We start from the raw sequence: 122,644 nt of genomic DNA on the forward strand, positions 1-122,644 counted from the left end.
TACTGATGGCTTTACCCTGTCTAGCCTGTGGCCTTGGATGTTTAACTCATCTAAACTTTAAATTATCTGTCTACAAAAGAAGAATGGCAATATCTCACAGGGTTCTTATGAGAACAAGAGTTGATGAGGATCATAAAACTTTTACTGCAATGCCTGACACATAGTGCCCAAAACACAGTGGTGGTTGTTAACACTATTGTAATTTTATCAGATCTAGAAGTTTAGAAAGAGTCTGGAGTGGTCTTCAGCATTATGAGGTCATAGTTATCTCTGTGTGCAGCTTTAGCACAGAGCAGAGTCTGCTCCTTAATGCATCCCTGGATCACTGTAGACTTTGCCTATAGAGGCCTGGGGTCCCTGTGGCAGCACTTCTATCAAGAAAGTAGAGTCGTGGACAACCAACTGCACAGGTTGGGAGGTAAGAACCTTTTTTTTTTTTTTTTAATTGAGAATAAGCTCTGGGGTGACATAATGGTGTAGCTCGCTTTAGATACTTGTCTTTTTAATAAACTAAGCTGGGTGAGCAGGTGTTTTAGAAAAATATCTTAGGATCGTGAGAGAGCTAAAAAAGCCATAGAGAAATCATTACAGGATGCATTTTAGTTTTGGGAATCATATTTAATGCAAACTGATTAGTTCATAAAATGATTTACAGATCCAATAATAGCTACCATATTTTACCACTTTACTTGCATTTTAAAATTCCCATTCCCATAACACATTGCAAGGCAATATTGTAAATATGAAAACGCTGCCCTAAAATCAGAAGCCAGAAAGTAGCAGTAGCTGGATGAGGACCCAAGTCTTTCTGACTCTAAAACTCATTCAATATTTGCTTTACCACATGCACCTACAGTATCCCAGAAAATGTCAATCCTAGAAGATAGGAGCCCCGTATTGGGGATAGACGCTCCAAGTCTATCTGCTTAGATGGGATTTACACTTCTCTTTTCCTGGTGCCCTGCCCCAGTGCCTCCTCTTCACAGGAGATTTGATCAAAAATGGGCATCAGAGAGGTAGAGATCATAACATCTTCCTCTGCACCAGTCTTGGGACTATGAGAGAGAGAGAAACTTGCCCCTCTCGTTTTCTCTCACCCATTCTTCCCCTACTAGTCCTTATTTAGAGCATAATCAGAAATACTGTTACAGAGAACACCAAAATTCTAGAGCCAAGGAAATATGTTTATACTGGAATCATCCCTGTGGTTTATCTCTGCAGATGTCCTCATAAGAATTGTTATTTAGTTAATATTATAATATCAAAATTTAAACTAAAAGGAGATGTGCACTTAGATTTGTGGAATATCGAGCCACACCCTTTTGTTTGTTATTGGCACAGAGACAACTCTGTAGGAAGATAATTGCCAATGAGTGAGTCATTTATTTTTTTCTAGGAAAACTTACAGCCTCCATTACTCTTCAGGAGAGTGGCAGTCAATGAATAAGACTCAATGAAAGGTTAGTGCTTGGTTCATATCCTAAATCCTTACTTTGGTTTACAAGTATACATTTGAAAAGAGTCATGGCCTGGAGAGAGAGCTAGTGTCCAGGGAAGAGCAGACAAACAGGGATTGCCTCTGCCAACTGCCACGTTGAGCTGCCACTGGCACAGCTGTTGAGTCTGCAGGTGCGGTGATTATGGCTGTGAAAGATTTAAGCAGGACAACCCTATGTAGCAGTGGCCGGAGAGCAGGTGAGTGGTATGACTCTGGAAAAGGTTCTTGTTATTTTCAGCTGGAATTCTAACAAGATAATGACAGTTGGTACTAAAAAGAGCTTAAAATGATGATCTTTCCGACATACCTAGAAAACTAATGAGAGCCGAATGTCACCATAGAAAACTCTAGACCCAGGTCAAGAAGCATTCAGCTTGTAACTATCGCTACAGACCCAAGTAAACAATCAAGAATAATAAACGCCTGGAATAATGAAGAACAACATAATTGGTAAAGAGCTTTTTGAAAAATCACTGTTGAGCATTTTCAGATATAAAAATTAAGAATTTAGTACAAATAATAGCAAAGTCCTTAAGGGAACATAGAAAGAGGGGATAGCTTTGTGTTCAAGATAATGTTTCACAATTACTTTTCCACTAGGCGAATTACCATTATCCACAGCTCGTTTTTCTTTTCTTCCTTCAAAATATGCCAAGTTAACATATTCATATGAACCCCCTTCTTGAAGAACCAGGGGCCTGAGCATTGCGTATTCCAGGAATCTGGTCAGGTTCAATGGGAAAATTCAAAGGTTCAATAGGTGTGTATGAAGAGGGCCAGTCCTCCATGGGCTGCACTTTGTAGAACCCAGGAGAGTGACCTAAGTGGCTGGTTCATAGGGGAAAATTTCTTTTTATTTTTCTTATTATACTTTAAGTTCTGGGGTACATGTGCAGAACGTGCAGGTTTGTTACATAGGTATACACGTGCCATGGTGGTTTGCTACATCCATCACCCTGTCATCTACATTAGGTGTTTCTCCTAATGATATCCCTTCCCTAGCCCCCCGCCCCCTACTATCCTTCTCCTAGCCCTCCACCTCCCCAACAAGCCCAGGTGTGTGATGTTCCCCTCCCTGAGTCCATGTGTTCTCATTGTTCAACACTCATTTATGAGTGAGAACATGTTGTGCTTGGTTTTCTGTTCTTCTGTCAGTTTGCTGAGAATGATGGTTTCCATCTTTATACATGTCACTGCAAAGGACCTGAACTCATCCTTTTTTATGGCTGTATAGTATTCCATGGTGTATATGTGCCACATTTTCTTTATCCAGTCCATCACTGACGGGCATTTGGGTTGGGTAGATCGTGGAACGGTTTGCTTGAGGGAGCTAGACAGAGTGGGAGGATCCAGGTTCAAGGAATAGGTACAGAATTTTAGGGAAATGGATGACAGCAAGTGGACTGTGAACAGTGGTTGGTTAGGGGAGCCTGAGGAATGTTCTGAACCTAACAAAGTAGCTGCAACCTAGTCACAGGGACACTGGGCTTCGGGCATTGGTGGTGGGAGGAGAGGTACTGGTAACTTGGACGTGATAGAGTATTTCAGTGCTCCATTGTGGGGTGACCGCCTTCCGACAAGGCAGCAGTGGTTTACTCTTTCTCACAATACCGTGGGTTTATGTCTATGTGGTTCTTCCGCATATCACAAATGGCTTGACTGGAGCTGGTGGCCAGATTGCCCTGACTCACATGCCTGCTGGTACTGGCTGGTGACATGGCAGCTTTGTTCTCCCCCGTGCGGCCTCTCATCCTCCAATAGGCTAGACTCAGCTTTTTGAGAATGTACTGGTAGCAGCCTTCCAGAAGAGCAAGAACAGAATCTGCACAATCTTTGAAGGACTAGGCTTTGTGATTTGTAGGATGCCTTATTTTACATTCTATTGGTCAAAGAAATTTTGAGTCAGTGCAGATTCAAGGGAGTAGAGCAATAGACTATCTTTTGATGGGAAGAACAGCAGCCACACATTGCAAAAGAGTGTGGACACGGGGAGGTCTGGTTCATTAAGGATCCTCATTGTAACACTCTAACGCATAGAGTATTTTTCTTAACATGGCTTCACTCTTTTGGGGTATGCATTATGTTACATAGATTACCCTGGTTCTTTATGCTCAGTTTTCATTTCACATACGCCTTTCAAAATTTATTCAGTAAGTATCTTTTAGGCACCAATTGTTTTCTTGGCAGTGTGCTAGATTTTGGGAATATTATGGTGACCAAGATTAAACATAATCTTAAAAGAATTTCCTTTTTTTTTTTTTTTTTATTGAGACGGAGTTTCACTCTTGTTACCCAGGCTGGAGTGCAGTGGCGCGATCTCGGCTCACCACAACCTCCGCCTCCTGGGTTCAGGCAATTCTCCTGCCTCAGCCTCCTGAGTAGCTGGGATTGCAGGCACTCACCACCGTGCCCAACTAATTTTTTGTACTTTTAGTAGAGACGGAGTTTCACCATGTTGACCAGGATGGTCTTGATCTCTTGACCTCGTGATCCACCCGCCTCGGCCTCCCAAAGTGTCCTTTTTCTTTTCTATAAAATCAGGGGAATGGTGAGTGTATGCGTGGGGTAAGAAGGGGGAGAAATATAGCAGGATATATCAGGATAGAAGGATGGCAGTAGAAAGCCAGCAACATGGTAAAGTGGGTTGGAAGAAGCAGGATTATATTCTGATTTTTCCAAAAGCTACCAATAAGGGATGATTTTATTCTTTCAGGTATAAAATTATTTTTTCTTTTTTTTCAGGAATAATCTGGCTTAAAGGAGAAATCGGTGCTGGGATTTCTTGGTTCTAGTGAAAAGTAGTTTTTTAAAAATTTAATTGACAAAAGTTATGTATATTCAGGTACATAATGTGATGATTTTATATACACGTACATATATAGTGATAGTCACAACCAATTAATTAATGTAGCCATCACTGCCTATAGTTACCCTTTTGTGTGCACGTGTGTGTGTGTATACGTGCATGCAGTGAGAACACTTAAAATATACTCTTATAAATTTGAAGTAAACAATACAGTATTGTTAACTGTAGGTCCCACGTTGTACGTTAGATTTCCAGAACTTACTCATCTTAAAACAAAACGTTTGTACCCTTTGACCAACATCTTTCAATTTCCCCTGTCCCTGAGCCCCTGACAACCACCTTTCTACTCTCTACTTTTTTGAGTTCAACTTTTTTAAATTCCACTTATAAGTGATATCATACAGTATTTCCACTTATAAATGAGACCATATAGCATTTGTTCCTGTGACTTTTTGAATTCTGCTTACCGTAATAGTCCCTAAGTTTCATCCATGCTGTTGCAAATGACAGGATTTTCTTCCTTTTTATGGTCAAGTGATATTCTACATTTTCTTCATCCATTCATAAATTCATGAACATTTAGTTTTATTCCATACCTTGGCTACTGTAAATGGTGCAGCATTATTTGCAATAGCCAAGGTATGGACTCAAACCAGATATTAATTCAACATGCTTATTTTATTTTGTCTGGATACATACCCAGAAGTGGGATTGCTGGATCATACGATCTGTGCAGCTTTGTGTTGGTGTCTATGCATTTCAAGTACCAAATACTTCTTTCAGTCTGTGTAGCTGGCTTCTCTAGATAAAGGGCTTCTTCTGTTGGGTCCCCAGGCTGACTCTGAGATTTCCTCCGGGATTACAGTTGAGCAGGGTTAGAGGTAGGTCATGTAGCTTCTACTAAGTGCATAGTGAGGTATAAAGTAGGTGAGGTTGTTACCAGGGGCTCAAGCAAGCATGGATCCTGTCTGGGTTCTGAGTGGATTGGACTTTCCCCAGAAACATGGCTGGTAGGGCTGGTACTGAATAAGGGTCTACTTCAGAATCTGCAGATGGCAGGTCTATACATGGTATATGGATAGGTGTGGCTTCCTCCAGGTTTCTGGATTGGTTTACTCTGGGTCACTGGGTGGGTCCCTGAGCAGGCAGTGCTGGCCTTCAGACATGGCTGAGAGGGGCTGGACCTGAGTCACAGGGCTGATATAGGGTCCACAGATAGGACTGAGGTCTGCAGGGCATAGATGATTTGGGAACACAGATGGGTGTGTCTCTCTCTGGGGTCCTGGAAAGGCAGGCTGCTTTCAGACTGTAGCTGAGAGGAACTGAAACTGATTCTCAGGGCTATTTAAGGATCTGCTGATGGTGGAAAGTAGTTTTAATGCTCTGGGCTATCTCCTAGAGAAAAGAAATGTCCAGTGATGACTCAGAACTACCACGACATTTCCCACACTCAGAGTTAAGGCCAAATGTGTTCATCCAAATAACTGTGCCTGAAGCCTTCACTCCTGGAGCAATCCCATATGGATATGGAGCCATGGCATATTTCCTGGGTACCGCAGTGAGAGGAGAACCTCCTGCACTGGCAAATCTGATTGGTGCAAATGTGCCATCTGTCATTTGTCTGGCCCGCAACTACCCCTTCAAGTATGCCAGTGTGGGATGAAGCACAGAAAACAGGGCCCGGGTCTGTTCAGTCCCTTGTTAAGCAGAAATGGCTGCCAGAGTGCCTCACACTCAACTATGAACCACCAGGGCTTGAAACAGGCAGAATCTCATAGTTTCTCAATTCTTACACCTTTATGTTGTGTAAAAACGTCAGAAAATACACTGTCACCTGGAACAATGAAAATCTATGTGGATTTATTACTTGGTAACTAAGATTAAAACTCTGATTATGATAATTTAAATAATTTGTTTTCATAACACTTCATTGCAGAAAACCCAATGTTTTCTGGACTTTCTTTATAAACTCTTTTCCTTTTTTTTTTTTTTTTTTTTTTTGAGATGAAGTTTCACTCTTGTCACCCAGGTTAGTGCAATGGTGTGATCTTGGCTCACTGCAACCTCTGCCTGCCAACTTCAAGTGATTCTCCTGCCTCAGCCTGCCGAGAGGCTGAGATTACAGGTGCGCACCACCACACCTGACTAATTTTTATATTTTTAGTAGAGACAGGGTTTCACCACATTGGCCAGGCTGGTCTCGAACTCCTGACCTCAGGTGGTTCACCCACCTCGGCCTCCCAAAGTTCTAGGATTACAGGCGTGAGCCGCCGTGCCTGGCTCTTTTTGTGAATTCTTTCAATATTTTTCTGAGACAGATGGAAAAGCAATACATCTATTGCAGGTGCTCAGACAATCTACTGTAGGGAATTATAACTTAGCACACGTCTCTCTCTATACAAGCACTCAGGTACCCCGCACTGATGCTAGAATGGTCCCAGGTGGGCATTTGCTTTCTGTGAAACCACGGGTGCCTTTCCCACAGTCTTTCAGAACATCTGCCAGTGCTACCCAAACAAATCCTGGTGTAATTAGGCAGTCCTAATGTAAATGCTTAATAGAGGCATAGCATTCTTGTTTGATTACTTTGCTGCTACAGAGAAATAGGGCCCAATTTAACATTAAGCCTGTAATTAGTAAACAGTACTCTTTTGCTTGTGTAAACAAAACTCCTTGCATTTTGATAACAACATATTCAGAATTAAAATTAAACTGAGCTAGAAAATCATAACTCTAGGGTAGCAACTAAGTCATTCTCACACAGAGTGTTTATAAAAAGTAAGTTGAGGGCTGGACATGGTGGCTCACACCTGTAATCCTGGTGCTTTAAGAGACTGAGACAACAGCAAACTGACACAAGAACAGAAAATCAAACTGCATGTTCTCACTCATAGGCCGGTGTTGAACAATGAGAACATGTGGACACAGGGAGGGGAGCATCACACACTGGGGTCTGCGGGGGAGAACTAGGGGAGGGACAGCAGGGGCTGGGGAGTTGGGGAGGGATAACATGGGGAGAAATGCCAGATATAGGTGATGGGGAGGAAGGCAGCAAACCACATTGCCATGTATGTACCTGTGCAACAATCCTGCATGTTCTTCACATGTACCCCAAAACCTAAAACACAATAAAAAAAAAAAAAGACTGAGACAAAAGGATCGTTTGAGCTTAGGATTTCAAGACCAGATTGGGCAACATAGCAAGACCCCTGTCTCTACCAAAATACATACATACATATATATATATATATATATTAGCCAGGCATGGTGGTGTGCATCTGTAGTTCCTGCTACTCCGGAGGCTGAAATGGGAAGATCATTTGAAAGGAGACCAGGATTGTGTCACTGCACTCCAGCCTACATGACAGAGTGAGACCCTGTCTCAAAATTAAAAAAAATAAAATCAAAAATAAGTTGACATCACAGTGTAGTAGAGTTGACTTTATGGAAAGAAGGTGGGGGCACTGGCTGTAACTTCTTTTTGTCCTTTACTCTGGGGAATCTCGTGGCTTCTGGTAATTTATTTGTTTATATTTGTTTGTTAATTCGAAAGCACTTGTGGGGAATATGTATGGATACTAGACAGACTATGTATTTTATTTAAGAGAGGAATGGTGTAAATAATACAAGTAGGCCGTGATGTTCATCTTCCTGTGGGCTTCTCTATATGAACCAAAAAGATTCTCTTTTATTTTCCGAGTGGGGGAAGTAGAGTTGGTCAGTGTCTCCATGTTTGTGGACATTTATTACTAAATATTGCTGTAAGGGCTCTTGTTGATAACTAGGGCAGCTCTCTTCTCGTATATCTCAGGCTGTAGACTGAGGTCTGAGCAGAGGCTGTCATTCTGTTTAGTAGTTACTGATAATGACAGATATACTCATTTACTGATAGTAACTGACTACTATCAGTCAGTTACTGATATTGATAGATATCACCACAGGAGGGAGTGGATGACATACAGAGGGTGAACAAGACTGTTGTAGAGAGGAGACCAAGAAACTGAGGGATCAGGCTGTTGTAAGGATCATCTCTGTTGTAGATTAAAATTTCTAAGAATGAAATCAGGAGAGAGTCTCAATTCTAGAGAAGAATGATGAGGAGCCAGGAGCTCCCATCACTGGGAAACGTAGAGTGATGACCTAGGGTCTACAGTGACAGGAAAAATAAGGAGTTACAAGTGGTGTTATTTTATGACATAATCTTCAAAGTTGGAGTGTTTCAGAGAAAAAGGAGGGGGAGTGGTTTAAACGTGGGAAGGAGGAACAAGAAGAATATCCTCCCCACCTCTGAGTAAAACTGTATCAGGATGGTGAAAGAAAAACATGCATTTCTTTGAAGGATTACAGGAGAAGTAATATTTTCAGGGAAAGCCAGGTTTTTGTTCTAAAGGTGAAATGAATATTTACAGATGAGGTTACAAATATGGGGGATTTAAGTGAATTAACACAGGAACAGAAAACTAAGTCCTGCATGTTCTGACTCAGAAGTGGGAGCTATACATTGAGCAGATGTGGACGTTAATATGGGAAGAATAGACACTGCCTACAGGGGGTAGGAGGGAAGGAGAGAGGCGTGGGTTGAAACTACCTATCACCTATCCAATACCATTCTCACTACCTGAGTGCAATATACCCACATAACAAACCTACGTCTAACATAGAAGTTGAAATTAAAAAAAAAAAAAAGAATATAGGGATTTTGCAGATAATGGATGGTGAGTTCTAAAAGGCACAGTACAAGGATTTCTGGAATTTGAGATGGAGAAAGGCGAGAAGAGAAAAAATAAAAGGGTCAGCGAAGGGCTAACAGGGACTGGAGACTGGAAGGTGGTTGAAGGAGTCCAGTCTTGGGTGACAAAGAGTAAAAAGGCATGAGTTTAATTCCAATGCATAATCAAGGCAGAGGCTATGGTATTGGGGGATAAAAAAGTGTGTATTTCAGCAGCTTCCTGTTCATCTCTGATGAGGTGTAGAAGCCCTAAAGGAAGAGACTGCTGTTTGACTTGTAATCCCTGTTGGTGGAGCAGAAAGTGTGTATCCTCCATCTTCATCCCCTTGGATGGAAGGGAATCTTCTGGGGAAAGCCTGATGTACCGCACTCAGCCAGGCCTTTCACCCCTGACGGCAGGGACAGAAAAGTCATGTGGGGATGGTCTCCTCCTAGTGCACTGGTTCATTTCAGACCCTGGGATCATGTGATGTACTGCCTGAATTGTCAAGGATTTGAGGTATTCTCCAAATTCACAGGGATGTAAAATATTGAAGGTAAAAGAAATCTAAGAAAATTTCAGGCTCAACAGTTCAGTTTCACAAGAGAGAAAACTGAGTCTGAGGGGGTCAAGCACCTTGGCTCAGGTCTCCCCTACGAATAGAATTATAACGCAGATATCCTGATTTTAGGCAATGACTCCCACATTTCAATCAACAACTCTGTGTTGGTGTGTTGGTGCTAAGAAGTTCATTTTTTTTTTTTTTTGAGACGCAGTCTCGCTCTGTCACCAGACTGAAGTGCAGTGGGGCGATCTCGGCTCACAGCAACCTCCGCCTCCCAGGTTCACCCTCCGCCTCCCAATTCTCCTGCCACAGCCTCCTGAGTAGCTGGGACTACAGGCACGCACCACCATATCTGGCTAACTTTTTGTATTTTAGTAAAGATGGAGTTTCACCTTGTTGGCCAGAGTGGTCTTGATCACCTGACCTCGTGATCTGCCACCTCGGCCTCCCTAAGTGAGCTACCGCACCCGGCCATGTTCATAGTTTAATTAAAAAAATATTTCCCAGTCAGAAAATATATAGAATTTTTACTATATAAACTATAGTAAAAACTTTATTATAAAAAAGACCTTGCTTATACTTCAAGCATTTTCCACAATATATGAAATACCATTCCATAGACAATTTGGCATACGTTCAAGAGGATGGTCTTCCAGGGCACCAAGGCTGTGCCCTATGAAGGCTCTGCCTGTGAATCTCAGGAATCTGGTACATGGGGACTGTATTGTAAGAAGGGTTTCTAAACTTCTGAGGGTAAAGTAAAGCCTCTCCTTCAATATCCTTAGAAATACGAAACCCATTAGATCATCAAGATAACAGAATTTTACAGCTATGTTTCTTTAGCCAATAGTTTTTGAACTCTTTTTTTGAGGTCTTTTCTGGGTTACTTTGGACTCTACTTCATCTATTTAGAACAAAAGTAGATAGTGCTCCACTGGTATTATATATCTGATGACACTTTATATCAATGCAATTATGTAATAGGTGGCCTTTTGTGACTGGTTTCTTTCATTTAGCATGTGAAATCTTTTCAAGGTATATCCATGTTGCTGCATATATCACTACTGCATTCCTTTTGATGATTGAATAATATTCCATTGCATGTGAGGGAATGTATTCTCTTCCTGGGTCCACGAGGGGGCCTAGTTTCAAGGGCAAGAACTTCCCAGTGCCATAACCTTGCCCCTCCCACCTCTCCATCTGGGGATTAGAGGTCTTTGTTTAAATTTTCCTGTGCTCGGGAAAGAATCAAAGATCAATCACTCTAGCAGAAGTTTAAAGACACTCCTTTCATAGGCCAGGGCATTTGGAGGAGGAGGGAATTCCTTCCAGGTTAAAAGTCCCCTTCTTCCACACCCCTTTGGATTCCATATTTGGGTCCCCTTCCACAATCTTTCTGGAAGCTTTCTCTCTCTCATCTTTTCCTCTCTCTTTTTCCTCTTTCTCTGCCTAAATAAATCACTTTCTGCAAAAACTCTTTGGGGTCTGATATTTACTTGGAAGTGCATGGCACCTGGCGTGGTCTCCTCTCCTATTCTTGGGTGAGTGAGAGACCGAGAGCCTGGAGCCTACTGGGGAGTGAGCTAAGCCTCCCCTGCACCCTGGAACCTGGCTAACAGCATGGATACATCCCATTTTGTTTATCTTTTCATTGATTGCTGGAAATTTGTATTGTTTCCACATTTTGGCTATCATGAGTATTACTCCTATGAACATTCTGGTAGAAGTTTTTGTTTGACACTTGTTTTCATTTTGTGTGTGTATGTGTGTGTGTGTGCATATACCTAGTATTAGAATTTCTGGGTTATATAGTAATTCTATAAATAACTTACTGAAGATTTGCCAAACTGTTTTCCAAAATATCTACATCATTTTACATTTACATCAGCAATGTATGAGGGTTCTAATTTATCCAACTTCTTTCCAACACTTGCTCTTGTCTATCTTTTTGATTTTAGCCATTCTAGTGTGTGTGTGAAGGGCTATATCCTTGTGGTTCTGAGTTGCATTTCCCTAATGACCAATGATGTTGATCATCTTTCTGTGTGTTTATTATCTCTATGCATATCTTCTTTTTTGGAAAAATGACTATGCAAATCTTTTGCTCATTTTTAAATTGGATATTTGCCTTTTTATTGCAAATTGGGAGAATTCTTTGTATATTCTGGAAATTAGACTTTTATTGGAGATATGATTTGCAAATATTTTCTACCATTCTGTGTTGTATTTTACTTTGTTAATATGTCTATAAGTGCTATCTTATTGATGAATATTGACACTTTTTAATTATAAAATATCCTTCTTTGTCTCTACTACAATTTTTTAAAATTAAAATTTATTTTATTTTAAGTTCTGGGATGTATGTGTAGGATGTGCAGTTTTGTTACATAGGTAAACGTGTGCCATAGTGGTTTGCTGCACCTATCTACCCAACACCTAGGTATTAAGCCCAGCATGCATTAGCTATTTATTTTGATGCTTTCCCCAACAGGCCCCAGTGTGTACTGTTCCCCTCCCTGTGTCCATGTGTTCTCATTCTTCAGCTCCCACTTAAAAGTGAGAACATGTGGTGTTTGGTTTTCTGTTCCTGTGTTAGTTTGCTGAGGATGATGGCCTCCAGCTCTATCCATGCCAAAGGACACGATCTCAATCTTTTTATGGCTGCATAGTATCTTGTGTTTCTTGTTGTATATTATTATAGTCACTCTGGCCTTCATTTGGTTATTGCTTAAATGATGCTTTTTTTTGTAGAAATTTTGCTTTCAACTTATTTGTGTTTTTGGATCTAAAGTGTACCTCTTTTAGACAGCATTTAGTTGTATCATTTAAAAAAATTCATTCTACCAATCTCTCCTTTTTATGTTAATTCATTTATATTTGACATAATTACTGATATATTAGGATTTATGACAGCCAATTGTTGTCTTTCCTATATCTTTTTTCTTGCCCTTGTATTTTTCTATTACTATCTGTTTTGTGTTAAATAGATGGATTATTCTATTGCACTATTTAATTCTCTAATTTATTTTGCAAATTTTTTGAGTTATTTCTTAGTGCCTAGTATTACAATTAGCAGATTAGCTTAAAAATCTAGTCCACAATAAAATCAGCTAAATATCAATAATATACAAAAACTTCACTCCAGTCTAACTCTATTCCTTCCCTCCTCCTTTTTGCTATTTTCTAATATAAATTATATCTTTATACATTGTAAGCTGAGAAGTACACTTGTGTAATTATTGCTTTATGCAGTAGTCTATTACATCAGATGGGGGGCAAGGGAGTTAAAGACAAAAGATACATTTATGCCGTCTTTTATTTTTACCTATGTAGGTACTCACTGGAACTATTTATTTCTTCATGTTGCTGCAGCTTACTGTTTCCTGTTTTTTTTATTTTGGCCTGAAGAAATCCCTAGAGTGTTTATTTTTTTTTGTAGGCCAGGTTTGCTAGCAACAAAATTCTTTTAGTTTTTGTTTATCTGCAAATATCTTAGGTTTTTCTTTATTTTTGAAGGATAGTTTTGTCAAATATAGATTCTTGGTCAAGGGTCTTTTTCTTTCAGCACTTTGAACATGTCATCTCACTGCCTTTTGCTTCTAGTTGTTTTTGATGATAAAATAAGTTAACTTATTGGGGAATTATTTGTAGGTAATAAGTTGTTTTTCTCTTGTTGCTTTCAAGATTTTTTTTTTCCTTTCCAGCTTTTGATACTTTTGACAGTTTGACTATAGTGTGTCTACATGTGGATTTCTTTGAGATTATCCTCCTTGAAGTTTGTTGAGTTTCTTAGATTCATAAAATATTTTCATAAATTTGTAACGGTAGCCATTATTTCTTCAATTATTCTTTGTGCCCCTTTCTTTCTCTCCTTTACTTTTGGGACTCATACATGTGTTGACGTATTAAAAATATCCCACATGTTTCTGGGGACTCTTAATTTAAAAATTTGTTCAGACTTGATTCATCTTCAAGTTTACTTAATTCTTTCTTCTGCTAGCTTACATCTGCTACTGAGACTCTCCTATGAATTTCACATGTCAGTTATTGTACTTTTCAAGTCTAGAATTTCTGTTTGGTTCTTTTTTTCAAAAAAAGAAATTTTATATCTTTATTGATAGTCTCAATTTGGTTATTCGTATACTCCCTTTTAATTCTTTAGACATAGTTTCTTCTAGTTTTTGACTATATTTGTAACAGCTGGTTTTAAGCATTTGTCTAGTAAGTTCAATATCTAGGCTTCCTTGCATAATCTTTCTATTGAATACGTTTTCTCTCATTGTGCTATGAGCCATACTGTGTCTTTGTATGCCTCATAAGTCTTTGCTTAAAGCTGGACATTTAAAATAATATTATGTAGCAATTCTAAAAATCAGACTCCCCCTTACCATCATTTTTCATTGTTGCTATTTGTTTTGGTTGTTGCTATTTACTGTTTAGTAACTTTTCTGGTCTAATTCTGTAAAGGCTGTAAGCTTTATCATGTGCAACCGCTGAAATCTCTCCTTGGTTAACTTAGTGGTCAGCAAATGATTGGGCAGAAAGTTGGTTAAGTTCTTTGAAAAAATAAGTGTCCTATTCTTTCCAAGGGTCTCTCAGTGAGTGTGTGTGTGTGTGTGTGTGTGTGTGTGTATGTATGTGTGTATGTTAGAGTATGCCTTGAATGGAAGTTGACAACTTTAACTTAGCCTTCCTTCCTGATTTCAAAGAATCTAAGGGTCAGTGAAAAGGGATATATTAAGGCGGTCTCAGGTCTTTCCTGGAAATACTCATAGCCTCACACATGCATGTGACTTTCTAGATCTCCATGAATATGTTGGAGCTTTTCCAAGAACTCTGTGGACATTTTGTCCCTAAGACCTTGTTTATGTTTTTTGTTGTTGTTGTTGTTGTTGTTGTTGGCCAACCATTTTAAAATCTTACTTGTTTTTTAATTTTTAAATAACTTTCACATAATAAAAACTGAAAAACACTCTTGTTGAGTGTTTTTTTCCTACATAGAAGCTATTCAAATAATGTGCTATTTTTATAGACACATTTTCTCATATTTTGCATGTATAGATTATTAAAAATCATATAATGCTAATCCTTTACTTATTCTTCTCTACTGACAAGTCTTTGGAGACAGGAATTATATCTTGTTTACCATTCTATGTACAATAAACTAGCACTTTGGTTGACACATGTTATTCAGTCAATAAACACATAGAGGCAAATTTTAATGGGAGAATTTATTGAAGAAAATATTACGATTGATTTTCTTTTAAAGAAATGTGTAAACATCTTAATACTTTCATACTTGGTGATAACTGCAATGTGAGATAAATTGCCTTTGTCATTTCTGTAAAAAAATCCATCTGAGTGGCTGGGCACAGTGGCTCAAACCTGTAATCCCAGCACTTTGAGAGGCTGAGGTGGGTGGATTATTTGAGGTCAGGAGTTCAATACCAGCCTGGCAAACATGATAAAACCCCCTCTCTACTAAAAATACAAAAATTAGTCAGGTGTGGTAGCACACACCTGTAATCCCAGCTACTCGGGAAGCTGAGGCAGGAGAATCTCTTGAACCTGGGAAGCGGAGGTTGTGGTGAGCCAAGATCGTGCCACTGCACTCCAGCCTGGGCTACAGAGTGAGACTCCATCTCAAACAAACAAACAAACAAACCAAAAACCCATCTGAGCTAAAATATTCAATAGTGAGTGTGATAATTCAAACAACTTCCAACATGTTCCATAGATGGTCTCATGTTTTAGCATGCATTGTTTCCATGAGATATTTCTGTGCTCCTTAGCAACTCTTCCCCAGCCAGCATTGAGCAGCTCAGTTGATAACTGAAAATATTTAACTGTCAGAGGAGGAAGATGTTTACAAGACTAACCTGTCACTAATCTGGTATACAAAAATTCACCTGATGCTTCTGTCAAGAACATGGATCATGCCATCAATAGAAATGTTTTGAAATTTGCATGTTATGTTTTGTCATTCTTCAGATAGAAAATCAAATCCACGTATGGAAAATAATACTTAACATTATTACTGTATGTCGTACATGTCTAATGATGCTTTTCAAGTGAAATCAATAGTATTTAAAATCATCTTTTCTTTTTGTAACCTCCAAATTTGCTTTTAATTGAATTTAAAATTTGCATCTATGTTATTTTCATTATGTATATAAAAGAATTTACACATTAGCTCGTGCACCAGCCTAAGAAAAATGTAAAGTTCCATACTTTTTCTTTTTAATCAAGTGACTCCTTTAACTTTACGAGAATTAAAAATTTGCAAGGGAGGCATTTGTTTTTCTGGAAAACTGTAGGAAGATACACTTTCTTCATTTATGCATTCAAAAATATGTTTGAATGATATTTTTGAGTCCAATTTCTGAATTGATAGAAAATGAATACACCCATATATGCAATGTCAAGAGGCAAAACATCTCATTTAGATACACTACTGAAGTAATTGGTCTTATTTTAATGGATATGTCATGAAGAAATCTGAATTATCTAAATGTTCTCCACTCCCTCAAAATCTGCCTGACTTAAAAAGTTCAAGTCATAGAATTTCTATAATATGATTAACATTCAGAGTCATTTTATATTAATCACATAAGATATAAATCAAAATGTTCTCCAAGTGTACAGAGTGTGTGGTGCTTGGAGCCAGAGAGATTATAAAATAAGAGAAGCAATTCAGTCACAGGACTGACCCTTTGCTCTGTCAAATATAAATCATAATTTCAGCAGTTTGATATTAGCATTCTTTTCTGGATAAGACTTTATGTCATCATCAGTATAGAGTACACTTGTAACAACTTAGTAGCACTCAAAGTAGATAAATATTTAAGTAGAAAAAAATAAATAATAATTGTTTAACCTTATTAATCAATTTGCTGTGTCCATTGGCTCATGCCTGTAATCCAGCACTTTGAGAAGCTGAGGTGGGAGGATTGCTTAAGCACGTAAGTTTAAGACCAGCCTGGGCAACATAAGGAGACACTAGTTCCACAGAACAAAACAAAACCAAAAAAAAAGAAAAAATTAGGCAGGTGTGGTGGTGCATGCTTGTGGTCCCGGCTATTCAGAAAGCTCAGGTGAGAGGATAGCTTGAGCCTGGGAAGTCAAGGCTGCAGTAAGCCATGATCACGCCATCGCATTCCAGTCTGAGCAACAGTGAGTCCCTGTCAAATAAAAAAAAAAAGCAAATTGATTGGAGGGTTATTGTTTAATTTTTAATTGATTGTTATGCCATTATATAATCTCAGCATGATTAGCAAAAGCAACTGAGAAAATATCCTATGAAAGAAAAAGAAGTTAATTCTCAATATTTTAACTTAATGAATGATATGATCAATTCATTGGAAAATACATGGAATAGAGCATTGATTTACTTATTTTTTTCCAGCTCTCTCATTTAATGGCTTCTGCGGTGAAAATTAAGCTTCTCAACATCAAAGAGACTACAGACATAGATATTAGGCACATACACGAGAGTCCTAATACTTAGGCTTAAACCCCAGCTTGTCTACTGACCAGCTGCATAACCTTGGGCAAGATGACTCAACTCAACTTCTTTATTTTCAGTTTCTTTATCTGCAAACTAGAGATAATATTCATTACTTCAGATTGTTGGTATGAAAGCTAAATGAAAAAATACATGCCAAACATTTTGAACAGTGCCTGGCATATAATAAGTACTATATGTGTTTGTCAATATTAACATTATAAATTATTTTATAGGACAGAACACATCAGAAATTTTAACAATAATTTATTCATTATCATAGCTAAATAATATCCTTATTTATTGCTTTTACTTTAATTATCCATCCACCATTAATTTAAAAATAGATACCATTTTTACTTCTTCTGAGCTCTTTATAGAATAGAGGCATCTGGGGCATTTTCACCAAATCATGCATCAGAAGATCCATTACCATTAGTTGAACTAATGGCTACTTGCACCATTAGCTTAAATCAACTAAAAGGCAGCAGCAATTTCCTCAGTCTTTTTTTATGAGTGACTTTTTTTTTCTGCTTAGACATTTATTTGGATTTAAATCTAGAAGAGTTACTAAGGATTTGTTTCCCTACTGATATAATGTGAGAAATCTTGACAATTACTCATATTCTAGCTCATTTCCTGCTCCCAAATTCAGTGCATATCTTTTAAAAGCTTTCACTTAAAGAACAGAGGGAAGAAAATAAAACTATTGAGGTCAAGGCAGATGGAGAGTATATATGGACTGTTTTCTGATTGTGGTGAAGTACTAGATTTTTTTTAAAAATTTAAATTTCTAAAACTTTCCATCCTGTTGCTGACTAATACTTTTATAAAATACAATAGAATTGAATTTCTAACAAAGTTGATCATGAGTAGATGACATAGTAATGTCAAATTGCCACAAATGTTTCTGAGCTTCTGATTTTAAATTCCATATCTTGAAATGCACTGGTAACAAACACTTTGTGTGCTGGTACCTTGGGTAGCACTAATACAGAGCACATTAAGATGGGCATATTTCCAAGGATTACTTGGATTACAAGGACATTGGTTTCTTAGGTAAGTGGTAACAAATTTCCACCATCCTCCACAGAAGTGGCTTTATATAATTACTTATTACTCATTCAGTATTTAAATTCTAATTTAAAATTTAAGTACAGTAACAGAAAACAATTCAGATTTGCCTGAGTACGAGGGTGGGAGGATATTGACTAGAAAGAGTCATAAGGAACTTTCTGGGATGCTGAAAATGTTTCTTACCTTCTTTGTATTGGTGGATTCACTGACATATATATATTTAAAACTTTAATTATGTGCTTAAAATGAGTTCCCTTTATTGAATGTAAATGATATCTCACTAAAGTTGGTTTAACAATACTGGTTTTAGAAAACATGTTTACTTTGCGAGGAATGAAGAAATTGAGGAACAGACCAAGTTCTTTCCTTACTTCCAAGATAAAGTATTATGGACATACATCTTTCTCATTTTGGTTCTCACCATAACCCTGTTGTCACTCACCAAGCATCAGGCGGCACTGCCTGGTGACAAGAACCTCATGGTGTTAAAAACTTCTGCATGTGACAAAAGTGGCCGTTTTGCTCATTGCGTCATCTTTCTTGGCCTGAAGAAAGCTCTCTTTCCATTTTCACAGAAGCTATTTTTTTAAAATAAGAAGATCCTAAGTTTTTCACAAGAAAATCTGAACTCCTTTTAGAACATGTTTTATTGTTGTTGACGGTGAAGTAAATTTGGGTTCTTCTCAAAGAGTAATTTTAAATTAAAATTTTAAAACAGCCAAATAAAATGTTAGCAAGTTACACAAAATACAAATATTTTTGGAGAACCAGTAACCATGCATCAAAATATGGAAACTTGAGATTAAGCTACTAAGAAAATCACAGAATAAATATACAAAGTCCCTTTATAGTTTTTATATTACAGACACATTCATGATTTTGTTACTAGCAAAAAGCTATTATTTATCCAAGTTGACAATACTGATTGGTTACTCAGCATAGGCTAAAAATACATTTTTCTTTACCATAATCACAAAGCATTTAAGCAAATTTCTTCTATCATAATAGCATACTGTACCATACTACGCCATGCACTGAATGAGCAGTAAACATCTTTTAACAAACAGATGTATCATGGACTACCTAAAACCTCAGACTAGATGGCAAAGTGATTTTTCTTCTAAATAGTATATAGGAGTCTCATTGGTAGTTGCCCAAATTTCCTATCTTTTTGTCTCTGTCTAACTATTATATATCCATCTTTCTGTCTTCCCATCATCTATATAGGCACAGGAGAATTATTTTCTTTATTTTGGTGGGTTGTTGCCCTAGTTTCAATAATCGAGTTTTGTATTTAAAATAATATTTGCTTTCTTCCTGTTTATTACATAGAAAAGTGTAAGAAAGATTAATATCACTCTTAATCCATAATAAAGAGATAACCAGTATTATTATGCTATGTATCCTTTCTTTTCTCGCCCCATTGACCACACACATATAATATATATATAGTATATTTATATATATGTTCATATAGAAATATGACTTTTGGCTTTCTTTAGCCAGGAAACCAGATTTATTATTTGATATGATTTGGCTGTGTTCCCACCCAAATTTCACCTTGAATTGTAATAATTCCCACAGGTCAAGGGCAGGACCATGTGGAGATAATTGAATCATGGGGATAGTTTCCCCCATACTGTTCTCATGGCGTTCTCATAAGATCTGATGGTTTTATAAATGCGAGTTCCCCTGCCCCTGCTCTCTTGCCTGACATCGTGTTAGATGTCCCTTTTCTTCTCCTTTGCCTTCCACCATGATTGTGAAGCCTCCCCAGCCATGTGGAACTGTGAGTCCATTAAACCTCTTTTCTTTATAAATTACCCAGTCTTGGGTATGTCTTTATTATCAGCCTGAGAACAGACTAATACATTATTATACATCGGGTGTTCATATAACGGAGAAACCTTAAACACAGGACAAGAACCCCGGGAGCTCTGGAGGACTAAATAACACTCTCTTCAGCCTCACTCATGCAGCAGATGCCAACTTACGAATCAGACTACCAAGTGTTGCCTGCTCCTTCAGTCACTTTAATTGCAAAGAACGTAATTTTCTGTAAGCCAGAGGGAGACGGAATCAGCAATTCTGGCTTCCACAATGGGAGGCTACTACTTCTTTCCCTGGACTCTCATGGTGGATAATTCCCCAGAGAAGATTGGGATGCTGGAGGAAGTAGGTGGTTGAGTGCTAGATAGCTAGAAATTTACCAGTGACCACTGTGGGCCTCACATTTTTCTATCCAGCACCCACACACACCATTTTAATATACTCATACATTAAAATAAAACCTATCCCCACCTAGCAGAGTGAGCCATCTCCCACACAGCTCAGAGGAAATGATCGAAAGTCTAGTTGGTTTCTACAGGCAGATCTGAATAATCCCAGGATAATTATGTGCAAAACTGCAAAGTTAACTAACCACAGAGTATCTATATCAAAAAATGAAAAAAAGAGGATTAACAACAATTTAGTCATGACATGAAGAGGAGGGAATGTAGGAGGAGGGTATAGTCTCTGTTTCTACGATTTATCAAAATGCTTTTGCTGATAGTTTTTATGACTTTTCTTTACTATTCATTCACCGTTCCTCTTGCCTTCAGTCCACACCTCAGCTTGTCTGAGTTTTTTCGTAATGGACTGACTCAAACTTTCATTCCTGAGGTATCTGCGTTCATGTGGATTACCCTCACGTAGGACTGCCCATGCCTCCTATTCAATTATGTGTTTAAACCTCAGTGCAATGAGGCATCCAGGGATTTTCCTGATTTCTCTTCTCCCTGTGTTCAGTGTGCAGTAATCACTGCACCTTTTCCCCCTTTCTGCTCAGAATTTCGCCCAAGTCATTTGCTGACCCCTCCCATACTTGTTTTTTTCTGTGGCATAAGGATTTTAACATGGTCAGGCATCAATGGCAGCTCCAGCTTCCTGTTTGGTGGAACCACATGGTGCCCTGGTAGAAGTCTGCCTCCACTGGACATCTTGACAAACTGGGTTTTCAATAATGGTCACATTAATATATCCCCTCCCCCATGCTCTTTTTATTGTGTACCTTTGATAGTCTTCTATCAAGTTATGGGGGTCTATATTCCCTTCCCGTGAATCTTAGTGGGCCATGACTCCCATGGAAGTAACACTGTATGACCTCTCGGGCTTGGATATGAAAGGCAATACAGCTTCCAGCTGGCTTTCTCTTTCTCAAGGCATGTGCTTGAAGGAGGTACATGTCATGGTTGGCCTGATAAAAGAGGCCCAGCTATTCGGAAGCCACCATGCAAGAGTGATCCTGTAGAGAGACCACAGAGCTAGAAATGCTCAAGCAGTTCCAGCTACTCCAGTCCCCAGCTATTCGCATCTTCTCAGTGGGAAGTTCAGATGTGTGAGTGAGTGAGCCTTCAGATGATTTCAGCCCTTAGCCTCTGGGCCTCTTCAGCTGTTGCTTATTCCTGACAAGCCCTGTCTAAATGGCACATTCATGAGAAAAGTAAATGTTCTTGATTTTTAAAGCCAATATATACCGGGGAAGTGTTTATATGGAAAAATAGATAACCCAACTAGATATTATGATCTCTAAACCAGCAGAGCCCAGAGTCTCTGAGATGGAAGGCAAACATTTTGTGAAAGAGTGATTAGATGTAATTGTGAGTGGTACAACCTCCACTTCCACCCCTTGGCTCCTGAACCTGGATATTCTAGATATGGGAGAAAGTATTGTATTACCATATTATGTTCACTAGTTCAGACAATGTTCTGTATCTTGTGAGAGAGAACCAAACATTAAAAATTACAGGTAGCATTGTGACTGAGAACTTGATAGATCATTACAGAGTTGTGTAAAGCCAACTCCTTCTGGAGGATGAAGACGCATATGAATTTCACATGCGTTCGTTCATGCCATATTACTATCACTGTAAAGTGAATTTCATAGAAGCAATGCTGTGGCTAATACTGTACTTCTGTATCGGGTACTTGTTATTACGCAGATGGTGGTGTTGGCTCTGTTGTGAAAGGTGTGGAGAACAAATCGAAATCCAGAATAAATGTTTATTCCATTTATTGCCAGTGATTGTCTACTTCATGGTGGAAAGAGTCCAGAGTACACAATTGCCAAGCAGCTGCTTAGTTACCTTGAAGTATGAGGTCTTATCGAGAGCTCAAGGTTAGTCACTACTTCTGGTAAGCTGTGTATTTGGCAGAGGCTCTGGTCAGATAAGCAAGCTATGGATCCATTTATAGCCTCCATTCTTCTGCCCATGGCCACTGCTTTCATGAGTCTGTTGAATAAGCAGGTGGAGTGGGGAGAATACTGAAGAAGAAATTGATAGAAATAATAGTTTTGTCCATTTGATCCAGGAAAGACTTCTCTATAGGAGTGGTCTTTTTTCAGGCACTCATATGAGGCACATATTATCACACTCTCGCACCCTGGGCCCATTCAGAGAGGTCCAGTCGCATGCTCCTTCCCCAAACCACTTTGTCATCAATCCTCTATTCTTGCTTTTTCCAAGCCCTTGACCCTCTGGTCAAAGGTTTTCCTATTGCTCATTAAGTTTAGATATTAACAGTTCCTCTCTTCTAGAAAAAGTGGATATTGAGGTGTGCTGTGCAAAGTTCTGCTCAGTGAGGTGTTTCACTTCCTCATTGTTCTCTAAGCTCTCCCTGCGTGGGAAGTGCCACTGCACAGGTCTCCTCTGCCTGTATCAAGTTTCCTCAGGTGAAAGCAAAATGCTTAAAAACTTTTATATTTAGTACAAAAGAGAAGCTAATATTTTCAGGATAAACAGCTATAAGCCAAGCACTAGAGTCTGTGTAGATTTGCTTCAATGAAATAAAATCTGAAATAGTAGCTTTCATTTGTGTCATCACCTGATCAAGTTTAGGGCAATTCACTGTCTTTCTCAAAAACCCATTTATCTTTGGTGTACTACACTGGAAAATTAAATGAAAATGAGATAAATTACCACCCTGGTATCATTTAAGTTTTTAAATGATGTCCCTATCCCTGTGATTTTTCTGGGAATGTGAGAGTTTTTAATGTACTTTTAGTGGGAATACGAATTCCAAGGACTTCCGCTTGAACTTTTCTATCAGAATACCTATTGATGAAGGAGTCAGTGTGGGAATTCTGACAATTTTTACAGATATCTTTTCAAAATATATGACTCAACGGGGTGGTTCTTCCCAAAGAGTGCCCACTCTCCTCTATACAAGGAGTTGTTTGTTTTTGAATTAATTAAAGCCTAAGAATTGAATGAGAAGTACAATTCTCTACTGTGATTGCCGTAGACTGGATTCTGCTCCCCAGATCTGTTTTCTTTTTTTTTCTGTACAATCAAAGCAGGACCTTTTTGGGCTGCTTATCTCTGTTTGCTCTAGAAAATCCCTGTTCAATTAGCTGCCATGGATATTACTGTGCTCAGATCATGTGATTACCATATGACTACCTGGTTCTTATTAGGATAACCATGCCCACTTTGCTTTTACTTAAATGCCGCTACTTGACTTTTGATAGCCTGAAGTCCTTGAATTTATTTATTTATTTATTTATTTATTTATTTATTTATTTATTTATTTATTTATTAGAGTCTCATTCTGTTGCCCAGGATGGAATGCAGTGGCATGATCATGGCTCACTGTAGCCTCGAACTCCCAGGCTCAAGCAGTCTTCCCCCCTCAGCTTCCTGAGTAGCTGAGACTACAGATGTGTGCCATCATGTCTGCTCTTTTATTTATTCATTTATTAGAGATGGGGTTGCACTATGTTGACCCGCTGGGCTCAAGAAATCCTTCTATATCAGTCTCCCAAAGTGCTAGGACTATAGACGTAAACCACTGCACCCGGCTTTCTATACTCTACATGTCAGCAGGAGTGCAGCCACTCAAAGCGTTACCCCAAAAAGAACTTGATTTGGAGAGACCATAGGTGATAATATAGTTTTGTAGCTACTTTGTAAAGTTCTGCATTCCCACCTGGGCTTATTATTGAGAATTTCATTGCCTTCTGTTTTACCTTAGACAGGTGACTAGATTCAAATTCTCCATATTCCCTTTGGAACCTGTTGCCTACACCTATTTTTGGAAATAATTTCTGTACCAGGTAGGATTTTGGGATGCAATTAGCAAAAATCATCTCTAAGCAAAAAGAGGGATTTATCAAAATGCTATAAAGGGAGCTCATAAAATTGATGGGGACTAGACCATTAAAGGGCCTGCTGGGACCAGGAAGTTCAGAGGGCTGGGTAGGAGGGGTGACAGTGTCTTAAGACAGAGGCAGGGCTGCCAGGGTCCACTGTGGTTCACAGTGTGAGAAGCAGATCTACTCTTAGAAGTGATTATTCTTAGCATGTATTGAATTCTCTTGATAGGGGCAGACTTCTAAACACAAATAGACTTCTCAGCAAACAAACTTAAATGTACATATATCCTTCAAAATATTTGAAGAGTTTAATTAAAAGCCATTTCCACAACCTCTAAAAAGTTTTTATATTCAAAATATCTATCCTAGTAGACAAACACAAGAGAGGAAAAACATGAATAATTTTCCCATTTCCAAGCATGAACATCTTTGAGCCATTTATCAAATTCTCAAGGAAAGAACTGAGTGTAATTGAGACAATAGCTGCATAGACATATGGTAAACAATCAACCTGCACAGTCAGGTCTTGTCTAATGTATCTTAGAATACCTGCAGGACAACATCTTGGTTTAGAATTAGAGACATTAGTTAGGACAAATGTTCTTATTAATTCAGGAACAAAATGGGTTATTTGAAGATTTAAAATCAGACAAACACTTTTGGGAAAATATCTATGAGCTGACTGAAGTTGCCATCCAGTGAAGAGGATAAATATTTGAATTAAGAGTGTTTTAAGAATTCAGATTATGATGGCCCAGCATGGTGGTTCATGCCTGCAATCCCACAACTTTAGGAGGGCAAGATGGGCAGATCACCTGAGGTCAGGAGTTCAAGACCAGCCTGGCCAACATGGTGAAACCCCGTCTCTACTAAAAATACAAAAAATTAGTCAGGTGTGGTGGTGCACACCTGTAATCCCAGCTACTGAGGTAGGAGAGTCGCTTGAAACCGGGAGGCAGAGAATGCAGTGAGCCGAGATTGCGCCATTGCACTCCAGCCTGGGCAACAAGAGCAAAACTCTATCTTAAAAACAAACAAACAAACAAACAAATAAATAAGTAAAATAAAAATTCAGATTGTGGCAGTTAAGTGGAGGATGGTATGAAGGTACAAAGAGGCAAAGAGACAGAAAGTCATAGATGCTACTTATCGTACAGGGAAAAACAATCAACAAAAACCCTAAACAAACAAACATGCAAGAACAATAGACTCCATTTTCTTTCTCTGTTTTTGAAACCATGGAAAAAATATAACCGAGTGGTTGACAATTTCACTTGGTGTGACGTTCCATGTAAACCCTCAGAGGGCTTCTAATTGCAAAAAAAACATTATCCACAAGCAGAGAAAATGGTGAAGAAAACTTAATCAGTGGAATTGTAAAAAAAAAAAAAAAATTGTAAAAAAAAAATCCCTCTCTCCAAAAGGAAAGCCAATTACAGGCTTGCGCCTGTAATCCTTGCACTTTGGGAGGCAGAGGGAGGAGGATGGCTTGAGGCTAAGAGTTTGAGATCAGCCTTGGTAACATAGGGAGACCATGTCTCTACAAAATAATGATAATAATAATAAGCCAGGTGTGGTGACAGGTGCAGGTACTCCCAGCTACGTGGAAGGCTGAGGCAGGGGGATAGCTCAAGCTCAGCAATTTAAGGCTGCAGTGAGCTATGTCAACACCATTGTGTTCATAGCTGTTGCCCAGGGTAGAGGTTTAAGCTGTCTGAAACCTCAGCTTCTTCTAGCCTGGGCCACAGAATGAGACACTGTCTTTAAAAAAAGAAAGAAAGAAAGAAAGAAAGAAAGAAAGAAAGAAAGAAAGAAAGAAAAGAAAGAAAGAAAAAGGACAGCCTTGTCAATTGTGGTTAGGGCAGACAATTATTGAGTGATTGCTTCACTTCACCACAAGGGAAGCAAAAATTTGTGATTTGGATTGGGCTAAGAAAGAATTCTGTGCCTGTCTCTGTCCCTGTCTTTCACTTTGCTTAGGTAACGTCTATTTGTCTTCACAGCCTCAGGGAGGGGAGACCACCTGTTTCTTGCTCCCAGCGGGTGGTCATGGTCTCCAAGGCTGTTTATCCAAGTGATGGTGGTGTTGCTGCCCAGAGCGGTGGTTGGGTAGTGCTGGAAGGATTTGAAAACCCAACGATTATCTTCACATACTTGTAGAAAAGATTTGAGGCCAGTGTAGCCAGAGAGAAAGAAGTGGTTCCCGCTTCTTTCAACAATTCAGACGGTGCTCTATAACCCTGAAAAGTCTTCCTCAGATTTACCCGCTATCAAAAGCAGAAGCTGAATTTGAACGTATCTGTTTCATTCTCTATGTATGTTTCTGTGCTAACTATATAATTTACAGAAGGTGAATTATTTTATTTTGGAACACATTTTTTTTGTTTTGTGTTTTGAGTGAAACAAAATGTCATTTCTCAAACTGCCATGTTTTTCCTTTAGAGGTTTTAGATTTCACGTTTACTTACTGTGGACACTAGGGGTCAGCAAAGAATAGATGTATTTTCCACTAGAGCTCAAACTTCAGCTGCTGCTGCTTTATGCTGCCTAAAGATTCAAAAAGGCCCCACGCGGAGGCTCACACTAGTAATCCCAGCTGTTTGGGAAGCCTAGGCAAGCGGGATCTCTTGAGATCAGGAGTTTGAGACCAGCCTGGCTAACATGGTGAAACCCTGTCTCTAATAAAAATATAAAAATTAGCCAGGCGTGGTGGCGGGCGCCTTTAATCTCAGCTACTTGGGAGGCTGAGGCAGGAAAATCGCTTTAACCTGGGAGGTGGAGGTTGCAATGAGCTGAGAGAGCTTGATTGCACTCTAACCTGGGCAAGAAGACTGAAACTCTGTCTCAAAAAAAAAAAGTGGGGGGTTAAAAAACAAGCCATAGTATATGCACTATGAATATTTAGATATCTATTTTTGATGGAGTCTTTTGAATGATCTTTTTATTGTTTTAACCTACATTCACCATTGGTTCACAATGAAACATCTTTCCCGAAAGCTCAAAAATCAAGGTTGTAAATAATATACTTTTAATACTTATTCCAAAGGTTTTCCTGATAATATCACACAATACGAATAATCATTTGAGGAAAGTCTGAATATAAAATTTACAATCAAATGAATGATAATTAGTAGTCTGCATTCTTTTAACCAAAATAGGCAATTTACTTTTCCTATGCTTACTGTCCCAGCTCCTTTCTCTTCCCTTCCTCCCTTCTCATATTTCTTACTAATAAAAATTATAAGTACAAGATTAGCAATAATTTCCCACAATCTCAGAAAACCCTTGTAAACCAAAGAAAAATAAATTGTAACAAGGTAGAATTAACAAACTTCTTACTGGATTTTAATACCCAGGTTGTGGCACATTTATAAGGGTGTATTTTGTGAATTGCACTTTATTATTAAGTTCTGCTTGCCTACTTATTCCAGTGTGCCATATGCACAAACACACACAATACACATAAACACACACACACATACACACGAATGAACACTGTGTTAAGTTCTTCATTGTTCCATTGCTAGCCAAGGTGAGTTAATCCATTGCCAATTAAATTAACTACTTCAAAATAGCAGCAGGAAGAATATTAAAGGGAAGTAAAAGTGTAAAGAAGAACAATTTTTTAAAAATGAAACAAGTTGAAACTATTCCAGTGAACAAATGGGGAGGTTCCATATTCCCGTGACCCCCTTGTAACCAATGAGGTTAACACTGGTCAAGTTCAGATGAAAGGGTTTCTCTGAAGATAAAATGTACATCTTACTTTATGAAAAGAACTTCAGGACTGAATAAAAAAATCAAAAGCATCTTTTTCCCCTTAAAAAGTACGTATATTTTTTCTTCATTCAATTGTATTAGTTTATACATTTCTAGAGAGCAATCACTCAGTCATTTTATGTTTTGCTTAACATGACACTCCATACACAAGGATCTTTAAGAAAAAAATAAAATTAAAAAAAAAAAGCAACTCTCCTTTATCTAGTAAAAAAAAAAAAAAAGAACAAAAGAAGTCTGCACTCCTCTAAAAGAGAGGATTAATGAAAGAAATATTCTTGAATTTCCAATTATATCTATTGCCCAGTGCAGTCAATCATCTTCAGATTAGAGGGTCTTTACCTGCAGAATCATTTGATAAAGAAATGTCAAGTCACAGTGCAGAGGGAAGATGTCCTAATGAGGTTCTAGTGTTGAGACACTCTGAGCCCAGGGGAGTTCTCCCTGTCAGTCATCTCCAGCTTGCTCTGAACCGGCGCTTTGTGGACTGCAGCTCAGCTCACCCGTCGTGGAGAGGCCATGCGCTCTCACTGCCAGGCAGTTTGGATCAATTGACCTTTAATGATTTTTATTGTTTACACTGCCCTTTAAAGTATCCATCATCTTTTTTTTTAAAACCTCTAGTCTAAGGATCTTTCCAGACCTAGATAGGTAGAATGCTTCTTTGTCCAGGAAAATGAAGACTCTTCTCAGGGTTTGGTGGTGGGAATAAAAGTCGTGGGGTGGAGAAAGTCGTGAAGCCAAGAACAGGGCACGCATTTCTTCCTCTTTTTTCCTTCCTCCCTTCCTTCCTTCCTTCCTTCCTTCCTTCCTTCCTTCTTTCTTTCCAGGCTTTCACTTTGTCTCCCAGGCTGGAGTGTAGTGGTGCGATTTTGGCTCACTCTAAGTTCTACCAAAATCAATTTCTTTTGTATTTGTAGTAGAGACAGGGTTTTACCATGTTGGCCAGGCTGGTCTTGAACTCCTGACCTTGTGATCCGCCCACCTCAGCCTCCCAAAGTGCTGGGATTATTGGTGTCAGCCACCGCGCCCAGCCTTGGGCACCCTTCTTATATGTCATTAAAGCATTCCCAAGTTATAATAAGCATCTAAATATTGATGCTTAAATATTGAATAGGGTAAAACAGAATGATAAGACAAAGATAAAAAGTGGTTCAGGTACTGATTTATTGGGCTGTGGAAGTAAGATGGTGCTTACTGTGGACATTTTGAATAATAAATAGGAAAAGTTAATTATTAGTTAATACACCACTGAAAATAAAAAGGAGTAAGGCTTAGTAGCTGTGGTCAAGACCACTATTCAATAAGAAATGCTGAAGGCGATATGGAAGTGTGGTGTTAGGACATAAAAGGGGAGTGTACATTATTTTTGGCCCTCTTGCCCTTTATGTGGGTGATGCTGAAAGAAAACAATGCCAAATGAAATCTACAGGGAATTGGAGCAAAAAAAAATCACCAGGTGCACTCCACTTTTCCTCACAGAAACACCAAGCAGCAGGCATATGAGGAAGGCAAGTTCGCAATGGCCAAGAACTCGGTGTTAAAGTCCTCAGGAAAAGGATGCTATGAAAAGATTTACATCAATAAAGCCAAGAAGATCAGTAAAAAAGTGTAGAGAAAGAAAAGTCTTCTTCCGCTCCACCGTTCTAAGTTTAGGAACCAAACACAGCTGTTGGAGACGCTCTTTGGGCTAAGGGAGGGAGTAGTTTTGTTGGGAAATGAGAAGCCTTTATAATAGAAATGTCTTAACACGGCTTAGTACTTCTTAGCATACTTATGAGACTCAAAATTGTCTGGTTTACCTTTTCCAACACTATCTTCGGATGTTTACGGAGCTCTCGTCAAAATCATGGCCCCGTAAATAGGAGTCCGCTTGAGGGACTAAGTCCCAATGGAAGACTGTCATGCTTAAGATGGAAAATTAGCATGGAAGGTATAGGCTTGGAGATCAAGAGGTTACACGGATGTAAGAGAAATTACTCCGAAGAAAATAAATAGAAAATAGAATGAGACAGACTGTCTTGCAAAATGCTGGAGGGAAGGGAAATTTGTCGAAAAGTTTCCAGTCAGTTATTTTGTAAAATATATAGACCCCTAAAACAAAACCCATTTCACCTGCTAACTCTGTTTTTTTCCCAAGAATCTATCCTTACTATAATTTGAACAATTACTTAACTAAAAATAATACAGATAAGTATCATGTGCAAACATGTTTCACTGTACTATTTTAATAAAAATTACCAAAAAAAGGTAGGTACTAGAGTGCATAATGCTTTCACAAATAAACATTTATGGTGTTAAAATAATTATGTAGGAAACAAAACTTTGGAAATGTTTAGACATTGGCTGTTGTCCTTAAGTGGTGTGTCCCTAAGTGGGGATTTGAAACATTTAGATTTGTTTCATTTTAATACTGAGCAAAATTAAATCAACCAGCTAGTAAAGTATGGCTAGGTCCCCAGCTCGCAATATTTCCATTCACGATATGAATAGTGCCTCTATCAATTAGGATACAGGCACTATAAAAAGAACCAGTGGGAGATATATATTATCAGATTTATTGCAAACGACTGGCTTACACATTGTGGGGTGTGTTAGACAAGTCTGAAATCTGTAGGGCAAGCCATTCAATTCTTGGGCATGAATTAATGGCTGTCCACTGGCAGAATTTCTTCTCTTTCTGGAAGGCCTCAACCCTGCTCTGAAGGCCTTTCAAACACATCGAATCAACTCCATCCAGGTTTTCTAAGTCAAGTCTGCTTGCGTAAAGTCAAATGACTATGGAGCTTTATCACATCTACAAAATACTTCCATGACAGCAACACCTAGATTAAGTTTGATTGAATAACTGGGGACTAACAGAAAACCTGTCCGTCACAGTTTACTATAGGTCACTTTGGCATTTATACACATGTCCTTAGATTATGCATAATCTCCAAATAAAGACAATAACACAAACATACTTCTGCCATCTATGGAAAACTGTCCCATATACAACCAAAAACATGCTAATCCTTTCCCCAGAAGATGATGTCTCCAAAATTTAAAGATGCTTTATAAGCATTGTGCTTCTTTTTTAGTTGTAGGAAGAGCCAGATGCAACAACTTAACTTCACCTTAGAAGGAATATTTTGATGTGCTCTACACCACTGGACCCTAGAGATTTCACTGAGGTAGAAGGCCGCCGCATTTTTGTAGATTTATTTTTCACCCTTGGACATGAAATAGACTTACAAATATGTCTAGAGTAGTTGCTATTTCCTGCTTTGAAGGTCCAGTGACCATAATGACCTGTCTGTAATGGACCAGTGTGGTATCTTACAGAAGAGAAAGGCAATTAAAAACCCTGTGGACTAAATTTTAGCTGAATTAATTTATGTGGACTAAATACATGGCTGGAGACTTGAGATACCCTTGAGGCAGGATAGTGTAGGTTTATCGGTGGCCTTGCCAGCTAAACAAACTGCTTCTGCTTGTCTCTACTATCAGATACCAACAAAAAAGCATTTGACAGGTCGATGGCTACACACCAGGTACCAAGGGATGTGTTAATTTGCTCAAGCAATTAAATGACATCTGAAACAGTAACTGCAGCTGGAGTCCACCTCATTCTGTTCCTGATAATCTACTGTTACTCTCCATGATCCATCTGCTTTCCACATAGGCAAATAGGCAAGTTGAGTGAGGATGCGGTGGGAATCATTACCTCTGCATCTTTCAAGTCCTTGATGATCGCATTAATGTCTGAATCCATCCAGAAATACAGCATTCGTTTGGGTTTGCTATTTTTCAAAGTAGAGGCGGTTCTATTGGCTTCCTCTTGGTATTTTCTCACTATAATAGCTCTCACTTTAGAGGTCAGTAAACCAATGTGGGAAGTCTGCCAGTTGCTGACTATTTCTATCCAACTATTTATTCTGGAACTGGAGAAATAACTGCAGGATGGGTTTGGTGACCCACTGCGTCACTATAAGATGGATCCAAGTAAAACTCCATTGATCGTCTGACCTCCATAAGCTCTTACACTGACTGGTGGACAAACTCGTGTTTTAGGTCTCCAGAAATTAGTATCAATTCACAGCTGGTGTTCAGTTACTCTCCAAAAGTTTCATTGTTTTATTTTCCTCATTGCACAGTCGCCTTGATAACAAGCCATGAGTTCCTTTGTGGACAGCTGAGAGAAAAAGATTAATAATATTAACAATATATGAAGATTTAACAATATAATGTTTTAACTGTGTAGCAGGCTTTCTCCTCAAATGGACCCAGCCTCCCTTTCATTCAAGGAGTTCTGTGTCTATAAACTGGCTCAAGTTGGGAAACTGATTAAAGAGCTTGGTCTCTCTGTTTTAGTGATTCATGCTAGACTTCCATTCACTAGATACAGATCCCTTCTGCTAATATAGATTAAATTCAAATTTAGTAGACTGCCCATCTATTCCTTTTCTTTCTTTTTCTTTTTTTGAGACAGTCTCACCCTGTCGCCCAGGCTGGAGTGCAGTGATGTGATCTCATCTCACTGCAACCTCCACCTTCTGGGTTCAAACGATTCTCCTGCCTCAACCTCCTGAGTTGCTGGGATTACAGGTGCCCAGCACCACGCCCAGCTATTTTTGTATTTTTAGTAGAGACAGGGTTTCACCATGATGGCCAGGCTGGTCTCAAAGTCCTGATTTTGTGATTGGCTGGCCTTGGTCTCCCAAAGTGCTGGGATTAAAGGTGTAAGCCACTGTGCCTGGCCTTTTTTTTCCTTGGTGAGATAGAGTCTCACTCTGTGGCCCAGGCTGTAGTGCAGTGGTGCTATCTTGGCTCACTGCAACTGCCACCTTCCAGGTTCAAGCTATTCTCCCACCTCAGCTTCCTGAGTAGCTGGGATTATAGGTGCCTACCACCATGCCCGGCTAATTTTTATATTTTCAGTAAAGATGGGTTTTCGTGATGTTGGCCAGGCTGCTCTGGAACTCCTGACCTCAAGTGATTCACCTGCCTCGGCCTCCCAAAGTGCTGAGTTTACAGGCATGAGCCACTGTGCCCAGCTCTATCCCTTTTCTAGGGACATCCAGGATAAACTAGACAATCCCAAAAATCAATGGTGAAACGGATTTTTTTACTATTACCTTGGCTCTGCTGTCCTTTATAGCAGCCATGCACACCTTGTATGAAGCAATGAAGAGCCACCACTTGGCCCCTGCCACCCTGACATACTGTTATATACATTGCACTTAGAGATCCCATTTTTTTTGCGGGGGGAAGCGAGGGATGGAGTCTTGCTCTGTCACCCAGGTGGAGTGCAGTATTATGATCTCAGCTCACTGCGACCTCCACCTCCCCGGTTCAAGCAATTCTTCTTAATCAGCCTTCCACCAGACCCAGCTAATTTTTGTATTTTTAGTAGAGACGGAGTTTCACCATGTTGGCCAGGCTGGTCTTGAACTCCAGACCTCAAGTGATCCACCTGCCCTGGCCTCCCAAAGTGCTGGAATTACAGGTGTGAGCCACCATGCCAGCCTGAGATCCCATTCTGATGATGTCAGTTCCCACGGTACTTTCTGACCTGAAGAGAGACAAGAGAGCTCTTCACGGAGGCTGGGACATCCTTCAGAAGTCGATTTCTCAAAGCTGTGGTGAAAAGTGTGTCTTATGGACCCTATTAGGATAGTTGAGCAGATCTTTCTTATATGATCTTTCAAACACTCCACTTTTCTTAAGCCTCTGGATGCCTTATTATACAAAGTACCAAGGCAGTTCTAACATTCAGCATTATTTGGCTTAGGCCACCTTCAGGTTCATGTTTCTGCTAACCCACCAACCAAACCAAGCCTTTTCTAAGCACTCAAGTTAACCCAAATATTTGATTAGTGGTTCATATCAAGATATTTGGCCAGATTCAACTTTATATTTCTTCCACGACAATCTTACATTCTTACAATGCATTCCCACATGAATTCCCTGGGTTTCTGTCTGTATAATTTGGAAATATCTTGCAGTTCTTTTTTCCTATGACACACCTTCGCACAGCTTACACTTTCTACCTTACCCTTGGGGACCTGCTGAGGCTCGAGTATAATTACAGGTCTAGAAGCAAAGAGGAGCACTGGTAGTGGGTCCTAAGGAGATTCAGCAGTATCTTTCAAGGCAGTTACCTCTGGGAAAGCCATTAGTTTCTTCTGGCTAATCTCCGCAGGCTGGGCTAGAAAGGCTGCTAGAACAGACAGAGAAGACTCAACTTCATTGTGATCTAGCTGTATGTCCCCCTTCAAACTTTCAGGTTCCCATTCCTTCCAAATCAAAGCTCTCTGCTTAACAAAAGATGCCCTGCAATGTTGAGAATCTAAGTTACATTTTAATTTAGCCACTCACAGGGTTAGACTCTGAATTTGGTTTTCAGAAATTCTTGCCCCTGGGTTACAGATGTAAAGGTTTCTTTCAGGGTAGTCAAAGAAGGCTTCAGATTATTTATGTAGAGATTGAACTGAGAATTTGAAACTCTCAGCTTATCCTATTCGTTCCCCACTTTCTTTAGTACAATTAGGAATAACCAGCCAAACCCACTGTACTTTTTAGTGTTACTAAAATGTTCTAAGGTAGAAAATACACAGTAACCCAAATCTCACCTTTCATAGGTAATTGATTAAGAGTACCCAGTGGCTATATTTTTTATATCTCTATTGTTACATGGTGACATGAACTACCAATGCCCTTTTTACCACTGGAATAGATCCATAGGTGTCTTTAAATGTGATCATATTAGGCAACCAATTTTAGAAACCCCAGATCAATGCAGAAAACTCACCATAAGGTTATAAGGTTATAGTCCTCTAGAATCTCTTTCAGTATCAAAATCTGCACCAGTTAGGGTTCTCTAGAGAAACATATATGGTAGGAGATATATATTAAAGCAAATACGTCCTTCTTCACAAGGTGGCAGGGGAGAGAAGAATGAGAGCTGAGCAAAGGGGGAAGCCCTTATAAAATCATCAGATCTTGTGAGAACTTACTATCACAAGAACAGGATGATTTATTTATCTTTACCTAGTCCCTCCTATGACATGTGGGGATTATGGGAACTACAATTGCAGATAAGATTTGGGTGGGGACACAGACAAACCATATTACCAACGTCCTGTAAAATCTATAGGGAAAGCCACTGGGAAAGGCAGACTTGAACTGCTGGGCATGAGTTGAGCTTGTTGTCCACAGGCAGAATTTCTTTTCTTTCTGAAAGTCTCAGTACTGCTCTTAAGGCCTTTTAACACAGTGAATCAGACTACCCAGGTTTTCTAAGTCAAGCTCACTTACAGAAAGGCAACTTATTATGAACTTTCATCCTGTCTATGAATTGCCTTTATAGAACATCCAGATGGGTGTTTAATTGAATAACTGAGGTTTCAGCGTAATCGAGTTAGTAAGTAAAACTTACCACAATAGTGCTTATTAGAAATGGTGCTGCCTGAACACATGCAAGGGGATCTGACCATCTTTCTGTCATATCCTGAGAACATGGATGAGAAAACTGGGAAGCTAAGAGAATGTAAGGACAGTGATGGTGACATATTGAACCGAAGGTGATACTACATGATCCCTGTTTCTGGCATGCACACTGTTTTTGTCCCCTCTTCTTCACTGTGGGTAGGACCTGTGACTTGCCTCTAACCAACAGAATATGACAAAGGTAACAGGATGTTACATGATGTCATGTAAGACTCTATATTACCAGCTGACTCGGTCTAGAATCTGGGTCTGTTCACAGGCTTTGAAAAACAAGCTGCCATGAATCCTACAGTTACAAAGAAATGAACTCTGTTAACTTGAGTGAGCTTAAAACTAGATTCTTCCCCAGTCAAGCCTCCAGATGAGAATCCAACCCTGGCTGGCACCTGGATTACAGCTTACAAAGGACCCAGCTAAGGCCATGTCTGGGCTTTAAATCCACAGGAACTGTGAGGTAACTAATGTGTGTTATTTCAAGCCATTAAGTTGTGGTAATTTGTTACACAGCAGTAGAAAGCTAATACGGTATTGTTTGAGTCCTGTCCTGCCTGGTTCCATGCCTTGTCCTTTCTCTGCTAAGCTTTATGGTTCTAAGTGGAGTCCAGCTATACTGTACAGCTTTAGATGAAGGCACTCAGGGTCAGATGCAGGCAGCCAAGGACACAGTGTCTGTTATCAGCAGAGTGCTGAATTGGAAATTCTCTTCCGCTGAAAATTTAGGGAAACTAACTGAGGGATTTGTGACAAACTTGAAAGCAGAAGTTAAAGTGGTTCTGCAGAAGCAGTTGCTGTTAATGGTGTTAAAAATGACCAGAAGGCAGAGAAAAGTCAAGATAAATAATCTTGTTTCACAGCATAGAGACCTTTGGAAAATGAGATAAGAATAGTTTCTATGGACAAAAGGAATATAAGTTAGATTACATCAGGGAGAAAATGATGAGGTGTTCAGTTTAATGTTTATAAGAATGCAGACATTTGAAATCTTAGGAAACTGTTACTGGAGACTTAATATGGCTTTTACTTGTAAATCATGACTTTTTATAAAACAGTATATTAGGAAATACGATGACAATTATGACTACATAAATTCTTTTCATTGAACTGAAGCCCATGGGGATATTGCACAATTTGAAGAAGAAAGTGTCCTGTAAAATGTAGCACATATACACCATGGAATATTATGCAGCCATCAAAAATGATGAGTTTGCGTCCTTTGTAGGGACATGGATGAACCTGGAAACCATCATTCTCAGCAAACTGACACAAGAACAGAAAATCAAACACCACATGTTCTTACTCATAGGAGGGTGTTGAACAATGAGAACACATGGACACAGGGAAGGGAGCACTACACACTGGGGTCTGTTGGGGGGAAATAGGGGAGGGACAGCAGGGGTTGGGGAGTTGGGGAGAGATAGCATGGGGAGAAATGCCAGATATAGGTGAAGGGGAGGAAGGCAGCAAATCACACTGCCATGTATGCACCTCTGCAACAATCTTGCATGTTCTTCACATGTACCCCAAAACCTAAAATGCAATAAAAAAAAAAGTGTCCTGTTCTTCTTAAGAAGCCTCCAATAGATGCAGCAAAACTTACTCCTACTCACTTGCAAGTTTCCAGAATTAGATGGGAAATGTAAGCAGCAGAGATATGGGGTTAGGGACCTGGGAACACCTTCAGATGGGCACTAGGTGCCACAGGGTTCTTGTCATTTGGCACAGACACACTATCATCGTTTCAGCAGTGTGGGAAGACCTGTTCTAACATGGAGCATCTGGGAGTGAGGTGTGGAAACCCCCACTCCTAGGACCAGAAAAACCAGTGTGAAACTCCACGTGAACCACTGGTACAAACTCACAAAGATCGCAGCCATTAAAAAAAAAAAAAAATGTCATCTTGATGTCAATGGCAAAACAGCGAGGATATTTACCTTTTAAACCTTCTTCAAATTGGTAACTTTCACGTTCTTCTTGACATGGGCTAAAACTTACCCAGTGGGCATTATTAAAAACTAACTGCCTAATCCTAATGTTTTCAAAATGGGTAGAGTTGCCCCATCAATAGAAATGGTTTAAAGGATTTAAAAGTAAATGGGAAAGTATTATGTATTAATGTGTCCAAGAGTAAGAAAGAAAGGTTAATTGCGCATTCAGAGGGAATCTAGTAGAAGAGAACCTAGGAAGCAAAATTGAGGCAGCTTTTTTTTGGTTTTAAAGAAATGATAGCTTTATTTATACACATTTTTAGATAGCCAAACTGATGGTAAACATTTAGATTTTCCTTTTCAGTTTCAGGGGGACTTGTGCAGGTTTGCTATATTGAAGCAACTTTTATCCTCTAGTAACCTGTGACTATGAGTCTACTTTTGTGAATTGTTTTAAGTGCTATATCACTGATACTATTAATGGCACAGTATATAACTTTGTCTTGAAATAAGATTCTGAATAGTTGGGTAGAAAAAACGAAGTCATTGAAATACTTTAACCAGCTTATTTCACTTATGTTTTTCTTTTAATATATGCATAAAGTACTATATGATAAAATCCATGTCTAAACTTAAATGATACATTTCAATAAATATAATTAAAGTTTCAAAATAATAAGGAAATGTTTTTCCTTAATGCATAGCTGGTTTTCTTCTTTGTAGTACAGAAAATAATGTTACCCCTGTAAATAGATTATGTCTTCAATTTGATGAATCAAATAAGTCTGGTACTTAGAATTTTTCTTAGCATGAAGTAACAGAAATCTCTTTTTGTAGGAAGCAAACTAACTAAGGTTCAGGAGATTCACTTGTGTCTCCTCATAGAGATCTGTTTGATATAGGCAACCAGGACTGTATGAGAGGCTGGAAAAGTGTCTATCAGTACTACTTACCTGTAGTAAAACTTTTTTAAAGCTCATTTATGATTGCACAACCTGAATAACCACACATGGCTGGGCCTGGGAAAGGCAGAAAGGCAGATGAGTGAGTATTTGCCTGAACCAAGTGATACAGGACACAGTGCACTTGGAGGAGGAGGAGGAGGATGGAATGAAAACCAGAAGGCAGTTGTAAAAGCAAGTAGAACTCTGGGGTTTAATCAGCAGCATGTACTATAAGGTCATGAACAAATTTGATCCAATTCACTGGTCAATATCCTACTATTCTAACAGGGATTCTATTGACACTTTGGGTGGTGACATCTTCATGGAATTGCTGATGTCTCATTCTAACGTTTGCAACTGGGTCACTTGGCACGAAGTTCCTTCCAAATGTAGACTACAGTTCCTATCTGGTTCAATGACTAGGGTTCAGATGAAGTGTCTTGCTGTCAATCACATATACACCTTGGTGCAACTTTATTGTCTTTGCCTGGAATGCCATTTCTTGCTCTTAAATCTCAAATAGATCCCTTAATTGGGTTCCTAAGACCAAATGACAGAGTTTTTCACTTACTACATACATGCTGCAAATATTTTCTCCCAGTTTGCTATCATTTATGTATTTCTGAAATGCAAAATATGTATTTAAACATCATTTAATTTTTAACATAGTTATACATAACATAGAATACATATAAGATATAGAAAACACGTATTTATGTAGTTAATATATTGTTATCTTTTATCACATATAGATTTGATAAATGAATACAGCCTTTCCTTATCTCTGCTGGGTTATGGAAAAACTCCTTCCATGTGTTCTTTTAGTACTTCTATGTTTTCATTTGTAACATTTATTTCTCAGATCAGTTGGAATTTCTTATTTTGAATGGTGCAAGTTAAGGATCCAATTTTCTGTTTTTTTCAAATTTTTGCTTGTTTGTTTTAAAGTCAGGCTCACCCTCTGTCACCCAGGCTGGTGTACAGTAACAAAATCATAGCTCGCTGCAGCCTTGAACCCTGGGGGCTCAACTGATCCTCCTACCTCAGCCTCCTGAATTGTTAAGACTATAGTTGTATACAACAATGCCCAACTATTTGTTTGTTTGTGGAGATGGGGTAGGCTGTTGGCAGGGGAAGGTCTTGCTATACTGCCCAGGCTTGTCTCGTACTCCTGGGCTCAAGCAATCCTTCTGCCTCAGGCTCCCAACGTGCTGAGGCTATAAGCATGAACTACTGCCCCTGTCCTCAAATGGCATTTTTTTTAAAAAAAAAATTTTGCCCCAGTAATTTAAGACACCATCATCATCATACATTGCATTTCCATTTTTTCTTAGATCAGTTCCTGGACTCTGTATTCAATTCCACTGGCCCATCAGTCTATTCAGGTGCCAGCACCACACTGCTTTAGTTATAGAGGCTTCAAAGTCTATTTTCATATCTGATAGGGTTTCACTTCCTTATGGTTTTCCTTTTTCAATGTTGTCATAACTATCCTAGCACTTTATTTTTTCATTTGATTTTGGTATTGACTGATCTAGCTCCATAAAAATGCCTGTCATTTATTTTTGATCATGTTAGGTTTATAAATCAACTGAGGAAGAACTGATATACTAATGACGAGTTGAATCATCCTATCCCAAAGAGCAAAAAGTGTCTTTGTGTTTATTCAAGTCTTCTTCAGGAGTCTTTTAAAGTTTTCCTTATAGAGGTTTTGCAAGTTTCTTGTTAAGTTTATTCTTAACTATTTTGTATTTTATTTTCTTGCTGGAAATAGGGCTCTCTCATACATTATATCTTCTAACTGATTATTTTTTGTGTTGAAGACTACTGTTTCCTGTATGTTAATTTGACAATCCACTTTATTACTTAATTGTTGTTGAGTCTACTTTAATTCTGTTTGCAAATGTACTATCTTTCTATAATATTTTGAGTTAAATGAACTTTTGGAGGATAGCCTGACCTCAAAAACACCACTGTTCTTCAGGAAAAACACATTGTGACTTCCTAACAGCCAAGCTACAAAGAAACTTTTAGAACACAACCCACACATAAAAATAATTGTTTTAATATTCTAGCTATGTATATAAAGAAATGTAAAGACATCATATCCTATTTATTTATTTGCTTATTTACTGGAGAGGGGGGTCTCACTCTGTTGCCCAAGATGAAGTGCAATGGCACGTATTAACTCACTGCAGCCTCCATCTCCTGGTCTCAAGTGATCCTCTCACCTTAGCCTCTTGAGTTGGGACCACAGGCACACACTGGATTTTAAAAATAGAGATGAGGTCTTGCTATGTTGCCCAGGCTGGTCTCAAACTCCTGCCCTGCGTGATCTACCTGCCCCAGCCTCCCAAAGTGCTGGGATTACAGGTGTGAGCCACTGTGGCTAGCCTAAGAACACTGTATGCCATTTTTTAAATAGTGTATGATATGATATGTGCCACTCAATTTGTATATTAATATTCCTTCATAGTTTGGATTTAGTGCTATTCCTTTGATTTTTTTTAACTACAGTCTTTTTGTTAAATAAGAACATGATTAGAGGAATTCAATATTTCCTTTAAGGTAAGACTTTCTTCATTTTTGCCACATTACATTATATATTAAATATCGTATATATTTAAAGATTTTTCCAATTTCGTTACATTTTTGCTGTCTTTGCAATCCATAAAAATGGGTAATTCCTTTTGCTAAGGCAGCAACACTTATTTAGAGCACAATAAATGGTAACCGAAAATATTTTAGGTTTGCTTTCTTCACCAACTGCTGAGATATAATCTTTTTAAACTCAATATATTGATTTTATGACCCCATCATAGCATCCCAGGCCTGGGAAACACCTCACGAAGCAACTATTTGGAATCCCTGGCTCCACAGAGAACCAAATAACTTGACAATTTTCTTCAGAAGCACACTTTAGTGTTTAATAACCCATAATATTCTCAGAATTTTTATCTGTTTTCTATATTAAATAACCAAAGGTGCACAGATTTTGAGTTCTAATTCTAAATTACTGGAATAAATGATCTTTTCTAGGAAAACAGATCTCTACATAGGATCTGAAGAAGTGTGAAATAAACGGAAATATGACCTCTGGCTGGAGTAAGAGATTTCCCATCAAGTGCCCATCTCTACAAAGTGTTTGTGCTGCAGTAAGCTGGGCAGTTATCATCAATGGTCTTGGACTCAACCTTCTTGGACTCCCATGAGTAATATTAGCACTGGGATCCAAACTGACAGCACGAAATGAACTATGACATGGAGTCGGATGAATTGTAGCTGTGTTGTCAGAGTGATGGGCTATGCGCAGGAACACGCACTCCATGCAGGTCTCAGTGAGCACACCGGGTGTGAGCGGACAAGGATAGGCTGACTTACGGTGTCTGTTCTGCTCATGCTGCTTGAGCAGAGGCTCCCTCCCTCCCTCAGCACCACTGTGAGTCTCTTCCAGGGCAGGGTCTCCTGTCCTTTTGCTTGTCCTCTAAATGTTGGTTTGTCTGATGTTTGACCTTGACATGTCTGATGATATCTGGTTGTGGATAGTCCTGTGTTCGCAGGAATAGGCAGAAACTCTAGGGACTGGATAGCATGGTGGTTAAGGGAGCAGTGCCATTCACCACCTGATTCCAAACCAACAGGAAGAATGATGGACAAGGCGTGGAGACAGTGTCTGGGAGAACCTCCCAAACACACCGCAGACTTCCTTTTGCTTTTTTAAAATATATGTTATTGTGTATAGTTGAGGTTTACAACATGAGGTTATGAGATACATGTAGATAGTACAATGGTTACTATAGTGAAGCCGTTGAGCATACCTCTCATGTCATATGGTTACTTGGCATGTGTGTGTGCAATAAACAAAGGCTTATTATCCTAAGCTGCTGGGATGTTTTGATTGTTTCTTTAACTTTTATTTTAAGTTCAGGTGTACAAGTGCAGGTTTGCTAGATATGTAAACTTATGTCAAGGGGATTTGTTGTACAATCATTTTTATCACCCAGGCATTAAATCTAGTACCTATTAGTTATTTTTCCTGATCCTTTCCCTCCGCCCACCATACACCCCCGAAAGGCCCCAGTGTGTGTTGTATCCCTTTATGTAACCATATTGTTTCTTACTGTGGTGTGACTTTCACTCTCCTGACCAATGCAATTTAGAATCACAGTTGGAAAGTGCTGCATCTTCTGCTTTTCAAATTTAACATTATGTCAAAAGCATATGGCAATATTTTAAACTAATTGCCCTTTTAAAATGAGGTAAGACTCTCAAGTTGATGCATCATCATCTACTCAACTAATTTCTTATAGTCAATTATTTAGATTTCCTCTCCTCTCCCAATTCATAGAACTTCGTCAGATTAATTTTCAGGAATGGGTTATTGATTTTAATTAAATTATAAGTTAACTTATTTCTTCCTAGTCTCAAAACACGTAAAAGTTTGAACATTCGTAGTGGGTCACGCCGAATGGAGCCAATACACTGTGCCTAACAGATGAACTTGACAATGATTGTAAACGTGCCATTGAATACAGCACAGGAGATAGTCCTATGCCAAGCACGTGCTGGAGTCTGCAGGTTCACCATCCGGGGGCTGCGGCGCTAGTCTCGCTTTTTGGCCAGAGAGGCCTGGGCAGTGAGTCGTGCATGGTCTCGGGTTTCGCCGCTAGAATAGGGGAGAGCCGTGGCAGCCGCTATTACCTGCGTGCGCCCGCCCAGGCCACTGGAGGAACAGAAGCATTTTCTTCCCCACTGAGCTCTCAACTAGTGGGAGCTGGAAGTGGTTGAGTACCCGCGGTAGATACCTCTTGCATCATGCTTCAGATAGACGGTTTGAAGATACAGTCAACTTGTCACCATCGCGTCCTCCAGTCTGCACTCTCTGGATTCGCCCTCCCTCATTCCCCGCCTTTCTGCATTTTCCTTTCACTCTCGCTTCACTGAGATTGAGCTCCTCTCAAACATCCTGGCTTAGGAAGTTTTGCTCAGGCTTTGTCTTCTAGGGAAACTGGACGTACAAATTACTATTATTTGAAAAGACACTGAAAGAATGAGGGGAAAAAGAGCTAAATGACTCTTTTTTTGTTTTGTTTTGTATTACCACTTTGACACTATACCTTTTTTTTTTTTTGAGATGGAGTCTCGCTCTGTTTCCCAGGCTGGAGCGCAGTGGCACAATCTTGGCTTACTGCAACCTCCTGCTCCCGAGTTCAGGCAATTCTCCTGTGTCAGCCTCCTGAGTAGCTGGGATTACAGGTGCCCACCACCATGACCAGCTAATTTTTTGTACTTTTAGTAGAGATGGGGTTTCACCATGTTGGCCAGGCTGGTCTCGAACTTCTGACCTCAAGTGTTCTGTCCGCCTTGACCTCCCAAAGTGCTGGGATTACAGGTGTGAGCCACTGTGCCTGGCCTACACTCATTATTTTAACATGGCTAAATGTATTGTAAAGGAGGCCAAAGATCCTAATTCAAACTCATGTTAACTTTGCATCAACAAAAAGCTTTGAGATTTGTACAGCTCACCTCACAAAGGCTTTTTACATTTCCATAAGCACTATAGATATACTTTGTGCATGTAACTGGGATACCTTGAGCAGTAGCAAAGAGGGAGAAAACTAAATCCTTTCAGGAGATGGAAAAAAAGGCAGATACGTTGAATGATGATTAGGTGCTAGGGTAGACTACTTTCTATCTGCTACATTTTTTTTTAACTCTTGCTCTAACAAGATATGTAATTGTAAGTAGAAAATAGAAGTAGTATATCTTAAATAAACTAAAAAAGAAAATATATTAAATATTAAAAAACACAAATGTAATGCATTTTGCCAATGGCTCTTAGGTTCCTTGCACAGGTAGTTTGCTTATAGTTTATGGCTGAAAAGTATACCTAGGAAGAAATGAAAATGCTTTATAATGTTTGTCCTGAAAACTTAAATATTTTTAATCATGTGTAAAATTAGGGCAGGCAAAACAATTTTTGTGTTATGCCCTTGAATAGTTCTTGCTCACCAGTCATTTAAATTGTGTAGCTTTAACTTCAGTCCCTGTCATGACACATTAGGATGAAGATGTGTGATGGATCTACCCAAGCAAGGCACTGTAGAACATGTCGCACTGTTCTGCCACTGAGCAGATGAGGAGCTGGGTATTCATCCACCACTGTCCAACTGTCATTGACCGAATGCTGTTTCCAGAAGGACTCACTCTCTTGCTTTGCATGTGAGCACAGTGTTCCCATGTCAATATCAAGCTGGGTAATGGATTCCTCTATTTCTCAAACCCTATCAGCCTATCATTCTAGTGGGTGTGCTCTGTATTTCTGAAAAAGCCCTTTCTTTCCAAGGGCTTTTTCAGGATCCTCTGTGAGCTCAGCTTCTTAGGCTGGAAGTGCCAGGGAATTACATCACCATATTCCTTCTTTTGCTGGGGTTGCTGGTAAGTACCCTACCTCCTTCTGTAAGACTGTAAAGTTTGCAGGCATTTGTTGACCCTGTTGCTAATCAAAATATGCTTTGTTTTCTGGTGCAAACACTTTGTAGTCCAGTTAAATTAATTTTAGCCTAAAGCTGTGTCCTTATAGATTTTAAATTTATAAACACTATTCTGTATGTAGTGAACTGTAACTTAACTAGATATTTAAACAGTCTGTAACCTACTCTTGTACCAATCAGCAAGTTTCAGCCAGTCAAAGGTGGCCAACTGTTCCAGCTAGGTTCAAATAAGTCAAACACTGAGCTGTAATCAATCCACTTGTTTTTATACCTCACTTCTGCTTTCTGCACATTATTTTCCCTGTTCTTATCATAAATCCCCTCCAACCATGTGGCAGTGCAGAGTCTCGCTGAACCTGGGGGCTGCCTGATTTGCAAATCATTTTGTAACAGATGGTATCAAAAGTGGGACCCGAAGTGGGACATCTAGCAACCCCCTGGAGCATTGAGTGACCAGGCATGGGACCCACCAGGCCCAGAATGTCCATTGTTCTCTCAAACTGACTGGGGATTGTGGGTAAGTCTTCTCTTAAATTCTGAAGCTCCATGAATTTCTGTTTTGAGTTCTTCCTTTATAAGCATCCTTGGGCGTAGACAAGGCTATTTGGGATCGAGAAAGACTGGGGAAGACAGGAAGGGTACCTGTAGTTATAATTTCAAAATTCTTTTCAGTAATTCAAAATGTTAAAGTCATCTTATGTTAAAGTAAGTAATACATAATTATAAAATGGCTGAGTCATTTTTAGATAAGTTAAAATACTGAGCATTATTAAACGTAAATATAGGTTAATATACTTTGTTATCTTATTTTCACATAATATAGAACAGCTACATATATTTAGCTTTGTTAAACAAAAAAAAATTAAGAAACATATCTTTCAAAAAGTATAAAGTGGTTTTCATCTTCAAATAGTGATGTAAAATAATTAAAAATTACTTACTTCCTAGAGTTTTCATGAGCAATTAGAGTTACTAAGAGTTAAAGTTGTAGTCATTATATTTAATTAAAACTACTAGATATAAAAGAAACAATTCTGAATACAGAGTATATAAAAATGGCAAGATATATTTTTGGTAAGGAAAGTTATAAAGGCATAAAAATGTGCATTTGTCAAGAACATAAAATTCTGTCCAGTTTAGAAGTTATTTAAAAGTCATTTCAAATTAAAAGAATAAAAAATATGAAGGTAGACTAAATAAATATAAAAAGTTGGAAATTATCTCAATTATGATAATTTTAAAATAGCTTCCACAGTTAATTCCTTAGCTTTGATGCATTTCCAGTCTATTGTGGAAGCACTCAAATGTATTTTGTATTTCCTTCAATGAATTCTCCAGTTTTAGAATTTCTATTTAATTCTTTTAAAGAAATCTGCCTTTTTGGTTAATTTTCTATTCATATCTTAAATTATTATTCTGATTTCTTTGTATTGGTTTTCAGAATTCTCTTGAATCTCATTGGGCTTCTTAAAAATCAATATTTTGAATTCTGTAGCTAGGATTCCGAAAATTTCTTTTCTTTTTTATTGCATTTTAGGTTTTGGGGTACATGTGAAGAACATGCAAGATTGTTGCATAGGTACACACATGGCAGTGTGATATGCTGCCTTCCTCCCCTTCACCTTTATCTGGCATTTCTCCCATGCTATCTCTCCCCAACTCCCCACCCCCTGCTGTCCCACCCCTATCTCCCCCCAGATTCCACAGAAATTCAAACCATCATCAGAGATTATTACAAACAACTCTATGTACATAAACTAGGAAACCTGGAAGAAATGGATAAATTCCTGGACACCTGCCTCCTCCCAAGCCTAAACCAGGAAGAAGTCGAAACCCTGAATAGACCAATAACAAGGTCTAAAGTTGAGGCAGCAATTAAGAGCCTACTACCCAAAAAAAGCCCAGGTCCAGATAGGTTCACAGCTGAATTCTACCAGACATACAAAGAGGAGCTGATACCATTCCTTCTGAAACTATTCCAAATAATCCAAAAAGAGGGAATCCTTCCCAAATCATTTTATGAGACCAACATCATCCTGATACCAAAACCCAGCAGAGACTCAACAAGAAAAGAAAACTTCAGGCCAATATCCGTGATGAACATAGATGCAAAAATCTTCAATAAAATACTGGCAAGCCGATTGCAACAGCACATCAAAAAGCTTATCCACCATGATCAAGTAGGATTCATCCCGGGGATGCAAGGCTGGTTCAACATATGCAAGTCTATAAACATAATTCACCACATAAACAGAACCAAAGACAAAAACCACATGATTATCTCAATTGATGCAGAGAAGGCCTTCGACAAAATTCAACAGCCCTTTATGCTAAAAACCCTCAATAAACTAGGTATTGATGGAACGTATCTCAAAATAATAAAAGCTATTTACGACAAACCAACAGCCAATATCATACTGAATGGGCAAAAACTGGAAGCATTCCCTTTGAAATCTGGCACTAGACAAGGATGCCCTCTCTCACCACTCCTATTCAATATAGAAAATTTCCTTTTGATTAGTTTATTGCTGGAAAATTTTTGTGTTTCTTTGGAGGTGTCATATTTCCTCATTTCTTGTTTCCTGTGTCCTTACATTGACATTTGCACATCTGGTAAGACTCTTTCCTGGAGACAGATTTCAGTGTTAGTTGGGTGGCATACTTCGCTTTGATTCTGGGTGCATACAGTAGTGTAGTCTCTGATTTCTTTGACTGTAAACAGTGTTAGTGCTGCCTGTGATTTCCTCAGTGGGTTGGGTGGCAGTTTTAGTGAAGGCGGTGGTAAAGCTGTGCTGGGGACTGTGATGCCAGGTGGGTCAGTCTGGAGGCCAGTGGTGGCAGTGGTGGGCTGGGTGTGCCTATCTTTGAGTCCCAGGGCAGGGAGTTCTGGTACCTGTGTTGATAGCTACCAGCAGGCTTATTCCTGGGCTTCCAGGTGACTTGCTTCAATTCCGGCAGTGGCAGCAGTAGACTGAGCAGGGAGACAAGTTTTCAGGGCCTTGGAAGCCAGTGTGGCATAGACGATGTCTGTAGTAGTGGTGAGATGATTCTCTGGCTCTGCAGCAGTGTGCACTGACGTTGGTGGTGACTTGGATGAGCTGAGTGGTCCAAGCTCACAAGCAGAACCGTCTGGTAGGTATCAGCTGAATTGGAAGCGATTGGGTGGTTAGGATCAACAACCTCAGGCCCCTGGGAAGAGTGCTAGGTTTGGTGGCTTGGGCAATCCCCAGGACTCTGGGCTGTGTACTCTATTTGGGGAGAGTGGGGGGCAAGGCCGGGCTGGGCAGGCTTGTGCTGAGGCCCCCAGTGATGAGAACAGGCATGGGTCCTGGTGGCTGAGGATAGCGAAATCCTCAGGTTCCAGACAGAGCACTTGGGTGAGGGGCTGTGGCAGCTGCACTGAAGTCCTGCCACTGGAGAGGGTGGCGCGTGCGCTGTCCTCAGTGAGCGCAGCCCAGTCCAGCAGGTGGAAAATGCACATCCCACTCACACTCTGATCTAGGCAGGGTTTGCTCTCCAGCTTCAGCAGGGGTATCCTGCGCCTAGCTCACACTCCCACTCCAGCTGCAGGAGGCCTCACCCAATTGGTGAGCAAGTCCCAAAGGCAACTTGTGCTCCACTTGTGTCCTGGCCTCTGTCCTGGCAGTGCTCGCTTCCCAGCACCAGCAGTTGCAGCCCATGCCTTGTTCTGGTTATGGGAGTATTTCCACCTTGCTCTCCAGACCCAGCAGTGACAGCCTGAGTTTCCACAGCCCCTCAGTTCCAGAGCTGCTGGGCTCTCAGACTGTGTGCAGCATGCCAAAGGCTAGGATTGAAAATGGTGCTTTTTGGTAGCCACTTACATCTCAGAAAGGGTGTGGGATCCAGCATAAGCTCTTTCCCTGGAGCAGTTCCATCCCATGTTTTCCCAGTAGCTCCCTATGTTAGATTCAGGTGTTGGGAGGGTTGAGGGGTTCTCCTGTGGCTAGGATTGCACGATTCCACCATGGAGATGTGAGCAGTTGGAAGTCTCTCACTCAGCTTTTCCCTGAACTGGGAAATCACTCCTGTCTCTCAGTCAATTCTAACCAGTTAAGCTACCTCTCTCCTTTCTCCTTCCCCACTTTTCATGTTTCTTGTAACTTCTCTGTTGAATTCCACCATTTTCTCTTGCTAATGTATTTGAAGTGTGACTGTCTATACACTACTTTGGCTCTTCTAAGTGGAGGAAGTGGGCATGAAATGCTTTTGTTCAGCCATCTTGACGTCTCAATTCTTTAAACACCCTCAGTTGTGCTGTAGAAGGTTATTTATTGTTATTAAGAGTTTGACAGGAAGTCTCATAAGAGAATTTACTTCTACCTTTACATATTATTTATCTTTTCTTGATGCTTTCTTTGTGTAGACCGAGTTTCTGAATATATCATTTTATGTTAACCTGAAGAAAAATTTTAAAGATATTTTTTAAAAGTAGATTTAGGTTCAGAGCAAAATGAGGCAGCAAGGACAGAATTCCCATATATCCTTCATTCCCACACATACATAGCCTCCCCACTACCAATATCCTGGTCTAATGTGGTATATTTGTTACCATCAATGAAGTTTTGTTGACTTTCACCAGTCAATATCACCAAAAATTCACAGTTTACATTAGAGACCATTCTGGGGTTGTACACTTTATATGTTTTGACAAATCCGTAATGGCACGTATCTACTATTACGGTGTCAGGCAGAATAGCTTCACTCCCCTAAATATCCTCTGTGCTATGTCTCCCTTTCCATAGCCCCTTGCAATCACTTATATTTTTACTGTTGCCATGGTTTTGCCTTTTCCAGAATGTCATATAGTTGAAACCATATGGTATGTAGCTTTTGTAGATTGATGTCTTTCACTTAGTAATATGCAATTTCATTTCTTCTATGTCTCTTCATAGGTTGACATTCATTTCTTTTTAGCACTAAATAATATTTCATTGTCTCAATGTATCAGAGTTAACTCACTCATTCCCCTGCTAAAGGACATTGTAGGAGCCAAAGAAAGCTTCCCTTCCACTCTCTGAAGGTTCACTGAAAAATCAACTCACGAAAGGAGATTATTAGGAAAAATGGAATAAAATATATTAACATGCACATAAGGGCGAACCACAGAGTGTTACCCCAAACCCCAATGGGGTTCAGAAACTTATACATCTTGAGGTTAAAGAAAGAATAGGGTCTTGGATTATAGCAAAACAGGTTATGGTGGCAAAAAGGTTATGGGAGGTGGGGAAAGAAAAGTCCTGGCTAGTAAAGGTGAATTTGTTATGTAAATACAATATCACAGGTGGCAGTCCTCAGAAAGAATAAATGGTAAATAATTCTTTCAGACCCTTAAAGGTGTCAGACTCTCTCAGTTCATCATTCCTATATCCAGACAAGGGAAGGACTCAGAGAAATCCAGGCTGCCTCAATGTTGATCTCTACAACGCAAATCTCCCCTGCAAAAGACAGCTTTTCATCTCTTCTTGTACCTTCAGCCCTCCTGAATAGCTATCTTCAAGGAAATATATTTTAGGGTGAAATATTTGAATTTTCTTTTTTGGGTTGCTTCCCAGTTTTGACAATAATGAATAAAACTGCTGTAAACATCCATGTGAAGGCTTGGAGTCGGACACACATTTTCAGCTCCTTTGGGATCAATATCCAAAAGCATGGTTGCTTTTGTAACCGGGGGAGGGTACCCAGCTCCCAGAGCTCATAGGTTCTTGGCCTCTCTAACCCCAAAGAATAGGGAAAGGGGCCCCGGAGGCGTGGTGAGTTTGCCATTCGAATAAATATCGTGGACCCAAAGAGTTTTGCAGAAGAGTGATTTACTAGACAGAGAGAGAAAAAAGACAATTCCCACACTGTTGTGGGAGGGGACCCCAGAAAGGTAAATCCATTTAGGTAGGAGCAGCTGAAGTTTTAACCCTTGAGTTATTCCCTCCCCATCCATGTTCTCATCCAATCAGAGGAGTTCTTTCAAACTTCCTCTGGCGTGATTGACCTTTGACTCTAATACCGGATTGGCTACTTATTCTACAATCCCGAGTTACAGAGCCCCCACCTCCCAGAGCTTTTGGCAGGAATTTGGGACAAAAGAGCCCCACCTGGCTTTCCCTACCTGGCCCATGTTTGGAAAAACCAGACAAAGAACTTTACATTTTAAACCCTTCTGGTGTCTGGATGGAGGCATGGAGCCAGGAAATTCCTGCATTTGAAACCCCTACCCTAGTGGACCTGGAAGATAAGTTTTTTTTTTTTTAACACAATTCCCTCACTTTATCTAATATGAAGAGTAAGTTTAGTTTTGAAAGAAACTGTAGACCTGCTGTTACAGTATGTTCCTAGCCAACAGGCAGAATAGACTGGCTGTGGCTAACTGAGGTGGTCAAAATTAAAACAGAATGAGGCGGCCATGTCTGGGTGAGGAAGCTGTCACGTATTCTGTGCTCACAGAAAGATGTTGTAAACATGTCACAGGACCTCCTGTTCTACAATCAAGCCAAACCAGTTCTTGCTGGCAATGCTGAGGTTGGCTACAGCTGGAAGTTCCCCAACTGACCACAAAGAGACCACCTGGTGCCAACTGACTGACCACCTGCAATCAGCCAATTAAGAGAGACTGGTGATTTGGGGCTTAAAGGTCCTCCAATCAAGATTCTGTTCTCACTCCCCTGATTCCTCTCTCCTGCCCTGCAAGTTTTGCCTTTATCATCACTACTCTAACCTCACTCCCTCATGGAAGGCTTTCATTTAAAGTGGAGGCTGTATATCCCCAATCCACATTTTTTTTTTTTTAAGGAAATAAAACTCTCTTTTTTTTTCTCTTCAGATCCCATGGTTCTTTTGTTAACACTGCCTTTCAAAGTGGCTGCACCATTTTGCATTCCCACCAGCAATGAATGAGAATACTCGTTGCTCCAAATCCTTGCCAGCATGTGGTATTCTCAGTGTCCTGGATTTTTGCCATTATAATGGACATACAGTAGTATCTCATTGCTGCATTTACCTCTCTACTTAATTACCCATTTGTCCTTGCATTTTGTCTACTTCTTCCAGTAGAGTCCTTAGCATATTAATTATAATTAGTTATCTTACATTCCCTGTTTGATAAATCCAAAATCTGTGTCCTGTCTGAATCTACTTCTATGCTTGCTTTGTCTTTTCAGACTTTTTCTTTTAATGCCCTTGATATGTCTTGCAATTTTTTTTTTGAAACCAGACATGACGTATGAGGTAATGAGAACTGAGGCGAATAGGCCTTTCCTGTGAGGTTTTATGTTAATCTGTTAGGGGATGGGATGGATTTAACATTTGCTGTTGCTATAGGTGTCAGAGATTTCAATTTTCTATAGTGTCCTTGTTTTCTATCTCCTTGGTTTTCTTTAGTTTTCCCTAAAATCTCTTTATAAGTAGCATGCTAATAGAAATCAAAATATTTAACCTCAAGATATATTTCTTGGACAATATTTTGAGATGACTGTTCATGTGGCTGGCAAACAGAAGTTGCCCTAAAAAGCTGTGTTTTATGGGGAAGATTTGTATCTATCATCTATAGGGAATCAGCATTGATGCAGCCAGGCTTTCTCTGAGGCCCTTTTTTGTCTGGCTCTAGGAAAGATTAACTGAGAGTCTAACACCTTTAAAATTATGAAAAAAACATTTCCCATCTATTCTCTCTGAGGGCTGCTGCCTGTGAGATTTCATCAATATAAAAAGACGACCTTTGCTAGCCAGGCCTGCTGTTTCTGCTCCATAACCTGTGTTGCTACTCTATCCTAATTTACCAATGCCACCTATTTATGGCCATGTGCTGAGCCCCCATTTCTTCTGTAATTCCAAGATGGTAAACAAGTTTCTGTACCCCACTGGGACATTGGGGTATCACTCTGTAGTTCTCCCTGTACATGTTAATACATTTGTATGCCGTTTCTCCTATAAATTTGCCTTTTGTAAGTTGATTCTTCAGTGATCTTTCAGAGGGTAGCTTTTAAGCTGAAATCCCCTGATATTATACTGGAGGCTTATTGACGTGGTAGTAGGGTGTGAGGGGAGGGTAAGCGTTTTATAATTCTGTGAGTAAATTCAGTCTTTCAGTGTGCCTGTGTCCCTGGGCTGCGTACCTTGAGAAATAAAAGTACAATTCCAAGCCCCTAATCGACTGAGTGCATCATCTCTGGCCAAGGGGACCTGAGAGTAATCTTGAAAACAGTTCTTGGCCATAACAGAATGGGAGGAGTCAGACCCACCCTGTTACACCTCCTCCCTCACTAAACATGATTAGGATCAGGCTTTCTTCCCTAAGAGCCTAACAGAAACCAGCCCTTGCCAAAGATATCAACCAACCACCTGATGATGCCCCTCCTTTTTTGCGTGATTAGAAACCACTGACCACAGAGTCATTCTGGCCAGACTACAGAGAGTGCACAGTGAGGATTTTCACATCCTCTGCTTCACCTTTTGATGTCAGATGCCTGGAAACACCCTTGAATCATGCTAATGCCACTAGGTTTTGTACGTGGGACCCATGAAGGAGTATCAAGCTTAACTTCACATGTGCATGTTTCCCCTTTTATAAGTCTTCATGACCCCTATAGCTTATCAAATGTGTATATTTGAACACCCCACTCAGCATAAATTCCTGTCCCCTTTGCCCCCCCTTAGAACTATTTGCTTCTGGCCAGAGGCTATGCTTTCCAACCTGTCAGAATGGCCACCCTGCAGGCTGCAGCCCTTTATGAGAAATACAGCTCTCCTTTCTAAGTTTATGAACCTTGTCATTCTTCAGTTGATAACTTCACAAGTCTTAGTTTCTTTCCTCCTTGAGTGAGCTAGAAAGGCTGGAATGTGTAGGAATTGGGTTATTTCCCTTCTTCCTCTCAGATTAGCCTTTACTAAAGTTTGTCTGCATGGGTCAGTCTTTGTTACAGAAAAAGCTCTAGAAATATTACAAAATGGTCATTTTCTTGCCTTCTTCCTGCCAGAAACATGAAGGTTTTTTCTTTGCTCTTCAGCATGAGAACATGGTGGGGTTCCTGGAGATAAAACTCTTGAAAAAGGGGAGCCCCTAAGGCTCTAGATACCAGGAATTTCTCCTCATACTAGTGTACGTTTTATTTCTAACACTTCCTCAAGGTTATTGTTTAAGTGTTTCTACCAGCTTGCAGCTCTAATGGCATTTGAACCAGAAAAGCTGATCTTGACTGCACTTTCCTATATGCAATTGTCTCTTCAGGTTTTGGACTGCCAGATTTCCCTATGACCTGAAGAAAAAAATGAACTTCTATTTGAGGAATGCATGTTCTTTAATGATCAGGCCCAGCGAGAGATTAAAATGAGACAGCAATCATACTTTACTCCCCCGCTTGAGTTATGTCATCATCTCTTGAAACTGATTGCTATTGCCCCACGTAAGTATAAATTAACCTAATAGGCTGGGAGTGGTGGCTCATGCCTGTAATCCCAGCACTTTGGGAGGCCAAGGTGGGCGGATCACCTGAGGTGATGAGTTTGAGGCCAGCCTGGCCAACATGGTGAAACCGTGTCTCTACTAAAAATACAAAAATTAGCCAGGTGTGGTGGTGTGCACCTGTAATCTCAGCTACTTGGGAGACTGAGTCAGGAGAATGGGTAGAACGTGGGAGGCGGTGATTGCAGTGAGCCAAGATCACACCACCGCACTCTAGCCTGGGTGACAGAGCGAGATTCCATCTCAAAAATAAAATAAAATAAAAAATAAAAATAAAGTAATCTAATAATGCCATACAGGACACTAAAAGCCACACCCTATTGCTTAATAATGTATAGCCAATCACTAATCAATGTTATTTCTATAAACCAATGAGAATTCCTGGCAAACAATCTTGTATGAGCCCACTCACTCTTTTTTTTTTTTTTTGCCTTTAAAAATCCACTGGTTACTGCTGCTAATAGGAGTGTATATTCAGGGAAACTTGAATCTATGTTCTTTGGTTGCAATTGCCAAACTTTGCCCAAATAAATTTCTTCTTATATTAATTTTGCCTCAGTCTCTTCTTTTGTAAACCCAAAATGAAATTAAAAGCCCCTAACCAACTGAATGGCTCCTTCCTCTTGGCCGAAGATATTTCAAAGTAAACCTGGAAAACTAGTTCAGGCCACAGTAGCATGAAGTGGTTGGACATGCCTCATTGCACTCTCCTCCCTTTAGAATTCAGGCACAATTAACCAGCATTAACAATAAAACAGAGATCTTAAGAGTGACAAAACAGACTCTTTGTAGCACAAAATACCAAATTCCAACCGGGCTCTAATATAGCATCATATGATTGATAGCAGGCTCTGAAAGAAATGGAAGTATTTTACTCTAAAATATATTTCTTTGACATATTTTGAAACAGCACTGCAAAGCTGTCTCTTGTGGGGAATGTCTACATCCTATAGAGAATCTCCCTTTAACAATCTGTTCAGAGAATACATGGGTCAAAAAAAAAAAAAAAAAAAAGAGAATCTCCCTTTGTTTTCAGATCATTTCTTGATGCAAGAGAGATTAAACTAAGAGTCTGACACCTTTTTAGGTCTGACAAGAGACATATATTATCCATTCTCTCTGAAGCCTGCAAACAGGAGACTCCATTGACATAATAAAAACCACAACCCCTTATCTTAACCCAGAAACTCCTTTCTATTGATTCTAGGTCTTTAGATCATATCTTAGCTCTTTCCATCAATTGCCAATTAGAAAAATCTTTGAATCCATCTATGACCTGGAGGTACCCTTCCACCCCACTTCAAGTTTTCCTGCATTCCTGACCAAACCCATGTACATCTTACATGAATAGATTGATATCTTCCTATAACTTCTGTCCTCCTGAAATGTATAAAATCAAGCTATAACCCAACCACCTTGGGCCCCTGTTCTCAGGACCTCTTGAGACTGTGCCCTAGGCTTTGGTCACTCATAGTTGGCTCAGAATAAATACCTTCAAATATTTTACAGAATTTTACTCTTTTTCATCAACACCTTTTAGATTGACATATCTGGCAAAAGTCAGCAGGATTCCGAGTGAACCCCCAACACTCTGAATGTGGCATTGGGTACCAGCATGACCATTTGTCTGCAGAAGTCCCATCAGGTGTTGCTGGTCAGTTCTCCTGAATTTTGACCTCTCACCCTTTGGTCTTAGTTGGCCTTACTTGGTCTCGTTTGTACCTTTTATTTGGGATGTTTTTCAAATTCCCTCTTTAAGACTGAGGGGTTCCGCCTCTGTCTTTAGACAGTTCATTTGGGTTAACATCTTGAACATGTCTAGTCTCTAGCTTCTGTTGACATTCATCCGTGCAAGCTCCCAGCTTGCTTGTCTATGTCTGCAGTGTGACTTTACAGGCTGCTCTTTATTAGGAAATGATTTTGGGCTGCTTTTCATTAAAAAGAAAAGTCTTACTGATGACTTATGTGCCCTCACTATTTGCCTAAGTAATTTCTTCTTAACTCCTGTATCACTATGAACCCCTTCTGGTTCTGGGGACTGCCTGCCTGATTCTCAAACTATTCTTTGCCCAGTTAAAAAGATCATTCAAAGGACAATATGGGTCTCTACTATTCAAAGGGTCTCCTTTGTTGCCTAGTTTACAATTGCTTAGAGCAATAAAACAGTTAAAAGATTAATAGTCTAAAAGGGGAAAATGAACAAAAGTAAAACTATGAAAATTCAGATGCAACAATTTTTTATTTTTATTTTTATTTATTTATTTATTTATTTTTAAGACAAGATTTCACCATGTTGGTCAGGCTGGTCTTGAACTCCCGACCTCCGGTGATCCGCCCGCCTTAACCTCCAAAGTGCTTGGATTACAGGCTTGAGCCACCACGCCCGGCCCAAATGCAACAATTTTTTTTTATCTAAACCAGGACTAATGACTGACACTGATGTTGAAATGCTAACTTCCAGGGAATTACCTAAACAGCATTCCTGCTGAGATCTGATCTAAAACAAGTCAAAATCATTGTAAGCCCAAACTGCTTGATTTAGCTCCTTTTGCAAGAGTAACAGTAAAGGCTGCCCACTCCTCATAGTCTAGGAGTAAGAATAATTCTATGCTTTCACCACTGTGGCCTGGGTTTGATTTCTGGACAAGGAATCAGTCACTCTTGATTTGATATTTGTGTGACTTTTTACTTTTTGTGGTACCCATTTGTTACTGATCCTTTTAACTTCCATGGACAATTTTAGATTTCCTGTCTTCTGTCTATGGGGCTTTTGGACCTTTGTGTGTTGATGATAAGCTGAGAAGCTGACACCTTAGAAAATGTGGCCAGGTAGAAATGTGGATTGTGACCCATTTGTGACTAGTGATCTTTACTTTCCTTGAGCTGTATTTTGGGATGGTTCTGGATCTTGTGAAGACTGCTTTAGACCTCTTTGGAATTGTCTCATGCATTCTTGGTTAAGTCATAACCTCGATTAGAGCTTATTCATTTTACTTGGGAGGGTACTTTTGGTAAAAAGAAAACAAAACAAAAGCCATAAATGTGGGCTATTCAAGCTAAACTCTGATGATAAGAGATTTAAAAGGATTTTTTTAAAAGCGCTCTATAGTCAAAAGTTGACTTAAAACTGAATTTTAGGCTATGTATATATACACATACAAACATATACATATGTGTATGTAAAACTATATATATATGCCTCTGTTCACTCTCTGCAAAACTTCTCAGTCTACTGAATTTCTCTCTTCCTAACTCCTATTAACCATATGCCCACATGCACCCCATTTGTCTGTTTCTTCATTTACTTCTGTTGGTCCTTCCTTCCTCTTGCCACCCTTGATACACATGAAGAGACCTAAAAAAATTTCTAACAGCCTGGGAAGACAGAAAAGGCACCATAGACTCTATTCTTTTTTTAAAAAAAACTTCTGTTTTACCTAATGAGTTCCCAAGAATTTTAGGTGGACAGATTCTTTTTTTAAAAAAAAAAGACGGGATTTCACCATATTGGTCAGGCTGGTCTTGAGCTCCTGACCTCAGGTGATCCACTCACCTCAGCCTCCTAAAGTGCTAGGATTACAGGCGTGAGCCATCATGCCTGGCGTGGACAGATTCTTTTCAAGTCTAAAGCTATACCCTCTTTTGCATTAAACTTCTTGATCTTTTTGGCTTTTAGATACATACATGTGTACATATGTATGTTACATGTTATATCTACATATATATATTTCTACACATATATATTGTCTACACATGGTAGCAAATTAACTTAAATTTAAATGAGTACTCATAAATTAGTTAGCCTCAATACTTTATAAATTAATGTGACTTTAGTAATTTTTGGTAAATAAAAAGTTTAAAATGATTGGTAAAATAAAATAAAACCATATTCAAAATTTAATTTAGACACTTTTGCTAGAGTCTATTGGTCATACAGGTTTAGGCTGTTTCTCTTTCATGTTTTAAGACCATAAAACTATTGCTTCGGTCATACTTTTGGTACTTGCTTAATTCATCTGGAAGCTAAAGCTGTGAGGGCTGACTGCTGGGTTCTTTGAAAGCCTCGCACACATCTTACTAAGAGCTTGTCTTTAGTTTTAAGCCTCCAAATTCTGGAATCTAACCAAGTGACCCTGGTGAGCCCTAGGATCAACACCCAGGCCCCATTTTCCCTGGCTCAGCTCTGTCTCTTGGCCATGCTGAAAGGGATTAGATCCTCGACTATTGTCTCCACAACTCTGTTTTTTGTCCTGGACACTGCATCTGGTATTTAATAAAAAGTTATTTCCTAGGTTTTTCACTAAAAGTAAAAGTTACTAAGACTTAAAGTTTTAATTAACATATAATTAAAACTGCTAGATTAAGAGAAACAAGCTTATACACAGAATGTATAAAGAAAGGAAAATTCAAAGACAATTGTAAAGAGAATGTAATTTTTCCTTGACATGACAGATAACTTTCTGTGGTCAAAATAGTAAGGGGGAAAGGAATGAAAATTTTTATCCTAAAAGTAAAATGATAGGACAACATTAAAGGTTTAAGCAAGTTGTGGAAGGTTTGTGGAAGATTGATTTTTGTGAAAGGAATTTTGTGTAATCAAGTTGGCAAAAATTAAAAGGGAATTATTTAGTTTTCCTAAAAATTGAACACTAATAGCAAATGCACACTAATGTAGGGCTAGAATCTGGACCCCTGTGTTGGAATAACAGAGTTTTCTTCGGGCATTAACCTGATATTTAATAGAAAATTATAATGTATTGTAAAAGATTTATGGAAATATTATTTTCTGTAGAGACAGGGTCTCCCTATGTTGCTCAAACTAGTCTCGAACTCCTGGACTCAAGTGATCTTTTCTCCTTGACCTTCCAAATATCAAGATTGCAGTGTGAGTCACCATTCCTGGCCCCACATAGACATTTTTCAATTAAAAATACATAATAACAGAAACGAAAACTAAATGGATGGGTTAAACAGCAGAATAGGGAGGACAGAGGGAAAAAATCAATGAAATAGAAGATAGAACAATAGACATTACACAATCTGAACAATAGGGAAATTAGACTGAAAAAAAATGAACAGAGCCTCAGAAACTGTGAGACTAAAACAAAAGGTGTAACTTATGTATCACTGAAGTTCTGGAAGGAGAGAAGCAAAAATGCAAAGGTGGTAAAATACTTGTAGAAATGATGGCTGAAAACTTCCAAAATTTGACAAAAGCCAAATACTGTAGATTCAAGAAGCTGAATGCATATCAAATAAGTTAAACTCAAGGAATCCACAAAAACACATTAGCTTCTGAAAAATAAGAACAGAGAAATAATTTTCAAATCAGCAAGAGAGAAAAAACATGGCAGAAAATAACTCAAATGGCATAAGATTTCTTATCAGAAACTATGAAGGTCAGGAGGCTGTGACATAACATTTTTCAAATGCTGAAAGAAAAGAACCTTCAGCCTAGAATCCAACAGTAAGTGGAACTACCCTTAAAGGATGAAGGGGACAGCAATGCATTCTCAGATAAAGAAAAAACAAGAGAATTTATCATCGGGAGACATGTCCTAAAAGAATGGTTAAAGAAAGTTCTCTAAACAGAGAGGAAATAATCTCATGAATCATTTAAAAAATGTAAATCAAAACCGCAATGAGATAACACCACGTACTTACCAGAATCATTTAGATAAAAGTGAGTGACAAAGCCAAGTGCTAGTAAGCATGCAGAGGAACTAGATTACACATACACTGCTTGTAGCAATGTAAAAATAGTACAGCTACTCTGGTAATGATTTTGACAGTTTAAGTAACCAAACATGGAGATGCCATATGACTCAGCAGTTACACCCCTTAGCATTCATCCTGGAGAAATTAAAGTTTAGGATCACACAGATCACACAGAAACAAAAGCTTATAGCAGGTTTATTTGTAAAAGCCAAAAGTAGAAATGACCCAGATGTCCTTCAGCTTGCGAATGGTTAAATAATCAGTGATTTGCATGGAGTACTATCCAGTAATAAAAAGGAATTAAGTATTGATAGATGCAAAATTTGGATGAAGCTCTACAGAATTATTCTGAGTAAAAAGTCATTCCTGAATAGTTACATACTATGTAATTTCATTAATACAATATTATTTTAATTAACATCTTTATATAAAATCCATAAACCACAAAATTCACTCATGTAAGTATTGAATTCAATGGTTTTAGTATAGCACAGAGATGTGTAACCATCACCAAAATCTAAATTTAGATTATTTTCATTCCTCTGAAAAAAAACCTTTTACCCATTAGAAGTCACTCTCCTTTTCTTCTTCCAGCCTCTGAAAACCACAAATCTGCTTTGTCTCTATGAATTTACCTATTCTGTACAAGTCATGTAAATCGAATCATATGCATGACCTTTCGTGGCTGGCTTCTTTTACTTAATATAATGTTTTCAAGGTTCATCCCTTTTGTAGAATGTATCCATATTCCATTGAAAATTTTTGCCAAATAATATTCCATTTTATGAATATACTACATATTTGTTTATCCATTTATCAGTTGATGGACATTTAAATTCTTTTTTACTTTTTGGCTGTTATGAATATTTGTGTGCAAGTTGCTATAAACATTTGTGTGCAAAATTTTGTGTGGATGTATTCTTTCATTTCCCTTGGGTATACAATGAGGAATTTCTTGGTAATATGGTAACAGTATAGTCTACTTTTTGAGGAATTGCCAAACTGTTTTCCAATGTGGCTGCACTATTTATACATGGAAATCCAGTCAAGTGGGACAATGCAAACCAAATTTTAAAATTTCTTCTTCAGTGGCCCCTCTACATCCCACGAATCTGCACTCACTCCCTGTACTTCGCCTAACAAGATCCCTGCTCTTCTCCCCAGCACTTCTACTCTGCTGCTTGGCTCACACTCATTGGTTTAGTTGAATATCTCTACTCATTCCTTTATCATTATCCACCATAGAATCTTACCCATCCTTCAAGATTCACAGGAAATATTATTTTATTACCATAAAACCTCATTTTCTTGTCCTCAAATTTTGAAGTGATCTTTCAGACATTTTTCTTCTTTAAGGATTATTGACATTTTTCTTATGTGACATTTTACACTCATATATTTTTCCTCTATACACACAGAAAATTGCTAGACTAGACTCTAAGCTCCAAGAAGGCACAGTTTATGGATTTGTTTAGTGTTTCACACAATAGTACTAACAGGCAGTCAGCAAAGATCTAAAAAATGCTGCTGCCACCTGGCCTCTCTCTGTTTTAACTCTCTGGAGAACATGTCTTGTTATCTGATTTTTTCTTATTGATTGTTCTGTTGAAGGACTGCGTTCCACCACCAGAATGTAGACATCATTTGAATAGAGACCTTGCCTGTCTTTTTCACTGCTATGCGCCACTACCTAGAACACCCTAGGTGCTCAATCAAAATGTGCTCAGTGAATAAATGAAATTATAAAACTGTAGTTTCAGAAAGCAATAGCTTCTTCATACACTAACATAGCTTTATTTTGTGGATAATAATAACTTTGATAAATAAGTTTCCTTAATTATCTGTGAGCTAATGTTCTTGTATTTAGAGTTTACTAAATAATTATACAGGAAATAGTATGCAAATTCAAAGACATTACTTTTATAAATATAAAACTCAATTTATCTGTGGGAAGGTATAGCATTCTTCAGGACTAATTATTTTACAATGTGGCATTTTAGAGGTTTTATCCTGATTTTGAAGTTCAGGAGATTGGACAACTCACTAATTATCTTTTAATGCTTCCTATTGCCTGATAAATTTTAAGAGGTTAATTACTAATATGCTCCATTATTATTCTTAAGGATAAGACATGATGAACAGAAATTTCTATGCAATTATTCCATTCTGGTGAGGTTAGAAGGTGGTAGGCAGATAAAGAAATCATCTTATCAAGCAAGAAAAGCACCATTTACTGAAAAAGGTCTGCTAACGTTTTATCATGACTGAAAATATAAAAAGACACTTTAAATGGATAAATGCAGCTATTGCACACAACTGACATGGCTGTAGAGATGACAGAGTGAAGAGGTATTTGATCAGTTATTTGTCATAAAATCTCAGGAAAAACAAAAATTTCTATTTAAAAATGTCCCTTTATTGCTTTCTCATTTTATTTGACTTGCTAAATTCAGAGTTAAATCATATCCATATGTTCTCAGTTTTAACTGCAACCATATTTCTAACATCACCCTTTTCTTGGCTAGAAAAATGACTCTATGCCACTTTCAATGCCTCCTTTTATGTTCATGCTTGACAGAGAGCGCACACATTTAGGGTCTGTGTAGTGGGGAAGGCTTAAAGTGGCAAGGCACATTTCACAGTTATTTTTCATTGGCAGGTGGTAAAAGACGGAGTTGTCAAACTCTAATCTCAGACAGAACTGAGCTTGAATCCTTACTCAGACAACACTAACTGTGTTCACGTAAACAATATAAACGCTGTTCTATAAAATCGGGGATAACAACAAAACCAGTTTTGCATGGCTGTGGTGGGGAGGGTAGGGGGCAGTGCACAGAGATATAACACATGTGCTATGTTCAGAATGTATTATCCACTTAATGTTGACACCAGCCCTAGAAGATCAGTACTGCTACTACTCCAGGTCTCAGAGGAAGATACTGAGGCACTGACTGAGACATAGTCAAATCTTGGTATACAAGGAGGATTTATATGTATTACTTGACTAAAAATATACTAACACTCAGTGAGCATTACATTGACCCTGGAATTAGGTTGAATACATTACATGGGTTTCTAAATTAATCTTCACCTCATCCCTGTGCAATGCTACTGTTGCTCCCATTTTTCAAATGAGAAAATTGAGGTTTAAGGGGATTAAGCTATATATCTGAAGTATTAGAGCTAGAAAGCACAAAAATCCGATCTAAAAACCCAGGAGGTCTGATTTCAAGGACTGTAAAAGTAACCCGTAGCACTGTATACTAATTCTGGCCCCTTACTTCATATCTAAATGACTAAATTAGTAAAAGGGGATGGATTTGACAAAGAAGTACGTCATGGAATAAGAAGGCAGAGCATCCAGAGTGACTTTAACTCAACTGAGTACACATATATCAGTCTTCGAATAACACTGTGTCATGCATTTTAGGAACACAAAATAGCATCACATGTAGTTAACCAGGACGCCTTCATTTTGTAACCTGGATGATTATCTTATTTACAACTAAGAAAGAGAGTGCTCCATACAGAGGGTGTGGTAGGAAACCCCACATTAAACTGAGGCAACGACTACGTACTTGGTGTGAAGGCAAACAAGAAATAAACCTGACAAGCAGAAAAGGACAAGAGAAGTTGCCTGTTTAGATCTTGGCACTGGATGAGGGAGAGAAGACAAACCTTGCCTAAAAATTAAAACTAGTACTTACTCATCTTCGGGTTCTGAATATACACTGCAAGTTTAATCTAGATTGGTTTCAAATTGGTAGTTTCTGACAGAAGCAAACTCAAATACTGTCTACAAGAACTCACTGCAATTCAAGCCTATACTAATTTTATACTCCCATTTATTGTAAAGTGTATTCTGCTTTCAGAGATATTAAAATGTGAATAAAACACACATAAGAATGGACGAAAGATGATATGAGATTGGGAGGCCGAGGAGGGCGGATCATGAGGTCAAGAGATCGAGTCCATCCTGGCCATGGTGAAACCCCATCTCTACTAAAAATACAAAAATTAGCTGAGTGTGGTGGTATGCACCTGTGGTCCCAGCTACTCGGGAGGCTGAGGCAGAAGAATCGCTTGAACCCAGGAGGCGGATGTTTCAGTGAGCAGAGATTGCGCCACTACACTCCAGCCTGGGCGACAGAGCAAGACTCTGTCTCAAAAAAAAAAAGATGATATGAGATGCACTTCTCTAAAAGAGCTTAGAAGTGTCTAAGGTCATGTGATTGACAAGATAAAACACAAATCACACAAGCTATTATATCAAAGTGCAAAATTAGTTTTGAGATGTGTAGGGAGACGGTAATTCACACTTGGTAAACTTCTGGGAAGAACAGTGAAGTGGGAAGTCTTCGTGGGAGGGTGAGACTTGATCTAGACCTTGATACCTGGATTGGGTTGCAATGGGGGAGGGAAAGAAGGACTACATATACCAATTAAGCTGTGGAGTCAGATTTAATGACAATATTTTTAGATTGGAGAAAGTGAGGAGACCATTCCAGCTGAAACGAAGAGCTTGTATTGGGTAGCAGTGGCAGGTAAATTTAGAAAATCCTACTGAGAAGACATAATAGAAGGCTCTTAAGGAAATGCCAAGCTAAGGAATTAGGAATGGAAATGATATTCATTCAGTCATTCAGTTAGCTACCTGACCAATCATTAGCCAACCAACAAACATTAAGCTGTATATGCCGGATGCTGCCCTGGGAACTAAGGATAAAATGGTGAATAACACAGCATTTTGCCCTCTAAGTTACAGTATTTTAGTTGAACAGACAAATATTGATTTAGCTTCAATTTATTGAAGAGCTATTTTTTTCCAGGTACTGTATAGGTAATTTATGTTGTACATTACATTTCAAAACAAAAGTATATCTATATTAGAGATGAGAAACCTGAGGGTCAGAGGCACAGAGTTCTTCTGCACTTTTTAGTATCTCCATAAAGATGGATTGTATCGCTTACAGTAGATCCTTGATTACTCAAATTATGCAAGGATGCAATTATTAAATACTCAGAATCCTGGAAAAAGACTTTGCAACTTTTTGAAAATAACCAAGAAACTTGTATCTTGATATTAAGACAAATAGGTTGAATGACGAATCTTTAAGCCAATTAATATCCTCAACTCTATGTAATCTCTAAGGTAGAGTTTGCTCAGTTATTTTGGAAACTTAGCTGAGGCATGGCAAAGCACTGATATAACCTATTATCTGCAGCAAATCATTAGTATGTATCATGAGTGTCATTAAGTTAAAGCCACATAATTCTAAATGGGGAGACAAATTTTACATTAATTTAGTGAAAGCTGTGGTGTGGATTCACATTCCTCCCAGTTCCACTTAAGGCAGAAATGTTATTTCCCTCATTGCTGATGACACAAGGACTAGCAGCTCTCAGATGCATTCCTGTCTCTGGGATTGTCATCCAATGAAAAGAGTGGCCTCACCCAAGATTATGTCACCCTCCCAGGAGCAGCCCACACCCAGTGACTAGTCCACAAGTGCTAAGAATAGCTTTCACCCTAGTCCCAATTCAGGATGACTCTGAAGGGTCATCTTCTCTGCAGGATAACTGAATTTACTTCCAATTCTCTGTGGTAGGCAGAATGATGGCCACCCAAAGATATCTCATATTCTAATCTCTTGAATCTGTGAATATATGAAGTTAAATGGAAAAGGGGAATTAAGGTTGTACATAGAATTAGAGCTGCTAATCAGCTGACTTCAAGATAGGGATATTATCCTAGATTGTGTAAACCCAATGTAATCACAAGAGTTCTTAAAAGTGAATGAGGGAATCAGAAAAGGAGGTAAGAGTGATAAAACCTGAGAGAAACTCAACCTGTCATCACTGAATTGGAAGATGGAGGAAAGTGAGAGGAACCAAGAAATGCGGGAAATCTATAGAAGCTGGAAAATGCAAAGAAAGGGATTCTCTCCTAGTTTTCAGAAGGACATTGATCCTGGAAAACATCTTGATTTCACTTCAGTGAGACCCATGTTGGACTTCTAAACTACAGGTAAGGTTAGAAATGAGTGCTATTTTAAGTTACAAAGTTTGTTGTAATCTGTTATGGCAGCAACAGAAAATTAATATATTCTCTCTCTAAGTTGGCTTCCTTCCTTCCCTGAGCAGTGTTGATTCTGAATGTATTTCCTAATCAACTTAGTACAGCAAATCTCTGCCTCAAACTCTTGTTCATGTGGTATATAGCCTATGACAGAAACACATATTAGGCTCGTATTTTTCTATTTAAATTATAGATCTCATGTTCACCTAACCATTGATAACACTGCTGAGACAAAGGCACAGTTTAGTTGTGAATTTGCTGTCTGATCCCTCAGGCTATGAGGGATCATAGTCAAGAGTGTGACTGGCATATACTGCAAGTCAGGTGAATCAGAGGCTGCTATGGTTTGAATGTTTGTGTCTTCAAAATTCACGTTGAAGCTCAAACCCCAATGTGATGGTATTAAAAGGAGTGGCTAAAAGTCATGAGGGTGGAGCCTTCATGAATGGGATTGGTGACTTGTAAATGGGTTGGAGGGCACTGGCCAGGGCTTTTGTGCCCTTCTGTCTCTTCTGCCTTGTGCCAGCATTCAAGGCACCATCTTGGAAGCAGGGACTGGGTCCTCATCAGATACCAAACCTGCTGGCGTGTTGACCTTGGACTTCCCAGCCTCCAGGACTATGAGAAATAAATTTCTTATATCCATGTATTGCCTGATCTAAGGGATTTTGTTATAAGAGCAGAAAAAGACTAAGACATAGACCTAGGCCAGCTATGTCATGGAGACACAGGCCAGCACCATAGGCCATGTCAGCTAGGGGTCATTTTGGGGAAAATCTCTAAGGCATGTCTTAGGAACACAGTCCAGGAGACTGGTAGACAGAGGATTAAGAACCAAAGGACTGGTCAATAAATTTCATGTGTGAAGATACTGAGGCTGGTGTGTAAGAGGCAATTAGTAAATGTTACCTTCCTATTTCTCCCCCCATGCAGATATTGGAAATACTTCTCTACTGCTTGGGAAACTTGTTCAGAGTACAATTCCCATAGCAGCAAGAAAAGAAATTTTTGTTTGTGGATACTTTAAAGTAAATAAAGCTATTATAGAAGGCAAAAGAAAAAACATGTCAAACAAATTCTCTTTTCATTTAAAAACAAAACAGAATAACAAGCCCCAGATGTATGTTTGAATGTAACTACCCAACTAAAGGGAAAACAAATGTGCTCAGCATTACCCATGCCAATGCAATGTATGGTGTGCAGTGGAAGTGGGGGATAAAAGCTCTTATTAGTGTCACCGAGCCTGCACCCTGGGACCTATGAGATGTAGCAAATGCATTAGGCACAAAATGTGTTCATTTGAGCATTTTTCTTAAGATGTCCTCAGGCTTTTTCACGTTAGTCAATGTACAAAGCACACAGTCTTCTGCAGTATCTTGAACAGAATCATCCCAATACCAAATGGACTATGGTGATGACCTAACTAACTTAATCCATGTTGTGAATTGATCTTATGTTCAAATTATCCCAGCCCCTGAGAGTGAGACAGTGGCTGTGACATTTGCTCAAAGAGGTTCAGAGAAAGAGATATCTGATGCACACTGGGCTTTCCTTCTTTGTGCTCCCTAATTAGTTTTAAACTCTTTGTTGTGTGCTGCATTTGTGATCTACATATCCATTACCTAATAGACTTAAAGCACCTTACCATGAGGGTCTGAGTCTGATGATTTTTTAAAAAAGCAATCTCCTATGTCATCTTGCACAGCAAATGCCTATTGAATGAAGAGGAACGGCATTTTGGGTTGAAAATGATCTAAATAGAAAGCACAATTCGGGTGATGCTAGGTATATTTGATGAAGCTGAGATGATATGATCACCTGCTCCCACGGGGAACTTCCTACAGGTCACCGCCACCTCCTGTATTATCATTGCCTAGTGGTCCTGAAAGTGTACATCACAGCTTTTGATGAGCGAGGGAGGAAGATTTTTTTTTTTCAGTAAGCGCTCAATAATAGCTTTTATTAACATCTTCAGCTCAGAGGCAGGGAGGAGTGGAATACCATGGGAGGGCTGTGAGAGGCATGGCAGGGGGGGTCAGGGGGAAGTGGCAGGAGGGTGGATGGGGGGCAGCAGTGGGCACCAGGGCAGGGCTCACTGACTTGTCCTGGGGCCCTGGCTGGGGGCAAATATTCTGGGATTTTTAAAATAATTTGGCTTTAATATGATATAAAAGTGATTACTAGAATAAAGGAGTCAGCAGAAATGTTAAGAGTGATGGTGTACAATAAAATTCAGCTTTATAGTCATTAATATCTGTATTTGTCTGCTCGAGGTATCATAACAAAACATTATAGATTACATGGTTTAAACAACAGAAATTTATTTTCTCATAGTTCTGGAGACTGTAAAGTCCAAGATCAAGATTCTGTCAGGGTTCAGTTCTTCTTTGAAGGGGACTCTTCTTTGCTTGAAGACTGCTTCCTTCCTGCTGTGTTCCCACATGGCTGAGAGAGAGTGAGCTCTGTGGTGACTCTTTTCAGAAGGCCACTAATCTTGTGGGATCAGGGTCTCACCCTCATGCCCCATTTAACCTTAATTACTTTCACAGAAGCCCCATCTCTAAATACAGCAGCAATGAGGGTTACAGTTTCAGCATATGAATTTTGAAGGTACGTAGCATTCATTTCAAAACATATCCACTAGGTTAATTTGGAAATATTTATTTATTGATACATAAAAATAATGTTGACTTGTGAAATATTTTATAATGTACAGAATTTCAAGAAGATTAGTAGCTATCACTAGTTGGCTATTGCTACAGATAGTTAAAAAATCATTTCACATTTTTACTGTGCTTTTCAGTTTATAATGCTATTCCTTATATACTAATGTTATTTGATTTTCCTATTTTTATTTTCCTGTCTTAAGAATATAATGTGTCTTGCTTTTCACCCTAAACTATGTAACACAGAGACTTGTCCACTGCAGACACAAAAGAAATGTATACTATAATAAATTAACACCTTTCAATATAAATCAACACAATTAAGAATTTCAATTTTCTCCATCTATCAAGACTTTGGCACTGCAATAATTTTAGAAATAATGAGAGAACAGAAAACCCAGCTTAATACGTTCTCCTAGTTAATATATGTTGAAAGGCGTTGGTGTTAAATTCATAGCAATATGGCATTGAATCCTATGTTTATTACAAATCAGATATTTGATCTTGAGCAAGTTGCATGACCTCTTTGAGCTTAAGTTTTTTTTACTTTAACTTAAGAATCATTCTATTTGCATCATAATTCTAATAGTCAAGCCATGTCTAATGATAGACTTACCTCTGTACATTTTAGTTATATAAGCTAATACATTCTTATTTATTGTTTAAATTAAGTAAGTTGATTTTGTTCTTGTGTGTGACATGAAGTTTCCATGCTAATACAGAAATATACTGAGTAGTTTTCATTATGAATAGATTTTCATCACTCAGAGATGAATAGAACATTTTAAGCCCACATCAACTTTTAGAGTTATCGTCTCACTGAACACATGTTTTTAGAAAAGATTGTAACAGTTTGGACAACGTTCTACTATTGCATGTGCTTATCAGTACTATCAAGTCAATAAAATCTTGGAGCTAAAATTCAGTTTTGCACAGTTTAATCTTAAGCCACTCTGCAGAACATGTGAAGAAAATAACAGAATGTTCTTGGGCATACATAAGTTTCTTAAAAGTACAAAGGATCTGAAAAAAAAACTAAAACTAAAAATAAGGGTAAAAACCTTAATTCACCAAGGTATGTAGGATAAGAGGAAGCCTAACTGGATTTTGTCTTATTCTGGTTGAGCCCGCTACATAGTTACCACACATATTCAACATTTCAAAGTTTTGAGAATGAAGGCAGCATACTAAAAGAGTTTCTATAAAAATGAAAGTGTCCGGGGGGATGAAGGCAGCAAACCACCATGGCATGTGTATACCTATGTAACAATCCTGCAACATCTGCACATGTACCCCAGAACTTAAAGTATAATCAAAACAAAACAAAAAACAATTATTCTATTTCTTAGTTTGCATAATAAAAATGAAAGTGTTAAAGAAAACATGATTGTATTTCTTAGATGTTGCATGAACTTTTGTACTCTCTAACACCTATCATACCACACTTTCATCATTCACAAACTTAATTGTGAATAATGAAAATTCACAAATTTAATTTCTGAAGACTGGACCAAATACACATTCCACTAGGACTTTGACTACCACCTTTTCCATAAGATTTAGAATCATGATTTAGTACCAATTAGGGTTCTTTGCCACAAAAAACAGAAATGAACTCTGACTTGAGCAAGAGGGATTTGCGTATGAGAAAGGATATTGGTGTGTGTTTGTAGGAGTGTATGTGTGATCGCATATGCGGAGTCTCATAGAATTAATATGAAGTAACATACCAGGTTTGAAAACAGGAAGAAGCCAATAGAGAAGCGGAAGGAAATATACAAACGTATAATGGGAAACAGGAAACAGGAAGCACAATAACTGTCTGCAACCATTAATGGCCTGGGCAGGAATCCCCACTGTCTATAAAAATGATGAAATACCTCCAGCCTCCCCTTCTCACCACCTAACTTGGTTAAGACGAAAATTCCCAAGAGGTAGAAATCATCTGGTCAAATGGTTGAAATGTGCAAGGAAAGAAAAGATCCGTTTTCCTTGGCTTGTGCTTAGAAAAACAGACACTTCGAGTTACTCTTCCCAAAGGAAATTGGGGTAATATTGGAAAGGACAATGCACACTTTATCCAGACAAAATGGCACAACTGGCAACTATATTATCTACAGTACAGTGATTCATAGTAATTCATTGCTCTTCATATAGACATATGTTTTTAAAGGAGTAAGCAACATGATTACTGTCATTTGGTTTTGTATTTTAAGCTGGCCAAAAGATTAAAATGTTTTTAGAACTATACAACTTAAGTGTAAAATACCACTACTCTTCTAGGCACAATTTTGGGAAAGAAATTTCTTAGAGATAATATTTGTGATCATGCTGTGTAACTCTTTGGAATATAGTAGAAGGAAAAAGCTTGAGATTGCAAGCATGAGTGCTTTGTTCTGCCACTTAAAGAAACTGACCCTCATACGTCTCATTTGAATAGTAAAGAAAAGTCATCCTAAGAGCAAAAGATTGACTTCCTGAATCCACCTTTAACAAGGTGGATGAAATCAGTTTATTCATTAAAAATGCTTGTATTGGAATTATCACACTGAGGAAAAAAAATGAGGCAGTGTATTTATTTCAAGTCTTCACAACGCTAGTTTTCTAGTCAGCGATGGTGGTTTCTTCCTCCCATGTACAATATATGGCATGATAAACTTGATTTCCAACTTCCTTGCCTTTGCTATATTGATTGTTTGAAGTTAAGTGAAGAAGAAACATTTCATCCTTAGACTAAAAACTCATGGACAAAAGCATTGGGGTCTGCTTCAATGGTAGCTGAGAGACACAAAAAAGGTGACAGTTTGAGGAAGAGGAAAATGTATCATTATTCCTTGACTATGAGCGCATATCCTTAACACTGCAAAGAATAGTCATAGAAGAGAGCAATCACACATTTCTATAATGCAGCTCTTTGTAAATATAATTTGCTGGTGCAATATTTAAATACTCAGTAGGTTCTGACAGTTTCATCCATCACAATAACAGGCCTCACAACGTCACTGCCTTAGACTGATAAATGCAAAATGACAGTCATTCATTCAGTGGAATAGAAGAAGCCAGGGAAACTGTAACATGAAGTCACTCATGCCCTTTGATATAGCTTTGCAATAGTAAATGGTAAACTATTGAGTAATCCCAATTCTCTGTTTTCTGGATGGGATGAAACAGATGTTGGCCTCATGGATAGAGTCCCAAATGGCTGGGAAGACAGGGTGCTCATTATACTCTTAGTTTTCCCTGTGAGATAAATTAAAGGCAAAGAGGGTCTCCTGGCACAGCACTCAACTATGCTGCTTTGGTGGAAGGGTGATGAGGATATAGTAAAACTGTTCTCTTACTCTCTCCAATGTGTCTATTGATAGATTGGGGTAGACACCTATGAGGTGCTGGCATTCCTCTATTGGACTCCTATTCTCCCTCAGAAGTTCTCTCATCTTTGTATAGTTGTCAAAATTTGTGTTCGTTGGGAAGATGAGAGCTGCAAACCTCTATTTTGCCATTTTGCCAGTTATTCCACTAGGTTTTAATTTTAGTAATTATTAAAATTTACACTATAAAAATATTTAAGGATATAATTTTATTCATTTGTTAATTATTTAATTGGTCTTGGCTGATTGCAAAATATTGGGAATATACCAAGAAAAAAGACAAACACCATGACCGCTGGAAGTTTAATTTCTAGTGAAGGAGGCAAAACTGAATAAAAAAATGAATGATATTACTTGTGATAGATATAAGTGTGATGAAGAAAAATAAAGCAATGTAAGGGGAGGTAAACCCTTGCGTGATTCTTGTCAAGGGAAGTCTCCCTAAGGAAAAGAAATTTGCTGGAGAAACGCAAAAAGATAATGAAGGGGGAGAGTATCTCTGGCAAAGGAGAAAACTTCTGGAAGTCATTTGTATTTTGAAAGAACATAATAATTTAACAGGACTCAGAAATGTCTGTGAACTACATAAATAAATGCTATTCAATACACAATAACTGTATCACCACCTCAACTTCCCCGTAGACCAGCACCTTCTCTCATGCCATCTGCCACAAGAGGAAATGTGACTAAGAGGAAGTATGAATACAATGAAACAGAGTTTTAAATCTAAAATAATTATAATATCTGACTCTTACCAATTTTACAAAAGCACATAGCCCCTCCTAACACCTTGAAAAGGGCCTGTTCAACGTGGGGACCTGAAGCTTAAGCTTCATTTATTTTATGGTGAATCCTCTTTTAATCAAAGGTCATAGTTTGTTCTTTTCAACTTTTTCCAAGGTGAGGAAAAAAATCAGCAATTAAGTATATGGTGTGAATTAAAGGATTTTAACACTAACAATGGGAATTCTGACCAAGAATCTCCTAAAACACCAAGGCAGAGCCAGTGGGAAAAAAATGACAATTCTATTTTGAATATGTTCATTTCCGGTTGTCTTACTAATTACCTAAATAAGGATACCCAACTCTAGAGCTCAGGGAAGAGCTGAGCTTAGAGATGCATGCTTTGGAGTCAACAACTTATATAGCGCATTCAAAACCAAATGCTGGATAAAATCACTTTCGGGCTTGAGTGTAGTAAGAAGGGCAAAGGACCCAGGACTGAATTCTGTGACACGCTGACATTAAGTTATTTGTCTAAGATAGGAGCAACCGTGTTGCTTTTGTATGCTCACAGAAATGCAATAAAACAGAATAAATAATACTTGAAGACAGACCATGATTGTAGAAGCAATGGGCTTGGACTTGGTAACAGAATGGTGTCCATTAGAAAAGTGAGAGAGCTGGCCTGAGAAAAAGACAAAGGAAGTTTATGCATTACAAAAGGAGGGAAAGTAGAGTGTATAGGTATATAGTGTTCTGTATAGGCTATATAGGGCATAGTGAAGTGAAGGGAAGTATCAAAACATCAGAAACTCATTCTATTTCTACTAATTGCAATTCCCTTTAGGCACAGGCATGTTGTTCCACATCACTATTAATATTCTCATACCTCTGTCTTTATCTATTGATCTATCAGTCTATCAGTCTGTCTACTTCTGCTTTCCACAGTTGAATATAGAAATTCTTTGAAGACAAGAGTTATCCATTACTGAGCACTCCTCCAAACATACATATACATGTTTTTCAGTGCTAAGCACATTTGACATAAATGTAGGGGCTAAAAACTTCCATTAATTGATCAACAAAAATAAATTGATGTTTGATTATGTACTAGAAGACTTGCTCTATGAAGGCAGGGGTTTTGAGTGTTCTGTTGACTGCTCTATCCAGCATGAAGAAGAGAGCCCAGCCCATTAAATAGTAGTCCTCAATCTGAAGACTGGATATGTGGACTTTTAAGGCTATTAGATACAAGGTCCACCTGAAGGGTAGATGGAAAGGATGACTTTTGTGAGGAAAGTAGGAAAGAAAAAGAATTTTAAAGGGAAAGAGAATAAAAACAGTGGAAACATGGATTATGTTACAACTAGTTTAGGAGTGGCTGGTATGTCTAAAAGAAATACTTATTCCAAAGAAATAGAGAAAAATGTTGTAAAAGTCAACCCTGGCTAGCAAATGGTAAAGATAAAGTCTGGGAATGCTAAGAATATCATGGGAAATTCTGAGAACCAGCATACATTTTACCATCTCTCATTGTGTTTTCTGGTAAGACTGAGGGGCAAGGTCATGACTTGCAGAAACCGCAGTAAGTAAATATGGTAGCTCAGTATGTCTAGGCAGGGAGGGGACAGCGTAAGTGCTCTTCACCCAGTCTGGGCTCTTGTGTAGCATAGAAAGGATCAGAAGTTACGGCTTCCTGTGAGAGGAGGGATAGTTTAAGCACTGGGGAGCTTTTAGAGGGGCTCCTTTCGGTGCAAGTTAAGTGACCCGAAAAATAGAAGAGTTGATGGACAGGTCTCTCAAGACTCACACAATTACTTTGGTGGGTGAAATACAGTGATGATAACTGGAGAGAGGCCTACTCAGCCATGAAAGATGCTGGCCTCACAGGAACATGGCCTGGCTGAGCAAACACATCTGGAGCTACAAAAACCAAGATTTGAGCAGAAGCACAGGGAGGATGCCTTGGTTAAGACTGGGTAAACCAGATTTTAGCAGACATAGCAGACAGTGAGGATCAAAGACCTGGTACAGAAGAGAGGAGCCCAAGACCTCCTATGAGACCTAAGATCTCTTTCTTCATCCTGGTATCAGGAGGATAAAAAGCTTTTCCTACAGCCATCTGGGCAATCATGAGGGGAGAAGTTGGGAGGAACAGGTCTGTTAGAGTGGGACTACATCAGTAAACCATTTACCCAATAGAGATGACTTGAACTGAAATAACCTGGGAGACTGCTAAGTTTACATCTCCCTCACCCCCTTGGTCTTACTTAGTGTAGGGAAGTGGTAGCTGATGAGGAGGAATTGAATCAGCTAGAGAAAACAGCTTTTGCTTGTGTGGGAGTTTTGATGTCTTCTTCATTTCTGAAGAAGACATTCAATTTTTCAAATTCACAAATTACTTCTTTGGCCTGATCAGTTTTGCTGTTGATGCTCTCTATCACATTTAAAAGTGTCTGCAGTGGGATGAATTCTGGAGAATTCTATTCTAACATCTTGCTGATGTTTTTCTGAACATCTTTTGCCATCAGATGTGCCTGTCACAGTCTCCACCAGGAAATTTATCTTACTACAGAGTCCAGATGCATTAAGGCTGTGTTCGGGCCATGATCTTCCTCTGGAGAAGAAATGAAGAAGACATTTATATTCTTTTTGGATATAGTTTTGTTAGTTGGTAGTTTAATTATGGTTTTTACTTCATCACTTTTTATATATCATCCCACTTCTCTTGGCCTATAAGATCTCTTCTGAGAAATTTTCTGCTCTACTTACTGGAACTTCATTAAATATTATTTGCATAATTTTTCTCATTGCTTTCAGGACTTTCTCCTTGTTGCTTGTTTTTGATAGCTTGACTATAACATGTTTTGGTATAGTCTTGTTTGAACTGAATTTGATTGGAAGGCTTTGACCTTCCTATACCTGTACTATTTACATTCCTCTCCAAAATTTGGAAAGTTTTCTGCTGTTATTTCTTTAAATAAGGTTTTGATGTTGTCTTTTTTCTCATTTACATATTCTTATTACTCTAACACTTGTCCTTTTGATGCTGTCCTATAAATCCCATACGCTTTTTTCATATTTTTTCATTCTTTTTTCTTTTTTCTCCTCTAACTCTATATTTTCAATCAATCTTTCAGATTTACAAATTCTTTCTTTTGCTTGATCAGTTCTGCTGCTGTTGATGCTCTCTATTGCATTTTAAAATTTTATTCATTGTATTTTTCAGCTTCAGAATTTGTTTAATTTTTTTTAAAAAATCTCATCTTTCTGTTAAATATCTTATTTTGATCATTTACTATTTTTCTAATTTCAATTAATTGTTTCTCTGATTTTTTTCAGATTATTAAGGTTTCTTAAAACAATTATTTTTAATTATCTATCAGGCAATTTATCTTCATTTCTTTGGAAGTCAATTATTGTGAGATTATTGTGTTCTTTTGGTGGTGTTATATCTCCCTGGTTTTTCATATTTCTTGTTACTGTATGCTGATGTTTGCACTTTTGGAAGAAGTAGGGACTTATTTCAGTGTTTGAAGAGTGGCTTTGTCTGAGAAAGCCCTTTACCAATCAGCCTGTCCAGGATCTCTGGACAGGCTGTCTGGTATAGTCCAAAGGTGGGTTTACTGGTGGAGTCCTCCAGCAGGCTGACCTTGAGCCTGAGTCAGCAGGTGGGTGGCCTGGTGTCTGAGTCTGCAGGATTGAGATTGAAGCCTGGATCCACTAAGGTGGACCTGGACCTGTTAATTGAGTGTGTGAGGATGGTCCTACACCCTAGGTTCACAGGGACTAAATTGGTGCAAGGATGGGTCTTAATTCTGAGTCTGCAGGGGCTGACCAAGATCTGGGACGGGCTTAGTGCCTGGGATCACTGGAAGGTACTTGGGCCCCGAGTCCACGTGTGCTGGCTTGGAACCTGTTTCACATGGGGTGGTCTTGGAGCCTCGGTCCACAGGGTCCAGCCCGGCACTGGGATGTACTGGGTGGGCTTGGGCCCTGGGTCTGCTGGAGCAGGCCTGGTCTCTGAATCCTCTCACGTCAGGGGCCACAGGGACTGGCCTGTGGCCTGGGCTGGCCTGGTGCTGGAGCTGGTGTAGAACCTGGGTCCAGATGGGCTTGTCTGTAACCCAAGATTTTAGGTGCTGGCCTGGTGTCGGAGCCACTGGGGTTGGCCTGTAACATGGGATTGCAGAGATTGACCTGGAGCTTATGTCTACTAGTGCTGGCCTGGAGACTCGATTTGCAAATGCTGGCCTGCAGGCTAAGTCCTTAAGGGTTGGCCTGGGTCCTGAGTCCTTGGGAACCAGTCTGGAACTTGGGTACACAGGGGCAGTCCTGCAGCCTGGGTCTATGGTGATCAATCCAATCCTAGGGTCTGCTCAGACCATCCTGAACCCTGGGTCTGCTGATGTGTGAGGCTGCAGGGGCCAAACTGGACAGTGGGGCTGTGAGGACTGGTCTGGCACTGGGCAGACCTGGAAACTGTGTCTGCAGGTGCCCACCCAGTATTAGAAGGCAGCAATGTTGACCTGGTATTAGGGTATGCCTGAATCCTGGGGCCACAGGGGCTGGTTTTATGGTTAGTGGTCCTATTTTCTGTACCTGCAGGGTCTGGCCTGGTGGCTAGGTCCATAGGTGCCAGCCTGTTGACTAGGGCTGTGGAGGCTGGGATCATGGGAATCACCCCAGGGCTTGGAGTTGCCTGGAGCCCAGGACTGCTGGGGGCAGCCTGATATTACCTAGGCTGGGCCTAGAATCTTATTATGTGAGAGAGCATTAAGGAGATGGAGACCGAGTCTACTAGGCAGGCCTGAAGTTTGGGGCTGTGGAATCCTACCTGGCACAAGGGCAGGCTTGAAAGCTCAGTCTGCAGATACTGACCTAGAGACTGGGAATATGGGTGCATGCCCAGTGCTAGGTTTTTCTGGAGTGGCCCCAGTGTTAGGGTCTGAAGCAAAGGTCAGTGCTCAATTACCTCTCCTTCCTTCAAATGTTGGGCATCTTCTATCCCTTCTTATTTTCATGCTATACCTAGGTGTGTACTCTCTCACCTCATTTTTCTAGCCCTTGTGAAGATAATTTTGTGCATGGACAGTTTTTCAATTGATGTTTCTGCATTGGGATGAATTTTGGAGAATTCTATTCTAACATCTTGTTGATGTTTATCTGATCATCAGTTGCCATCAGTTGTGCATGTCACAGTCTCCACTAGGAACTTTATCTTATCTTCAGAGTCCAGATGCATGAAGGCTGTGTTCACGCTATGATCTTTGTTATTTTCAGCTTGTCAACCCTACTAATATGACCAAATAATTGGTCTTCATTTTCCTTAGAAAGATAAAAGTCTAATTTTTAGTTGTATAATTCAGGTATGGGTACCTCTTCACTATTTATAAACTTAATTATAGATTATAAAACTAATTATGCAGTCTGTGGTTTTTCCCTCTGAAGCTGCTTCAAATAGTCTACATTCATCTTCACTACATCTTTGTGATGTGTTCATAGGACCAATTATTTTTCTCTAATAAAAAGAGAAGGAGCGAAGTAGTTTGCCCAAGGTCACTGATCAAATTAGCACTGGAACTTGGTGGCATGAAGCTCAAGCCCCATGATTACTGCTTCTGAACTCAATCCAGAAAGCCCTGATGCCTCCCAAAGCATCATGCTGTCTCAGAAGTGGCTCCATGTAAGCTAAGCAGGCAGACCCCTTCCTGACATTCAGCTAGAAAGAGAGGATGCAATGCAACCTACTGCATGGTCAAATCTGTTCTCACCCTTCAACCAGATAGCAACATATGCTAAAGAGATTACACAGTGACCAAGAAGCAGCCCTCATCTTTATCCAGTGCAATGAACCCTGCTGAGTATCTCAGCCTTATAAACCCCTTGTTACAAGGACAGAAGAGGCAGAGGTATTATGTACCTGACAGTCACATCAATCTTTTTTAAAAAGTAGAGAGTTTAATACATGGAAGGCCCTAAAGTATTTCTCATGGATCATCCCATTTAATCCTTATAAAATATAATGAGGTACATATAAATCATGCTGACACAGAACAGGTAAGTGTGAGAGCAGATATCTAAACCCAAGTCTGTCTAACTCCAGCCTCGCATTGTTAGAACAGGAGGCAGCATGAAGGTGGAGCCTCACAAAACAGGTCATGGCCACTCATGGGGATGGGAGAGACATCAGTAGGGATGGGGAGGTTAAGTGGAATAAATGCCCCTCAGGTTAACTCATGGCTGTAGTACTAATTTAATTTTGTGATCTTGGCATAGTGAAGTCCGTTGTCAAAGAGATTTCACAAAGATGAAAATGACTTTTGAGCACAACAGATGTGAGGGGATCAAATAATGATGACTATCCTTATAGAGGAGGGAATACATGGAAATCTGTCTTTCAAATAGGTTTGGATTCCGAATTTTTGTCTGTCTACCAAGGCATTACTGCTCTTTTTTAAAGACATTGAAGAACCCCAGACATGTTCCAGCATAAATATGTAGTATATTCTGACAGTTAAAAATATACCCATTGAAAGTGGGGCAGGTTGAAATTAAAGTGCTACAATAGGCATAAAGAAGAGGAATGAGTGAGTAATGTGTCACTTTCTAAAGTGTAGAATAAATGGTTCACAGAGCCAATTGCTCTGTGGTGAGTTTATTAGTTAGCAATTTTTGTGTAACAAATTACCCTCAAACAGTCATTTATTTAGCTTATGGTCCATGAGTCAGAAAATTGGTCTGGGCTCAGCTGTGTTGTTCTTCTGCTGGATTTCTCTGAGATCATATATGTATGTGTATATATTTGTGTGTGTGTGTGTGTGTGTATATATATGTATATGTATATATATATACACATATATACACATGTATATGTATATATATACATATATACATATATATACACACATATATATACATGTGTGTATATACACACACACACACATATATATATATACACACACACACACACATATATCTTCAGTAGCTGCTTGTTAGCTAGATGATTCAGCTTCTAGGGCTTCCTGGGGCTGACTGTTCAGCTGGGGCAAAAGCTGTGATTGTACCACACATTTCCGATTAACCAGGAAGCTAGCTCAGACTTTGTACAGACTCAAAAGCAGCAAGAGAGGAATCCCCAATGCACATGCACTATTTCCGTTATTTGCTGGCATAATATTTATTTCTATTCTATTAGCCAAAACAAGTTATAAGATCAGACCAGACCTACGGAGGTAGAGGAAGATTCAACATTTGATGGCAGAGCTACAAAGCATTGTGAATATTTTTGCAATCTACCACAGTCTACTTTCTGGCTCTCACTTGTGAGAAATGCTCCCCAACTTAGATCCCCCAAAAGTCTCATATAATTACCACATCAGATTTGAAGCCCAGGGTCTCAGTATCCCCTCAGATATGCATTCTTTATAGCCAGATACTAATGAATTAAGACAAGGTGTATGCTCCCTACCATACACACTCCCTGTATGCATACAGCATAGATACCCCATACAAATCACACTGTGCCATACTCTACCAAATAGTTATAACATTCCATAATAGACATTCTCAATCAAAAAAGGCACTCACTGGTTCATAAGCATTTTGAAATCCTGCAAGACAAATATGCCAAATTCCTTGTTCTATTGTCAGCAGATGTTTCTTAATTAGAGCTTGGTTCTGCTCCCTGGGAGTTATCTTCCAATCTATTTCTTCCTAATCTATTGATAATTCAAGATTAATGCCTTCCTAATCTATTGCTAATTCATGGCTGTTGGCTCCATCTCTTCGGTTTATGGTATCTTTTGGGAAATGTCATTTTCTCCCTTTTAAAAAAACTGGCCCATTTTGCAAAGCAACTATCTATATCTGCTTTTTTCAAGTGGAATTTTGGGATCTCAGAGATCCTTTCTGACATTTGAATAATTTCAGTCCCTTTAGGTCAAATGTAGTAGCTGTTTTGCTTGGGTAAGTTTCTCAGAAATCCTTTCATTTTCTTGAAAGGTATTTCTAGTACTACTCTAAACCTTTTAGAGGTCTTAAATTGGCTTTGCAGCCATAGTTTTATTTTTATTTATTTATTTATCTGAGATAGTCTCACTTTGTTGCCCAGGCTGAAGTGCAGTGGCATGATCTCTGCTCACTGCAACCTCCGCCTTCTGGGCTCAAGCAATTCTTATGTCTCAGCCTCACAAGTAGCTGGGACCACAGGTGCCTGCCACCACACCCAGGTAATTTTTGTATTTTTAGTAAAGAAGGTGCTTTATCACATTGGCCAGGCCAGTCTCGGATTCTTGTCTCAAGTAATACACGTGCATCAGCCTCCCAAAATGCTGGGATTACACTTGGCCTGCAGACACAATTTTGATTTGACATTTACTACTAAGAATTTTTTACTAGCTGAAGAGGCAGAATATGAGATTTTATTTTCTAACTCAGTAAATGCTGAACCTTCTACATTCTTTCTAAATTTGGCTGGTCTTGAACTCCCAACCTCAGGTGATCTGTCCGCCTTTGCCTCCAAAGAGCTTGGATTACAGGCGTGAGCCACCACACCAGGCCTCTAAAAAGCTTTTATCACTCTTGGGCAGTAATGTTGTTTCTACATATGTCTGGCAGTGTCTTTGACAAAGTTATTGATTCGAGAGATTTTGGATTACATGCTAGCTAAGCTAATGCTGACTTCTGTGTAGAGAAAATTTGGATATTCATTCTTTTTTTTTGAGATGGAGTTTTGCTCTTGTTACCCAGGCTGGAGTGCAATGGCGTGATCTCCGCTCACTGCAACCTCTGCCTCCTGGGTTCAAGCAATTCTCCTGCCTCAGCCTCCCGAGTAGCTGGGACTACACGTGTGCCCCACCATGCCCAGCTAGTTTTTTTATTTTTAGTAGAGATGGGGTTTCACCATGTTGACCAGGATGACCTTGATCTCTTGACCTCGTGATCCACCCGCCTTGGCTTCCCAAAGTGCTGGGATTATAGGCGTGAGCCATCGTGCCCGGCTGGATATTCATTCTTAACACTGAAGATCCCAAATTTCATTACAAAGGTGATTCCACTTAAAAAAAGAAAGGGTTGAGATGACATTATTGAGCTAAGATGAAAATCTGAAAATTGTTATAAATATTCATTTCAAACTTTCTATAAGACAGACAGTTATTAGTGCTGAATATTAGAGGATTAGGGAAATTGATCCAAAATGAGATTTTAAAATCCTTTCTCTATTTTATTCCTTAGTTCTCTTTCTTCAGCATTTCAGATGATAAAGAGGTATTTAAAAATGACATAGCATCTCTTTATTATGCAAATCTGAATATAAAATGTGAATAAAATTGAATCATAAGTTGTAAGTTGAAGAAAAATAAAAACATTAAAGTTGTTCTAAAAACCCCACTTTTCCCTCAGGAAATTAACCTTGTAAATGCATTTCCTTTTCCTTTCAGAAAAGAATTTATTATTTTGCAGGTGCAGATGGGAAATCAGAAAATATATTCAAAAGAATTTTAATTTTAAACATATGTACTTTATTGTTTACTATAGATATTCTCTGAGTTTATAAAAGAATATAAAGGCTCAACCAAGATACTGTAAAATGCCAGGCAAAAAAGGACATGGCAAAGAAAAAATATTCATCAAAAGAATGTTTTAGTTATCACTGTTAATTCTCATATCAATTGTATATCACATTATTGAATGCATTAAAGTATAAAAACAGAACTGGTATTTTGTTCCATATTGACCAAGTGTGTAAATAATAAGTAAATCAATGTTATGTCTCAGACCACACTTCCAGTAGCTAACTTGGAAATCAATATCTACCTGCCATATGCCAGTATTTAAGGAAATATCTACTTAATTGCCTTGTGGCCATATACATGAGTTGATGCTCATTGAATTATCCTCTAGACTCAAAACAATTTATTATGTTTTAAAGAAAACTGACAAATAAATACAAAAGCACAAATACCTACACCAAGGTTTGAATGTGTGCCCAAAAGTTCAGGTGTAGAAAACTGATTAAGTTTTAATGCAATAGTGCAATGCAGTAGTTTAATGCAATGCAGTACTGTTGAGAGTTGAGACCTTTAAAAGGTGCTTAGGTCATAAGGGCTCTGCCCTCTTGAATGGATTAATGGAATTATCTTGAGATTGAATTTGTTATAGAGTGGGTTTGCTGTAAATGTGTTTGGCCTCTCTTGCTTTTCCTCCCTCTCTTTGTGCTTTTCCACCATGGAATATTGCAGCAAGAAAGCCCTTGCCAGATACTGGCCTCTCAATCTTGGACTCCTCAGTCCCCAGAACTGTGAGCCAATAAATTTATGTCCATTACAAATTACTCAGTCTTAGGTATTCTGCTATTGCAGCACAAAGTGATCTAAGATAGTCTACAGATAATTGTAATAAAACATTGGGTATCATATATGCTATAACAGAAGTAAAAACACTCTATAGGTATACGATCAGTGCCTCTGCTTTAACAAGGCTCAGAAATTTGATAACATCATACAATTATTAGTCTATTAGTAATGTAGGATGATGCATAAAAACAGATAATGACTGGAGGCACAACAACCAATTAAAACGTTGTTTCTTTATTCTAGGCCAGAGCTAATGAACACCTGAATCTGCAAATATGATTTAAATAGGAAAGGATGGGCAGATACAAGACATATAGTGAGGGGAATCTGAGGTTTGAGTAAAAGATTTCTTGCCATCCTAAAGGAAAAGGAGTTGAGATGAGGGAACAAATCATAAAATTAATATGAAGATTTCTACATCTACAGTCTTCAGAGTAATCGGATTTTGAAAATTTGATCAAAATGTAAGCCTCTTCAGCTATCAGAAGGACACTGGCTTCTGTGGAAACTGCAGATCTAGCACCTCCTCTGGGCTGCTTCTTGCTTAGGAGGGTCAGGCATCTCAAATGAACCTTTTATATTTAATAAAAGTTACCTATGCAACTGGTATAAAATTAGGTACTTAAAAAACACAAATTCAGATCAAACCTATTTGTTATGTTTGAGTCCTTGCAACTTTTGAAAATTGATGGGCATCTGCTATGTTCTAGAGGTGCTTTGGCACCCAGGAAGGGGAAGACCCAGCTGCCAGGTAAATTCCAGAGCAAAAGGCTAACAGGTAACATTCAGTCTGTGCTGGTTATTTCTGCTTCTTTAATAATTGTCCTTCTTAGGCCCCTCATAAGTAGATAAAACAAAATTTTAAGGGTTGAAGAAAGAGGATGAAGTAGAAGTGAGAATCACCCCAATTTCTTCTTCTTCTTCTTTCTTTTTTTCTTTCTTTTTTTTTTTTTGAGATAGAGTCTTGCTCTGTCTCCCAGGCTGGAGTGCAGTGGTGCGATCTCCGCTCACTGCAACCTCTGCCTCCTGGGTTTAAGCAATTCTCCTGCCTCGGACTCCTGAGTAGCTGGGATTACAGGCACCTACCACCATGCATGGCTAATTTTTGTATTTTTAGTAGAGATGGCTTTTCACTATGTTGGCCACACTGGTCTCAAACTCCAGACCTCGTGATCTGCCTGCCTCGGCATCCCGAAGTGTTGGGATTGCAGGCGTGAGCCACCATGCCTGACCAGAATTACCTCAACTTCCACCAGCGCCCCTCCACTGACACCATCCTCACTGAGGCCACAGGGTCTCTGTAACTAAATCCAATGGATGTTTCTCTACCTCTGTAGCAGTCAGGAGGAACAGAAATGGCAGAATAATTGAAAACAACAACTCAAACTGGTGTGAGCAAAGAAAGGACATTCGTTCATTGGGTTACAAAATTTAAAAGTCCCAGGCTTCTAGCTCTGTACCATTGGATTCACTGACTCACAAACCTCTCCTGTGCTCTGTGTGTGGGGTGGCTGGGGGTTCACAGGTGGATTGCTTGCACCTGGGCCACCCTGAGACCCATTGGGTGGAGTTCGCTCAACCCAAACTGGATGAACTAAAAGTAAGGGAGGCATTATTCCCCACAGGAAAGCTACATTCCCAGAAGCATGGGAATCCATACATATCAACTACAGTTTCTATTTTGTTTAACTTGAAAGGAACATTAGACATACTCTTTCCTTGATATCTGTGACATCATTTTGCTTTTTCCCACTTTTCTATCCTCTCAGTTTTCCTCACAGGATGTACCAGATCCGCTTTCACTTTGCATTAAAAAAAAATCATTATGTACTTTTAGAAATGGATTCACCCATTCAGCTTGACTCCTAGCTAGAGAGGCCAAATGAAAGCTACATCATTTAATCATTTGCAAAACTCCAGGTCCTGCACCAGGATTGCATCTCTTCACCCCGATATCTGTTTCTGATCCCTCAGCGTTGAAGTTTCAGAAAGCCTCTGCTGTGCCCACTGTAAAGGGAGTACTAGAAGTTCTTACCAAGATTAGTGCTAAATACACCCATAGAGGCTTTTGCTTTCTTGATAGCCACCTCAAAGAGTTGGTTAGCAAAACCAAGCAATGCAGGAAAGCAATGTACAGGGAGCCGGAGCGATCAATGAGAGGCAGCAAGTAAGAGAGAGCCAGAAGAGCCACTGCACACTCTTCCTCTGCCCGAGAGACTATTTTATGGTTACACAAAATCTCTTTGGAGATGTCTTGTATAACCAAACACCACACTGTGTTTCTTTTGAGGCTGTGGCAAACTATGTAGAACAACACCATGTGTTTGTTTTCCTGCCTTTCCTATCTCACTTTTATTTATCTCTTATTCTTACCGTCCTGCTATGGCACACCCCTCAGCAACCCTTGACCCCAACTCCCCATAGGAAATCTGGGCTTAGACACAGGACCATCTTTCTCTGATGATCACACATTTACAGTGCTCTGTAGAGTTCTTCCAAGGTCAGTCCTCTTCTGACAACACAAATTTTTTTGGGGGGAGACATCACTCATGCCAGAGATTTCAATCACCAACCATCATCTGATGATGCCCAGATCTTCATCTCCTTTGGGTTCTGCTCCTGAGCTCCAGATCCACAGATCTAGCACGTTCCAGACATCAGTACTTAGAAGGCTCACAGGTATCTCCAACTCAACATGCACAAAACTTATCCATATGCCAAACTCAAACTATTCTTACCTTGATGTTTTCTTTCTTAGTGACCAGCACCACCATGCATACAGCTGCCTAAATCAGACATCTGAGAATCACCTTGATTCTTCACTCTTTCCTACTCCTCACTCTGTACATTTAGTCTCTCTTCAGGCCTTGAGAATTCTACCTGTAAATCCACCTCAGCCTTATCAACTTCATTCCATCTCCACCACAAACCTCTGCAAGCCATCTGCCTACCCCACTTGCATTCCTCCAGTCTATCGTGCACATAGCAGTCTCTGAAATACCAATCCCAAAGGCTTTTAGTCCTCCTTAGGTGAATGTTCTTTGATGTTATGTAGTCTGTTTTTTATGTTCCACCTGTAGTATCCACCTATATTTTCAGGTTCATTGCTTGCCTCTCAACAATCTAATGGGTGTAGATTCCAGCCCTATTGAAGTTTGAGTTTTGGGGGCCCTGTGTTCTCTCTTACCACTTAAGTCTTCACATAAGCTATTTCCTCTGCTTGAAAGAGTCCCCTGTCTTCTCTTCACCTTGTTAACTCACACTCATGCTTCAGGTATCTGCCTACATTCCCCTTCCTCCAGAAAGTCCTTCTGGATCCCCAACCACTCCTCCAGTCCAGGTCAGGAGTTCTTGCCATGACTCCCACTGCACCTGTATGTCTGCTGTCATTCATTGTATTACAGCACTTAATCAGAAGGGCTGTTGTAATTATCCTTTTCATTTCTGTATAAGGTCAGGACTTTGCTACTATGTTCACTTTTCCCAGAACCTGGCTTAGTAATTGGCTTAAAAAGATATCTAATGTATAAACATATTTATAAGTTTATTTCCTTATTTTCTTTTCTTCTTTTTTTAAATTTCTTGACCTTTTGGCAAATCTAGAACATCTAGTTTTGTCTCCAAGGAATTTCACAAAACTAGTATACGCTATCTTGCCTTTGCAGAGTCTTTAACAGCCTTTCTTGCAGAATTACATGAGATGGTATTTTGACTTTTAAGACACTAAACTTTTAGCTAGATGTCTTAAACTTCTAAGAAATATTACCACAACAATGTGAATGAAATCCCTATTACATATTTCAAAATGTTTGCTTCCTGCTTTACATTCTACATTCTGTTTTTTCTGAAATATATGGCTTAAAACCTACAGTTTAGGAATTGATTTCACTGCAAGTGAGTTGATGAAATACTCACTTTTATTATTTCCCAGGGACTATCACTTGTGTACAGAGAGCCTTGTATATACTTACAATGCAGACATTTTCAACCATGTCTCTTTTGGAGTTTATTTTATTGTGTGTGTGTGTGTGTGTGCTTGCCTAATCTAATATACAGTTAAAGATTCTTTCATGTAGCATTAAATTTTTTATCATGCTAATTATTCAATGCAGTAGCTTAAACTTGTTGACTAAAAACAACCAAAAGACACTTAAAAACATTTCTAAAAAATACTTTTTCTCTTAAAACGAGCAAATCCCCAGAGTCTTTAAAAACATTTGTGGTGCTATAAAATTGCATATTAAAAAATTCCAACACATAAACATTCACTGTGTTGTATAACACTCTGCTTAGCAGCAAAATAAATTTCTCTCTAAAAATATGTTAGGTTAATATAGACCATTAATTTTCAGGGTCTAGAAAAGTTATTTAAATTTTACTAATATAAACTGAATACCAGAGGTAAGAGAGTTGAAATATAGCACAATTCAACTCTAAAGCTGGTTTTATATTTGGTTTATCTAAGGAGAATTTGTAAAATTTCTTATACCAATATGTGATAAATTTTTGTTTCAATTTTGATTTATAAATTTATAACTCTATTTTTAAAAGCAGTAGAAGCTACATTTTGCATAAATGAAATCACAACTTGCCCTCTATTTCCTTAAGTGTATTTCTAAATACCTATATAAAGAAGTAGATAAATGAAGCAAATGAGGTGGAAAAGTGTCATGCCACTGTGAAATGTATCTGAGTCATGTGGCAACAAAGTATGTTAGTGATGGGACATATCTGAGTCACATGGTACCGAGGTATGTTATTAGCAGTAAATCCGTATGGGTCTGCAGCAACCTCAATTTTTGCTTCCCCAGAAGAAAGGGTTCTACTGAGGGGCATAAGGCAGAATGAGAGACTGAAGCAAGTTTAGAGCAGAAGTGAAAGCTTATTTAAATGTTTTAGGGCAGGAATGAAAGGAAATAAAGTACCCATAGAAGAAGGTGAAGCAGGTGATGTGAGAGAGTCAAATGCATGGTTTGACCTTTTGACTTGGGGTTTTATATGTTGGCACACTTTTGGGGTCTGGCGTTACTTCTCCCCTGATTTCTCCCTCGGGATGGGCTGTCTACATGTGCAATGGCCTGCCAGCACTTGGGAGCGGCTGAATGCACAGTGTTTACAAAAACTGTGCACATGCTCACACGTTCCTTTATCTGTCCGGTGTTCCCAGAGTAAGGCCATAGACCACTTAAATGCTGCCGTTTTACCTCTTAGAGCACATGCTTGAGTCTGTTGGCCTAACTCCTGAGATCTTATCGGAAAGGTGACCACCAGTTTCAAGTTTTTATCTATTGGGAGACTGCCTTTCCCGGTGCTGCTGTGACCAATTATTTTAGAGAGACAGTTCACCTGACCATGAACTGATGATGGCCTGACATTCTTGGTGTGTCGGGGGTGCCCTTCTCTGCCCTGCTCATGTCTGCCTGACTACCTACTGCAACAACAGGCTTATGGAAATGAAAAACTATACTTAATTTATGAATAATACTCAATAAATACTACTCAAGTTGAAATAACCACTTGAAAAATTCAGTGCTAAAGTCCAATGATCATATTTTAATATTAAATATGTATTACTAATTTACTTTGAATTTTATTACAGTATCTAGATGATCTCAGTAACGCAAGGTAGTTGATAGTAAACAATTGAACTCTGAGACAAAAACCTACTTTTTAATTTATGCACTTTTTACTAGAACATAGAAGTCTATTGTTCATAGAAACCAAAGGCAGCAAAAGCCTTTTGTCTTGAGACCACACTAAAATTATGTATACAAGTGAGAAACATCTTCTATTTCCAAGAGATGGCAAATAAAATATCACTATCAGGAAATTTGGTTTTATGTGCTTCATGAGGTTTGTAGTTTTCTTTGTTTGCTTTATTAGGTTATATAGGAAAGTCAACTGATTCTTGAAAGTGATGAAATTTTTCATCGATAATATTAATTAGCAGGAAATGTCTACATATTACAAAACAGTGTTTTGTTATGTTGGGGCAATATAATTAATTAAAAGAAAAATCTTTTCCCAGTAGTAGAGAGAGAAAACAGTTCTATTATTGAATAAGCATTAAATCAGAATGTGATGGGCATCACAGGAAATCCAGTAAGAGATTACAAAAACAGAAAGGAATCTCACTCTTTTATATAACCTACGAGATACAACCTATAACATACATGTTTTCAAGAAACATAAAAACTAGTCCTCAAATAAGAGGATTTGACTGTAGCATTTATTAAATAGTTCATCCTAAATTAACCAGGAAATTGAAGTAATCATCTGTGTTAGTTGGTTTTATACAAAGAAAAATACGTTTTTCCTATGTTTATAAAAGGAGGTTGTTTTGCAGCGGGAGTGAGTTGCATACCTGATGTTAAGCTCCCATTCTTGCACAGAATCTGGAAAATAGGAATAAACATCTCCCTTGATGTTTACATTTCAAAGAGATGGCTCTCAGGTCCTTGAGAAAAATAATTCTGGGTCAAAAAGCTGGCAAGAGGCTTATTTAGTTTCTTGAAAGATTTACACACATTTCAAAGACACAGAAAAAACACTTAATATTACATGTTTTATAGGAAAAGAGAGGGAGAAAAAGTGTCTCCCTTTCTTATCAACAGATAAGCCTCTTAATTTTAGTTTTAAATTGTTCTTACAGCTATTTCCATTTATTTTATTTAATTTATTTTTTTGAGACAGAGTCTCACCCTGTTGCTCAGGCTGGAGTGCAGTGGCGTGATCTCAGCTCACTGCAACCTCCACCTCCTAGGTTCAAAAGATTCTCTTGTCTCAGCTTCCCAAGTAGCTGGGACTACAGGCACATGCCACCATGCCTGGCTAATGTTTTGTATTTTTAGTAGAGATGTGTTTTCACCATGTTAGTTAGGATGGTATCAATCTCCTGACCTCTTAATCCACCTGCCTCGGCCTCCCAAAGTGCTGGGATTACAGGTGTGAGGCACCGTGCCCAGCCTTGTTTAAATTTTCATTTTTTAATTTTATAGTTTAAATTTTTAACTAACAACTGTGGATATTTTTAGATGAAACTTACTTATAAATTTTTTAATGAATTAACATAGATTTAGTGCTTTAAAATGCCCGGCCTGCTCCAGTGTGGAATTTCTAACTTTTAAGACATAGATTTTACTGATGCCCCAAGTATTAGTCATTCTGGAGTTAATATTAACATATCAACTGAGAGTGTGGGACAAAATGAGAAGTTAAGTAATTTTGCCAAAATGAATGTTCCCTTACCCTTTAAGTAAAATTATCTCCAAAGTCTTTTACAGAGCTGGGTTCCTGTAGTTCAAGCTCCTTAGAAGGCTCAGGTGGGAGAATCACTTGAGTCTAGGAGTTAGGAGTTAGAGGCTGCAGGGTGCTATGATCATGCCACTAGTGGCAGAGCAAGACACCTCTAAAAATAAAAAAAATAAAAATATATATTTTACATTTAATATAGTGTAATCTTGTACTGTGCTGGTTTAAAACATGCTTTAAGTCTTTGAAAAATTTCTAACCTAATGGTCAGTAATCCTCAGTGTGGCTGAAGGATCTTTTGCATCAGAACTGCCCAGGGAAATGGTTCCCAAACCTTAGCAAGAAGAAGCCTCACTTGGACTGCCTGCTAATACCTTGGTTTTGGCACCAGTCTCTAAAGCTTTTATTAAGTCAGTCTGGCATGGGGTCTAAAGATTTGCATTTCCAACAAATTCCCGGACACTCTTGCCGTTGCTGCTGGTTGGAACCACACTTTGAGAACCACTGACCTCAGGTATCTGGAAGGCACCTATACACCCCATACTAGAACCAGAATTTCTGAAATTGGGGTCTCTGAGAGCTTCATTTGAACAAATGCTCAGGAGAGAGTTTGGAAATCACAATTGGAGAACCAATGTGAAAATCTGTCAAGTTAATTTTCACTATCACTGGCCTTATCTGATGCCATATTCATGACATGTGAGGATGGAAATAATTCTAACTCACTAACCCTAAGCCTGGAATGCTGAAAACATACAAGGTTTAAAGTATGAACCTTAATTCTGGTATTTACCATCTTTGTAACATGGGGAAAGTTGCCCAAGTCATCTGATCCTCAGGCATCATCTGTAATATGAGGTCATATCCAATATTATTAGAGAAATAAAGGTATTTTGCCCAACTATAATGCTTGGTGTACAATAGGCACTCAATAAATGCTATTATATGTTATATAAAATGCAAAAATATCTGATTTGATTGAATCAGATATCTGATTTGATTTAGTACCTCATTTGAATTAGTATCTGACTTGATTAAAGTATGTGTTTCTATTTAAATAGTTATACCTGAGGGCAAGAGCATCATAATAAAAGCTTACATTTGTTGACTACCTACTGTGGGCCAGAGAGAGCTTTAAGAAGCTTACATATGTGAGCTCGTAATCCTCATACACAACCTGTGAGGTGGGTACCATTACTATCTCTAACTACAGGAGAGGAAATGGGGACACACAGAGCTCAAGCGAATTGCTCAAGGATTCTGCCTGCATATTAACTTCCTGTGTAAATGTTTAAAGATATTTTTAGATGTTTAACAGAAACGATGTGCACTTACAGTTTAAGAAAACACAAGTAAATAAATTGGTGTCCACATTAATGTAAAGAGTTGTTAAAAGAAATGGGAATAAATCCTAACAAATTTTGGTGGATCACTGCTCCCGCTAATGCTTTAGTTTACAGTCACTCCTATGAAGTTTTCTAACATGGAATGTTCACTTAGGAAGAATTGCTCACTGGTACCCCAGTGTTCTCTTCAAAGACGGGAAGACCCTTCCTCCCTGCAATGTTAATCATGCTCTCTTTGTTTTCTCATGTGTTTCTTTTGAGGGTTTCTTAGGTCTACTTTTGGATCTTCTTTTTTGTTTGCTTTGATTATTTCCTTTAATAGATCCTCAGGTAAGGCAGGTTGAAATCTGTATAAATAACCATAAGGATGAAGATGATAAATGAAGTATTCTAACTCATATATAGCTGTAGCATCAACATAGTAAAAAGAAATTGCAAAATCAGAACAGCAACTGAGACCCTCTATAGAAGGATAATAGTTATATTTCCAGTACCAAAAGGTTCTAGGTAGAAAACCTGTAATTAATGGCTGTTTTGGTAAAAAGGGATGAAAAGTCTCTTTTCCAGTGTGATCTCTGGAATCCCCTGGTTCCACCTTTACAATGTCCATGCATCTCTCCAGAGCCATGTATTCAGAGAAGGACACAAGTGTACACATTTTTGTTTTAAATGCATCAGTTAATCTCCTCAAGGCTTCTTTGCTCAGTACATATCCTGCTCCTCCACTCAGGTTGTCCTGTTTTCTGCGGTGCTTAAATCTTCTCCCAAAATAAATGGTTTCATCAGGGTTATAGTTTGTGAGAAGCCATCTGAAGTGGTCCAGTGTGATATATACATATACATATATGATCGTCTGCTTTCATGAACGAATCCATGTCTTCCAGATGATGGTCATGAGCATACTGAAAAACTTTGTTTTCCAAGACAGTCGGTTTCTGCCTTCTTTGGTGTGTAATACCATAGTAGAGAAGTCTTTTTTTTCTTTTGAGCTCATAAACACTTCCTTGCAACCCTGGATCCATGTAGCTCTGATGTGTCTGGCCCTTTTTCTCTAGATTTTGAGGTCCTGTCATAACTCAGCAAAGAATTTTCACCTTTTGACAGAGTTTTTCAGCGACACCTGTGTTCTGGTATTTATGATGACTAGCATCTACAATCAATTTCATCAGTCTTTTTAGATGATTCTGCCCAGTATTATCTGGAGGCTACATGTAAGAATAATTATTAATAATATTAGGTAACTGTTGCCCTGTTCTTCCAACAAAATACTGAATAGCTGAGAAAATTAAAAAAAAAAATCCAACTGCTTATCCAGAGGAAGATTTAATGACTTCCCCATTTTAGAATATATTTCTGACAGGGGTGGTTCTCTCTGGCTTCTCCAGAGGGAAGTTGGGGCAGCGATGCGGCCAGGATCCTCGCTGTTCTCCGAAGCTTCAGGTGCTCAGGTGCCCAGGTGGTCCCTGCAGCTGCACTGCAGAGGCGCCCTTGGAGACAGCACTAAGTGCTCCCGTCCAAGCTCCACCCTGCAGCATTAGTTGTAATGGTCTGTTTGTGTGCACGCATGTATGCAAGATTCTGTCTCAATTTATGTGAATGTGTAGATTATTTCCATTACATTTCTTGCTCTGTAACAGCTGTAAAAACTGTAAAGTTTATCATCTGTTGAATTGAAGTTGCTGATGGCAATTTTTAGGGTTATTAAATGTAATATGGGCTTAGATCACAAATGAGAAAATTTCAAAAATGGAGTGGGTTTCCAAAGAAATTAACCTAAAAAATATAGATACAAATGTTAAAAATGGATTTTACAATATCTTTTAATAAATGTTAGCAATGTGTAAATTAACTTTCACCTTTCAGTTTGATGTTCAGAAAAAGCTATTACAGGTTTAATAAGGACATTTTTATGTGGAAGTATATTATCTTTTAAACTGATTTTTTTTATTGGTAGTTGGATCAGATTAAGTGTCTGAAAATTATTTCTAAGTCTTAAGTTATTTAAATGTGTAAATTGAGTTGATTATAGCGGTAGAAAGGTGAGCAAATTAAAGACCTTTCCCCAAAGTGGTATTTGCCACACAGCCCATTTCTGGATGTTATTTTCATCTATCTAATAAGACAATGCAGAAATGTGTATGTTTTTCAGAGGAAAAAAATGTAAGGATGACCTGCTTGCATATGCAACTATAATACTGAATGTAGACAACTGTATAAACAATTAATTATACAAACTTACAAACAAATTAATCAGCCAGCAATTATTACTGACCTGTTCTGTACCTAGCAGTGTCCTAGGTGGTGTAAATGATGCAATATAAAGACCTTCCAAATATACATTAATTGCCTAGAAATTATTTTAGGGGAAAACCAATAAATGCTATTTAAGATAGAAGGCAAATTAATATTTAAAAATGAATATGCAGACATTATTTAGTATTCAGCCATAACCAAAAATAACCACCTATTGTTTTCTTTTCATTGGCTTTACTGGGTAAATATCTGATTTATTTAACTACAAAGAGTCCTAAAAATCACAAACCCGACTCTCTAATAACTTTGGAATATATATGGGTGATATTAGTTAGAAAGACAGACAGATGAATAGTGATATATTCTTCTGGTTGTCTAAGAGTGCCATTTTGAAGGATTTAGCTGTTTCAAATGCTTCCTTGAAAATAATACAAACAATACAAAAACAGGAAGAATAGCCCTACTCCTAGCCCTACTCCTTAACCAGAATATAGTGATTTCAATTCTTTTTAAAATATTAGCATATGAAAGTTTGACTTTTGGATCAGTCAGGATACCAAGAGGAAAGAGGTGGAATGAACAAATTAGGGTATTTAAAGGAAGGTTTTATTTACAAAGGAAATACTTCCCAGGCTTAGGTGGGAGGGTGTGGAATCGCAGTGGATGGGGCAGGAATCCAGCAGCAGTTGAGATATTCCCACTCCCTGACCTGAAAGTTGACGTCTCAGATGTTAACAGAAAGATAGTTGTCCAGACACACAAACAGAACACATGTGTGGCTGTTAATTCTGCTTCCTTCTACAGGTACTTTAAACATTTTAAAGTCATTCTTCTCAGTACTTTCCCAATAGGTGACTTATATCTGGGGAGTTGATAAAGGACAAAAAATAACCGTGATTTCTCCCAGCATTGCATCACCACAACAGTTCCCTCCGAGGCCATCAGTGCCCCCATGCTAAATCCACTGGACACTTTTCTGTCCTTATAGTTATCAGGAATCTCTCAGTTACAAGTTACAGAAATCCAGGTAAAACGGGCTTTTGGAAAAAAGAAACATTTAGATCACTTACTTGAAAAGTCTAGGTTTACAGCTTTTTCCCAATTGTTCTCGCAAAAGTCAGGAAATTGTGCCTTATTGACCTGACTTGGTACACGCCCTCCCAGAGACCAGGAAGATGAATTTCTGATGGTTGTGTCCGGGTCATCTTCCAAGCCTAGGGCCACTAGATAGATTACAATCAATCCAGAGCACATGATCCAGAGTAAAAGAAGTGTAGTTCCCCACAGGAAATGTTAATTGCCTTTGCCACAAGAAGGGACGATGCATTAAAATTAACTACAGGTTTTATCCTATTTGACTTACCAGAAATGTTTACATAGATGACTCCTCCATGAAACACTTTCTTTGACTTCTTTGGCATTATTCAATTTTTCATACATCCTCTAGGCCAGACTTCCTTACAGGATGTACTATTCACTGTTCATACACTGGCACCCAGGTTTGTTTGGATAAACCTTCATCTTTAGTCTCATCAATGTACCCTGATCTCAAACTAGATAAGCCCAGTGGTGGCTTGCATCATCACAGTGATTATAAAGTCCTGGCTTCCCCTGCCATTGCTTCATCCCCTGTCACCTACTCTTCTTTTTTGCCTCTTCCGGGGACAGGACACTAATTTCAGCAAAGCCTGCCTGGGGCCTGCCTTAGGAAAGTGGCAGCAGCTCCAGCGCCCCGTTTAACCCAGTGAAACCCCTGGGAGCTCAGTTTTTCCAAGCAGCAGCTTGGAACCTAGAAATATGCAGTGTTAACACACAGGGACTGAACTTTGATCAGCAAGAAACTGGAAATTGGAAAAAGCAAGGAAATTGTGGTTTCTTGCCCTGAAAACACACACACACACACACACACAAAAAAAAAAAAAAAAAAAAAAAAAGAAAACTGTTCCATGGGCTTTGCATGGCCTTTCTGGAGATGTCCTGTGTAAAGTAACACTTGGCTATGTTATCCTGTGGGGCTGTGGCTAGCTTGAAGTTGCATCACCTTCTTCCTTGACTTCTGTTTCACCCTCACTGAATTCTCCCAGGCTTCTATCAGAAATAAAGTGTTAGAACACAGCTTCGCCTCAAGCTTTACTCGCTGGCAAGCTTGATATATGACACAAGACTTCTCTGCCCATCATTCGAAGCTGGCATTTGCTGAAGTACTTTCCAGGTCCTCTTTTTGTCTCATGACCCAGGTTCTGTGGGGGAGATCTTATTGACTCTCATGATCCCCATTATTGAGGACTCCCAGATCTCCATCCTAAGCTTCTTTCCTGAGCTCCAGAACCAAGGATCCAGATCTTGGTGGAATCAGTACTTGGATGCTTCACAAGCGTTCAAATGCAACATGTCTAACATTTAAGTCACGGATGTTTCTACCCTACCCCTGCCCCGAACTGCCCATGTTTTGACACTTCATGTTTTGTGAATGACATCATTGTGCACTTAGTTGCTTGAATCAGATATCTGAGTCAAGCCTGGCCCCTAGCTCCTTCTTACTTCCCATTGTGCACATCTGATCTCTCACCAGGCCATGTCCATCTCATAAGTCTACCTCAGCCTCATCAACTTTATTCCATCTCTGTCACAACAACCTCTTTATGCTGTTTTTCTATCTCTCCTGCATTTTCCCAGTGTGTTCTTTAGAGAGCGATCCTTGTAAGACACCCATCTCAAAGATCTTCTCTTGTCCTTAAATATTCTTTAATAGCTTTACTTTGGCATATCTTTCCAGCTACATTTCTTGTTTATGCAATCCAGAATCCAGCCCTACTGAATTTTTATTTTTTCATGGCCCCAGGATCTTTCTCACTTCTTAGTTTATTGTCTATGCTTCAAACAGTCTTCTCTCTCTTCTTCACCTTGAACTTATACTCATTCTTCAGGCCCCAGCCTAAATACCTCTTCCTCCAGGAAGCCCTTTGGATCCCTATCTGTTTCTCAGTTCAGGTCAAGGATTTTTGCCATGGCTCCCACTGTACCTGCATGTCTGCTCTCATTGAACTACAGCATTTAATCAGAAAGGCTATTTAACTGTCCTTTTCATTTTGGTATAAGGGCAGGCCTCTATCCACGATGCTTATTATTGCTTTTCCCAGAACCTGACACAGTGAGTCAGATTTAAAAGTACTTAAAATATATTTAATAAAAATACAACATCACCACAAAATCCTCATTTAAAGTCTTATTTTTTTTCCTGGATATCAAATTCTCCAAATTTCAGAAAATGAAGGTGCAAAGTCTTGCTTTGTTTGATTGTGTTATCAGCTCTCCTTACAAAATTATAGGAGGTGGCATTTTAATGAGTTTTATGACATTGGCATCCGACATAGAATATATTATCATTTGCTTTAAGAAATAAAACCACAGAGATGTGAATGTAATTGGTATTACATATTCAGAGATTTTCTGTTTTCTGCTTGTATGCTGGATATGACTATAGAGTTTAAAACTCACTATCTTGAAGTTTGAAAGATTTGGTTTCACAGAGAGTGAGTGATGAAATATTTAGGATGGATTGCTGGCAGGGCGTGGTCTGTCACTTGTGCAGATGTTGCCAGAAGACACACTGCATTCTTACACACTTGAGTCTCTTAGTGTTATCAATTATTGCTGTGTCTGATCACAGTGCTCTCTGGGTTTTATTTCGTGACTGAAATCGGCAAGGTTTAATCTTCTGTTCTTTTTAAAAACTTTTTGACTCAATATTTTTTATAATTTGGGGGTGCTTTTTTGTTGCTTTATATGGGAATAGGCATTCTTTCCATTTTATATGTTGCCATATATATAATTTATCATCCCTTCAACAGAAATTGCTTATAGTGATTTGTAGAACTATGAAATAGACTGAAGGCTTATACAAAATAAAAATGTAGAAAATTTAATAGATTTTCAAAGAAATCAAAATTAATAAATATCTAAGTATGTTGAAAATGATGAATACAGTGCTGTATAAGCATTATAATCATAACTGTAAACTCTAAGCATTCAAAATACATGAATTAACTTTCAGCATGGTGTTCTGCAGGAGCCTGGGTGGCACAGGGAGTGGTCTGCCCAGCAGGAACGTCTACATGCCAGTTCTATGTCTAGAGCAAGCACGATGTACTCAGCAAAGATTTTTTAAATGTCTAAGCATATTATCTTCTAGAATTGCTTTCTCTTTAGTGTTTAAATTTCTCAGTTGGCAATTTTGGAAGGCAATGAGAAAAAAGAGGCAAAGGCACCAGAAGACAGACACAAGTCTTTATTTTGTACACTATTTTTCGATTTTACATGTAAATAAGTTTCTCATATATTATGCAAGGAGTTGGCTCAACTCTCTGAAACTCATCTTCTAAGCTTTATTTTATTTATACCTCTAACTTAATGTGGGCTTCAGAAATTAAATTGTCTAGGAGACATATGACCAAAAAAGTTCTGTCAGCCAACAATTTCTGCATCTACTTTCCCCACGGCATAAAAAAATGACTTTGAATTTTTGTAACAATTAAAAAGCTCTTTTGATTGAGCATTCAATGAAAAATAACACAAAGTAGTGTCTTCTTCAGTCTCCAGACTCACCTGCCTCTTCTAGCTCAACGGTTGTGACTCTGATGAACTTGCCCATCTCATCTCTCTAGGCAAGTCTGTTCCTGTGGCTCCTGGAAATGCCTCTGATCACATTAACGTACCTCTCTCCCCCATTTGGACTGGGAGTACTTCAAGAGTAGGGGACTGCATGTTGTTTTTCTTGATAGCCTTGGGTCTAGCACCATGTCAGGCATATTGTAGAAAATTAATGAATATATACTGAGTGGTAGAGGACAAGTGAAAAGGCCTCTCTGGAGGCTACTGATTAGGAAACCAATGACTGGGATTACTAGGATGTCATATTAATGTATATTTTTAAATATACACTACTATTAAGCTATGGCTACATTATTTTATTTTATTATGATTAGTTTTAATTGATTAAAATGTATTTAACACACAAGATATCTCATACCCCCAAAATAATCTTTCAATTCACTCTAAGGTAATAATTTTCAAGAAAAATTTATAGAACAAGAAAGAGCTTTGGAAAAGACTAACATCTTGGGAAATGATCACGCTAATTTCTTGTGTACATGTAAATGGCTTTAGATTAGATGGGAAATGTGATTTTTGAAAGTTGTTTTGGTCCAAGCCTTCACATTTAATGTTTTATATCACAAAATTGGTCTTATGGTCACAAAATGGAAGTATAGAGTAAAAATTCCAATAGAATTCTAATTGTCCAAACTAAACCAGATATGACAGCAGTGATGCATTTTAAATTAGACTCTAGAGTAGATCTGCTTAAGAAAGTAAACCTTTGAACTTCAATATTAGTTTCATATTTAACAAATACTCAAATCAATATATTCATTTATCTTCAATATGGAAAAATATTTGAAAAACTTGGATCTAAGTGTCTGTGTACATGTGTATATGTGTAACCATGAGTGTATTTGTTTGTGTGTATGGGTGTAGACGATATCCTTACCTCTTCTTTACTTTAAGTATAGTTATCCACATTCACATTTAAATAAGATGCCATTAAATAACACAGGTTTTCTTTTTACTGCTACCACCTTCTTCTCAGAAAAAAACCTGACTTCCTTATATTTATCAAATGTAAATGAATAAACAGTGTTATTCACATATTATTAGGTAGAATTTAGCTGTTTATCTCTCCCTTAAAAGGTGCTAGATATACAGTAAGAATTTTGGATAAACACAAGGACTTAGGTTGAGTTCTTGCCAAGTATGAAGCAAACAACATCCTCAAAAACACTGCATTGTCTGCTTTTCCAAGAAGTCATCCCTGGTCTTGTGACCCAAGCTCTATTCCTATACTGATCAGCTTCCCCTTGTCCAACAACTTCTAATTAGCATTGTGGACAATAAAGATGCTGCTATGATTTGACTTAGATGAATATTTCACAATCAAAAGAACAAGGTGGACTATTTCTGTGAGTAGTACTTACCATATAATTTCCTTTTGGATGTTATTTTAATCTATGTGTGAGAAATTCTTGAAAATACAATTTTTAAAGATGATAAAGCTACGAATAACAGACTTCACGCACAGCTACACAGCTATATGTAGACAACTGCATGTATAAATAATAGAAATAAATCATCTGCCTATGCCTAATACTGAATCACGTGCCACAGACAAGGCAGAATGAAGGCCTTTAAAATTTATATTGATTTCTGGAAAACTATTTTAAAATAAACGCCATAAAATCATTCAGAAAGAAAAAGGCAAGATCAATATTTAAAATCAATACATAGCCATTATTTTGCTTTTAGTAGTGACCGACATTTCTGCTTTATATTTGTTTTCCCTAATCCTCTGACTTTATTACGTGAATGTCTGATTCACTTAATCTTTCAAGAGGCTCTTAGAGCAGTAAACTCAAATGCTTAGTAAGTGGAACAGAGTCAGAGAGATGGCAGAAGCTTGTTTGCAGATGCCGTTGTGAAGGAGTTAGCTGTTGACCCACCTACTTTCCAACCAAGGAAATAAACACAAAACATTTTTATGTACTACCTAAAGACCAACAGGTGTCAGTGTTCCCTAGTAAAGACAATTATGTAAAACTGACATTTGTATCAGTCAAGATCCCAAGAGGAAACCGATGGCACGTTGAAATTAGGGTATGTTGAAGTAGTCTCACGGACAAAAAAAAATAATTAGAAAGGTAAGGAGATGGTATAAAGAACCACACAGGTTAGATCTGGAACATGAACAACAGCCAGGGATTGTTATTGTTAGGTCTGAAAGAGGGAGAGGTTAGTGACATGTGGAAGAAAAGAGTCCCTTAGTGATGGCGAGGCTGAGAGGAGCAGTGACCTCTGGAGTCCACTCAGCCATCAGGGTCGTATTTTGAATGATCTTTCTATACAGTTTTCAAAATTTCCAAGATTTTAATAGTGCAATTGAATTACCCTTATATTAAAACATTGTCTTCCTCAGCACAGTGTGGTTGTAGGCCTATCATGACATTGTGCCCCTATACAATCTCCCACACATGAACATGAGACTTCTGGCCACCAACAGCAAGGGAGGGCCTGTTCTGTGGCTGCCAGTCATTTCCACATATGAGTTTAAAGACATGGAGGGGATTACATCAACCTTAGAATAACGTGTCATATAACTAAGTGGAAAATAATTCTTTAGAGGGAAGACTGAAGAACTGTGTCAGATTTGTGGCAAAGAGGAACATCATATCTAAAGGTTTCTAATTATTAGTCCTACTAAGTATTTTCATGAAAATAACTGTGTAATTTCCATGTTCAAAAGTGAACGTGAATTTGTGCCTTAATCTATCCTAGAAAAGTTTATCTGTGCCTAGGAATGTGATACCAGGACTAGCCTTTAAGTGACACAGAATTTTCCCGAATGACAGTTGTCCTCACACCAATGTATCACAAGCCTCCAAACGTGGCACAAAATGTTAATTGATTACTGAGAGCATTTTTCTTATTGTGATTAGATATTTCTTAGTTACAAAGATCCATCCATGTGGTCAAGTGCAGCTCCTTTTAATAGGGGTTAGTTGGCCTAACAAGTACTTTGAAATTGAAACCTTCTTATATCTTAGGTCAGTATTTTTTTTAGCAGAAATGCAGCAGTACTATATGTTTCCACTTTATGAAGATTAATTTAAAAATTATTAAATATTTAAATATTTTTTGGAACTTTTAGTTAGTATAATTTTATAACCTTATTTGGGGACCTTTTTCATCTCATCATCATCTCATGCATCCTTGAGAATATAAAAGCTACAAGAATAGAAACATCATCGCGTCTTCCAATCACTAAATCTAATTCCGTACACCTCCTGCACACACATTCTCTTCCGTCTTGGTAAATGTCCCTGTGCCTGTCTAAGCTGAATCCCTCCACTTGTGCTTTAGATGGACCTCCTCTAGCCCATACTCTGGAATTAGCCCTCCTCCCTTGAAAAAATGATTTTTCTCCCAAACTGATCATTTCCATTGACATACAAATGCATTTTAATATTTTCTATATTTCAAACAACAGAAGCAAAAATCCAATGCTCCCTTGATTCTTGGTCTTTTCTCAGTTACTACTTCATTTTCCTGTTTACCTCGGCAGCAAAATGGGAGCATTTGCCAGTCTGTCTCCAAGGCCTCCTGGTCACTCTTCCTTCCATGCAGTGGTAGGGAGATTCTCTCCTAGTCTGTCCATTGCAGGGCTGTTATTAAAGACAACAGAGATTTCCATTCTGTCAGAACCAATGGTCAGTTTTCCCTCTCTATCTTATTTAAATTCTCAGTAGCATCTGTCCTGGCTCACCAGGCCCCTTCTTCTTGAAATGCTTTTTTCTCTTCATGACACTGCCCTCCTGGCTTGTCTCAGGCTTGCCTGTCTCCAGCTCTTCCAGCTCCTTCAGTGGCTTCCTTTCTCTGATCAGCTTTTATGTATTAGAATTCCCAGGGCCCAAGCCTTAATTAATTCTTTTCTTTTCTTTTTCTTTCTTTTTTTTTTTTTTTTTGGTATTTGTAAGTCTCAGGTGATCTCATCAGGTCCCTTGATTTTAAATACCATCTTAATTAGGATGGTGTGAAAGTGTGACTTAGTCACTTTTCTTGCCTCTGGAGGTGACAGAATAGTGCAGACATTTCAGCTAAGAGAGCACATTGGTGAAAACAAAGTCATTAACTTCTCCAGGGCCAATTTCTCAGCAAGCTCAGTTTTGGATGAGCGTGCTAAATCATAGGGGGCGTGAGTGTTGGGACCCCTCAGCATCAACATGGTTCAAAGGAGAACTAAGAACGGGAATGAAGTTGACTTTGGGGAAAATGCAGGGCACCTAAGTTCCTTCATATAAATTTACAGCAATCTGAACTATCCAGGCTGTACTATGTGGGGACTGATGATTGATTATCTCTATGTAAAAAGCAGTTCTACTACTTTTGGAAAAATGGCTAGATAACATTCGATTGTGGAGTGAGGGTAGAATCAGAAGCATTTGACAAGCAGTCTGGTGTGGAACAATTAAAATTGAGCTGCCTTTTGTTATGAGCATTAACTTGGGCCAGGTTTGAGATAAAGAAGCTACCAGAAATATTCACAGGTATTGCCACTTTTGGCAGTCAGACCTGCATTCACCGGCACTTAAAGCCCCACTCTACTCATTCAGTCTTCCGCTCTGGGATTTCACCAGGCTCTCCTGCTTGCAGATCAGAGGGTCCTCTTGGGCAACTTAGAGAATGACACTCTGCATCAAATAAATTTCTAGGTGGGAATAATTAACACATTATGACACATCTCACAGCGGTCTCAGTGTCTGTCCAACTCTAAGTTTCTCTCATTTCCAGGTACTCTCCTTGCACCTTCAGTGCCCGGATGCAGGAGGTAACTCCCTGGTGAGGAAGACCTAAGAATATGGTCATGGATTCATAAGGAGAATGGAAGAGAAAAGTGCTTCTTTTTTTTTTTTTTTTTTTTTTTTTTGAGACGGAGTTTTTACTCTTGTTACCCAGGCTGGAGTGCAATGGCGCGATCTCGGCTCACCGCAACCTCCGCCTCCTGGATTCAGGCAATTCTCCTGCCTCAGCCTCCCGAGTAGCTGGAACTACAGGCACGCACCACCACGCCCAGCTAATTTTTTTGTATTTTTAGTAGAGACAGGGTTTCACCTTGTTAACCAGGATGGTCTTGATCTCTTGACCCCGTGATCCACCCGCCTCGGCCTCCCAAAGTGCTGGGATTACAGGCGTGAGCCACCGCGCCCGGCTAAAAGTGCTTTTAAACATGATAAATTTGAGAAAATCTTTCAGAGGAGATACTCTGAGTTTTTTTGTGTTGTTTTTGTTTCTGTGTTTGGTAAAATGATTCCTCTCCCTGACCCATGATTATTTTATACAACTTAATGTGCCAGCCAGGCAATGTGGTGCATGACTATAGATTCAGCTATTCCAGAGGCTGAGTCAAGAGGATCACTTGAGCCCAGCAGTTTGAGGGTACAGTGAGCTTTGATCTCACCACTGCACCCCTCAGCCCACGAAACATTACAAACACCATCCTAAAATGACCAGAAATGTACTTATGGCAGGTTTTATTCAGTCCAAAAAAACTGCCAAGTACATTTCACCATTGATGATACTATAATGTTTTTAAAAGTTAAGAACCACGTAGAATAGTAATAAGTTCTGTCTTTTCAAAATTATGTAAAATCCCAGAAATATGCTTTCCTCCAAATAAATGAGCCTAGAAAAGCTTCGGGTGATTGACCCATATTAAAAGGAGTTTAAAAAAATCATCAAATCCTTTATGTGCCCATGATACCTTTTATTTTTATTTTATTTATTTATTTATTTATTTTTGAGATGGAGTCTCTCTCTGTCGCCAGCTTGGAGCGCAGTGGTATGATCTCGACTCACTGCAACTTCCGCCTCCCAGGTTCAAGCGATTCTCATCCCTCAGCCTTCTGAATAGTTGGGATTACAGGCACCCACCACCACATCCAGTTAATTTTTGTATTTTTGATAGAGATGGGGTTTCACCATGTAGGCCAGGATAGTCTTGAACTCCTGACCTCAGGTGATCTGCCCACCTTAGCCTCCCAAAGTGCTAGGATTACACACATGAGCCACGGCACCCAGTCGCATTCTATTTTAAATATTAAAAGTAGCACAATATGCCATACTTTTGGTACACAATTCAAGGTCTTTATAAGCATTAAAAATAAGTGTTCTTTCTGAGGTACATAACCAATTTAGATTCAGTGTGAATAAACACCAGAATTAAAACAATGTCCGAGGAGTAGGACTAGGCAATTTTTAACTGTTCATTTTGTACCTTGTCCCTGTTCGAATGTCTATTTCTAAATGTATAATAATTAACAATAATAACTACTAAAAAACACCTACATTAATGTGGCCCTGTTCTTTCATAAGATTTTAGCTCCTCTTAGTACAGCTCAATCACTCAAAGCTTTTCTAGGCTCATTTATCTGGGAGGAAGGCATATTTCTGAGATTTTACATAATTTTGAAAAGGCAAAACTTATGACTATTCTATGTGGTGTCTTACCGTTTAAAAATATTATAGTATTGTCAGTAGTTAGCAAAATATACTTGGCAATTTTGGGGGACTGAATAAAACCTGTTTAAGTGCATTTCTAGGAATACTAGGACACATTTATAATTTCTCATGGGCTGAGGGGCCAACACAATGTGGTTAGCGTATTTTATCTTGTAGAAACCTAAACTTTAGATTCCACTGTGCATTCTTCTTCCTTATGTCCTCTTTCTGGTTCTCACATCTTGCCCAAGAGAGAAGGTCCTGGATCCCTTAAGTCCCAGTATGACTGCCCCAGTCCTTGAGGTTCAACCTCTGGGAGGCCTCTTTCTATCCTACTCTTTGTACTGTCACAATGAATCCTGACTTAGAGAATGAGTTCACCATGAACTCTTGGAGTTATAGTCTCTTTGTAGGACTGGGAAGACCTGGAAGTCCATCCTGCCTCAGTTAATAAGAATTCAAAGGACAAGAAAGGTGAACACAGAACATTCTTTTGCTGAAGCACTAAATGCAGCCCTTAAGAACACTTTCTGTGGGATCTGCCAATCAGTTGAGCTCTTTATTTCCTTTCTAGGCAGGAAACTTCAGACTTCATTTTCAATGTCCAGCAGTGACCTTATTACTGTCTTCCTATTGGAGCCTTCCTGTCTGGCAGGATATAGTGGAATTTGGGCAGAAATAACCCAGTCCAGAAAGGCTGGCTGAGACTGGAAGCTCATTTGCGTGTGTGTCTCACTGTGTACCAGGCATTTCTCAAAGCTTGCTGTGTCATATAACAGAGAGGTGACAATTGCTAGAAAGGCTTTGAACAGCCTCAGGGATGCTCTTCAAAGATCCAGTCCATGAAAGCAGAAAATATTTGTTTTATGTCTGGCTTTATCTGCAATTAATTTTGTCATTAAGGTATTCCTCACTTGAATAATAAACTTTAAACAATACTTTCTCAATAATATACTGAATTTTATTTAATTTTTAAAAACTTGATTTTTGTTGGTGTGTATAAAATTTATAAAAATCAAGGGACTTCATTTACAAATCAAATTTTCTTAAAAATAATCATGAGAGTGTATAGTTTTGTGTTGCACTTACTCAAAACACATCAGTGAGATATACTAACAATTGTGTAATTTAGCAATAATTGTAATGATTTACTGTCATTATACTATATGAATTTTAGATTAATTAAACATACTTAGTTCTGTCATGTAGTTCTTTGTAGCAGAATTTATGCCATGGCATGGTTTCCTCTTATTTAGAATATCAATGCACTGTAAAACTTATAAATAATTTATTTCTCTAGGACTTGTCAGCCACACTTTCATAAATACATTCTAGTGTATGAGAAAGGGTCTGGAGGAGAAAAAATGATTCAATCGGTGACAATGGAGTTACTGACCGACACCAACTGAAATACTGTCACACAGGCAGCTACAATTCACATGTACTCAAATGTCTTATTAGTTTTAAAGAGAGGGTTTTATATTCAGTCTGACATATTTTTCTTAGAATTGCTAAGGATGTGACTTTTCAAAATTTCTGAGAAATTTAAGCTGGTCTGTGCTACTGCACATTTCATCTTTAGAAGGTAGGAAGTATTTATTTACTCTAGCACTACCTGGGCAGGGAATTGTAATAGGCAATGCAAGTGCATGGTGGTACATGCGTGTCAGGGTGTCTGCAGCAGTGCTCTTGTGTCTCTGCATCAGGGTGTGTGCAGGGGTGTTCTTGCGTCTCTGTAGAAGCTAAATTATTTAAGGTCTTTGGAATTTTTGAAATAGTAAGTCCTGCATTTCTCTTTCTTGAGATTTTCATCAAGAAACTCGCATTATGATATATTGCTATAGAGTATTTGGGGGATAGAAGGTCACAATTGTGAAATAGGTACTGCATATGTGTTGACTATTAATAGAATTGAAAACTTGGTGTTCCTGATCACAATTTCTAATCTCCAACTTCTTTGGGCCAAGGAAAACAAAGTGAAAAATGAAAACCCAGCATTAAAAAAATTACAATCTAGAAACTCTTTTACTCTGTATCACCTTACTAATTGGGTGGATTTTTAACTTGGTACATGTAGTAAGTTGAATGGTGCTTCTCCTCCCTGAAGATTCTCCACTCAGAACCTGTAAATGGAACCATATTTGGAAAAAGGAACACTGCAGATGTTATTAGGTTAAGCGTCCTGAGATGAGATCATCCTGGAATATCCAAATGGGCCTAAAATCCAGTGACCAGTGCTCTTATGAGAGAAAAGTGGAAGACAATTGAGATGTAAAGACACAGAGAGGAGGCAGAGATTGACCAAGAAATGGCTGGAATTGCCAGAAGCTGGATGAGGCAAGGAATGGACTCTTTTCTAGAACTTTTGGAAGGAGTGTGGCCTTACTGACAGCTTGATTTCAGACTCTTGGCCTCCAGAACTGTGAGAGAATAAATTTCTATTGTCTTAAGCCACCCACTTTGTGGTGATTTGTGATAGCAGCCCTAGGGAATGAGTAAAGGGCATATGATATGTTTAGGTAAGTCTATTTTACACTAACCTGAAGATAGGACTTTACTCACCTATTTCCTCTGGGTGTACTTATGCACACTACTATGTGATTTCTGTAGCAATTTTATCTCCAATTCATATCACTAAAAGATTAACATGTGGGAATATGGTAAAATTATCCTAAGACAGCTCCCAAATCTAAAACTACTCTACCTTCTTTGGATAGAGGCAAGTTCCTGTGGTCACTACCTGGGAGTGGCCTAAGCCTGTGACACTGACCTCTACATGCTGAACTTTATATTTTGGTATCCTTGAATTTTCTTCAAATGTGTAATTTTTTTTAACAATTTGTGCAAATCTCAGAATAAAGTTAATGTAGAATAAACTATATATAACTCTGATGACACAATGGCACAATTTCATGGTATATAACCTACTAGGCATTTAGTGTCAAAATATCTTTGTAAGATAGTCTCTTCTTTAGAGTTCTTTCATCTTCAGATCTAGGCCTATGGAGGAGAAGGACTATTTTTATCCTCCCGAGATTCCCACTTTTGAGGCAGTACAAATTCCTCCCAAACTGAACCAGGACTTCTCACCAGTTGTCTATTCTGTGTCTGAATTCTGAGCTTTCTGTCTTTTAGGCTCCCTGAGCTGAGCCTCCTACAAAGAACAACATCTGGGATTCCCACTTTCATCTTTCCTTCCACATTCCTTCTTCTCCTTTCTCTCCTTTTTCTTCCTCTGTCTCCTTCGTCCTAACATATTTGTCATGTGGTCACAGGCCATTAGGGCAGCCCTTTGGTTCTTGCTTGGGTTTTCTTTTTGCTCATTCTTTCACTCCTCTCTCTTTTTCACTCCTCCTCTGTAGGAAATTTGAAAGATGTCTGACAAGCTAAGATGTCCAGGTCTTGTTTCTTCCTGCCTTTGTCCCTTTCCTCTCCACTGTCCCTGCATAAGTCACCTGTTTTATCTCAGAGAGGTGAAGGAAAGCATAGAGAGGTAATTCCAAATTTTTGACTATAGTTAAGTTGAACATGGGTAGCTTAATCCATCCTACATTTTTATTTTGAGAGAAGAGGGATGAAAGTCCCAACTCTGAAAGTGAATACTAAGCCCTCCTGCCCCTCTTGTCTGTGTTAGTTGTGCTCACTCAGACGTAAAGGAATAGAGAAGTGGGGAGGCCACCAGGAAAGACAGGTGCCTCCTAGAGGGATGCCTGCCCTCTCCATATCCTCCACCCTCCAGATCTGGTGGGCTTTCTCCAAGGTGGGGGCCTGCCAGTCTCCCCGCATGACAGCCTCTGGGCACCAAACCCTCCAAGCCAGTGGCTGCCATCGAAGGTGTCCATAGCAGAGAGCATGGCAGCTGTGCTCAAAGATGAGCTGAGCTTTTGGCAGCTTCGTTCCCAAGGGGCTGTGGGCATGACTGTACCAGGCATCTCATGGACTGCCCTTTGGCTCACTATTCCTCTCTGTTATCTGCAGTGTCTCTCTCTCCTGCAGCCACTGACACCTACCCTGTGAGGCTGTTGCACAGATTAGAAATAATATATGCAGGGCCCTGGCAGGCAACTAGTGACAACACTTATCATTACTTTGATTTCCCATCTCTTTCCACTGTAGTTAACCTTTTCAGTCTGAAAAAACTTTTTTGTTCTTGATTCATTCACTTATTTATTCAACAACTATTTATTGATCACCTACCAAGTATTATGCAGTGCTATGGTTTGGATATGATTTATTTGGCTCTGCTAAATTTTGTGTTGAAATCTATTCAAAGGAAAAGGAAGATGTATGCCCAAAAAGATATGCACACACCAGCAACCCTTTACCTTTCACCACTTGTGGAAGCAGTCTGAGGCCTTCACCAGATGCAGATGCCACTGGCATACTTCTTTTACAGTCTGCAGAACTATGAGCCAAATAAACCTCTTTTCTCTGTAATTACACAGCTTCAGATATTCCTTCAGAGCAATGCAAATGGACTAAGACATAAACTTTGTTCAGGCCCTAGGAATAAAGGTGAAAATGACAGGGTTTCTGTTCTCAAGGAATTCACAGCTTATTCAAACTATCCAACAGCAGAAAGAAGGGCCACAGCAAGGCTGGAGATGATGTAAGTGTGCACTTCATTTTTGTTGATGACAAAGAGTTCAAACATTATTATTTTGTCCATTGCAAGAAATATGAGACTTCAGAGAAGAGTCAGAATAGACATAGATTTGACTTTTTGCATGTGAAATCTCCATCTGAAAATATGAGGTTCCCAACAAAGAAAGTCTAACATTGATTAGGGAGTTCATTTCCCTGAAATAGTAAGAGGTGAAATTAGTAATAGAAAAGCAGAAGAAATCATCAAGGAGATTATCCATGGAGAATAAGAAGAGTAGGAATGTATATCCTCTGAAATGATTTTAGTATTCATTTCTAAAATATTGATGGATACGGACCACAAAGGTTTACTATGTAGTGTACTTTATCTTTCAAACAATGAATTATACATTGAAGCTCAGAGATGTTAGATAACCTGCTTAGTCACCTGCTAGTAGGCAGCAGAGTGAGGACTTGAGAGTCAGGAGATTCAGGTGTTTGAGCCCGTGCTCTTCCCTGACTGTAGGTAGCCTTCATGCCTGTAACCTGAGAAACATTTGGGGTCTCTTCACCTATCTGGGGATATTATCCATCTTATATAGATGTCCAGGGAGATGTAAACTTTGATCATTTGTTTTCAACAAACATGAGTCACTCGTTTCCAATATCAATGGAAATGAGAGAGAAAAAAAAGCCACTTATTGAAAGAGAAAAAAAAATCCTTAATAGAGTCAAGTCTAATAATAATTTCTATTCACAAACCACTTCAGTGTTGACTTCTGCCATTTTACATTGTACCCTTGAAAACTTGGGATGAAAAATAAAATAATTTATTAAAGTCTTCATTCTCACCTTTGAGAAAAAATTTAGAGAAAATGATGGAAATATATTAAACTGCATAAGGCAGAAGAAGATGTTAGAATCGCTCTTCACATTTATGTTATTGCTAGACAAAAAAGGAAATGTCATCTAGTTTCTCATATGGAAAACAAAGTTTCAACTTGTATTTTATGATGACTATTGGCATATGCAATCTCACAGCAGGAATTACAAGGAAAACCCTGGTTTACAAGGTTTGGACTTCTAGGAAAACGTTGAAGGGTTTAATAAATTAATGTAAACATTGAGAATAAATTTGAAATATATACTAAGTTTATTTTTTTCCTAAAGCACAGAGAAATTATCAACCAAACAGTATATACCATTGCATTTGAATTATGGAATCTTTGTCCCATAAATTCTCTTTGGGTAGCCACCATTTTTCAGGACATCTTGAAGTTTACAATTTTTACTGGAAATGTAACTTTTGTAGTTTCTTCTAATATTCAAGAAAAAAGAATTTGTTTCTAACTTTAATATCAATAAACATATATTTAAATGGCTCATAATAATAAAGTTTAGTTTTCAATTGTATTAATTTTCTACTATAACAAAGTTACATTAAAGGAGCAGATAGAGCAGCTTAAAGCAGCAGAAAACAATCTCACAATTCGGAATCCAAAGTCCAAACTCAGGGTGTTAGCAGATATGTGCTCCCTCTGAAATCTATTTCTATAAGAGGCAACCTTTTGCTTCCCTCTCACTTCTAGTGGAGGCTGGCAGTCCTTGGTGTTCTTGGCTTGTAGATGCAGCACTCTAGTCTTTGCCTCCTGTGTCATGTGGTATTCTTCCCTTGCATACCGTGTCTTCTCATGAAGACACCAGCCAGATTGGATTAAGGCTTCACCCTACTCCAGTATGACCTCATCTGACTGACTAATTACATCTGCAAAGACACTATTTCCAAATAAGTTTACATTCTGAGCTATTGGGGGTTAGGGCTCAACATGTTTTTTGGAAAGACACAATTCAACCCATATCATCCATTGACCATTTTTTTTCTTTAAATTAAAAAAAAAAAACCTTTTGGTATTGAAACAGTTAAATGTACATAGAAGTTACAAAGATAGTATAGGGCATTCCCACATACCCTTCGCTGGGCTTCTCCTAACATTAGCAACTTTCATATCCATGCTACTATTAACTAAGCCAAAATCTTCATTTGTATTTCACTAATTTTTCCACTAATCCCGGTCTTAGTTTTTGATGTTGTTCCAGAATTCAGCCCAGAACACCAAGTTTTATTTAGTCAACTTTGTCGCATATCTAATCTGTGACAATCTTTCGTGTTTCCCTGGTTTTCATGAACTTGGCATAGAGACTTTGAAGAATATTGGACAGATACTTTGTAGAATGTTTTCATTTCAATTTTTTTTCTGATTTTTCTTCAGGTTATATTGGAATTATGAATTTTGGGAAAGATATTTTAGAGGCAAAATTCTCTTCCCATCACATCATATTGGGGATACATAATACCAACATGACTTATTCTAGATGATGTTAACCTTGACCCCCGGGTTAAAGTGCTGTCTGTCAGGTTTTTCCATGGGAAAGTTACCTTTTTCCCTTTACATGCTCTATTCTTTGGAAGCAAGTCACTAAATCCAGAAACATGGAGAGGAAGCAGAATTAAGCTTCACCTTCTAGAGGAAGGGAATATCAAAGAATCTGGGGACATGTGTTAAAACCAATACAGTAATTAATAAGTATTTTGAGGGGGATAATTTGAGGCTATACAGATAACCTGTTTCTCCTTAAAAACTGCCCCATTAATTTTAGCACTCATCAGTGGATCTTGCCTGCAGCAATTATTACTGCAATATCCGGTGGTGATGTTCTACTTTGCTCATGCCATATTCTTTAGAATATTCTAAAAAATAGAAATTCTGAGGCAAGATTAAAGTAATTATATCTACCGAGAAGGTTTAGGACTATTAAAACACATTCACAGTGCTTTCTTTCTAATAATATCAGCCCTAAGAAGTAAAAGCCCATGGGCATGCTTTCTTATGGATGCCAAGTGCATTTGAGCAGTGAACGATGCAAAGGTAGGTACTTAATGGTCCCGAGAGAAGGTGTGCCACCCTTCCATGACCCAGCTCATTTGCATACACATGGTTAGCCCCAGCAGGGGTGTGCATTCAGGGGTCTCCCAGAGAAGAAACATAGACATTTTCAGCAAAAGGCGGCTTTTTGTAAACTTAATCACCTCATTCCAAACTCCAGGTGTCAGTTTACAGATTTTTAGATTGACATCTTAAATCAAGAAAATGTCACATGTATACAGTAACTGGCCTAATCTTTTCTGTAAATTGTTGCCTGAGGTTTTCAAAAACACAGTAAATTGCCGGCAATTGACAATGTGTCTCTTTGCATGGGTAACTTCACTTCTGCATGATTAACAAATCAGTCTTTAATTATTCATGCACATCACACTATGTCTAGGACTTGATTGACAGCTATTGATTTTAGGGAACTGTAATTCTCTCTTTTATAGGGAAGAAAAACATGTCACCTGATTGTTTTCATTTTATTTAGATGTAAAATTAAAACTGTAAGCAGGAAAAACTACTAACTACATCTTCTGTCTCAATATTTCAGTTAAAGGTGAACACAGCTCACTACACTACACTAACTGCCCTATGCTGCTATATAGTAGGACTGGCCATTTTCTCAGAGTAATAGCTTTAATGTCCTTTAGTATTTTAAATACACAGAGGAAATTTTATCTCCATTAATTCTATAATTACGGGAGACCAATAAAATCATTAATTATATACACAAACTAAAACATCAGATGGCCCATTAAGAAATGGTACTATCACTCCGTTGCACATTGTTCTAGAAAGAAAGATTAGGTCATTTCCTAAAACAATTCAACCAAAGAAAATTTCCGTTCCTAAAAAAAGTTTTGGGCTATGGTATTTGTTCTGAAAAGATGTCTTAATGCTATTTTCTTCTCTAGAAGCATACTTTTTTGAGGGGACTTTTCTGGAAGCTTATTTGTCCTTCATTGAAGCACTTTTTTGAACCAGCACTGGCTCTAAACTAAATAATATACTTGTGCCATATAGGAGTATTGTATTTGAAAAGTATATCTGTCCACATGTGCTTAGGAAAAATGATTTCAGGGCATCTTGAAAGGCACTCCAGGAGAAAAGCATGTTACTGCTGTTCTTGTCTATAACATCAAAGCTCAGTAGTTTTGTTTAGAGTGTGTTTCTGGAAGACTATCTTCTAAGGACACCTGTGATGGTGTGTGATCACAAATATAAACTGCATATAGAAAAAGTCTCACAAAGGAATGCTTGATGGTGATGGACAGATGAATGCAACTGATCACAGGAGAAAGAAAAACAAACTGCCTTTCTCACACATTATTGGTCATGGACATGGTCCGCATATGTGAATATCAGCATTAAATATTAAACATTAAGGCTGTATCGTCTTAAACACAGTAATGCATAAACCTGTCACATTTTCCTCAGGGAGACCTTTGCTCATCCTGACCTATTTAACACTCTTGCTCTATGTACTCAAAGTTCTAAGGGAAGTCCTTAATTATTACATTTTTACATTCTATTATTATTACTTAAATTTGTTATTACTTACGTTTCTCATGATGTAGAAAATTTCATGAGAATGGAGCTGTCTGGTATATTCTTATGTTCCAATTGCTATACTCATAGATTCTAAATTAAAATTTGGTGTCAGTTTGCATTAGGCTGAGTTAAATATCACAGAAAGGCCCCAAAACAATGGCTTAAAAGATATTCTATCACATAAAATAAATTCAATATTAGGCAGACTAGAGATAATGTAGTATCTCTACAAGGGCTTTCCCATCTTCCCTCTCTATTATCCTAATCAATGACTTATCTGCTCAAGGCTATCTTTTGGTCTAAGTGGGCTGTTCCTGCCTCAGCCAATCTTTTTTTTTCCATCTTTCCTTATACAGTTGGCTTGCTTTCCCCATCATCCTACTTAACTTGCGGTCTCAGACTTATCCTTTTTGGGTGAGGGATCTAGAACTCTCGTGCTAACCATAAGGGCATTTTGTGGCATCCTGTCATGGTCATCTCAGTCAAATCACAAACCAAATGCATGGCCATTACAGTGCCTCTCATGTTCAAGGTCACTCCAAAGCATTTAACCCATAATTTCTCATAACATCAATAATAAACTTTCTCTGTGCACAGAGACTTTTTTTAGATATGCCTACAAGATACATGTAATTTTTAAAAAACGGAGTTACAGAGGCAAATTTTTGTAGGAATTTTGTGCTTTTTCTTTCTTTTATAACATCACAGAAGGTAGTGTTGCATAATTGTATTGTAAGCTCCTCTGCTCCTGCAAGGCAGTTCAAGTAAATGTTCATTTGGATCATTTAATTGTGTATTCTGTTTTATTGCATAAAACTACACAGAGGCGCGAATTGCTATTCTGTTACAAAAACCAAAATGTGACATGCAAATAAATCTGTTTATCAGGTTTTCTTTTATCATCTCTGAACCATTGCAAATCTCACCTAAAATTTTTCATCGTTCAGATTTTACTCTTAATTGAAGTTTCTCAACCATGAGATTGTATCCATTAAATGAATTAACATCACAGCAAGAGAATTCATGATCTTAATGGCATTTACTGGTGTTCTATTTGTTCTACATAGTGTTGTTCTAGAATGACCTTATGTTCAGTTTGCTCCATCAAGAATTCCATTTGTATACTGAAATTCCTCTTAAAAAGCACAGCAACACTTTTCATTAGAAGCTATTCAAGCTGTTTTCTCTGGAGCACAAAACTACTTTCAATGAAGTTTGGCAGCCACGGTCTACCTTTAATGGTTTAATGTGGCCCAACTAACTCTCATTTATTGAAATAGGTATAGCTTTATTGAGAAATAAATGTTTCTATAGAAGCATGTAAAAGAACTGAGCAAATTCTTTTCCATGAATCAGCAGGGCTCCCAGGGGCACTGGGGAAGCTGAATGAGAACAGGGTCACCTCCCAGCTTCCCCCGGGCTTTTTCTGGCAGGGTGAGATGACCACTATGGCCTATATCTTTGCACACTCAGGCAGTAAAATCTGGAATTCAATGCCTGGGAAAGATAGAAAACCTTCAAGCCACAAGTCACAAGTGTGGTTTTCTTTGACCAGAGATGGAGACGTGAGACCAAGTTTTAACAATTCAGTTTAAACAGTTAAAGTTAGTACAGAATTATGATGTGTTAAGGAATTAAGAAAGGGGATTTAACATGGAAGAGTTGGGGAGTGAGTTATTAGAGAAAATAAGATCATTTCACATTTATACTCCTGAATTGAAACTATGAAGTAAATGAATGACACATATAAAACATTTACTTTTCTTTAAAAATGTTTTCTCATATTTGATGAAGGGATAATATAACAGGAGAAAAATAACAGAAACCATGTATTTCTGCATAGCTATTCACTTACTTTTGCACAAACCTTGCCCAATAGCGTAACTCTAAACAACAGCAGCAACTGCTCTTTGAAAACCCAACTGCTTTGAAAAAAGACAAAAATAAAACCGCTTTGCAACCTATTTGTCTGCAAAGAGAGACAGATTGCTGTTACACAAATTTCTGACTAATGGCAATTAATAAAACACCAGCCACACTGATTACTTAAAAAGTTAGATGTTTCTGTTTGTCACTAGATTGTATAACCCAGCAGTAAATTAAATTTCCTGAGAAAGATTCCCAAAATCTTTGTATTTGCATTAAGCATCATGATAAAATACAATACGGGCTTCAAATTGCATAGATTCCCTTCATTGTGGAAAACACGTAGAAGGAAAAATTAGGTCCTTGTATCAGTGAGAAAATATTGAAACAATTTTTCAGGAATTTTATTCACTTCAAACTTATAAGGTCTTTGGAATAAGAGACATATCTCTATCTAAGATGACTTGTTTCATGTTCTGAAATATAATTGCATCTCTTGGAAAAGTATTGTGAAGCAACAAAACATAGCATCTACTGTCCATAGGACTTTAGATTTTTTAGAATCATGACAAAGTCAAATTTAACTATAGAGATCTTTCAAATCTAGACAAACGTCTGTCCCCATTACTTCCCTTCTTTCACTCTGCTCTCCAAACAGTGTTTGAGAATAAAAACAGAAAAGCAGAATGCATATAGAGCTTCATTTTCCCCTTACTGATCTAAAAGTGTTTATGCATTTAAAAAATGGCCAGTTGTACTATCTGTTGAGTATTGACAATATGGTTAACAAGTAGAAGTATTGCCTAGAGACTTATAAACTGAATATCCTGAGTAAATTCTCCTCATCCCCTACAAAATGCCTAACTGACAGTAATATTAGATTATTAAAGAGGATGCCATTCTTGTAGCTCCTAAATAAGCGATAGCCTTTGCTGGGTTTTTAGAGTGCCATTTCTATAAGGACTGCCAGATAATTTCCTTGAGACATTATTCTTGAATATAGGTATTAGCAGCCTCCAGACCTCCAAAAATATAAAATTTCAAGATTTCTTTCGGTAGTTGCTCATATAGGAAGATAATATACACAAGAAAAGATAAAAGTAAGTTTAAAACTAATTACTAGATTTAAGTAAGTTGTATATGTTTAAATAATAATAAAATATGCAGAGCAAGGTTGCCTAAGCTTCACATTCTGAAATAAAAAGAAACCTGTGAGGTAAAAAAATTATTAACTAGTTTATTAAATATAATAGATGGATTGTAGCCACCTGGGAGAAACTGAGATTTGGAGTTTCCTACGTTTAGAAATCCTATTTGACTCTAAAATGTTCCCAATTCAAAATACCATGCCTGGCACAAAAAAGAACAAATCTTGAAGGTTCGAAAAAAAGAGTAAATCTTGAGCAACACAAAATGTTTTCCCAGCAATGTTCTGAGGAAGAATTTAAACTAGGTAATAAGAATTACTTGACAAAGAAGAATTATTTTACTGACCCTGCCTGACTCCTCAGGTGAAATATACAGGTGAAATATTTCATGGGAAAAATGAGCTCTCATGAGCAGTGGTGTCAAGCCAAAATAGCAAAATAAGGTTCTATTGCTGGTACTTTGAAAAATTGCTTAACTTTCTTAAAGAATTGTAAACCAAAAATAAAATTCTAAACCACCCAACCAACTGAATGGACCCCTCTTGGCCAAGGGCATTCCAAAGTTAACCCAAAATGTGAGTTTGGGTCATGATGGAAAGCAGGGATCAGACATACCTCATCATACCCTTCTCACTTTGGAATTCAGGCACAACTGATCACCATTAACATTAAAACAGAGATCTTAAGAGGAACAAAACTGACTCTTCTTAGCAACAAGAAACCCACATGACAGATAGGCCTTGAAAGAAATCCAAGTATTTTACCTCAAAATTTATTTCTTCAGCATATTTTGAAATGGCTCTGAAAAGCTGTCTCTTATGGGGGAAATACATTCTATAGAGAATCTGCTTTCCTTTCTAGGTCTTTTTCCTTACCCAGGAGAGGATTAACTAAGAGTCTGGCACCTTTTTAAGTCTGATAAGAAACATTTATAATCTATTCTCTCTGAAGCTTGCTACCTGGAGGCTTTGCCTGCATAATAAGAACCCTGGTCTTTACAACCTCTTATTTCAACCCAAACACTTCAGTTACAGGTCTACAGATAAACCCTTTCACCAATTGCCATCAGAATATCTTCGACCTATGACCTGGAAGCCCCCTCTTTAAGTTGTCCTGCCTTTCTGGACAGAACCAATATACATTTTACATGTATTGACTGACGTCTTATGTCTCCCTAAAATGTATAAAACCAAGCTGCAACCTGACCATCTTGGGCACATGCTCTCAGGATCTCCAGACACTGTGTCATGGGCATGTTCCTAACCTTGGAAAAATAAACTTCTAAACTGATTGAGATTTGTCTCAGATACTTTTTGGTTTACAGATTAAAAATGCCAGCAAATCAGGCCACTATAGAAAAGCATCACAAAACATTGTACGTAACAGAAAAAAAGAAAAATACATACTTAAAATCCCATATTTGATAATACAGATGATTTGTGGACTAAGTTATGTGATGGATCAGGCAAAAATCAGACCTGAGGATTGTAAACTAAAAATGAAATTCTAAACCCCCCAACGGACTGAATGAACCATCTCTTAGGCAAGAAGACCCCAGAATTACCCTGAAAACTGAATTCTTGACCATGATGAGATGAGGGAGTCAGACTACCTCCTTTGTTAACCACAGTTAGACTTTCTTCCCTAAGGGCCTAATGGAAACCAGCTTTCCTGAAAGACTCCACCACTGATATCAACCAACCACTTGATGCTACCCTTTCTTTTTCACTTGACATGCAACCACTGACCACTGCTGTTCTGGCTAGTCTATAGAGAATGCACAGCGAGGGTGTTCATGTCTTCTGCTTTGCCTTTTGATATCATAAGGGCCAAAACACCCTCAGATCATCTCCATTTTTGGAACACAGAGACACAGGGAGCTCCATTGTACAGGTACACATTTCTCCTTTCATAAATATTCATGACTCCTTCTGTAGCTTACTAAAGATATATCACTGGTCACCCCACTCAGCATATTCCTGTTGCCTTTGGCTCTGCCTTGAAGTATCTGTTTTGAGCTTCTGGTCAGAGGCTATGCTTCCCAGTCTGTCAGAATGGCTACCCTGTAGACTGCAACTATTTATGAGAAATAAAGTCTCCTCTTCTAAATTTATAAATAGTATTTTTTTAAGTTGACAGGATAAAGTCTATATCTCCCATTTGCTAAATGTATTGTCTTAGCATATTACTTAGACTCTTTGAATTACATTTCTTCATAGAATAAGGAAAATAATGTTCATCTTGAGTGATTGCTGTACCTATATGTGATGTGATAGAAAAGCCATCTTTTTCTGTCATTTCTTTTAGAAGCTTGTTAATTTAAGTTCACAATTACTGTGAGATAAATCTACAGATTTCTTAACACTTACTTGTCCTATTTCTATGCCTAAATTTGTTTATGTATAATTGTACATATGTTGAACACTTGGAGAGGTTGAAACATTGAAAACACTCTGGGATTGGAGGAAAAGTTCCACTCCTGTCGAGGAAAAGTTTCACTCCTCTCAAAAAAAGTAAATAATAAAGAAAATTAGCCTGTAATTTTAGTCATCAGCAAAATTAACAGAACAATGTCATACTCATTCCTTAGGAAAACAAAAGTACCATTTGGATTTTCAATATATTTCTTTGTATCTTAAATAAGCCAGATGAAAGAAGCTTTCGTATTTATGTGCTGCATGTATTATTCAGAAGGAGGATGATTCAAAGTCTTGTAATTTCCAAGGAAGCAACAATAACTTCATTGCACACCTGCTGATCTTAAAGTGCAGCGTGAAAAACAGTCTTGGAGACTTCTAGAGATGCCCAAGGTATGCCTCAGGGAGCAGCAGGGATACCAGGAGAATCTGAAGGTAGATGTATATTACAAAAGCTATTTACATGTTAAAGGATAGAATTTAATTAATAGTGTTACAGCTGTGGTGAAGTTAATGTTCAGATCTGAAATTCTATCACAAGGGACCATTATATATATTTAATGTGTCACTTAGTCCTCCAATTTCCCCTTTTACTTTAATGCATCATAACTAATATATACCCCAATGTATTTGCTGAGTGTTGAGATGACTGTTAATAATAACAATAATAATGACCATGATGATAACTGTCATTTATTAAAGCCCCACAATATGCTGGGTCCTTTACTAAGTACTTTTTATGCATTATCTTATTTAATCTTCTCAGCAACTAAAGTGATACTATCATTATCTCCATCTTGTAGAAAAGGAAACTAAGGCTTTAGAATACTGGGTAATTATGTATGGAGGGTACTTTTGTTTAAATACCCAATTGCCACTCCTTACCGTTCCCCTATAAACCTGCAAAGAACATACATTTCTTTCAAGCATGAGAACGTCTGGAGAGTCTCAGTGCTTCTCCAGTTCCAGGGTCTGACTTTGAGCAGCCTAACCCTGGCACAGTCCTTCTGTTTACCTTGTGATTGATTGAGAGGTAAGACTGGACACATAACTCTGAAGGAACAGTTAGGGATATTTTTGCTGTATGACTTATGGGAAGATAGTCTCCCTTAAAAAAAAAAAAAAAGCAAACAAAAGCAATGTTCTCTCTTCAAGACTGTGGATGTCATGTGGATGTAAGACCCAGATCTGCCATCAGCATCTTGTAAAGATGAAGAAACCTCAAGATGAAGCCCTCAAGCTACTTCCCAACTCCTAATCTCTGCTCTATTTTCTCTGCTATCTAAAAATATCAGTGTTCTCTTAACAAGGAAGAAAAGGAGAATGGCTGTTGAGCAGCTGTCAGTGGTGTTTGTGATTGGTTTAGTTCTCACCTTATATGATATCCCATGGGCATTCAACACAGTTGCTCTAATGCTTTTTCTGGAGTTCTAAGAAACAATTTTCTGTCAATTATTTCCTAACTGTTGCAAAAGTAAACATAATAAACACCAAACAAAATACAAATTGAATGCTTTGGGTACCATGGTTACATAAAAACATACCCCAAAACCTAGTTGTTTAGAATTAAAAAAATATTTATTTTGCTCTCAATCTGCAATCTGGGCAAGGCTCTGTGGGTATAGCTTGTCTCTGCTCCATTCAGTGCCAGGTAGGGAGGCATGAGAGCTGGGGGCTGGGATTATTTTTGACTTATATATTTGGTACTTGGGTTGAAAAGACCAAATAGCTGAGTGTCTTTCTCATCTTTTATATAGTCTATCCATGTGATCTCTTAAGCTGTGGACTTGGGGATTCCAAGATATGTATGTTGAAAAAGAAGAGAGAGAGAGATAGACAGAGAGAGAAAGAGAGAGAGAGAGAGAGAGAGAGAGAGAGAGAAGAGAGAGAGGAAATACCAGGAAGAAAGGAAGAAGTTTGATTGGCTTTTAACCCTGAACTCAGAAGTCATATATCACTTCCATCATAGCCACAGATGCCCACCCCCAGATATAAGAGAAGGGAACATAAAATCCAGTTCTCTATGGAGGACTGTCAACATCACATTGAAAGGAGAGAATGTGGAATGGGATGTATAAAAGCATAGTATTTATGTGTTTTTAGAACATTGGCAGCATTATTCTAAAGATTGTATGAAAAAGCAAATAGAACACCTAACAGAAAGTTCAGTGAAAGAAGTATAAAGACAGATAAACCTTATCATATCTTAAAAAATTACAAAATTAAAATAATTATAAATAATCCTGTTGACATAATAGTTTGGTACATAAAAAAAAAGGGGTAATAAAAACTTAGTATATAATTTAAAGTGCATGACAAATCAATGGAAATATTGCTAAGTAAATATTGTTCATATGATTGTTTAACGATTAGCAGGATCTATTTTAATCTTTATCTTACAGCATGTTGTGAAATCAAACTGCTGAGAAATTAAGCAAAACCAAACACAATACTATATTACCAAAGGAAAACTGTCAAAAATACACAAACACTTAGCAAATATAAAAACAATATGAGCTGTTTATTAAGTATACAGGAAGATATTAAACTATATATGTAATCATAGAAGTACTCAGCCTCGAAAATAAAGCATTTTTTAAACTACCAAAATATCATAAGAAATGACATTAGACAGTGTTAATGACAGTGTGACAATTTATATATTGCTGTGATGGCATTTATATTGATTACCTATTGCTGCCTCACAAATTATCCCAAAAGTTAGTGACTTAAAACATCAATTAACATCTACTACTTCAGCATTGTCTATGGGTCAGGACACTGGGAGCACTTTCATTGGTTTGGGATTTTTCGTTGGTTTGGGATTTAAAAATCACTCATGGATTTTGAGTCAGGATTTTGTTGGGGGTGAAAGCCAGCTA

General features: G+C 38.4%; 1 long non-coding RNA gene across 1 annotated transcript; it reads left to right on the plus strand.

The window, feature by feature from the left end:
* Positions 1-308: 308 nt before the first annotated feature.
* LOC135278010 (uncharacterized) lies at positions 309-45,446 on the plus strand. The gene is made up of 3 exons (XR_010345531.1): positions 309-418; positions 35,823-36,017; positions 45,320-45,446. It is a non-coding gene; the product is annotated as an uncharacterized LOC135278010 (long non-coding RNA).
* Positions 45,447-122,644: the final 77,198 nt, after the last annotated feature.

Source organism: Aotus nancymaae, unplaced genomic scaffold (assembly GCF_030222135.1).
Source record: "Aotus nancymaae isolate 86718 unplaced genomic scaffold, 86718_ANA_hifiasm-v0.15.2.pri h1tg000036l, whole genome shotgun sequence".
Classification (NCBI taxonomy): Eukaryota; Metazoa; Chordata; class Mammalia; order Primates; family Aotidae; genus Aotus; species Aotus nancymaae.